Source organism: Amblyraja radiata, chromosome 15 (assembly GCF_010909765.2).
Source record: "Amblyraja radiata isolate CabotCenter1 chromosome 15, sAmbRad1.1.pri, whole genome shotgun sequence".
NCBI lineage: Eukaryota > Metazoa > Chordata > Chondrichthyes > Rajiformes > Rajidae > Amblyraja > Amblyraja radiata.
Window position 1 is genome coordinate 49,376,781 of NC_045970.1, and position 144,179 is coordinate 49,520,959.

The 144,179-nt window shown below is 46.3% G+C and overlaps 5 protein-coding genes, 1 non-coding gene and 1 pseudogene across 6 annotated transcripts; 3 read left to right on the plus strand and 4 right to left on the minus strand.

Annotated features, from left to right (window-relative positions):
• Nucleotides 1-1,350: 1,350 nt before the first annotated feature.
• On the plus strand, nt 1,351-64,472 carry LOC116981369 (annotated as a pseudogene).
• Nucleotides 18,954-32,855, minus strand: LOC116981368 (interferon-induced protein with tetratricopeptide repeats 5-like). The gene is made up of 3 exons (XM_033034378.1): nt 32,787-32,855; nt 20,916-22,370; nt 18,954-19,392 (listed from the first exon to the last, which is right to left on the minus strand). Exons 1-2 carry the CDS (start codon nt 32,789-32,791, stop codon nt 20,939-20,941), a joined length of 1,437 nt encoding a protein of 478 aa, XP_032890269.1. The 5' UTR covers nt 32,792-32,855; the 3' UTR covers nt 18,954-19,392; nt 20,916-20,938.
• Nucleotides 53,788-61,700, plus strand: LOC116981425 (interferon-induced protein with tetratricopeptide repeats 5-like). The gene is made up of 2 exons (XM_033034478.1): nt 53,788-54,075; nt 60,347-61,700. Exons 1-2 carry the CDS (start codon nt 54,071-54,073, stop codon nt 61,698-61,700), a joined length of 1,359 nt encoding a protein of 452 aa, XP_032890369.1. The 5' UTR covers nt 53,788-54,070.
• An 11,505-nt stretch (nt 64,473-75,977) lies between the features above and the next one.
• On the minus strand, nt 75,978-86,710 carry LOC116981426 (interferon-induced protein with tetratricopeptide repeats 5-like). Its single transcript, XM_033034480.1, has 3 exons — nt 86,645-86,710; nt 76,057-77,243; nt 75,978-76,006 (listed from the first exon to the last, which is right to left on the minus strand). Exons 1-3 carry the CDS (start codon nt 86,647-86,649, stop codon nt 75,978-75,980), a joined length of 1,221 nt encoding a protein of 406 aa, XP_032890371.1. The 5' UTR covers nt 86,650-86,710.
• LOC116981510 (cerebellin-2-like) lies at nt 78,659-82,167 on the plus strand. Its single transcript, XM_033034560.1, has 3 exons — nt 78,659-79,203; nt 80,104-80,223; nt 82,093-82,167. Exons 1-3 carry the CDS (start codon nt 78,877-78,879, stop codon nt 82,165-82,167), a joined length of 522 nt encoding a protein of 173 aa, XP_032890451.1. The 5' UTR covers nt 78,659-78,876.
• Nucleotides 86,711-95,027: 8,317 nt separating the features above from the next.
• LOC116981427 (interferon-induced protein with tetratricopeptide repeats 5-like) lies at nt 95,028-99,422 on the minus strand. The gene is made up of 2 exons (XM_033034481.1): nt 99,373-99,422; nt 95,028-96,530 (listed from the first exon to the last, which is right to left on the minus strand). The coding sequence occupies exons 1-2, from the start codon at nt 99,420-99,422 to the stop codon at nt 95,096-95,098; spliced, it is 1,485 nt and encodes a 494-aa protein (XP_032890372.1). The 3' UTR covers nt 95,028-95,095.
• An 11,102-nt stretch (nt 99,423-110,524) lies between these two features.
• Nucleotides 110,525-110,716, minus strand: LOC116981672. Its single transcript, XR_004414277.1, has one exon. It is a non-coding gene; the product is annotated as a U2 spliceosomal RNA (small nuclear RNA).
• Between the last annotated feature and the right edge of the window lie 33,463 nt (nt 110,717-144,179).

Here is a 144,179-nt window from a genome sequence, read left to right on the forward strand (position 1 = left end):
GGCTGATCTATCTTTCCCTCTCAATCCCATTGTCCTGCCTTCTCCCCATAACCCCTGACACCTGTACTAATCAAGAATCTATCTCTCTCTGCCTTAAAAATATCTATTGACTTGGCCTCCACAGCCGCCTGTGGCAATGAATTTAGATTCACCACCCTCTGGCTAAAGAAATTCCTCCTCATCTCCTTTCTAAAGGGCTGTCGTTTTATTCTGAGTCTGTGCCCTCTGGTCCCTGACATCATTGTCATTATTATTGGTATTATTAATCCTAATCTTAACTCTTGAGACGTGGTTATAATTTGCACGTGTAAGGATTAAAATGGAAGTGAATGTTTGCCTTCACTTGTCTGTAAATCTAACATAGGTTGACAAAAATGCTGGAGAAACTCAGCGGGTGAGGCAGCATTTATGGAGCGAAGGAAATAGGCAACGTTTCGGGTTGAAACCCTTCTTCAGACTGATGTGAGGGGGCGGGAAGAAGAAAGGAAGAGGTGGAGCCAGTGGGCTGAGAGAGAGCTGAGAAGGGGAGGAGAAAGTAAGGACTACCTGAAATTAGAGAAATCAATGCTCATACCAAAGATCTCCGCTATAAGAGCTTTGGCTCATACCGCTGGGGTGCAAACTGCCCAAGCGAAATATGAGGTGCTGCTCCTCCAATTTACAGTGGTCCTTGGAGGCATTGTTGCTCCATACAATTGGCCCGTCAGGACTGGAGATTTACGACAGTTTCGTGTTCGCCAACGACCAGGAGAGCCATGAACTGGCCGAGATCATTCACGCGTTCGAGAGCTACGCCATTGGCGAGAAGAATGAGACTTATGAGCGATACCTCTTCAGCAAGAGACAGCAAGAAGCAGGTGAGAACTTTGAATCGTTCCTCGCTAGCCTGAGAACACCAGCGATGTCCTGTAATTCCTGCCAGTGTATGATGGACAGCTTGCTCCGTGAGAAGACCGTGCTTGGCAAAAGCGAGTCGCAGACGGGGAACGTTTGCTGCAAGCTCGCTCTCAGCGGACGTATCGACATCTGCAAGAGTCTGGAAGAGTGCCGAGACTGCCGAATCACATCTGCAAGCTTTCACCGACTGCTGCTGCTGTCCACAGAATCAGACAGCCGTGCGGCAAGAGAGGCGCGGCTGTGCACCATCCACACAAGCAAAGCGGTTACATGTGTGTTGGCCAAGTTTACGAAAGTTAGATAATGAAATGGAAAGGAATTTTTACTTGAAAAAAAAAAGCGAGCATATTCTACATCTGTACATTTTTCTCTTTTGGAAAAAGGGGGAATGTTATGGTATAGCATATGCATGTAATGTATGCTACGAGAGATTGCACGAGTTAACAAACTTTCAGGGAGTGAACTATGTGGACTCAGCCCACCCAGTGGACTATTAAAACACCGCACACTGTCTCTGGTCCAGCCAGTTCTTGGAAGGAAGACGGAATCCTGAACAGCAGCATGAGGTAAGGGACATCTTCACTCTGCACAGAGATATCGGAGATCAGGACCTTCTCAGGCACTGACGCCGACATTAGGTGGATGAGTAGAAAAGCTTAGTTTTCAGTCTTTAAAGCGCTTTCTCACGGGGCGACTTGACGCAAGATGTAACCAGAGTGAAGTGGTCGTGGTCTAGCACGATATCACACGATATAACGGGGGGTAGATAAAGAGTTCCCACGGTACTCGGCATTTCTGTTATTTGTGCGAGTGTCTTGTCCGTCTCCCGAGCTTCCCCGTTAAATCTTGAATGAACATTGTGAAGTGTTGTAAAAACATCACGTGGCACAAATTATGTCACTTTTTTTTCCACACACTATAAATATCCTCCCTAGGTTGAATTGGCTCATTTGGAGACATGCCTGTACTAATGCCGTGACTTTACTGCAGGAAGATGCCACATTACTTAGGAGAGAGGGGGAGAGAGACAGAGAGAGAGGCACAGAGGCAGTGTGATGTACTTCGGGGTGACTGGCGGAAGAGAAAGGGCGCACATGACCTTGGTCTATCTGTGTGTGTGGGAGCGAAGAGAGACTAAGCAGTATACATCGGTCTTATTGTGTGTGGGGGTAGAAAGAGAGGGGTGGTGAGGGGGAGAAAGAGAGTGGTGGGGGAGGGGGAGAAAGAGAGGGGTGGGGGAGAGAGAGAGAAATGAGGGGAGACGTATATACACACACAAAGCAGAGTTTTACTGTGTATGTGGGAGACACAGATGGACTGAGCACAGTACCTCGGTCTTACTGTGTGTGGGAGAGGGGGAGAAAGAGACGTACACTCACAGAGGCAGAGTCTCTCAGCCTGTGTGAGAGGGAGGGAGGGAGAGAGAGAGAGGCACACACAAGGTGGATGTGAAATCTCACCTGCCTGTTTCAGTGACAGACACCCGCCGCCAGTAAATGAAGACACCCCCATCTGTCTCCCCCTCCTCTCCCTTGACTCCCCCACCTTTCCCTCCCAACTCCAGTCCCGTCCCGACCCCCTGGGAAACTGAAGGGAGTGACAATCAACTGCTGCCTGCCCGCTGAGTTAAAGGGTTCCCACGGTAGACTGACGGTTAGACACAAAATGCTGGAGTAACTCAGCGGACCAAGCAGCATCTCTGGAGAAAAGGAATAGATTCCATTTTTGGTCGGGACACTTCTTCGGGATGATTGTAGGGGGGAACTGGAAGCAAGAAAAGACCGGGACAAATCAGGGCCAACAACAGATGACCTCAGCAGGGTATTTTGAAGAGGGGTCCCGACCCGAAATGTCGCCTAACCCTTTCCTCCAGAAATGCTGCCTGACCCACTGAGTCACTCCAGCACTTTATGTCTATATTTGGTTCCCTGATAGGCCAATTGTTGGCTAGGGATAGTGTGATCCCAAGAAGGAACCATAGTGAACACAGACACAAAATGTTGGAGTAACTCAATGGGTCAGGCAACATATCTGGAGAAAATGAACAGGTGGCGTTTGTGTCTATCTTCGGTAAAAACCAGCATCCGCAGTTCCTTCCTGCACAATGGATCTCAGTGTCAAGTCTCTGGCAGGCCATTCGGCCCACAGCCCGCCCAGCGATGACTAACCCATGTCACAGGGGGATGGTGTGAAGGCGGAGTTAGACAGAGCTTGATTAATGTTACGGTTGGGGAATGGGCCATAATATGGCCAGGGAATCGCTGTTATTCGTGACGCCCCCTCCGCCCTTTCCCAGCTGTTCTCAATCGCACCCCTGGCCACACAAAAATGTATACTTTAAGAAGGAATACACGGAACATTTAAACTCAGATCGCTTCTAACAGAGTGAGCCATGTGAGCACTTTGATCATTCTCCCTGTATTTGCATTTGACAAAATAGTCGGGAAAAAACGTTTAAAAGTGTTCATACCTTTTGCTATGCCTAATTGGCCCTTACCTCTGCGAAAATAGTCTGATATTCGTAGGTGAAATGTCACCAACAATAATTGATTCTATTATTAATTGACTAATAATTGACTCTATTAGCGGAAAGATGCAATTCTGATCTAATATTATCAGTGCCTCTGTCTTTGGAAGCAACACCAGCAATTTATTAAATCTGACTACATGCGGCACAGTGGTAGAGTTGCTGCCTCACAGCCCCAGATACCGGGGTTCGATCCTGACCATGGGTGCACCGGTTTCCTCTCACACTCCAGAGCTAACAGGTTTGTAAATTAATCGGCTTCGGTAACATTGTAAAATTGTCCCTGGAGTGTATAAGAATAGGTGGTCGGCGCGGACTCGGTGGGCCGAAGGGCCTGTTTCCGCGCTATATCTCTAAAATCTGAAGTTAGGTAATGTCTAAATGACCTGCAGATGCTGGTTAATATGCACAAAAGGACACAAAATGTTGGTGTAACTCAGCAGGTAAGTCAGATCTGGGAAGAAAAACATAAAAAGCTGGAGTAAGTCAGCAGGTCAGGCAGCATCTCTGGAGAAAAAGAATAGGTGGCGATTCGAATCGGAACCCTTCTTCAGACATCCTAATCGGAATTGAGTCTGAAGATGTCTCGTCCCGAAACATCACCTATTTTTCTCCAGAGATGCTGCTTGACTCGCTGAGTTACTCCAGCTTTTTGTGTCTGTCTTCGGTTTAAACCAGCATGTGCAGTTCACTCCTTTACACGGGTCTCTGGAGAACATTGATTGGTCGCGTTCCGGACACTGCTTCGGAAAGGCATCGATCGCTAGTCGGCGAGGACTCCGAGCTGTATCTCTCAAAGAAGTACATGTGAAAAATTTCTCAAGGACCATAAAAATGCGGGACCTTTCAGTAAAGTCCCTTTTAAAGATTATAGTTATTTTCTTAACATAACTCATGAATAAGTTGATGTCCATATGCGGATGCAAATCTTTATTTTTTAAATTCAATGCCACAGAAGACAATTTTTACTCACCTTCTGTCCCCTCTGTCCAGCTTCCGGGTTCACCGTTCGCAGGAATTCCCACGGTAAACACAAGAGTTATTACGGATATCGCACTGGCCACTACGTGCATATAATGTTGCAATGTTCAACCACAAGTGTACAAGTCACTCTTGGAGAAATTCAAGCTTGAATTTTCTCCCGAGTCACCAAGTTACATGAGTACCTGCCGTTAGCGCCACGGTGGTCCACGGTGGTCCACGAATGCCGTACGGTTATCGCACGAGGTTCCCATGATGTTCAACTCTGGTTAACTCTTGCATCAAGTCGCCCCGTGAGAATGGCCTATAAAAGTTTTCCGTCTTTAGAGATACAGCGCGGAAACAGCAACTGCGGCTCACCGAGTCCGCCCCGACCAGCGATCCCCGCACATTAACACTATCCTGCACACATTGGGGACAATTTACATTGATACCAAGCCAATTAACCTACAAACCTGTACGTCTTTGGGGTGTGGGAGGAAACCGAAGATCTTGGAGGAAACTCACGCAGGTCACGGGGAGAACCTATAGACAAGCACCCGTACTCAGGATCGAACCAGGGTCTCTGATGCTTCAAGGCAATAGCTCTACCGCCGCACCACCCCGCCGCCCGTTAGGCATTGAGCGTGAGACTCACGCATATCACTAAATTCTCACGCTCTCACGCCGATCACAGAACTTCTCACGCTCAAAAATATATATTATAAAAAAAAGATTCAATAAAGAAAGTCACGATCATTTCAATTCGCCCAAGGTTTCCAGATCTCCTCCACACTCACCAATGAGAATAGTTTTCTGTCGGCGGGTTTCCCGTAAAGAACGAGCAATTTGATTGTCTTAAGCCCATCGCACGCTATTTAAATGGCAATGTAACTGCAGTCTAATTATTCCATTTAACATTCATGGAACCAAAATCTGCAGGCGCTGGAAATTCAAAATAAAGCAGAAATTGTTTTAGAGGTGAGTAAAAACCACGAGGGGAAAATATAAGGTGGGAAATGTGATTCAAGAACTAGAGGGCATCAGTTTAAAGCAGGGGTGTCAAACTACCGGCCCGTGAAGGGGTTTAGACACTAAACTAAACTACACATTCCCGTGCAGGTGGTGTGATAAGTGAGACACGGCGGTGGTCCCAGCACCGACCCCTGAGGCACCGCTCACACCCTCACCTCCGGCGGCTCTGTGTCCGTCGGCCGCTCTGTCCACACCCCATGGAGTTTTAACCCCTGCCCGGAGCCAGGAGCGGACCGGGTTTGTTGGGGTGTCGGTGCCACCTCCGGAGATGAATCTCGGGCTAAGGCACCGCTGCGGTGCCCGACCCCCGTGTCACTGACCCTCACCTCCCCCGGACCCCAGCTGGACACAGAGCACCTGGGCCGGCCCACATTCCCAGGGGGTGGGGGGAAGAGACGGGGGGGGAGGGGAATTCCTTTGCTCCAGAGATGCTGCCTGACCCGCTGAGTTACTCCAGCATTTTGTGTACCTGCCATTCAGATGATAATCTGCCTCTTGTTCTTGCCACTAAAGTGGATAACCTCACATTTATCCACATTATACTGCATCTACCAAGCATCTTCCTACTCACCCAACCTATCCACGTCACCCTGCATCCTCATAACATCCTCTTCACAGTTCACGCTGCCGTCCAGCTTTGTGTCATCTGCAAATTTGCTAATGTTACTTTTAATTCCTTCATCTAAATCATTAATATATATTGTGAATAGCTGCGGTCCCAGCACCTTGAGGCACCGCACTAGTCATTATCTGCCATTCTGAAAGGGAACTGTTAATTCCTACTCTTTGTTTCCTGCCTGCAACCAATTTCTATCCATGTCAATACCTTATCCCCAACACCATGTGCTCTGATTTTGCCCACTGTGTGGGACCTTACCAAAGGCTTTCTGAAAGTCCAGGTACACTACATCCATTGGCTCTCCCTTATCCATGTTAATGTCTACCTGAACTTAGTTGTGAGGGATAACATTCATTTCTTTGCTTTCATTTTTGAATGACAAATAATTTCAATTCAATTCAAAATGTACAGGTCTATTACCAAGAAGATCTTGGAACATTTCACATTGTTTGTCAATGCTCTGCATAGTCTATTCTTCTGCCTCACTTTCCCAAAGTTTACTTAAATTTAGAGCCTTGTTTTCTGACTCATCCTTCTCCCTCTTAACTAGTTTATCAAATACCATTCAACGGTGACTGCTAGCCAAGCGTTACTGCACCATTAACTAATTGACAAACTCAGACTAATTATTCATTATTTTTGTTAGCTGAAGGACATATCGTTCCAGAAAAATTGAACACATTATTCAATGCACAACCAATGATTTATACAAATTTTCTATTGTCTTCTTAAGCATTATTTCCCATTTGAAAATGTAGCATATCATTTGCTTTTGAAGGTTTGTATACCTGAACCCTGACATTTTATGCATCTCGTTTCTCCAAAATACCTCCAAAAATACAGAATCGAGTTTTCGAGAGCGGGGAGAGTGGGCGGAGAGGGGAGAGCGGGGGGAGGGGAGAACAGCAGAGAGGCACAGAGGCAGAGAGGCAAATAATATAACATGGAAAAATAAAATAACATGACTTTACCTGAGCCCGTGCTCGCGGTCCGGTAGCCCTGACAGTGAGTTTAAGAAATTCTCCCTTGAATTTTATTCAAAGGAACACGGTGTTTAAACACAATTACATTTACTGAGGAATGTGGATCAATGTATCAATGAATGAAATCTTGTATAACCACTGTTAACTGCTGGCTGTTAACAAGTGCTAACAGTGGCAGTTAACAAATCGTTTTCGTCTTAGTTGAATGAAGTGAGAAATGGCTCGAATCTTTCTGCAGAGCTCAGTAAACCTGAGTAGGAAGTTGAAAACTAGGGGAACGCCGTACCCCTGCGTACCCCCCCATTTCCATCATTGGTCACTGGAGTGCAGGATAGAACTGGTGTATGGTAGATTGCTGTTCAGTGTGGACATGCTGGGCCGAAGGGCCTGTTTCCATATATATGTTTTACATACAGAACTTAATTTCATTGATTTTGTTTTGTTTCTATAGTCAAAGAGTAAAGTTGATTAATTTATTTGTGCAGAACAGTGATGGAAGTCAGACAATTCTTGCCTTGTTTCTATAGGTTTTTTCTCTATATCTTTGCATAACAGCATGAATTATAATCTGATTTCCATACATGAATATACTAAGGTCATTCATGTGCTGCACCTGTTGATCAGAGCCTGGTTCGACTGTGGAATGTAATTAGGAAAGTAATTTAGCTTAACCTTATTCATACCTAATCCAATTTAAAGCGTAAATGTTGCATTCAAATGTAAGTTAAAACACTCGCTACAGTATTCACAAATTGCCTGATAACAGCTTGGAAGGAACTGTCCCTGAATCTGGAGGTGTGCGTTTTCACACTTCTGTGCCTCTTGCCCGTTGGGTGAAGGTAGGAGAGGGAGTGACCACGGTGTGACACGTCCTTGATTATGCCTGACCCACAAAGCTACTCCAGTTTTTTGTGTGTTGTCCCATTGATCACCTTGTGCTCTCTTGCAGCGACACACTGAGGGAGTCCTTGTTGGTGAAGCTCGGCCAGCTTCAGTGCCACTTCACGTGGGGCCCAAAGATGTACGATAGTGACCTGGACGACGTGAAGCAGAGGTTGCAGGATTCGATTATCATCGGCGGGAATCACCAAGGCGTGCCGCACAACCAGCTGGCTTACATCAACTACCTGCAGGGCAACTGCGAAGAAGCTCTCCGTAACTAAGAGGACGCGGTGAGACGTCTGAGGAAGATCCACGGGGATGGATTTGAGAGGAGGAGCATCGTCACCCATGGCAACCGGGCCTGGTTGCATTACCACATGGGACAACTCAGCGAGGCCCAGTCTTACCTCGACAAGCTGGAGGTGATGTGTGGCCCCCTCACACAGGGCCCGCACGTCAAGGCAATGGTGCCCGAGGTGTTGGGGGAGAAGGGGTGGACTTTGCTGAGCTCCCGCTCTCAGTGCTACGAGGAGGCGAAGGAATGTTTCGCCAAGACTCTGGAGGAAGATCCCGACAACACGGAGTGGAACATGGGCTACGCCACCGCTCTGTACCGTCTGGAATCGATTTCCGCGATCCCGGAAAACCCTGAAGTGAGTCAGTCGGTGAGACAGCTGAGACGGGTGCTGGAGCTCGATCCGGGTGAATCTGTGGCCAGGGTGATGCTGGCCCTCAGGCTCCAAGAGTTCCAGCAAAAGGCAGAAGCGAATGAATTGGTTGAAGAAGCGTTGCGGACAAGCCCAGATTCTCCATTTGTGCTCTGCTATGCAGCAATGTTTTACAGGATACAGCTTGATGTTGATAAAGCGATAGGGCTGTTGAAGAAAGCCTTAGAATTCACTCCGCACTCTTCCTTCTTGCACCATCAAATGGGTATGTGTTACAGGGAAAAACTAATGGCTCTGCGTAAAAATCAAGGCAGTCGAGACCCAGGCATGGAGGCTGAGTTGATCGGCCATTGCAAGCACCATTTTGGAACGGCATTTCAACTGAAGCCATCGTTTATTTTTGCACAGCTGGATTTTGGCGGGATCTGCTTAATGAATGGTGAATCAGACAGGGCAGTAAAGATATACAACGACCTCCGGAGTTTAGAGGATGTCACTCCAGATAATAAGCAGGCAATAGAGTTACAGCTTGGATTATATGAACTGTATCACACCAAATCTGAATCAAACGCCATCCACCATTTTATGGAAGGCCTTAAAATCCAGCGCGGAACGAAATATTGTAAAACTTGTTGCATTAAGTTGGAGAAGATTGCAAGAAGGCAAATTAACAGGAACCCGTACAACAGCAGAGCCTGGGATATCCTGGGGTTTCTTCACCGAGAAGCCGGGGAGAATTCTGAAGCTGTTGAATGCTATGAAAAGGCCTTGCGGTGGGATCGTGGCAACGAAGAATATCTCAGCGCTCTTCGTGAATTGCGCCCTTCTACTTAGGCTGGAGATACCAGGACCAGGAGGTAAGGGCGAGAAAGGTCCTTCCTCAACCATTCCTCACTAGAACATAGAACGTAACACAGTACAGCGCAGGAACAGGCCCTTCGGCCCACGGTGTCTGTGCAGAACACGATGCCAAGACCAAATCCTATCTGTCTCCATTCCCTGCATATCCATCGGCCAATTCAAAAGTCTGTCAAATGCCACAATCGTGCCTCAACCACCACTCACGGCAGCAAGTTCCGGACGCACACAGCCCTCTGTGTAAAAAAAACATGCCCCGCACATTCCTGTAGCCAATACCCTCTAGTCCAGGAACCTCCTCTGCACCCTTTCCAAAGCCTCCACATCCTTACAGCAATGGGGCGCCCTGAACTACATGTGATACTCCAAATGATCTCCAAATTACCAAAGTCCAATAAAGCTGCATCGTGACTCTATGACATACTCAATACATGGACCTATAAAGGCAAGCATAGTATACGGTGACGGACACAAAAAACTGGAGTAATTCAGTGGGTCAGGCAGCATCTCTAGAGAAAAGGAATAGGTGACATTTCAGGCCCAAGACCCTTCTTCAGACCCCAAACGTCACCTATTCCTTTTCTCCAGAGATGCTGCCTGACCCGCTGAGTCACCCCAGACTTTTGTGTCTATCCTCAGTGTAAACCAGCATCTGCACTTTCCTTCCTCATCTTACCGTACACCTTCTTCACCACTCGATCTACTTGTGCGGCCACTTTCAGGGCGTTGTGGAGTTGGATGCCATGATTATTACAGAGTCTGACCAAGCTTGTGTGCGGTGCCTTAATGGAGATACTTGAATTGACATTTTGTTGATGATCTTCTGCAGGTTTGGTGCCCGTTTCTCTAACTGATCTACAGTGATCCCATCTCTCAACAAACCTTCACATTCAACCAGAGGTGGATCAGAGCTGCGTTGTGGAGGACGTGACGCCATTTCACGTGCGTCCGATGCGATGGTCAGAATAGAGGCACCAGCAGTGATTTCCCAGCCCGTTACCCAATGGTCACAAATTCACCTGGACGTTAATTGTTTGTCCACTAAATTCTGGGGTAAAAGGATAAGGATTAAGTTTATTGTTGTCACGTGTACTAAGATACACTGAAAAGCTTTGTTTTGCTTCCTATCCAAACAGACCAGAGAATACTGTACATAAGTACAGACGTTAAACTCAGTACAATAGATAGAGCAAAGGGGAGATTAATTCAGTTTAGTTTATTGTCACGTGTACCGAGGTGCATTGAAAAGCTTTTGTTGCGTGGTAACCAGTCAGCGGAAAGACAATACATGATTACAATCGAGGCGTCCACAGTGTAAGAAATGTTGCTGCAGGACTAGAGATTGTAATATGTGATTGTAGATCTGCTTCTGTGGTTAGCACGCAAATAATCGCCTGGGTTCGACAACATCTTTCTACACAAAGTGTAAAATACAGAGTGCAAAACTATAAAAGATGGGGTGAGAACTAATTGTTGTGTAAGAAGCACCATAGATGAGGTGCCATTTGATTTAGTTTGCAGGATACACTCCTGCATTTAAGAGTTCCAACATATGCAATATGTTATTTTAATTTTCGTTTAATGCTTTATGACCATTTGGGCACCTTTTTCTGGTCAATATTTTTAGTTTAGTTTAGGGATACAGAGCAGAAACAGGTCCTTCGGCCGACCGAGTCCGAGCCGACCAGCAATCCCCGCACACTAACGGTATTTACACAATCTGGGGACTATTTACATTTATACTAAGCAAATTAACCTACAAACCTGTAAGTCTTTAGAGTGTGGGAAGAGACCAGTGCACCCGGAGAAAACCCACGCTGTCGCGGGGAGAACGTACTAATGCGCCTGTCCCACTTAGGAAACCTGAACGGAAACCTCTGGAGACTTTGCACCCCACCCAAGGTTTCCGTGCGGTTCCCGAAGGTTTTTGTCAGTCTCCCGATATGCTCCCACTACCTGCAACCTCCGGCAACCACCAGCAACCTGCGGGAACCGCACGGAAACATTAGGTGGGGCGCAAAGTCTCCAGAGGTTTCCGTTCAGGTTTCCTAAGTGGGACAGGGGCATAACTCCTTCCAGACAGCACCAGTGATCAGGATCGAACCCGCGTCTCTGGCACTGTAAGTCAGTAACTCTACCGCTGCGCCACCATTTCTGATCAATATTGTACAACATGCTGTAATATCAGAGCTAAAGCATTAAAATAATAAATAAAGCAGTAATAAAATGCAACAACTTTGGTGCATCATTCCGCGTCAATGCTGGAGGCTAAGTCGTATTCTTGGTCCACTCTACGGTGAACAGTGTCAGCTCAAAAACTTTCAAGTCTAAAGTCTAAAACCTGCACTCCAGCCTTTAACGCTGATAATAATGTTTACCCTACTTCAGTGGTATTTTCACGTGTTGCAGTGAAATTAGATTTTTGCATACATGAGGTGCAGTGAGATTCTAATTTTGCATACAGCCCAGCAAAGTATTACTATATTTAAGTACAAAGTGTACAGAAATAGTCCACTGAGACCATACACCAGAGTTCGCCAGGTTTTGGGTCCATTTTCAAAGTCCTAGTAGCTTTCTGTGCAGTGGAGAGTGGGAGAGAGACACAGGGAGATTGGTGGGAGTCTGTGAGGCACAGGAGAGGGGGAAGGTGGGAAGAAAGTGGTGGAGGTGGGGGAGGATTCATAGAGTTACCTAAAGTTGGACAAGTCATTGTTCGTACCATTACTTTTGTAAGTTACCCAAGTGGAATATGAGGTGTTCTTCCTCCAGTTTGCTTGTGCTCTCACTGTGGCAATGGGGGAGGCCCAGGGCAGAAAGGTCAGTGTGGGAATGGGGAGGGGAGTTAAATCAATTAGTAACCAGAGATCCAGTAGGCCTTGGCAGACCAAGCGTACGTTTAGTTTAGTTCAGTTTAGAGATACAGCACCGAAACAGGCCCTTCGGCCCACCGAGTCCACGCGGACAAGCGGTCCCAGCGCACTAACACTATCCTGCACACATATTAGGGACAATTTACATTTTTACTGAAGCCAATTAACTTACAACCTGTACGTCTTTGGAGTGTGGGAGGAAACTGGAGCAACCGGAGAAAACCCACACAGGTCACGGGGAGAACGTACAAACTCCGTACAGAGAGCACCCGTGGTCAGGATCGAACCCGGATCTCTGGCGCTGTGAGGCAGCAACTCTACCGCTGCGCCACCGTGCCGCTTCAGCAAAAAACATAGATCAGACTTGATGGAATGGCGGAGACTTGATGGACCGAATGGCCTAATTCTGCTCCTAGAACTTATGTAGATGGTCACCGAGTCTACGCTTGGTCTCGCCGATGCACAGGAGCCCACATTGGGAACTCCAGATGCAATAGGTTTCCCACACGACAGACATACAGGTTTGTAGGTTAATTGGCTTTGGTAAAATTGTAAATTGTCCCTAGTGTGTGTTGGATAGTGCTGGTGTACGGGGATGCTGGTCGTCACGGACTCGGTGGGCCGAAGAGCCTGTTTCTGCACTGTATCTCCAAAGTCATGGGCAACAGCGGTCCAGTGAGCAGCTTGAGGAAGGAGAGGCTAGAGAAGAGTATTTAGGTTAAAAAAGGAGGCATGAAATTTCCTTGGAAGGAAAAATTAGTTAGAAGCCAATGATGTTCCATGAGATTACTAGGAGCATGAGGGTGACCAGGGGAGTCATCTCTGGTTGGAAGCGGGGGGTGAGGATGGGGCCTTAGGTCTAGAGACACAGCCTGGAAACAGGCCCTTCGGCCCATCGATACCATGGAGACCACCGATCGTTCGATGTCATCCCACTTTCACATTATCTACACATTTGGGGAATTTACAGAAGCCAATTAACCTACAAACCTGCTCGTTGTTGGAATGTGGGATGAACCCGGAGGAAAGCCATGCGGTCACAGGGAGAACATGCAAACTCCACACGGACAGCCCCCAGAGTCAGGGTCGAACCCAGGCCTCTGCTGCTGTAAGGCAGCAGCTCCACCCGCTGTGCCACCGTGCCGCCCGAGAGAGGAATCTGCACCCTAAGTATTTCCCTTTTCCACCTCCTCATCTCCTCCCACCTTCGAAACGCTCCTTCGTTTAGCAGTATTGCTAAATTGAGGGAGTGCAGCGTAGGTTCACCAGGTTAATTCCCAAGATGGCGGGACGGACATCTGATGAAAGAACAGGTCGACTGGGCTTAAATTCACTGGAATTTAGGATGAGAGGGTATCTTATAGAAACATATAAGATTCTTAAGAGATTGGACAGGCTAGATGGAGGAAAAATGTTTGATGATGTTTAGGGAGTCTAGAACCAGAGGTCACAGTTTAAGAATAATAGACCTTCAGCCCAGAGACATTAGGTTAGATGAACTAGGTACCAATGTCTGACTATGGGAGTGTGTAGGGGGTCACCTGAAATGAACGGAATTGGGAGTCTGCCGGGCACCACCCGCTGCGTGAAGACCTGGGGGACCCCCCAAGGGGCCAAAAAATAGGTGTTAAATAGATGTGAGGTACCACTGAAATCCACTACCATGGTGTGCTTACTGCCACGCCTATACTAACAACACAAACAGCAGAAATTTATCCCTCTGCAAAAGGCCCGCCAGACCCCCCACAAAGGGCTTTAAAAAATGGACTAGCAGATAGTCGAGCAAGGTACCACTCACAAATAATGCCAAATGAACAAGTTGAGTTCATAGAGTACAAAATGGGTTACGCCAGACAAATAGTCTGCTGCACTACAAGTACCAGACACCCCAAAAATAGACACCCTAGACCCTGCTGTCCAACTAGGCTAGCCTAGATGTTATGGGTACCAGTTAAAACCAAGTTTAAATGATCTATCACACCTTGGGGGATATAAAATGACATATGACAGAACCATTATCCGTTGCCTTGGGTTTACCAGACACCTTAAATGGACCCTTGGGCCCATCTACTAGCCTAGATATTAAAGGTACCGGCTAAAATCTGGTTTAGAAGATCAATCACAGCCTAGGAAATACAAAATCACCCATGCCAGAATAATAATCCATTGCCTTGGTCTTACCAGACTCCCCAAATAGTCCCTTAATTGCCCAAATGGGGGGGGGGGGGTCTATAAGATTCTATATATGTTTCTATAAGATACCCCCTCATCCTTCTAAACTCCAGTGATAACAAGCCTAGTCTTTTCAATGTTTCCTCATATGACAGTCCCGCCATCCCAGGGATCAATCTCGTGAACCTACGCTGCACTGCCTCAATCACAAGGATGTCCTTCCTCAAATTAGGAGACCAAAACTGTACACAATACTCCAGATGTGGTCTCACATGAGCCCTCTACAACTGCAGAAGAACCTCTTTACTCCTATACTGAAATCCTCTTGTTATGAAGGCCAACATTCCATTAGCTTTCTTCATTGCCTGCTGTGCTAGGAAATACAAAATCACCCATGCCAGCCAACTTTCAGTGACCGGTGTACAAGGACGCCCAGGTCTCGCTGCACCTCCCCCTTACCTAACCTAACCCCATTGAGATAATAATTGGTAACGGCCCTGCTGTTCCTTTGGATCGATCAGCGACGTGGAGAGGGGGGATGTGTTACATGGGCAACGCCATATGACATTGCCCAGGCTTGCATCCGACCACACATCATGTGCATCACCCATGGTCAGTCATGACCAAGGGGAGCCTACTGCTATATTCTTGATCTGTGATATAAGGTAAGTTAATATTGCAAATGTTCCAAAATTCATACTTACAATTTTAAACACGAGACTGAATGTAATGAATCTAAAGTACAGAACAAGTATCTTCAAACTATTTGCTGACCATGCCACAGATGAAACATCCTAGAATGGCACAAATTGAGCCTGACAATAAACAACATTATTGAGTTTAATATTTTAAGCATACACTCACTGCATCACGACTGATATTGCAATTATGTCCATACTATAGGATGTCTGATACGGCTTTCCGTAGTTTTTCTTAAAGGCGGGAGATGACTCTGCAAGCTTATCAAATTAACGTCCATCCCTATTTAAGATAAATCACCATCAAATAACATAATATTCCACCTTAAATTGTACTTAGACCTGTTGTATTATTGATAGTTTATGTTGTATTATTGATAGTTTATTCAATTTTTCTAATTTCTTTCTTTCTTTCTTTTTTTCTATCTATAAATATGAATAAATAATTAGAGGCAATGTTAATAGGTAACTGATCAAGGAGGATCCCAGCTACTTTGGTAACTGGGTACCTGGAAACCTGGATACTTAATATGTAACAGCTAAACAAAGTCTGTACCGGTTTGGATTATGTTATGCAAATGCCTCTAATAAAAATGTATTAAAAAAAAAAAAAAATTGTACTTAGACCTAAATAGCAATGTTTATTGCACAAATACCACAGGGTTTTTATATGCACTTGCTGATACTTGATCCTAACCACGTGTCAGTCATTGTACCTCTCTCAGGACATGTGCTCTGGGCTTGGCATTGCCCCATGGCATTGGTTTTAATGTAAATTATCAAGTGAACACTATAACTGAATCATGCATGATATCCCTGCATTATAACAGCAAACTATAATTTTGTAGCAAAGTAAAACAACTTACCTCAAACAGACGTAAACAGTGATTCTTTACTGCAAATACTTCCATCCAATGCGATGTTGATGTATTGTTTGGCTGCAGCTAAGGAGAGTTTGTCAACGCATTCAGCCAAATGGCCAAATATATAGAAAGCCAAACAGGACACTCTAACAGTTTATACTGACTATTAGCCTCTTGTCCCTCTTTTCTCATTGAAATGGGTTGTTGTGGAAATGGTCGATAAAGTGGTTAATTTTTTGACATGAGTCACTTTGTGTTCACTAGCCGAAGGTTGTGGTTGATCAGATAAACCTGGTTGAGCTCATATCCTTAATACCTAGACTAGCCTATTTGAGCCCAAGGACTTATTAGGGAGGAGTCTGGTAAGGCCAAGGCAATGGGTTATTATTCTGACATGGGTCATTTTGTATTTCCGAGGCTGTGATTGATCATCTCAACCTGATTTTAGCCGGTACCTTTAATATCTAGGCTAACCTAGATTGGCCCAAGGGCCCATTTAGGGAGTGTGATAGGCCCAATGCTCAGATAATTGTTCTGTCATAGGTCCATTTATATTCCCCAAGGTGTGGTAGATCATTTAAACTTGGTTTTAACTGGTACCCATAATATCTAGGCTAGCCTAGTTGGACAGCAGGGTCTAGGGTGTCCATTTTTGGGGTGTCTGGTACCTGTAGTGCAGCGGACTATTTGTCTGGCGTAACCCATTTTGTACTCTATGAACTCAACTTGTTCATTCAGCATTATTTGTGAGTGGTACCTTGCTCGTCTATATGCTAGTCCATTTCTTAAGCCCTTTGTGGGGGGTCTGGCGGGCCTTTTGCAGCGGGAAAAATGTCTGCCACTTGTGTTACTGATATAGGCGTGGCAGTGAGCACACCATGGTAGTGGATTTAAGTGGTACCTCACTCATCTATTTAGTACGCATTTTTTGGCCCCCTGGGGGGTCCCCCATGTCTACACTCAGTGGGTGGTACCCGGCAGACACCATTTCCGTTCATTTCAGGTGACCCCCTACACACTCCCATGGTCAGACATTGGTACCTAGTTTGTCTAACATAATGTCTCTGGGCTGAAGGTCTATAAGGGGTAGGCCTTTTAGGACTGAGTTGAGGAAAAAACCTTTCACCCAGTGAGTTGTGAATCTGTGGAGTTCTCTGCCACAGAAGGCAGTGGAGGCCAATTCACTGGATGTTTTCAAGAGAGAGTCAGATTTAGCTCTTAGGGCTAAAGGAATCAAGGGATATGGGGAGCAAGCAGTAATGAGTTTAGATGATCAGCCGTGATCATATTCAATGGCGGTGCTGGCTCGAAGGGCCAAATGGCCTACTCCTGCAACTATTTTCTATGTTTCTAGTAGAGCTGCTTATTTGGTCTTCGCTGATCAAGGGGAGGTGTGAGCAGGGAAGACCGTGAACTAAATTGCAACAGGAGACGGAGCGCACGGAACGGAGGCAGCCCACAGCGGCACAGAGTGGTGGAGCAGCGGTGGAGGACTCCTACACCTTCCCTTGGCCAGGCCCACACGGCAACGTCGCCAGGACAACGGGCCTTCATGGCCAGCTGCACCTAAAGCAACTTGGACTTTGAAAACGGCGGCAAAACCACTTGTTAATGGTCTGGGTGGACTATTTCTATACACTTTGCACTTAATCCAGGATTGCAACTCTTCAACCCTGTCTCACACCTTTCACTTTTATCTCCAACCATCTACCTACCCGTCCTTGTTCATCTGTTGCCGACCCCGTTTTATTCTGGCCTATATTTACCTTTGGTTCCCTCCACTATACTTTCAGTCTGAAGCAGGATTCTGACCCGTAACGTCAGCCATCCTTTTTCTCCAGATGTGCTGCCTGACCCGCTGAGTTACTCCAGTACTTTGTGCCTACCTTTGGTGTCAACCAGCATCTGCAGTTCCTTTCTACACATACCTATCAACGGGCCTTTATGACCTGCTGCTCTTAAAGCAACTGGGACTTTGAAAAATGGCGCCAAAACCTGGCGACTCCTGTAAATGGTCTCAGTGGACTATTTCTGTACACTTTGTACTTAATCCAGGATTGGCCTTATATATATAGTAATACTTTGCTGGGCTGTATACAAAAAATTTGTTTTCAATGTACCTCGGTACACGTGACAATAAAGAACCATTGAACAAGCGTAAACTTTATTAATATCGGCTCAAGGCTGAAGTGCAAGTTTTAGACTTTAGAGATACGGCGCGGAAACAGGCCCTTCGGCCGACCGAGTCCTAGCGCACTAACACTATCCTACACACTAGGGACAATTTTACGTCATACCAAAGCCAATTAACCTACAACCCTGTATGACTTTGGAGTGTGGGAGGAAACCGGAGCACCCAGAGAAAACCCACACGGTCACTGAGAGAACGTACAAACTCCGTACAGTCAGCACCCGTAGTCAGGATCGAACCCGGGTCTCTGGCGCTGTAAGGCAGCAACATTACCGCTACCCAACCGTGTAGCCCCTTGAATCCCCTGGAGCTGATCCTGTTCACCTTAGTGTGGACCAAGAAAACCACTTAGACTGCACCGTTGACGCGTAATGATGCACTAGAATTGTCGCATTTTATGAGTGATTTATTCATTACTTTAATGCACAAACTCTGATATTACAGAATGTTAAACAATATTGATCATGAAACGTGCCCCAATGTTCATAACGCTTTAAACAAAAAAGTTGAAACTCGTAATTGTCGGCATTATATCCTAGAAACTAAATCAGATTGCACATCATCGATGGTGCTTCTCACACAAAAATCAGTTCTAACTCCCTCTTTTATAGTTTTGTACCCCTCAGGTTCTCATTAACCCCCCCCCCCCCCCCACCTCACCTTAAGCCTCTGATATATTTCGATAGCATGCAACACAAAGCTCTGCATTGTCCCCCGGTATATGTGACAATAATGAACATAAACCTTAATCCTAAACCTTTAACAGTACACGTGACCATGAACTAAACTGAACTAATCTCCCCTTTGCTCTATCTATTGTACTTGAGTTTAACGGCTGGACTTATGTACAGTATTCTCTGATCCGTTTGGATAGGAAGCAAAACAAAGCTTTTCAGTGTATCTTAGTACACGTGACAACAATAAACTTAATCCTAAACTTTTAACTCCAGAATTTAGTGGACAAACAATTAACGTCCAGGTTAATTTGTGACCATTGAGTAACGGGCTGGGAAATCACTGCTGGTGCCTCTATTCTGACCATCGCATCGGACGCACGTGAAATGGCGTCACGTCCTCCACAACGCAGCTCTGATCCACCTCTGGTTGAATGTGAAGGTTTGTTGAGAGATGGGATCACTGTAGATCAGTCAGAGAAACGGGCACCAAACCTGCAGAAGATCATCAACAAAATGTCATTTCAAGTGTCTCCATTAAGGCACCGCACACAAGCTTGGTCAGACTCTGTAATAATCATGGCATCCAACTCCACAACGCCCTGAAAGTGGCCGCACAAGTAGATCGAGTGGTGAAGAAGGCGTACGGTAAGATGAGGAAGGAAAGTGCAGATGCTGGTTTACACCGAGGATAGACACAAAAGTCGGCAGGGCCGGCGGTTGAAGCTCCCCTCCAGGGGTGATGGAGTCCTCGCCGGGCCCGCGGTAGAAGTTGGCCGCGGGCCGGCATTCGGAGCTTCTTCTCCCCCCCGGGTCTCCCACGAGTGATCCCGGGCTGCAGACACCGCGCCAGCTGGAGCTCTGCAGACTGCGGCTTCAGGCTGCCGGCTGCCGCGGGCCAGCAAAGCGGAACGCTCCCCTCCAGCGAGCCCCAGCGAGGGCTCACCCGCTCCACGGCGAGAGTCCACGCTGCGCCCGCCGCTGAAGTCCCGGGCGCGTCTCCGGGAAAGGCCGCGCCGATCCTGATTGTTAGGCCACGGGGGAGGCGACCTGGAAAAAGTCGCCTCTCCATGGAGGAGGCGGCCAAAACGGTTTCCCCCTCAGCCCCCCCACACCACCCCCCACACAAAACACACAAAGAAACATTAAAAACATACTTTAAGACATACTAAAAAAATAAAAAAGGTTGAAAAAACTGACACGCTGCTGACAGGGCTGCCGCCAGTGCAATTATCGTATTGAATGGCGGTGCAGGCTCGAAGGGCCGAATGGCCAACTCCTGTACCTATTTTCTATGTTTCTATGAAGGCCAAAGTGCCAAAAGTGTTTTTGACCACCTTATCTACCTGCGATTCGACCTTCAAGGAACCATGCACCTGTACTCTGCGATCCCTCTGCTCTACAACACTACCCAGAGGCCTAACATTTACTGTGTAGGTCTTGCCCTTGTTCGAAGTTCCAAAATGCAGCACCTCACACTTCTCTGTATTAAATTCCATCAACCATTCCTCCGCCCACCTGGCCAATCGATCAAGATCCTGCTGCAATCTTTCACAACCATCTTCACTATCTGCAAAACCACTAACTTTTGTATCAGTCAGGGAGGCATGATGCATCTTTATCGGACTTTGGTTATTTGGAGTTAATTTGGAGTATCACATGTAGTTCAGGGCGCCCCATTGCTGCAAGGATGTGGAGGCTTTGGAAAGGGTGCAGAGGAGGTTCCTGGACTAGAGGGTATTGGCTACAGGAGATGTGCGGGGCATGTTTTTTTTACACAGAGGGCTGTGTGCGTCCGGAACTTGCTGCCGTGAGTGGTGGTTGAGGCACGATTGTGGCATTTGACAGACTTTTGAATTGGCCGATGGATATGCAGGGAATGGAGACAGATAGGATTTGGTCTTGGCATCGTGTTCTGCACAGACACCGTGGGCCGAAGGGCCTGTTCCTGCGCTGTACTGTGTTACGTTCTATGTTCTAGTGAGGAATGGTTGAGGAAGGACCTTTCTCGCCCTTACCTCCTGGTCCTGGTATCTCCAGCCTAAGTAGAAGGGCGCAATTCACGAAGAGCGCTGAGATATTCTTCGTTGCCACGATCCCACCGCAAGGCCTTTTCATAGCATTCAACAGCTTCAGAATTCTCCCCGGCTTCTCGGTGAAGAAACCCCAGGATACCCCAGGCTCTGCTGTTGTTCGGGTTCCTGGTAATTTGCCTTCTTGCAATCTTCTCCAACTTAGTGCAACAAGTTTTCCAATTTTCCGTGCAGCGCTGGATTTTAAGGCCTTCCATAAAATGGTGGATGGCGTTTGATTCAGATTTGGTGTGATGCTGTTCATATAATCCAAGCTGTAACTCTATTGCCTGCTTTTCATCTGGAATAACATCCTTTAAACTCCGGAGGATGTTGTATATCTCCACCGCTTTATCTGATTCACCATTCATTAAGCAGATCCTGGCAAAATCCAGCTTTGCAAATACATCCGATGGCTTCAGTTGAAATGCCGTTCCAAAATGGTGCTTGCAATGGTTGATCAACACAGCCTTCACACCTGGGTCTCGACTGCCTTGATTTTCACGCAGAGCCAATAGCTTGTTCCTGTAACAGATACCCATTTGATGGTGCAAGAAGGAAGAGCGCGGAGTGAATTCTAAGGCTTTCTTCAACAGCTCTATCGCTTTATCAACATCGTGCTGTTTCCTGTAAAACTTTGCTGCATAGCGGAGCACATATGAATCTGGGCTTGTCCGCAACGCTTCTTCAACCAATTCATTCGCTTCTGCCTGTTGCCGGAATGCTTGGAGCCTGAGGGCCAGCATCACCCTGGCCACAGATTCACCCGGATCGAGCTCCAGCACCCGTCTCAGCTGTCTCACCGACTGACTCACTTCGGGTTTTTTCAGGATCCCGGAAATCGATTCCAGACGGTACAGAGCGGTGGCGTAGCCCATGTTCCACTCCGTGTTGTCGGGATCTTCCTCCAGAGTCTTGGCGAAACATTCCTTCGCCTCCTCGTAGCACTGAGAGCGGGAGCTCAGCAAAGACCACCCCTTCTCCCCCAACACCTCGGGCACCATTGCCGTGACGTGCGGGCCCTGTGTGAGAGGGCCACACATCACCTCCAGCTTGTCGAGGTAGGACTGGGCCTCGCTGAGTTGCCCCATGTGGTAATGCAACCAGGCCCGGTTGCCATGGGTGACGATGCTCCTCCTCTCAAATCCATCCCCGTGGATCTCCCTCAGATGTCTCTCCGCCTCCTCTAAGTCACGGAGAGCTTCTTCGCAGTTGCCCTGCAGGTAGTTGATGTAAGCCAGCTGGTTGTGCGGCACGCCTTGGTGCTTCCCGCCGATGATAATCGAACCCTGCAACCTCTGCTTCACATCGTCCAGGTCACTGTCGTATATCTGTGGGCCCCACGTGAAGTGGCACTGAAGCTGGCCGAGCTTCACCAACAAGGACTCCCTCAGTGTGTCGCTGCAAGAGAGCACAAGGTGATCAATGGGACAACACACAAAAAGCTGGAGTAGCTCAGTGGGTCAGGCATAATCAAGGATGAGTCGCACCCTGGTCACTCCCTTTCCTACCCTCACCCAACGGGCAAGAGGCACAGAAGTGTGAAAACGCACACCTCCAGATTCAGGGACAGTTTCTTCCAAGCTGTTATCAGGCAACTGAACCATCCTATCACCAACTAGAGAGAGGTCCTGACCTTCCAGCTACCTCAGTCTATCTATGATCGGACTTTACCTTGGACTAAACGTTACTCCCTTTATCCTGGATCTGTGCATTGTGGACAGCTTGATTGTAATCATGTATAGACATTCTGCTGAATGAATAGCACAAAGCAAAAAAAGCTCATGTTTTAGCTGCATTTCAGCTCCACCCTCCTGATCTTAGGTTTCCCGGTACGGAGGAGGAGGTTCGGTCGCTTGGTCATGCTGGAGGAAGGGGGACCTCCATGTCGGTTTGCCCCTGGACCTGACCAAGATGGCCGCTCACATGTCCCAGCAACGGACAGTCGAGGGTTCTGCCTGAGTCGACCGCCTGCCCCACTTCCGGGCCTACGTCCGGGACTCGTGAGGCCTTCCGTGAGCACTGATTGCCATGAAGGAGGGAAGGAGGGGTTAGGTGCATCGTGGATAAGAATGACAACACTGTAATGATAACAATGCTTGTCTGTACGGAGTTTGTACGTTCTCCCCGTGACCTGCGTAGGTTTAATGCGAGAGCAACAGCAGGAGGAGATTAGCAAGAGATCAGACTGATTGGCTTTAGCCCGAGTGGGAGGAGAGAAGTGAGTCAGAGGGGTGAAAGCAGTTGAAAAGTAGAAACTAAGCACAGGCAGACTTTACTCAGAACTGCTGTAGTTTTGGGAGCAACAGCAGGAGGAGTTTAGCAAGAGATCAGACTGATTGGCTCTAGCCCGATTGGAAGGAGAGAAGTGAGTCAGAGGGGTGAAAACAGTTGAAAAGTAAAAGCCAAGCACAGGCAGACTTTACTCAGAACCAAAGATCCTATAGCGGAGCAATATATTTTTAATGTTTTTTAAATCATTTCTTTTTAAATGTCTCACAAGCAGTGTTTGGGTTGATTTTGTAGTAACCGGAACCGACCCGACTCGCAGGGTAATTGACATTGTGGGGGAAGTTTTTGTGAGCGATATAGGGTTAGATTCATAATTGTTAGTTCATAATTCTGTTAATTCTTGTTAAAGAATAAAATGTTTATAAACACACATACATGAATGTGATATAAATGTATATAATCATATAACACACACAATTATATTTCTTCTGATCCAATGATGAACTTTATTTCAGACTAGACAAGGGACATTAAATAAGAAACATTGTAAACCTCCCCGCAACTTCACACACACTAGGCCTTATCCCCTCTCCCCCCCCCCCCCGGCACTCCCTCGCCTGCCCCCACACTACAATGTCTCCCCCCCTCCTATGCCCCTCTCCCCGCTGCCCCGGGCCCCGCACTCCCTCTCCCCGGGCCCCACACCCCCTCTCCCCGGGCCCCACACTCCCTCTCCCCGGGCCCCACACCCCCTCTCCCCGGGCCCCACACTCCCTCTCCCCGGGCCCCCCACTCCCTCTCCCCGGGCCCCACACCCCCTCTCCCTCTCCCCGGGCCCCACACACACCCTCTCCCCGGGCCCCACACACACTCCCTCTCCCCGGGCCCCACACCCCTCTCCCTCTCCCCGGGCCCCACACTCCCTCTCCCTCTCCCCGTGCCCACCCCCCCTCTCCCCGGGGCCCCGCACCCCCTCTCCCCTGGCCCCACACTCCCTCTCCCCGGGCCCCACACGCCCCTCTCCCCTCTCCCCTGTCCCCACCACTCCCTCTCCCCGTGCCCCACACCCCCTCTCCCTCTCCCCGGGCCCCACACCCCCTCTCCCCGGGCCCCACGCTCCCTCTCCCCGGGCCCCGCACTCCCTCTCCCCGGGCCCCACACTCCCTCTCCCCGGGCCCCACACTCCCTCTCCCCGGGCCCCACACTCCCTCTCCCCGGGCCCCACACTCCCTCTCCCCGGGCCCCGCACTCCCTCTCCCCGGACCCCACACTCCCTCTCCCCGGGCCCCGCACTCCCTCTCCCCGGGACGCGCACGCCCTTTCCCGCTGCCCCGGGCCGCGCACCCCCTCTCCCCGGGCCGCGCACTCCTTCTCCCCGCTGCCCCGGGCCGCGCACTCCCTCTCCCCACTGCGGATTCAATCTTTGGCCGGAAGCAAGATGGCGGAACAAGATGGCGGAACAAGATGGCTGGGGCTGGTTGCTAAAATGAGTCATATAATCACCCATGAATCCGCCCATGAGCGTACTACACGTTTGCGTGAGAGTAACCCATCTTGCTCTGCTATAGGATCTTTGCTCAGAACTGCTGCAGCTTTGAGAGCAACAGCAGGAGGAGATTAGCAAGAGATACGACTGATTGGCTCAAGCCCGAGTGGGAGGAGAGAAGTGTCAGTGCCAGGAAAACAGTTGAAAACTGAGGAATTTGGTTTGTAAATTGATAAATCAGGCAATGTATCAGTCAATTTAAGCAAGACTGCTCTTGGGGAGCGGCAGTGATGAGCGGCCTTGTGAGGGAAGTGCCCTGTGAGAAAAGTGAGAGTCTTTGGCTCGAGAGTCTTCGGAGAGGAGACCACGCAATACGCTTGAGAGGTAGAGACGAAAGAAGGAGATGTCAGGCAAGCTGATCCAGTGCGATGCTTGCAGTATGTGGGAGGTCAAGGACACCGCTGGTGCCTCTGGCTGCTACAAATGCGAGACGTGCACCCAGGTAGAGCTCCTGAAGGACCGTGTTGGGGAACTGGAGAAGCAAGTGGATGACCTCCGGTTCGTCCGAGAAACGGAGTCGTTCCTCGACAAGTCCTACAGTAAGATTGTTACACCTAAGGTACTGGAAGAGAGAAGGTGGGAGACAGTGAGAAAGGGAGGGAAGCATGGAATGCCAACGTCCCCGGGTGTTGTACCTCTTGTGAACAGGTTCACCCACTTAGAAGCTGTCGGGACAGAAGACGTGTTTACACTGAGCGGCGGACTGGCTTGCGATGCGAATAGGGCTGTTGAGCCAAATCCAAAAATGCCTAAGGCAGGCAACGCCATTGTAATGGGAGACTCCATTGCGAGAGGTACGGACAGGGGTTTCTGCGGCAACAGACGGGATGCGAGGATGGTGTGCTGCCTTCCTGGTGCCCGGATCCAGGATGTCACGGACAGAGTGCAGAAAATCCTCAAGGGCGAAGGTGAACATCCGGAAGTGGTAGTGCATGTCGGCACAAACGATGTGGGAAAGAAGGGGATGAATATTCTGCAGCGTGACTTTAGAGAGCTCGGAAAAATGCTGAAAAGCAGGACCTCCAGGGTTGTTATCTGCAGTTTGCTTCCAGTTCCTCATGCTGGCGAGAGCAGGAACAGGGAGATACGGGACCTGAACGTGTGGCTGAGGAACTGGTGCACGAGGCAGGGATTTAGATTCTTAGATCACTGGGATCTGTTTTGGGGTAAGGGAGAACTGTACAAAAGGGATGGATTGCATCTTAACAGGTGTGGGACCAGCATTCTGGCAGGCAGGTTTGCCACTGCTACACGAGTGGTTTTAAACTGAATAAGGGGGGTGGGGTGTCGAATGGGATAGTGGAGGATGGAGTTAAAGGGAAAGGGTTTCTTAAATGTGTGAGCGTAGAGACAGAGGGGTGTAAAATGAGGGTAGAAGCAATAGGTAGCAAGGTGAAAACTAAAAGTGGCAGGCCGGCAAATCCAGGGCAAAAATCAAAAAGGGCCACTTTTCAGCATAATAGTATAAGGGGTAAGAGTGTTGTAAAAACAAGCCTGAAGGCTTTGTGTCTCAATGCAAGGAGCATTCGTAATAAGGTGGATGAGTTGAATGTGCAGATAGCTATTAATGACTATGATATAGTTGGGATCACGGAGACATGGCTCCAGGGTGACCAAGGCTGGGAGCGGAACATCCAGGGATATTCAATATTCAGGAGGGATAGACAGAAAGGGAAAGGAGGTGGGGTAGCTGGTTAGAGAGCAGATTAACGCAATAGAAAGGAAGGACATTAGCTTTGAGGATGTGGAATCGATATGGGTAGAGCTGCGAAACACTAAGGGGCAGAAAACGCTAGTGGGAGTTGTGTACAGGCCACCTAACAGTAGTAGTGGAGTTGGGGATGGCATCAAACAGGAAATTAGAAATGCGTGCAACAAAGGTAAAACTGTTATAATGGGTGACTTCAATCTACATATAGATTGGGTGAATCAAATTGGCAAGGGTGCTGAGGAAGAGTATTTCTTGGAATGTATGCGGGTTAGTTTTCTAAACCAACATGTAGAGGAACCAACGAGAGAGCAGGCTATTCTAGACTGGGTATTGAGTAATGAGGAAGGGTTAGTTAGCAGTCTTGTTGTGCGTGGCCCCTTGGGCAAGAGTGACCATAATATGGTTGAGTTTATCATTAGGATGGAGAGTGACATCGTTAATTCAGAAACAAGGGTCCTGAACTTAAAGAAAGGTAACTTTGAGGGTATGAGACGTGAATTGGCCAAGATAGACTGGCGATTGATTCTTAATGGGTTGACGGTGGATATGCAATGGAAGGCATTTAAAGACTGCATGGATGAACTACAACAATTGTTCATCCCAGTTTGGCAAAAAAATAAATCAGGGAAGGTAGTGCATCTGTGGATAACAAGGGAAATCAGGGATAGTATCAAAACAAAAGATGAAGCGTACAAATTAGCCAGAAAAAGCAGCCTACCAGAGGACTGGGAGAAATTCAGAGACCAGCAGAGGAGGACAAAGGGCTTAATTAGGAAAGGGAAAATAGATTATGAAAGAAAACTGGCAGGGAACATAAAAACTGACTGCAAAAGCTTTTATAGATATGTGAAGAGAAAAAAATTAGTTAAAACAAATGTAGGTCCCTTGCAGTCTGAAACGGGTGAATTGATCATGTGGAACAATGACATGGCAGACCAATTGAATAACTACTTTGGTTCTGTCTTCACTAAGGAAGACATAAAAAATCAGCCGGAAATAGCTGGGGACCGGGGGTCAAATGAGATGGAGGAACTGAGTGAAATCCAGGTTAGCCGGGAAGTGGTGTTAGGTAAATTGAATGGGTTAAAGGCCGATAAATCCCCAGGGCCAGATAGGCTGCATCCGAGAGTACTTAAGGAAGTAGCCCCAGAAATAGTGGATGCATTAGTGATAATTTTTCAAAACTTTAGATTCTGGAGCAGTTCCTGAGGATTGGAGGGTAGCTAATGTAACACCACTTTTTAAAAAGGGAGGGAGAGAGAAAACGGGGAATTACAGACCAGTTAGTCTAACGTCGGTAGTGGGGAAACTGCTAGAATCAGTTAGTAAAGATGGGATAGCAGCACATTTGGAAAGTGGTGAAATCATTGGACAAAGTCAGCATGGATTTATGAAGGGTAAATTATGTCTGACGAATCTTATAGAATTTTTCGAGGATGTAACTAGTAGAGTGGATAAGGGAGAACCAGTGGATGTGTTATATCTGGGCTTTCGACAAGGTCCCACATAAGAGATTAGTATACAAATTTAAAGCACACGGTATTGGGGGTTCAGTTTTGATGTGGATAGAGAACTGGTTGGCAGACAGGAAGCTAAGAGTAGGAGTAAACGGGTCCTTTTCACAATGGCAGGCGGTGACTAGTGGGTTACCGCAAGGCTCGGTTCTGGGACCCCAGCTATTTACGATATATATTAATGATTTGGAGGAGGGAATTTAATGCAACAGCTCCAAGTTTGCGGATGACACGAAGCTGGGGGCAGTGTTAGCTGGGAGGAGGATGCTAGGAGGCTGCAAGGTGACTTGGATAGGCTGGGTGAGTGGGCAAATGCATGGCAGATGCAGTATAATGTGGATAAATGTGAGGTTATCCACTTTGGTGGCAAAAACAGGAAAGTAGATTATTATCTGAATGGTGGCCGATTAGGAAAGGGGGAGATGCAACGAGACCTGGGTGTCATGGTACACCAGTCATTAAAAGTAGGCATGCAGGTGCAGCAGGCAGTGAAGAAGGCGAATGGTATGTTAGCATTCATAGCAAAAGGATTTGAGTATAGGAGCAGGGAGGTTCTACTGCAGTTGTACAGGGTCTTGGTGAGACCACACCTGGAGTATTGCATACAGTTTTGGTCTCCTAATCTGAGGAAAGACATTCTTGCCATAGAGGGAGTACAGAGAAGGTTCACCAGACTGATTTCTGGGATGTCAGGACTTTCATATGAAGAAAGACTGGATAGACTCGGTTTGTACTCTCTAGAATTTAGAAGTTTGAGGGGGGATCTTATAGAAACTTACATGATTCTTAACGGGTTGGACAGGCTAGATGCAAGAAGATTGTTCCCAATGTTGGGGAAGTCCAGAACAAGGGGTCACAGTTTAAGGATAAGGGGGAAATCTTTTAGGACCGAGATGAGGAAAACTTTTTTCACACAGAGAGTGGTGAATCTCTGGAATTCTCTGCCGCAGAAGGTAGTTGAGGCCAGTTCATTGGCTGTATTTAAGAGGGAGTTAGATGTTCCCCTTGTGGCTAAAGGGATCAGGGGGTATGGAGAGAAGGCAGGTACAGGATACTGAGTTGGATGATCAGCCATGATCATATTGAATGGCGGTGCAGGCTCGAAGGGCAGAATGGCCTACTCCTGCACCTATTTTCTATGTTTCTATATCCAGTTTCCTCCCACACTCCAAAGACTTGCAGGCTTGTAATTGTAGGCTGATAGTTTTGTTTAGTTTAGTTTAGTTTATAGATACAATGTGGAAACAGGCCCTTCGTCCCACCGGGTCTGCACAGACCCCGGTGCGATCCGCGCACACTAACACTATCCTACACACACTAGGGTCAATTTACATATGTACCAAGCCAATTAACCTACATACCTGTACGTCTTTGGAGTGTGGGAGGAAACCGAAGATCTTGTAGAAAACCCACGCATGTCATGGGGAGAACGAACGAACTCCGTACAGTCAGCAGCCGTAGTCGGGATCGAACCCAGTTCTCCGGCGCTTCAAGCACTGTAAGGCAGCAACCCCACTGCTGTGCCACCGTGGCCGCCCAGGCTTGGTATAATTGTAAATTGTCCCTAGTGTGTGTAGGATGGTGTAAAAGCGCAGGGATCACTGGTCGGCACGGACTTGGTGGGCCGAAGGTCCTGTTTCCACGCTGTATCTCTAAACTAAACTAAACATTAACATTGTAGGTTATACAGCAGCTTTTGCTCAAGAAGGTCTTCCTTAATGTGTAGGAAGGAACAGCGGATGCTGGCTTAAAACCGAAGACAGACACCAAAAGCTGGAGTAACTCAGCGGCTCAGGCAGCATCTCTGGGGAAAAGAAGAGGTGACGATGCTCTGCTTTGCTTCCAGTACCTCGTGCTACTGAGGGAAGGAACAGGGAGATAGGGGAGCTGAATGTGTGGCTGAGGTGTTGGTGCAGGGGGCAGGGATTTAGATTTCTAGATCACTGGGATCTCTTCTGGGGCAGGGGTGACCTGGACAACAGGGACGGGTTGCACCTTAATTGGAGGGGGACCGCATTCTGGCAGGCAGCTTTGCTAATGCTGCACGGGTGGGTTTAAACTATACAGTGGGGGGGGTGGAGACAACAACGTGGAAGTGCATGCGTGCAGTTAACGGGAAAGAGAGTGTAGAAAGGTCACGTTTAAACTAACAGGGCAGGGGGGTGGGAACCAATGTAATAGACAATAGGTGCAGAAGGCCATTCGGCCCTTCGAGCCAGCACCGCCATTCAATGTGATCATGGCTGATCATCCACAATCATTATCCCATTCCTGCCAACTCCCCCGACTCCGCTATCTTTCAGAACCCTATCTAGCTCTCTCTTGAAAGTATCCAGAGAACCGGGCTACACCGCCCACCAAGGCAGAGAATTCCACAAACTCACAACTCTCTTTGAGAAAAAATATTTCCTCATCTCCGTTCTAAATGTCTTATCCCTTATTCTTAAACTGTGGCCCCTGGCTCTGGACTCCACCAACATTGGGAGAATGTTTCCTGCCTTTAGTGTGTCCAAACCCTTTATAATCTTATATGTTTCTATAAGATGCCCTCTCATCCTTCTAAATTCCAGTGAAGACAAGCCCAGTTCCGCCATCCCGGGAATTAACCTGGTGAACCAACACTGCACTCACTCAAAAGCAAGAATGTCCTTCCTCAAATTAGGAGACCAAAATTGCACACAATACACAAGGTGTGGCCTCCAACTGGCCAACATGCTGGAGTTGATTATTAAAAATGTTATAACAGCGCATTTGGAAAGCAGTGACAGGAGTGCAGCGTAGGTTCACCAGGTTAATCCCCGGGATGGCGGGACTGACATATGATGAAAGAATGGGTCAACTGGGCTTGTATTCACTAGAATTTAGAAGGATGAGAGGAAATCTTATAGAAACATATAAGATTATAAAGGGTTTGGACACACTAGAGGCAGGAAACATTTTCCCAATGTTGGTGGAGTCCAGAGCCAGGGGCCACAGTTTAAGAATAAGGGATAAGACATTTAGAACGGAGATGAGGAAACATTTTTTCTCAAAGAGAGATGTGAGTTTGTGGATTTCTCTGCCTCGGCGGGCTGTGTAGCCCGGTTCTCTGGATACTTTCAAGAGAGAGCTAGATAGGGTTCTGAATGATAGCGGAGTCGGGGGAGATGGCAGGAACGGGATAATGATTGTGGATGATCAGCCATGATCACATTGAATGGCGGCGGCAGACTTCCTCGGGCTGCCAGCTGCTGAAGAATAATCGATCCGACTTCCATTCCCGATTTTATTTTTTTAATCGCAAGACAATTTAATAATTTAATTTAAATAAAATGCGACTTCTAACGCCCTCAACGCCTACAATGTGACGGATCGCAAGAACGGGGCAAAATAAAGGGTAACTCGTCTCTTTTACATATAAACTTGCTTCTTGGGATGGCTTTAATCTGATTTTACGTTGCGAAAATGTAATTTGGGCACCATACGAACCGGCAGTGTTTTTCCTGCCGATATGGAGTTCAAATTCACCGCAACCCCAACTTTCCAATCGATCGCGTTCCAGAAAAACCCACTCGCAAGATGATTTAAATGCTCTTTTTCTTGGACAATCATCTCATAAGAGCATCTAAATCGTCTATATTTTGTGTTATAGTCCACCCATATTCAATATTTTTATACTAAATATCAGTTTTAGTCCCATGGATTGTGCAAAAAAATTAAAATGTTGATTATATTGAGTGGATGTTTCTAGATTAATTTATGGGAATTAAACATCAAATTCCTTCCATCTGGCATATGAATTCATGACAGTGAGATTTAAAATCATGTTATATCGTGAATTCTCGTGTGAATGGGATTAGTTTGTTATTTGGATACTTAGGCTATTTAAAAAAATATATCCTTTTCTTAAGAAATGGAATCTACAGACTATTCTTAATGGGAAAGTAGTGGGCAGAAAGGCATGTCATGCGTGGTTTGAACAGCAAAAACTTGTAGTTTACAATGCCAAAATTGAAAAGTTGAGGAAAAACAAGATGTACAGAGTTGCTTATTGGTTACAATCTGAGGAGTATGATGATGCTACTGATTATGATATGCCAATGTACCAGCTAGCAACTGATCTTCTCCATAAAGAGTTGGTCTATTGTTAGAAATTGTAATTTATTTACCTATCTGTTACGGACTTACAGCGTATAATACAATAATATTAAAGTTCTGATCTTGAGAATATCACATTTTTGAATTTTCAAGGCAGTCTGGGTGTTTTTACTATTTCCGTCACAACGGGCAATTTTGTAATTAGCTACAATTAGGTAATTAACTAATTAGATGCTTTAATTTCAGGTCATCCAAGTAAGATGTTTTATATTTGTTTCAGAATGCTTCAATCTACATTAACTGAAAATTTCATTCAGTTCTGTTAATTTTTAAGGAAGGTTATGGGTTTTGACTGTCCTCGATCACAGCTTTTGTGTTGTCAATGGAAAAGCAATAGGGAACAAGATGCTAATTTCCGAGTATGAAAATGGCAATAACTTTTTTAATACAGAAGATATGAAAGTGAATTAGGCGTCAAATTAAACTTCTTTTTATGCTTTATCTGATGGGATAAATTGCAGACTTGATTTTTTAAATCTCAAAATTTTGTAACACTGCTAGTTAATGTGCGGGGATCGCTGGTCGGGGCGGACTAGGTGAGCCGGAGGTGCTGTTTACGCGCTGTATCTCTAAAGACTAAAAACTAAGCTTCTCTACTCATCCACCTAATGTCAGCAACAGTGCCTGAGAAGGTCCTGATCCCCGATATCACTGTGCAAAGTGAAGATGTCCCTTACCTCATGCTGCTGTTCAGGAATCTGTCTTCCTCCCGAGAACTGGCTGGACCAGAGACAGTGGACGGTGTTTTTATAGTCCACTGGATGGGCTGAGTCCAAATAGTTCACTCCCTGAAAGTGGAAATGAAACTGAAACTGGAAACAGGAACAATCAAGTCTTACCTATTACCTGTGCAGTCTAGTTGTGAAACTGAAAAACCTTGGTTCAAATCCCAAACCAGTGATGTTGGATTTACAGACAAGTGCGGGCAAACATTCACTTCAATTTTTCATCCCAACACGTACAAATTATAACCACATCTCAAGAGTTAATATTAGGATTAATAATAATAATAATAATAATAATAATAATGATGATAATAATGCTGGGCTGCCAACATTGGGTGAGAGTTGAGAGTGAGAAATTGCGAGGGAGTGCAATGATCAAGCCCGAGGGAGTGCAGCAGGGGAGGGGGGGGGGGAGAGGGGTGAGGATCGCCCCACTTTGACTATAGAAACAAGACGAAAATAATGCCACATATTCAACCAAGTAAATGGTTCAATTAAATTAAGATATATGGAAAAAGGCCCTTCGGCCCACCAAGTCCACACTGACCAGCAATCTACCATACGCCAGTTCTATCCTACATGCCAGGGACAATTTACAGAAGACAATTAACCTACAAACCTACACTTTCGGATGTGGGAGAAACCGGAATATCTGGAGAAAACCCATGTGGTCATAAGGAGAATGTACAAATTCTGTACAGACAGCACCCGTAGTCAGGATCAAACCTGGGTCTGTGGTGCTGTAAGGCAGCAACTCTACCGCTGCACCACAGTGCCACCCCATTAAATTATTTTCTCTGTAATGTATTCCTGATGAGAATTTTTATACTGACGAATTGTAATGTTTATATTGGGCTAAAATAGGACACCTTGATAGTGTCCTCTGTGATGTTCAAAGGAAAGACTCTGAACTCTTGAAGTGTTGACGTCAATAAAGGTGAACACATGATTCTGATTTTGCCCTTAGTTGGATAACACACATCTCAAGTTATTGTGTTTTACATCTACATGGCTGGTTTTCAACCTCTTCAGTCTAAAGGTCTCGACCCGAAACATCACCCATTCTTTCTCTCCAGAGATGCTGCCTGTCCCGCTGAGTTACTCCAGCTTTTTGTGTTCATCTTCAGTTTAAACCAGCATCTGCAGTTCCTTCCTACACACTTTGTTAAGCAAAACAGGTCATATTTTCATGTTATTATTTATCTCAACGAAGTCTTTTCTTCACCTCCGTTGCTGCAGAGAATACTATCCCAGTTATCAAATCATTCTTCAAAGTGAAAAAAAAATTCCAGACCTGCCAACATCTCCCAGAAGCCAGAATAAGTCCCCAGAAGCCTAGCTAGAGCGAGAGGTAGGAGCCAGTCTCCCAGTCGCAGCAGAAGGCAATTGAGAGAGGCCCTTTGCTAGAGTTTGTTTAAAGTGGATATCAGGGGAGATGATAAACAAAGTGAAAAGGGGTAGATGTAAGATCTGTAAAGTGAAGAGGGAGATATAACATCTTTAAACTGAAGAGGGAGATGTGATGTCTTTAAAGTAACGAGGGAGATGTGATGTCTTTGTACGTTATGTAATACATGTAATATGTATATAGTGTAAATACCAGTGCCTGTAAAGTCTTGTAACAGAAACTCGTGCCTGAGCCTCGTGACTGAGGTCAAGTGGCCTTCAAGATAAAAGGCAGTGATTGGAGAATAAACGAGCTCTTGAACTATAACTCGGTGTGGACGTGTCTTTTGTGCTGGTCACAACGGAGCCTTGCCTCGGACAGAATCCTTTACAGATGTGATGCCATTTCACGTGTGTCAGATGCGATGGTCAGAATAGAGGCACCAGCAGTGATTTCCCAGCCCGTTACTCAATGGTCACAAATTCACCTGGACGTTAATTGTTTGTCCACTAAATTCTGGGGTAAAAGTTTAGGATTAAGTTTATTGTTGTCACGTGTACTAAGATACACTGAAAAGCTTTGTTTTGCTTCCTATCCAAACAGACCAGGGAATACTGTACATAAGTACAGCTGTTAAACTCAAGTACAATAGATAGAGCAAAGGGGAGATTAGTTCAGTTTAGTTCATGGTCACGTGTACTGTTAAAGGTTTAGGATTAAGGTTTATGTTCATTATTGTCACGTATACCGGGGGACAATGCAGAGCTTTGTGTTGCATGCTATCGAAATATATCAGAGGCTTAAGGTGAAGTGGGGTGGGGGGGGGGGGGGTGGGGGCGTGGGTGGGGGGGAGTTAATGAGAACCTGAGGGGTTAACTTTCTTCCACCATGTGTGGTGAGTGTAGGAACGAGCTGCCAGAGGAGGTAGTTGAGGCAGGTACTATCACAACGTTAAAGAAAGATTTAGATTGGTCTGGGTGGACTATTTCTATGCACTTTGCACTTAATCCAGGATTGCAACTCTTCAACTTGATTGGTAAAGGTGTCAAAGGTCACAGGAAGAAGGCAGGATCATGGGTTTGAGAGATAAAAATAGATCAGCCATGATCGAATGGCAGAGCAGACTCGATGGGCCGAATGGCCTAATGCTGCTCCTATTATTTATGAACCTTGACTGGAAGACAGGAAATCTCCAGTCCTTCTACGATTTTCATAAGGTTCATAAGTCATAAGAGCAGCATTAGGCCATTCGGCCCATCGAGTTTACTCCACCATTCAATTATGGCTGATCTATCTTTCCCTCTCTTTCCCGTTCTCCTGCCTTCTCCCCATAACCCCCTGACACCCGTACTAATCAAGAATCTATCTCTCTCTCTGCCTTAAACATATCCATTGACTTGGCCTCCACAGCCTTCCGTGGCAATAAATTCCACAGATTCAACACCCTCTGGCTGAAGACATTCCTCCACCATGTCATTGTCATTATTATTATTATTATTTTTAATCCTAATCTTAACTCTTGAGACGTGGTTATAATTTGCACGTGTAAGGATTAACATTTGAAGTGAATGTTTGCCCGCACTTGTCTGTAAGCCTAACATCACTGGTTTTGGATTTGAACCAAGGTTTTTCAGTTCCACAACTCGGCTGTACGGAGGAAAAGTAAGACTTGATTGTTCCAGTTTCAGTTACATTTCCATTTTCAGGGAGTGAACTATCTGCTCTCACTTTTTCAAGTGTCGCAACATTTCTTTTTATCGCCGCTGGATTTTGAAATGTTCAAAGTCATTTGGCGACAATGATATGACGCCGGCAGTCACCGAACAAATCGCCAAGTGAGACAGGCCCTTAAGGGACATCTTCACTATGCACATTTCGGAGATCAGGACCTTCTCAGGCACTGACACCGATACCGAGTACAGAAGATTAGTTTTTAGTCTTTAGAGATACAGCGCGGAAACACCGAGTCCACCCCGACCACACTATCCTGCACACACTGGGGACAATTTTACATTGATACCCAGCCAATTAACCTACAAACCTGTACGTCTTTGGGGTGTGGGAGGAAACCGAAGATCTCGGAGGAAACTCACGCAGGTCACGGGGAGAACGTACAGACAAGCGCCCGTAGTCAGGATCGAACCCGGGTCTCTGGTGCTGAAAGGCAATAGCTCTACCGCTGCGCCAACCCGCCGCCCGTTAGGAGTTGAGAGGTCAAGTTGCACTTATATAAGACATTGGTCGGGCCACATTTAGAGTATCGTGTTCAATTTTGGGCACCGTGTTATAGGAAAGATGTTGTCAAGCTGGAAAGGGTGAAAAGATCTATCAGGGTGTTGCCAGCAATCGAGGGTTTGAGCTATAGGGAGAGGTTGAGCAGACTCGGTCTTTATTCCTTGGAGTGCAGGAGGATGAGGGGTGATCTTATAGAAGTGTTCAAAATCATGAGCGGAATAGGATTAATGCACAGAGTCTTTTACTCAGAGTGGGTGAATCAGGAACTAGAGGACACAGGTATAAGGTGAGGGGGGTGGGGGAATTTAATAGGGACCTGAGGGGCACCTTTTTTACAGAAAGGGTAGTGGGTGCATGGAACGAGCTGCCGGAGGAGGTAGTTGAGGCATTTAGAAAACATTTGGACAGGTACATGGACTGGACAGGTTTAGAGGGTTTATGGGGAAAAGACAGGAGAATGGCACCGAAGGGGAATGATAGGTCCGTGGAGTAACCTTGATGGGTCGAATAGCCTAATGCTGCTCCTATGATTTATGAACCTTGACTGGAAGACAGGAAATCTCCAGTCCTTGTACGATTTTCATAAGGTTCACGTCATAAGAGCAGCATTAGGCCATTCAGCCCATCGAGTCTATTCCATCACTCAATGGCTGATCTCTCTTTCCCTCCCTTTCTCCATTCACCTGCATTCTCCCCATATCCTCTCACACCCGTACTAATCAAGTACCTGTTAATCCCCACTTTAAAAATACCCCAAAACTTGGCCTTTGCAGCTGTTATGAATTGATGTTCAAGTTATAGGATCAGAATTAGGCCATTCGGCCCATCAAGGTTACACCACCATTTGATCATGGCTGATCCATCTTTCCCTCTCAATCCCATTGTCCTGCCTTCTCCCCATAACCCCTGACACCTGTACTAATCAAGAATCTATTTCTCTCTGCCTTAAAAATATCTATTGGCTTGGCCTCCACAGCCGTCTGTGGCAATGAATTCAGATTCACCACCCTCTGGCTAAAGAAATTCCTCCTCATCTCCTTTTTAAAGGTAGAAACAAAGAAACAAAGAAACATAGAAAATAGGTGCAGGAGTAGGCCATTCGGCCCTTCGAGCCTGCACCGCCATTCAATATGATCATGGCTGATCATCCAACTCAGTATCCTGTACCTGCCTTCTCTCCATACCCCCTGATCCCTTTAGCCACAAGGGCCACATCTAACTCCCTCTTAAATATAGCCAATGAACTGGCCTCAACTACCTTCTATGGCAGAGAATTCCAGAGATTCACCACTCTCTGTGTGAAAAATATTTTCCTCGTCTCGGTCCTAAAAGATTTCCCCCTTATCCTTAAACTGTGACCCCTTGTTCTGGACTTCCCCAACATCGGGAACAATCTTCCTGCATCTAGCCTGTCCAACCCCTTAAGAATTTTGTAAGTTTCTATAAGATCCCCCCTCAATCTTCTAAATTCCAGCGAGTACAAACCGAGTCTATCCAGTCTTTCTTCATATGAAAGTCCTGACATCCCAGGAATCATTCTGGTGAACCTTCTCTGTACTCCCTCTATGGCAAGAATGTCTTTCCTCAGATTAGGAGACCAAAACTATACGCAATACTCCAGGTGTGGTCTCACCAAGACCCTGTACAACTGCAGTAGAACCTCCCTGCTCCTATACTCCATATAACCATATAACCATATAACAATTACAGCACGGAAACAGGCCATCTCGACCCTTCTAGTCCGTGCCGAACACGTATTCTCCCCTAGTCCCATATACCTGCGCTCAGACCATAACCCTCTATTCCTTTCCCGTCCATATAACTATCCAATTTATTTTTAAATGATAAAAACGAACCTGCCTCCACCACCTTCACTGGAAGCTCATTCCACACAGCCACCACTCTCTGAGTAAAGAAGTTCCCCCTCATGTTACCCCTAAACTTCTGTCCCTTAATTCTCAAGTCATGTCCCCTTGTTTGAACTTCCCTACTCTCAGTGGGAAAAGCTTATCCACGTCAACTCTGTCTATCCCTCTCATCATTTTAAAGACCTCTATCAAGTCCCCCCTTAACCTACTGCGCTCCAAAGAATAAAGCCCTAACTTGTTCAACCTTTCTCTGTAACTTAGTTGCTGAAACCCAGGCAACATTCTAGTAAATCTCCTCTGTACTCTCTCTATTTTGTTGACATCCTTCCTATAATTAGGCGACCAAAATTGTACCCCATACTCCAGAATTGGCCTCACCAATGTCTTGTACAATTTTAACATTACATCCCAACTTCTATACTCAATGCTCTGATTTATAAAGGTCAGCACACCAAAAGCTTTCTTTACCACCCTATCTACATGAGATTCCACTTTCAGGGAACTGTGCACAGTTATTCCCAGATCCCTCTGTTCACCTGCATTCTTCAATTCCCTACCATTTACCATGTATGTCCTATTTTGATTTGTCCTGCCAAGATGTAGCATCTCACACTTATCAGCATTAAACTCCATCTGCCATCTTTCAGTCCACTCTTCCAACTGGCATAAATCTCTCTGTAGACTTTGAAAATCTATTTCATTATCCACAACCCCACCTATCTTAGTATCATCTGCATACTTACTAATCCAATTTACCACACCATCATCCAGATCATTGATGTACATGACAAACAACAGTGGACCCAACACAGATCCCTGTGGCACCCCACTAGTCACTGGCCTCCAACCTGACAAACAACCATCCACCATTACTCTCTGGCATCTCCCATTCAGCCACTGTTGAATCCATCTTGCTACTCCACCATTAATACACAACCATTGAACCTTCTTAACCAACCTTCCATGAGGAACCTTGTCAAAGGCCTTACTGAAGTCCATATATACAACATCCACTGCTTTACCCTCATCAATTTCCCGAGTAACCTCTTCAAAAAATTCAAGAAGATTAGTCAAACATGACCTTCCAGGCACAAATCCATGTTGACTGTTCCTAATCAGACTTTGTTTATCCAGAGGCTTATATATATTATCTCTAAGTATCCTTTCCATTAATTTGCCCACCACTGACGTCAAACTAGCAGGTCTATAATTGCTAGGTTTACTCTTAGACCCCTTTTTAAACAATGGGACAACATGCGCAGTACGCCAATCCTCCGGTACTATTCCCGTTTCTAATGACATTTGAAATATTTCTGTCATAGCCCCTGCTATTTCTACACTAACTTCCCTCAATGTCCTAGCGAATATCCTGTCCGGACCTGGAGACTTATCCACTTTTATATTTCTCAAAAGTGTCAGTACCTCCTCTTCTTTGAATCTCATAGTTTCCATAGCTACTCTACTTGTTTCCCTTACCTCACATAATTCAATATCCTTCTCCTTGGTGAATACCGAAGAAAATAAATTGTTCAATATCTCCCCCAACTCTTTTGGCTCTGCAGATAGCTGTCCACTCTGACTCTCTAATGGACCAATTTTATCCCTCGTTATCCTTTTGCTATTAATATAGCTGTAGAAACCCTTTGGATTTACTTTACCTTACTTGCCAAAGCAACCTCGTATCTTCTTTTAGCTTTTCTAATTTCTTTCTTAAGATTCTTTTTGCATTCTTTATACTCCTCAAGCACCTCATTCACTCCATGCTGCCTATAATTATTGTAGATCTCCCTCTTTTTCCGAACCAAGTGTCCAATTTCCCTTGAAAACCATGGCTCTTTCCAATTTTTACTATTTCCTTTCAACCGAACAGGGACATAAAGATTCTGTACTCTTAAAATTTCACCTTTAAATGTACTCCATTTCTCTTCCACATCTTTCCCATAAAACAAAATGTCCCAATTTACTCCTTTTAAATCCTTTCGCATCTCCTCAAAGTTAGCCTTTCTCCAATCAAAAATCTCAACCCTAGGTCCGGTTCTGACCCTCTCCATAATTATATTGAAACTAATGGTATTGTGATCACTGGTCCCGAACTGTTCCCCAACGCATACCTCTGCCACCTGACCCGTCTCATTTCCTAACAGGAGGTCCAGCACCGCCCCTTCTCTAGTAGGTACTTCTATGTATTGCTGCAAAAAACTATCCTGCACACATTTTACAAACTCCAACCCATCCAGCCCATTTACAGAATGTGTTTCCCAGTCTATGTGTGGAAAATTGAAATCTCCCACAATCACTACCTTGTGCTTACTACTAATATCTGCAATCTCCTTACATATTTGCTCTTCCAATTCTCGCTCCCCATTTGGCGGTCTATAATACACCCCTATAAGTGTTGCTACCCCTTTCCCATTTCTCAGTTCCACCCAAATAGCCTCCCTAGACGAGCCCTCTAATCTATCCTGCCAAAGCACTGCTGTAATATCTTCCCTGATAAGCAATGCAACACCTCCACCTCTTGCCCCTCCAATTCTATCACACCTGAAGCAACGAAATCCTGGAATATTTAGTTTCCAATCACAGCCCTCCTGCAACCATGTTGCACTGATCGCCACAACATCATACTTCCAGGTGTCAATCCAGGCTCTGAGTTCATCCACCTTTCTTACAATGCTCCTAGCATTAAAATATACACATTTAAGAAACCCACCCTCTCTTATTTTCTGTTTATTGTCTTTTTCTTCTCTCTCCCCTACATTTTGGGTCAGAGTGCTACCATTCTCTGCCTCCTGCCTCACACACTGACTGCTAGCTTTCCCAATTTGAGTCCCTCCCCCCAACCATACTAGTTTAAAGTCACCCCAGTAGCCTTTGCAAATCTCCCCGCCAGGATATTGGTCCCCCTCGAGTTCAAGTGCAACCCGTCCTTTCTGTACAGGTCGCACCTTCCCCAAAAGAGGTCCCAATGATCCAGAAACTTGAATCCATACCCACTGCACCAGTCTCTCATCCACGCATTTATCCTCCACCTCGCTCCATTCCTACTCTCACTGTCGTGTGGCACAGGCAGTAATCCTGAGATTGTTACCTTTGCAGTCCTTCTCCTTAACTCTCTACCTAACTCTCTAAATTCTTCTTTCAGGACCTCTTCTCTTTTTTTACCTATGTCGTTGGTACCTATATGCACCACAACCTCAGGCTCCTCTCCCTCCCATTTCAGGATTTCTTGGATCCGTTCAGACACATCGCTGACCCTGGCACCAGGGAGGCAAACTACCATCCGGGTCTCCTGTCTGCGTCCACCGAATCGCCTATCCGACCCCCTGACTATAGAGTCCCCTATTACAATTGCCCTCCTCTTCTTTTCCTTACCCTTCTGAGCAACAGGACCGGTCTTTGTGCCAGAGGCCCGGCCGCTGTCGCTGCCCCCAGGTAGGCTGTCTCCCCCACCCTTACTCAAACATGAGTACTTATTTACAAGGTGTACAGCCACCGGGGTACTCACCAGTCCCTGCCTCTGCCCGTTGCCCTTCCTAACTGTGACCCAGTTTTCTGTCTCCCGTGGTCTTGGAGTGACCACCTCCCTGTAACTCCTATCTATGACCTCCTCGCTCTCCCTGAGCAGACAGAGGTCATCGAGTTGCTGTTCCAGGTTCCTAACACGGTCCCTTAGGAGCCCCATCTCGACGCACCTGGCGCAGGTGTGGATGTCTGGAGGGCACTCAGACTCCATGACCTCCCACATATGGAAAAGTTCAAGGGGTATGAAAACTTTTGCAAGCCACTGCATATCTACACACATCAGTAAACTGATAATGTGCATAGGTTGTTATAGTTCATAGTGTGTTTGAAATTGTGTTTGATAGTCTGATGGTTTTGGGGAAGAAGCAGTTCCTGAATCTGGATGATGCAGATTTCAGGCTCCTGTACCTTCTATCCGATGGCAGCGGAGAGATGAGTGTGTGGCCAGGATGGTGTGGGTCCTTGATGATGCTGGCAGCCTTTTCGAGGCAGCGACTGCGATAGATCCCCTCGATGGAAGGGAGGTCAGAACCAATGATGGACTGGGCAGTGGTTACAACCTTTTGCAGCCTTTTCTGCTCCTGGACGCTCAGGTTTCCGTACCAAGGCACGATGCAACCGGTCAGCATGCTCTCTACTGTGCATCTGTAGAAGTTCGAGAGAGTCCTCCTTGACATACCGACTCTCCGTAATCTTCTCAGGAAGTAGAGGCGCTGATGTGCTATCTTTATGATTGCATCAGTGTTCTGGGACCAGGAGAGATCTTTGGAAATATCCACGCCCAGGAATTTGGCAGTCGGCAGTGGGGGCGGGACATGATGATTCAGTGCAATGATTGGAGGAGGGAGGCAGAAGTTGGGAAGTGGGACTGAGGATAGAACGCGGTGAATGGAGGAGGGAGACTTACCCAGGTCATAGGTCACAAGTGAAAAACACTCTTGGTAGCCCTGGACACAAACCTGCGCTTCATCCGCAGCCAGGTTCGATCCCGGGTCTCCGGCGCTGCAATCGCTGATGAACCGCCACTGGACCGTCCCCGTCCCAACCCGAGTGCCGCCCCTTCCCCACGCCCGGGGGTGGCCAGAGACGTCGGGAGTCAGACGAGAGCAGTGCCCACAGGCCCACAGCCAGCGCAGAGAAGCAGCGCTAAATCTAACTCAACTCTGCCTGTCCCACCAGGTTAACCTACAGCCCTGCCTGGACTTACGGGAAATATGGCCCAGGCTTATAGCCAGCACGGAGAAGTAGCGCTAGCTCCATGGCTCCGGACTGGTGTCCCGTCAGTCCAGGCAGCGCTGTAGGTTAACCCGGCCAGACAGGCAGAGTTGAGCTGCATTTAGCACTGGATTGAGCTGAAATTACCATTCACAGGGCCCACAGCTGAAGCTTCCGAAGCCTCGTGTGTTATGTGTATGAGTGTGCACCAAGAAATTGTTTTCCCCCTGTCCTCCCCCATATTTTGATAGCAATTTCCATGCCCGATATAAATGAGACTGTGGGACCCCATCCTACCCCTTCCGAAGTCCACAATCAGTCACTTGGTTTTGCTGGTGTTGAGAGCCAGGTTATTGTGCTGGCATCATTTGGTCAATCGATCGATCTCGCTTCTATACTCTGACTCGTCCCCATCAGTGATACGTTCCACAATAGTGGTGTCGTCAGCGAACTTGATGATGGAGTTCGCACTATATCCGGCTACGCAGTCATGAGTATGGAGTGAGTACAGCAGGGGGCTGAGCACGCAGCCTTGAGGTGCTCCCATGCTGATTGTTATCGAAGATGACACATTTCCACCAATACGGACAGACTGTGGTCTGTGAATGAGGAAGTCGAGAATCCAATTGCAGAGGGATGCGCAGAGACCCAGATCTGAGAGCTTGGTAACCAGCTTGGAGGGGATGATTGTGTTAAATGCCGAGCTGTAGTCAATGAATAACAGCCTGACATATGAGTTTTTGTTGTCCAAGTGGTCCAGAGCGGAGTGGAGAGCCAGTGAGATTGCATCCACTGTTGATCTGTTGTGGTGATAAGCGAACTGCAATGGGACCAGGTTTTTGTCGAGGTATGATTTGATTTGTGCCATGAATAGCCTCTCAAAGCACTTCATCACCACAGACGTTAGTGCCACAGGTCAATAGTCATTGAGGCACGTCACCTTGCTCTTCTTGGGCACCGGTATTATTGATGCCCTTTTAAAGCAGGTGGAAACCTCAGACCTGAGAAGTGAGAGGTTGAAAATGTCCGTAAAAACTCCAGCCATTTGTTCCGCACGGGTTTACCTAATCCCGGACAATTGGAACGAGTCTCCCCCTGGGTGAATAAACTTGAACAATTAACAGTGACGCCTTATTTGTTCTTTGGGGTCCCGGGATTAGGAATAAAACCAAAGGGATCGATTTGAGATGGGAGACACCTCTGAGTCACAGCTTGGTCAAACGGTCATGGAAAAGCATTTTCTTTAGCCTGTGAGCGGTGCTCACCATCTGTTTGCACATATTACAAGTTCTTGGTAATGGAACAGTGCTTCCACGCCTTAAATAGAATCCAAAATTTCCTGGAATTTAATGGTATTTCCTGTAATTCTCAAAAATGCTTCCTGCGTGCTATTTGTCGTTGGTTTTTTTGCGGGCACACGTTATCAACACAAAGAAGAACAAGGCAAAACAGATCTATGTAACTGCACCGTATCTGCCTGCTTCTGTTAATCACGTACAGTATTATGCAAAGCAGCTTTTGTTGCCTCCAACAGCTTTCGTTGTCTTTGTTTTTTCAACCTGCTCTCATGTGTCTCAGTTTCTGCTCTCTCTCCCTCCCACTCTCCCTCTCTTCCTTCCTCCTTCCCTCCATCCCTCCCTCTCTCACTCCCTCCCCTTTCCCTCCCTCCCACTCCTGAATACCAAAGAAAATAAATTGTTCAATATCTCCCCCAACTCTTTTGGCTCTGCAGATAGCTGTCCACTCTGACTCTCTAATGGACCAATTTTATCCCTCGTTATCCTTTTGCTATTAATATAGCTGTAGAAACCCTTTGGATTTACTTTACCTTACTTGCCAAAGCAACCTCATATCTTCTTTTAGCTTTTCTAATTTCTTTCTTAAGATTCTTTTTGCATTCTTTATACTCCTCAAGCACCTCATTCACTCCATGCTGCCTATAATTATTGTAGATCTCCCTCTTTTTCCGAACCAAGTGTCCAATTTCCCTTGAAAACCATGGCTCTTTCCAATTTTTACTATTTCCTTTCAACCGAACAGGGACATAAAGATTCTGTACTCTTAAAATTTCACCTTTAAATGTACTCCATTTCTCTTCCACATCTTTCCCATAAAACAAAATGACCCAATTTACTCCTTTTAAATCCTTTCGCATCTCCTCAAAGTTAGCCTTTCTCCAATCAAAAATCTCAACCCTAGGTCCGGTTCTGACCCTCTCCATAATTATATTGAAACTAATGGTATTGTGATCACTGGTCCCGAACTGTTCCCCAACGCATACCTCTGCCACCTGACCCGTCTCATTTCCTAACAGGAGGTCCAGCACCGCCCCTTCTCTAGTAGGTACTTCTATGTATTGCTGCAAAAAACTATCCTGCACACATTTTACAAACTCCAACCCATCCAGCCCATTTACAGAATGTGTTTCCCAGTCTATGTGTGGAAAATTGAAATCTCCCACAATCACTACCTTGTGCTTACTACTAATATCTGCAATCTCCTTACATATTTGCTCTTCCAATTCTCGCTCCCCATTTGGCGGTCTATAATACACCCCTATAAGTGTTGCTACCCCTTTCCCATTTCTCAGTTCCACCCAAATAGCCTCCCTAGACGAGCCCTCTAATCTATCCTGCCAAAGCACTGCTGTAATATCTTCCCTGATAAGCAATGCAACACCTCCACCTCTTGCCCCTCCAATTCTATCACACCTGAAGCAACGAAATCCTGGAATATTTAGTTTCCAATCACAGCCCTCCTGCAACCATGTTTCACTGATCGCCACAACATCATACTTCCAGGTGTCAATCCAGGCTCTGAGTTCATCCACCTTTCTTACAATGCTCCTAGCATTAAAATATACACATTTAAGAAACCCACCCTCTCTTATTTTCTGTTTATTGTCTTTTTCTTCTCTCTCCCCTACATTTTGGGTCAGAGTGCTACCATTCTCTGCCTCCTGCCTCACACACTGACTGCTAGCTTTCCCAATTTGAGTCCCTCCCCCCAACCATACTAGTTTAAAGTCACCCCAGTAGCCTTTGCAAATCTCCCCGCCAGGATATTGGTCCCCCTCGAGTTCAAGTGCAACCCGTCCTTTCTGTACAGGTCGCACCTTCCCCAAAAGAGGTCCCAATGATCCAGAAACTTGAATCCATACCCACTGCACCAGTCTCTCATCCACGCATTTATCCTCCACCTCGCTCCATTCCTACTCTCACTGTCGTGTGGCACAGGCAGTAATCCTGAGATTGTTACCTTTGCAGTCCTTCTCCTTAACTCTCTACCTAACTCTCTAAATTCTTCTTTCAGGACCTCTTCTCTTTTTTTACCTATGTCGTTGGTACCTATATGCACCACAACCTCAGGCTCCTCTCCCTCCCATTTCAGGATTTCTTGGATCCGTTCAGACACATCGCTGACCCTGGCACCAGGGAGGCAAACTACCATCCGGGTCTCCTGTCTGCGTCCACCGAATCGCCTATCCGACCCCCTGACTATAGAGTCCCCTATTACAATTGCCCTCCTCTTCTTTTCCTTACCCTTCTGAGCAACAGGACCGGTCTTTGTGCCAGAGGCCCGGCCGCTGTCGCTGCCCCCAGGTAGGCTGTCTCCCCCACCCTTACTCAAACATGAGTACTTATTTACAAGGTGTACAGCCACCGGGGTACTCACCAGTCCCTGCCTCTGCCCGTTGCCCACCCTAACTGTGACCCAGTTTTCTGTCTCCCGTGGTCTTGGAGTGACCACCTCCCTGTAACTCCTATCTATGACCTCCTCGCTCTCCCTGAGCAGACAGAGGTCATCGAGTTGCTGTTCCAGGTTCCTAACACGGTACCTTAGGAGCCCCATCTCGACGCACCTGGCGCAGATGTGGATGTCTGGAGGGCACTCAGACTCCATGACCTCCCACATGTGGAAAAGTTCAAGGGGTATGAAAACTTTTGCAAGCCACTGCATATCTACACACATCAGTAAACTGATAATGTGCATAGGTTGTTATAGTTCATAGTGTGTTTGAAATTGTGTTTGATAGTCTGATGGTTTTGGGGAAGAAGCAGTTCCTGAATCTGGATGATGCAGATTTCAGGCTCCTGTACCTTCTATCCGATGGCAGCGGAGAGATGAGTGTGTGGCCAGGATGGTGTGGGTCCTTGATGATGCTGGCAGCCTTTTCGAGGCAGCGACTGCGATAGATCCCCTCGATGGAAGGGAGGTCAGAACCAATGATGGACTGGGCAGTGGTTACAACCTTTTGCAGCCTTTTCTGCTCCTGGACGCTCAGGTTTCCGTACCAAGGCACGATGCAACCGGTCAGCATGCTCTCTACTGTGCATCTGTAGAAGTTCGAGAGAGTCCTCCTTGACATACCGACTCTCCGTAATCTTCTCAGGAAGTAGAGGCGCTGATGTGCTATCTTTATGATTGCATCAGTGTTCTGGGACCAGGAGAGATCTTTGGAAATATCCACGCCCAGGAATTTGGCCGTCGGCAGTGGGGGCGGGACATGATGTTTCAGTGCAATGATTGGAGGAGGGAGGCAGAAGTTGGGAAGTGGGACTGAGGATAGAACGTGGTGAATGGAGGAGGGAGACTTACCCAGGTCATAGGTCACAAGTGAAAAACACTCTTGGTAGCCCTGGACACAAATCTGCGCTTCATCCGCAGCCAGGTTCGATCCCGGGTCTCCGGCGCTGCAATCGCTGATGAACCGCCACTGGACCATCCCCGTCCCAACCCGAGTTCCGCCCCTTCCCCACGCCCGGGGGTGGCCAGAGACGTCGGGAGTCAGACGAGAGCAGTGCCCACAGGCCCACAGCCAGCGCAGAGAAGCAGCGCTAAATCTAACTCAACTCTGCCTGTCCCACCAGGTTAACCTACAGCCCTGCCTGGACTTACGGGAAATATGGCCCAGGCTTATAGCCAGCACGGAGAAGTAGCGCTAGCTCCATGGCTCCGGACTGGTGTCCCGTCAGTCCAGGCAGCGCTGTAGGTTAACCCGGCCAGACAGGCAGAGTTGAGCTGCATTTAGCACTGGATTGAGCTGAAATTACCATTCACAGGGCCCACAGCTGAAGCTTCCGAAGCCTCGTGTGTTATGTGTGTGAGTGTGCACCAAGAAATTGTTTTCCCCCTGTCCCCCCCCCATATTTTGATAGCAATTTCCATGCCCGATATAAACGAGACTGTGGGACCCCATCCTACCCCTTCCGAAGTCCACAATCAGTTACTTGGTTTTGCTGGTGTTGAGAGCCAGGTTATTGTGCTGGCATCATTTGGTCAATCGATCGATCTCGCTTCTATACTCTGACTCGTCCCCATCAGTGATACGTCCCACAATAGTGGTGTCGTCAGCGAACTTGATGATGGAGTTCGCACTATATCCGGCTACGCAGTCATGAGTATGGAGTGAGTACAGCAGGGGGCTGAGCACGCAGCCTTGAGGTGCTCCCATGCTGATTGTTATCGAAGATGACACATTTCCACCAATACGGACAGACTGTGGTCTGTGAATGAGGAAGTCGAGGATCCAATTGCAGAGGGATGCGCAGAGACCCAGATCTGAGAGCTTGGTAACCAGCTTGGAGGGGATGATTGTGTTAAATGCCGAGCTGTAGTCAATGAATAACAGCCTGACATATGAGTTTTTGTTGTCCAAGTGGTCCAGAGCGGATTGGAGAGCCAGTGAGATTGCATCCACTGTTGATCTGTTGTGGTGGTAAGCGAACTGCAGTGGGACCAGGTTTTTGTCGAGGTATGATTTGATTTGTGCCATGAATAGCCTCTCAAAGCACTTCATCACCACCGACGTTAGTGCCACAGGTCAATAGTCATTGAGGCACGTCACCTTGCTCTTCTTGGGCACCGGTATTATTGATGCCCTTTTAAAGCAGGTGGAAACCTCAGACCTGAGAAGTGAGAGGTTGAAAATGTCCGTAAAAACTCCAGCCATTTGTTCCGCACGGGTTTACAAAACACGCCCGGGTATACCATCAGGTCCAGGCGCCCCTCTGAAGGATCTTCTGACGTACACCTAACTTATTGCAAAAGAATTGGAAACTGGAAAAAAGAAGTTTGAACTTGGATGTCCTCCTGCAAGACTAGAGGTAAAAGGAAGCCATACAGAATTTGTTTTAAAAGGCCAGTATTTACAGCTTCTTGTTAAAACAGGAAGTATTTACAGCTGTGTTCAAAAGGGAACTGCAGATGCTGGAATATCGAAGGTACACAAAATTGCTGGAGGAACTCAGCGGGTGCAGCAGCATCTATGGAGCGAAGGAAATAGGCGACGTTTCGGGCCGAAACCCTTCTTCAGACTGCCAAAAGGGAACTGCAGATGCTGGAATATCGAAGGTACACAAAATTGCTGGAGGAACTCAGCGGGTGCAGCAGCATCTATGGAGCGAAGGAAATAGGCGACGTTTCGGGCCGAAACCCTTCTTTATTTACAGCTTCCTGTTTGTAGTTTGTTTGGTTGTTTGTTTGTCTTTTTGCACAAAGTCCGCGAGCATTGCCACTTTCCATTTCACTGCACATCTCGTATGTGTATGTGACGAATAAACTTGACTTGACTTGAAACCAGCCATGAACATAAGCGAACGCATCGCACTGAATTATATACGTGCTTCCCTAATCCCGGACAATTGGAACGAGTCTCCCCCTGGGTGAATAAACTTGAACAATTAACAGTGACGCCTTATTTGTTCTTTGGGGTCCCGGGATTAGGAATAAAACCAAAGGGATCGATTTGAGATGGGAGACACCTCTGAGTCACAGCTTGGTCAAACGGTCATGGAAAAGCATTTTCTTTACCCTGTGAGCGGTGCTCACCATCTGTTTGCACATATTACAAGTTCTTGGTAATGGAACAGTGCTTCCACGCCTTAAATAGAATCCAAAATTTCCTGGAATTTAATGGTATTTCCTGTAATTCTCAAAAATGCTTCCTGCGTGCTATTTGTCGTTGGTTTTTTTGCGGGCACACGTTATCAACACAAAGAAGAACAAGGCAAAACAGATCTATGTAACTGCACCGTATCTGCCTGCTTCTGTTAATCACTTGTACAGTATTATGCAAAGCAGCTTTTGTTGCCTCCAACAGCTTTCGTTGTCTTTGTTTTTTCAACCTGCTCTCATGTGTCTCAGTTTCTGCTCTCTCTCCCTCCCACTCTCCCTCTCTTCCTTCCTCCTTCCCTCCATCCCTCCCTCTCTCACTCCCTCCCCTTTCCCTCCCTCCCACTCTCCCCCTCTTCGTCCCTCTCTCACTCTCCCTCCCTCGCTCCCTCTCTCTCTCTCCCTCCCTCTCCCTCCGTCTCTCCCTCTCTCCCTCCCCCTCCCTCCTTCCTTCTCTCCATCTCTCTCTCCCTCCCTCTCTCTCTCACTATCCCTCCCCGTTTCTCTCCCTCCCTCCTCCCCTTTCCCTCCCTCCCTCCCCCTCTCTCTCTTCCTCCCTCTCTCTCCCCAATCCTTTTTTCTCCCTCCCTCTCTCGCTTCCCCTCCCTCCCCCTCTCCCTCCTCTCTCTCCGTCCTCCCTCTCTCCCTCCCTCCTTCTCCCTCTCTTCCTCCCGCTCCCACTCTTTCTCCGCACTCCCTCCTCTCCCTCTCTCCACCCCTCCCTCTCGGCCCCTTGAGCACACCCACCGTTCTGTAAGATCAAGGCCAATCCCAATGGAACTGCAATCCCACCGCCCACTGGTAACCTTTCACCACTTTACTTATCCAGAATTCTACCACTGCCTGAAAAATAATCAAAGGCACAACTTCCACTGAGAAAGAGAATTCCAAAGACTCATTGTTATACGATAATTTTCCCGAACAGTCTGTGACCCATAGCGCTGTGGCCATAGCACTATGTTTAAAGCACATAGCGCTGCAGCCGACAGCTCTTTGTTTAAATTCCCACGCATTAAACTGACAGTACTCTGGTTAAACCTTTGAGCGACAAACCGGCATTGCTGTGTGTATTACCTTTACACCCCTTCATGGGCCTGTTGCGGAAATTTACCGAAATTATTCAATTTCCCTAAAATTACCCGAAGACAACCAGAATGTCCCGCATTTCGAGTAATTTCCTTCAAAGTGGAAACACTGTAATGGATGTGTGTTCACATTGCACAGTTATGGGCCTGTCTCACTTTGGCAATTCTTAGGCAACTGCCGGTGACTGTCATAGTCGTATCAGGTCACTGAAAAAACGGCGACTGGACCTCCCCCCCCCCCCCACGACAATGTCTACGACAAGCTACAACAACCTACCACCTAGTCGATGTCAAGCTACGGCAAGCTCCGGACAACCGGTGACCCAATCGTCGCCACCTAGGACGTCCACCTATGACCACACCTACGACAACCTACGAAGACACCTACGACAACCTACGTCTACCCGCGACAAGCAACAACCCTGTCGATGACAACTGAAGACAATTCACGTCATGTTGGCCCCAAAACAATGGAATCGCCCAGTTTTTCTATAAACGGGGTTGTAGGATGGGGTTTCCAATCATTCTGTGTCATGACTACCATGGAGAAACTTCGGAGGGCTTTGCTCTCACAAGCAGGAGAAGCCCTGCTGCTTGTAGCAGCCCTCATGCTGAAAGATCAGCAAGACAGAAGGACAAGAAGAATGGGGAAGAAGAAGCCCAAGAAGAGGTTGAAGTCCTTGTCCCTAAACAGACCCAGGTTGGGCCAGTATGAAAACCTGATAACTGAGCTCCAGCAAGATGATGAGGCTGCCTTCAGACACTTCACCAGGTTCCCCCCTGAACTGTTTCAGGAGCTGAAGACAAGGGTGGGCCCTCTCCTGGAGAAAACGGAGACCTCCATGAGGAAGCCACTGGAACCAGGCCTGCGCCGAGCCATCACCCTCCGCTACCTGGCATCAGGAGACACCTACAAGAGCCTCTCCTACAACTTTCTTGTGGCCCACAACACCATCAGCAAGGTTGTCCGAGAGACCTGTGAGGCCATCATCAATGCTTATGAAGATGAAGTCATGGACTGCCCAAGTACACCAGATGAGTGGACGAGAGTGGCGCAGGGCTTTGATTCCAGATGGAACGTCCTGCACACATGTGGGGCAGTGGACGGCAAGCATGTGGCCATCAGGTGTCCACCCAAGGGAGCTTCAATGTACTTCAACTACAAGAAGTTCCATTCCATCGTACTCTTAGCTGTGGAGGATGCAAACTACAACTTCCTGTTTGTGGATGTGGGCACACGTGGCAGTGTCACAGATGGTGGGATCTGGAGAGAGACCTCCCTTGGGCAGGCACTGGAAGAAGAGTGAGCAGGCTATCCTGATCCAGAACCTCTGCCAGGAGAAGACAACCCTGACATCCATTGCACACTGGTTGCTGATGATGCCTTCCCACTCAGGTCATGGATGATGAAGCCACACCCTCACAGGCAGATGTCAAGGGAGCAGAGGATCTTCAACTACAGGCTGTCCAGGGCTAGGAGTGTCGTGGAAAAACGCCTTTGGTATCCTCGCCAGCAGATTCAGATGCTTGCGGACTACGATGTAGCAGGAGCCCAAAAATGTGGTGACCATTGTCTACGCAGCATGTGCCCTCCACAACCTGATCCGTACCAGAAGTGCTGCAGCAGCAGGGTGACCGAGTGGACAACCAGACAGGCAACATCACGCCAGGCTCATGGAGAGCTGGAGGACAGGCTGCACCCATGGTGGCACTGGAGAGATTGCCAGGAAGCACCGGCAACAAGAGAGCCAAGGACCAGAGAGACCATCTCTGCACTTACTTCAACTCTGAACTAGGCAGTGTACCATGGCAGAGCGACATGATCTGAAGACCAGCAGCAAACAGCCCACACCACAAACAGAAGTCCACCACTCCAGGATGAGAGCCCACAACAGACCACAAGTCCCTTTTCAGGGCCACCCACATCCTCCCAAAAGAGTTTAATTTTTAATGCAGGGCAATGCTTGTGTTTGTGTTTGTTTTATTGATCAAAATATATGAAATTTAAATATTTGAAAGTGATGCCATGAGACACTACTCTGAAATATAATATCTTCACACATCAATTTGCATTCAAAATGTCAAGCATTTCCTTTATTGATATTGAAACAAACAAAAGGCTTAACAACAAAAAGGTTGATAAGAACATACAACAGTGCGTACAAAAATATTATAATCACATAAAATTTGAAATTGCCTATAAAAAATCTATATAGAATCATCACTTTAACAACAAAAGAAAACCGGTCACCACCGGCGACAACCTATGTCACCTGGTGACAACCTACGTTAACCTGGCGACAACCTATGTCACCTGGTGACAACCTACGACAGCCCCTACGTCAGGAGAAGTCAAGCTACGCTCATTGGCGTCAGACCCACTGTCGACGAAAAATGTTCAACATGTTGAAAATCCAGCGGCGACCAGAAAGACGCTACGACTCTTTGGGCGACTGCAGAGACGACTCACGGCCATACAGGCAACACCCCGGCGACCATGTGGCGAAAGCCTAGTCGCCGGCAGTCGCCTAAAAATATCGCCCAAGTGGGACAGGCCCATAAAGAAGCAATTTTTTCAAATTGTTCAAGATTTTCATTGTTTAAGGTACATCATAAAGCTGTCATTGTGATTTGATGGTCTGTATGAGGTTACAAGTATGTTGGCCAAGTTTACGAAAGTTAGATAATGAAATGGAAAGGAATTTTTACTTGAAAAAAAGCGAGCATACATTCTACATCTGTAGGTTTTTCTCTTTTGGAAAAAGGGGGGATGTTATGGTATAGCATATGCATGTAATGTATGCTACAAGTGATTGAACGACTTAATAAAGTCCACTCATGTGTGTGGGGATTCACTCCGGAAACATGTCCCCAAAGAGTTAAGACTTGATTGTTTCAGTTTCCAGTTTCATTTCCACTTTCAGGGAGTGAACTATTTGGACTCAGCCCACCCAGTGGACTATAAAAACACCGCACACCGTCTCTGGTCCAGCCAGTTCTCGGAAGCAAGACGGAATCCTGAACAGCAGCATGAGGTAAGGGACATCTTCACTTTGTGCAGTGATATCGGAGATCAGGACCTTCCCAGGCACTGACGCCGACATTAGGTGGATGAGTAGAGAAGCTTAGTTTTTAGTCTTTAGACTTGCAGCGCGGAAACAGCACCGCCGACTCGCCGAGACCGCCCCGACCAGTGATCCCCGCTCATTAACACTATCCTGCACACACTGGGGACAATTTACATTGATACCCAGCCAATTAACCTACAAACCTGTACGTCTTTGGGGTGTGCGAGGAAACTGAAGATCTTGGAGGAAACTCACGCAGGTCACGGGGAGAACGTACAGACAAGCGCCCGTAGTCAGGATCGAACCCGGGTCTCTGGTGCTGAAAGGTAATAGCTCTACCGCTGCGCCAACCCGCCACCCGCTAGGAGTTGAGAGGTCATGTTACACTTATATAAGACATTGGTCGGGCCACATTTAGAGTATCGTGTTCAATTTTGGGCACCGTGTAATAGGAAAGATGTTGTCAAGCTGGAAAGGGTGCAGAGAAGATCTATCAGGATGTTGCCAGGACTCGAGGGTTTGAGCTATAGGGAGAGGTTGAGCAGGCTGGGTCTTTATTCCTTGGAGTGCAGGAGGATGAGGGGTGATCTTATAGAGGTGTTCAAAATCATGAGAGGAATATATAGGATTAATGCACAGAGTATTTTACCCAGAGTAAGTGAATCAAGAACTAGAGGACACTGAGGGGCGGGAATTTAATAGGGACCTTTAAAACATTAAAACAACAAATGAAATTCTTTTTTGATACAAATGAGACACCAGGCATTTCACCATCTTTATTATGGGAAACTTTTAAGGCATTTATACGTGGAGTTATAATCTCATATCAAAGTTACCAAAATAAAAAGAACTCCATAGAACAAGAGACTTTAGAAAAGGAAATTAAAATATTAGAATTAGATAACGCAAAAGACCCAACTATAGATAAACATAATAAGATCACATTATTGAAATTTAAACTTAATCGAATATTATCGGCAAGAGTAATAAGATTATTTCAGATCACAAAACAGGCACAGTTTGAATTTGGTGATAAACCACATAAACTTCTGGCTAGACAATTGAAGAAACAGGAAAAGGAAAAGACGATTACTAAAATCAAATCAGAGAATGGGGAACTATTAACGTTACCCCAGGATATTAATAAAAGGTTTGCCCAATTTTATCAAAACTTATATACGTCTAATATTAAAATAGAAGACAATAAAATTGTAGATTTTTTAGATAATTGTAATCTGCCAAAATTGGATAGTTTGGAACAAGAGGAATTAGGAGCTCAGATCACAAGGGAAGAAATGTGAAACAATAAAAGAGCTGAAAAATGGGAAAACGCCAGGACCAGATGGTTTTAATAATGAATTTTATAAAGGTTTTCAGGAGTTAATGGTACCACGGTTACTTAAATTATATATGTATGCCTTTACCGAAAATAAATTACCAGAAACATTAGCCGAATCCACAATTACGCAAATACCTAAAAAAGATAAGGACTTAGAAGAACCGGGCTCATATCGAGCCATATCACTCCTAAATACAGATAAGAAAATTTTATCAAGAATTTTAGCAAGAAGATTGAGTAAATATATTAATAAATTGATAAATCTGGACCAAACAGGGTTTATACTTAAAAGACAATCATCTAACAATTTGAGACGCCTTTTTAATATAATGTATTCATACAATAAATTTGATTCCCTGATTAAATTTTGGAGAACGCTCCCACTATCATTAATCGGCAGAATAAACGCTATAAAAATGATAGCGCTACCACAAATAATATATTTATTCCAATCTATACCAATATATATACCAAAACACTTTTTTTTTAAATTAGACTCGAATATTTTTAATTTTATTTGGGATTATAAAGCACATAGAATTAAAAGAGATCACTTGTGCAAACCCAAAGAGGTGGGGGGATTTGCACTACCTAATTTTCTATACTATTATTGGGCAGTACATATTAAGAATATAATTTATTGGTTGGATAGTCTGCTCAACAGTTGGAATTGATAAGAATGGATAAAGAGGATTGCGTCCCCTACGATTTAGGACCAATAAAGCTGAATAATATGTTATATAAGAAGAATCCAATTATACAAAATACAATACGAATCTGGAAACAAATAAAATTAACTTTAAAATTAAGAAACTTATCAGTGCTAACACCAATAGTGAATAACCCAGTATTTAAACCATCTGGTATGGATAAAACATATAATCAATGGGAAAGAGTGGGAATTAAAAAGGTAGGTGACTTGTATGTATTGGGAAATTTATTATCATTCCAACATCTAAAATCAAAATTTTAATTGAATATCAATCAATATTTTAATTACCTACAGGTGGTGATTTTATGAAGAAATATATACCAAGATTCCAAAGTATAATTTTAGACCCACTGGAAGAAGTAATGAATATCAATGCGGAGTCAAAAAAATTAATATAACCATATAACAATTACAGCACGGAAACAGGCCATCTCAGCCCTACAAGTCCGTGCCGAACAACTTTTTTCCCTTAGTCCCACCTGCCTGCACTCATACCATAACCCTCCATTCCCTTCTCATCCATATGCCTATCCAATTTATTTTTAAATGATACCAACGAACCTGCCTCCACCACTTCCACTGGAAGCTCATTCCACACCGCTACCACTCTCTGAGTAAAGAAGTTCCCCCTCATGTTACCCCTAAACTTCAGTCCCTTAATTCTGAAGTCATGTCCTCTTGTTTGAATCTTCCCTATTCTCAAAGGGAAAAGCTTGTCCACATCAACTCTGTCTATCCCTCTCATCATTTTAAAGACCTCTATCAAGTCCCCCCTTAACCTTCTGCGCTCCAGAGAATAAAGACCTAACTTATTCAACCTATCTCTGTAACTTAGTTATTGAAACCCAGGCAACATTCTAGTAAATCTCCTCTGTACTCTCTCTATTTTGTTGACATCCTTCCTATAATTGGGCGACCAAAATTGTACACCATACTCCAGATTTGGTCTCACCATATTCCCAGATCCCTCTGTTCAACTGTATTCTTCAATTCCCTACCATTTACCATGTACGTCCTATTTTGATTTGTCCTGCCAAGGTGTAGCACCTCACATTTATCAGCATTAAACTCCATCTGCCATCTTTCAGCCCATTCTTCCAAATGGCCTAAATCACTCTGTAGACTTTGGAAATCCTCTTCAAGTAAATATCATACTTGTATAACAGTATTTTAAACATAGAATTACCATCAACAGAGGCATTTAGAGAAGACTGGGAAAAATAATTAATGACAAAAATCTCAATAGAAACATGGGAAAAATATTTGATACGTACATAACTGTTCGATCAATGCTCGACATAATTTAATCCAATTTAAAATATTACATAGATTATATTATTCCAAAACTATGTTGAATAAATTTTATCCAAATATTTCTCCCATTTGTGATAAATGTCTTTCTCAAAATGCCAATATTACGCACTCATTTGTCTCTTGTACAAAACTTTATAAATTTTGGTGTGACATATTTGATATATTCTCAAAGCTATTTAAGACAACAATAGAGCCTAATACTGAAATGATTATATTTGGAGTAAGTGGAGATGGGAACAAATTAAATACACACCAAAACTCATTTTTCAATTATGGGTTAATAACAGCAAAAAAACTTATACTTAAATTTTGGAAAAATGCTAATATACCAACATTTAAAATGTGGATCAGTAATATGCTGGACACAGCACATTTGGAAGAAATGAGACTCCTCCTAATAGACAAACAAGACCAATTCTTAATGAGTTGGTCCCCATTTATTGATTTATTGGATTCATGTGGTAACATAGTATCATGAAAACTAAAAGTTTCAGGTATGGGTGAAAGATGATTTAGAATATAAAAAATTCATCTCCTTGTGGCGAATGAATAATCTCCCTCCTGCTTTCCTTCTTCACTTATTCCTTTTTTTCACGTTTTCTTTATCTGTTTTTCACTCACGTTCATTAGTCTATTCTTCACTTTTCACAACCTCTTTTTCCTCTCTCTTTTCTCACTTCTCTCTTTAATTTTAAAAAAAGGAAGTTGTACAGAGAATGTAATTTGTTAACATAATTTTTGTACCAATGCATTGTACTTATTTCTAATAAATTAAAAAAAAATTTAAAAAATGGGACTAGTTTGGATGGGGCATCTCGATCTGCATGGACAAGTTGGGATGAAGGGCCTATTTCCATGCTGTAAGACAATGACATATTGTAGAAAGGGTGCAATTGCTCTTGAGATGACCCAGGGGAGATTTATGAAGATGTTGGCAGGGCTGGAATTTTTCTTTCACTTTGAAGAAAGATTTGATAACTGGGATTGTATTCTCTGCAGCAACGGAGGTGAAGAAAATAATTAGTTGAGGTGAATAATATTATGAGAATAGGACCTGTTTCTCTTAACAAAGAGTGTAAGAAGGAACTGCAGATGCTGGTTTAAACTGAAAATAGACACAAAAAGCTGGAGTAACTCAGCGGGACAGGCAGCATCTCTGGAGAGAAAGAATGGGTGATGTTTCGGGTCGAGACCTTCAGACTGAAGAGGTTGAAAACCAGCCATATAGATGTAAAACACAATGACTGGAGATGTGTGTTATCCAACTAAGGGCAGAAATCAGAATCATGTGTTCCTCTTTATTGACGTGACACCATAATAAATATATTACAGAAAAAATAATTTAATGGGGTGGCACGGTGGCGCAGCGGTAGAGTTGCTGCCTTGCAGCACCACAGACCCAGATTTGATCCTGACTTTAGGTGCTGTCTGCACATTCTCCCTATTTGGTGCTGTCTGTACATTCTCCCTATTCTCCCAATTTGTACATTCTCCCTATGACCACATCGGGGCTGGAACAGTGCTTCCGGGAGGGGCTGTGATGCTCCCGGAAGGGCGGCCTGGCCTGAGGAAGGAACGGTGCTCCCGTCGCAGTGGCCGAGCTCGGGGAGGTACGGCGTTCCCAGCCCGAGGGAGGAGCGGCGCCCATGTCGGGGCGGCCCAGCCCAAGGGAGGAGCGGCGCCCATGTCGGGGCGGCCCAGCCCAAGTGAGGAGCGGCGCCCATGTCGGGGCAGCCCAGCCCGAGGGAGGAGCGGTGCCCATGTCGGGGCGGCCCAGCCCGAGGGAGGAGCGGCGCCCATGTCGGGGCGGCCCAGCCCGAGGGAGGAGCGGCGCCCATGTCGGGGCGGCCCGGCCCGGGGAAGAAGCAACGCCCAAGTCGGGGCGGCCCAGCCCGAGGGAGGTACGGCGCCCATGTCGGGGCGGCCTGGCGCGGGGCTGAGACAGTAACGGTACTCACGTGGGGGCGATCCGGCTCGGGGCTGGAACGGTGCTCCGGTGGCTGGGACGGTGTTCTGGCGGTGGTGGCCTGAGACCGGGGTTCGGCCGCGGGCCAGCGGCTGCGTCAGCAGGACTGGTGGGCGGCAGCTTCGACCACCCCGGGGCGCGGTGATTGAGCCGCGGGACAGTTTTTAACATCGCCCGGTGGGGGATCGCCTCAGCGCAGAGGGAGAAGAGGAGGGAAGAGACTGCAGCCCTAAGACTTTTGCCTCCATCACAGTGAGGGGATGCTGGGTGAACTACTGTGGTGGATGTTAATATGTGTTTATTGTTGGTTTTTATTGTATTGTATTGTATGTATGACTGCTACAATTTCGTTCAGACTTCGGCCTGAATGACAATAAAGGCTATCCAATCCAATCCAATATAGCTTAATTTCATTGATTTCGTATTGTTTCTATAGTCAAAGAGTAAGGTTGATTAATTTATTTGTGCAGAACAATGATGGAAGTCTGACAATTCTTGCCTTGCTTCTATCTTTTTTTTCTCTATATGTTTTCATAACAGCATGAATTATTATCTCATTTCCATACATGAGGTCATTCATGTGCTGCACCTCTTGATCAGAGCCTGGCTCTACTGTGGAATGTAATTTAGTTTAACCTTATTCATACCTATTCCAATTTCAAGCATAAATGTTGCATTCAAATGTAAGTTAAAAGACTTCCTACAGTATGCACCAATTGCCTGATAACAGCTTGGAAGAAACTGTCCCTGAATCTGGAGGTGTGCGTTTTCACACTTCTGTGCCTCTTGCCTGATGGGTGAGGGTAGAAGTGGCCAGGGAGCGACTCGTCCTTGATTATGCCTGACCCACTGAGCTACTCCAGCTTTTTGTGTGTTGTCCCATTGATCACCTTGTGCTCTCTTGCAGCGACACACTGAGGGAGTCCTTGTTGGTGAAGCTCGGCCAGCTTCAGTGCCACTTCACGTGGGGCCCACAGATGTACGACAGTGATCTGGACGACGTGAAGCAGAAGTTGCAGGATTCGATTATCATCGGCGGGAAGCACCAAGGCGTGCCGCACAACCACTTGGCTTACATCAACTACCTGCAGGGCAACTACGAAGAAGCTCTCCGTGACTTAGAGGAGGCGGAGAGACGTCTGAGGGAGATCCACGGGGATGGATTTGAGAGGAGGAGCATCGTCACCCATGGCAACCGGGCCTGGTTGCATTACCACATGGGGCAACTCAGCGAGGCCCACTCCTACCTCGACAAGCTGGAGGTGATGTGTGGCCCCCTCACACAGGGCCCGCACGTCACGGCAATGGTGCCCGAGGTGTGGGGGGAGAAGGGGTGGTCTTTGCTGAGCTCCCGCTCACGGTGCTGCGAGGAGGCGAAGGAATGTTTCGCCAGGGCTCTGGAGGAAGATCCCGACAACACGGAGTGGAACATGGGCTACGCCACCGCTCTGTACCGTCTGGAATCGATTTCCGCGATCCCGGAAAATCCCGAAGTGAGTCAGTCGGTGAGACAGCTGAGACGGGTGCTGGAGCTCGATCCGGGTGAATCTGTGGCCAGGGTGATGCTGGCCCTCAGGCTCCAAGAGTTCCAGCAAAAGGCGAATGAATTGGTTGAAGAAGCGTTGCGGACAAGCCCAGATTCTCCATTTGTGCTCCGCTATGCAGCAAAGTTTTACAGAATACAGCGCAATGTTGATAAAGCGATAGAGCTGTTGAAGAAAGGCTTAGAATTCAGTCCGCGCTCTCCCTTCTTGCACCATCAAATGGGTATGTGTTGCAGAGAAAAGCTAATGGCTCTGCGTAAAAATCAAGGCATTGCAGACCCAGGCCTGGAGGCTGTGTTGATCGACGATTGCAAGCACTATTTTGGAAAGGCATTTCAACTGAAGCCATCGTTTATTCTTGCACAGCTGGATTTTGCCGGGATCTGCTTAATGAATGGTGAATCAGACAGGGCGGTGAAGATATACAACATCCTCCGGAGATTAGAGGATGTCACTCCAGATAATAAGCAGGCAATAGAGTTACAGCTTGGATTATATGAACTGTATCACACCAAATCTGAATCAAACGCCATCCACCATTTTATGGAAGGCCTTAAAATCCAGCGCGGCACGAAATATTGGAAAATTTGTTACACTAAGTTGGAGCAGATTGCAAGAAGGCAAATTAACAGGAACCCGGACAACAGCAGAGCCTGGGGTATCCTGGGGTTTCTTCACCGAGAAGCCGGGGAGAATTCTGAAGCTGTTGAATGCTAATCAAAGGCCTTGCGGTTTGATCGCGGCAACGAAGAATATCTTCGTGAATTGCGCCCTTCTACTTAGGCTGGAGATACCAGGACCAGGAGGTAAGGGAGAGAAAGGTCCTTCCTCAACCATTCCTCACTGGAACATAGAACGTAACACAGTACAGCGCAGGAACAGGCCCTTCGGCCCACGGTGTCTGTGCAGAACACGATGCCAAGACCAAATCCTATCCGCCTCCATTCCCTGCATATCCATCGGCCAATCCAAAAGTCTGTCAAATGCCACAATCGTGCCACAACCACCACTCACGGCAGCAAGTTCCGGGCGCACACAGCCCTCTGTGTAAAAAAAACATGCCCCGCACATCTCCAATAGCTGATACCCTCTAGTCCAGGAACCTCCTCTGCACCCTTTCCAAAGCCTCCACATCCTTACAGCAATGGGGCGCCCTGAACTACATGTGATACTCCAAATGATCTCCAAATTACCAAAGTCCAATAAAGCTGCATCGTGACTCTATGACATACTCAATACATGGACCTATGAAGGCAAGCATAGTATACGGTGATGGACAAAAAAAACTGCAGTAATTCAGTGGGTCAGGCAGCATCTCTAGAAAAAAGGAATAGGTGACATTTCAGGACCAAGACCCTTCTTCAGACCCTAAACGTCACCTATTCCTTCTCTCCAGAGATGCTGCCTGACCCGCTGAGTCACCCCAGACTATTGTGTCTATCTTCGGTGTAAACCAGCATCTGCACTTTCCTTCCTCATCTTAAGCGGCCTTTTCACGGGGCGACTTGACGCAAGAGTTAACCGGAGTTTAACATCGTGGGAACCTCGTGCGATAACAGTACGGCATTCGTGGACCACCGTGGACCACCGTAGCGCTAACGGCAGGTCATCGTGTAACTTGGTCACTCGGGAGAAAATTCAAGAAAGTTTGAATTTCTCCAAGATTGACTTGTACACTTGTGGTTGAGTATTGCAACATTATATGGACGTAGTGGCCAGTGCGATATCCGTAATAACTCTTGCGGGTACCGTGGGAACTCCTGCGAACGGTGAACCCGGAAGCTGGACAGAGGGGACAGAAGGTGAGTAAAAATTATCTTCTGTGGGATTGAATTTAAAAAATAAATAAAAATAAAGATTTGCATCCGCATATGGACATCAACATATTCATGAGTTATGTTAATGTGATTCAAGAAAATAACTATAATCTTTAAAAGGGACTTTAAAAGGGACTTTACTGAAAGGTTACGCATTTTTATGGTCCGTGAGAAATTTTTCACATGTACTTCTTTGAGAGATACAGGTCGGAGTCCTCGGGTCCAGGGGTCCGGAACGCTACCAATCAATGTTGTACAGAGACCCGTGTAAGGAGTGAACTGCACATGCTGGTTTAAACCGAAGACAGACACAAAAAGCTGGAGTAACTCAGCGAGTCAAGCAGCATCTCTGGAGAAAAAAAGCTGATGTTTCGGGACGAGACACATCTTCAGACTCAATTCCGATTAGGCTGTCTGAAGAAGGGTTCCGATTCGAATCGTCACCTATTCTTTTTCTCCAGAGATGCTGCCTGACCCGCTGACTTACTCCAGCTTTTTATGTTTTTCTTCCCAGATGGTGCTGGTGGCGACCAGAAAGTTGTAAGATAGACTTGTATAAGAATCGCCTGAGGCCAAGTAGCGGAGGGTGATTGCTATGCGCAACCCTGGTTCCAGTGCTTTTCTCATTACAGTGTCAGTCTTCTTCAGCAGAGGTCCCAAATTATTCTTTAACTCATTAAAGAGCTCGGGTGAAATTCTGACAAAGTTTTTGAATGCACTTGTATCCTCTTCGCACAGCACATTAAGCAGTTGCTCATATTGTCCAAATTGAGCTCTCCGTTGAAAGATGGGCTTCACCCAGTGAGACTTCCTCTTAATTCTCTTTTTAATTAATCTCTCCCTTCTGCCTTCAAGCAAGCGTTTTCGATGCACATAGTGGGCAGCTGCATGCAGCGCGTCAATGAAAAAAACCAACATCCTGTACTCGAAATTACTTAGTATAGGCATGTCTCCAAATGAGCCGATTCAACCAAGGGAGGATATATATAGTGTGTGAAAAAAAAAGTTACATCATTTGTGTCACGTGTAGTTCACGATGTTCATTCAAGATTTAACGCAAAAGCTCGGGAAACGGACAAGTCACTCGCACAAATAACAGAAATGACGAGTACCGTGGGAACTCTTTATCTACCCCACGACCTCTTCACTCTGGTGACATCTTGCGTCAACTCGCCCCGTGAAAAAGCCCCATAACCGTACGCCTTCTTCACCACTCGATCTACTTGTGCGGCCACTTTCAGGGCGTTGTGGAGTTGGATGCCATGATTATTACAGAGTCTGACCAAGCTTGTGTGCGGTGCCTTAATTGAGACACTTGAATTGACATTTTGTTGATGATCTTCTGCAGGTTTGGTGCCCGTTTCTCTGACTGATCTACAGTGATCCCATCTCTCAACAAACCTTCACATTCAACCAGAGGTAGATCAGAGCTGCGTTGTGGAGGATGTGACGCCATTTCACGTGCGTCCGATGCGATGGTCAGAATAGAGGCACCAGCAGTGATTTCCCAGCCCGTTACTCAATGGTCACAAATTCACCTGGACGTTAATTGTTTGTCCACTAAATTCTGGGGTAAAAGGATAAGGATTAAGTTTATTGTTGTCACGTGTACTAAGATACACTGAAAAGCTTTGTTTTGCTTCCTATCCAAACAGACCAGAGAATACTGTACATAAGTACAGACGTTAAACTCAAGTACAATAGATAGAGCAAAGGGGAGATTAGTTCAGTTTAGTTTATTGTCACGTGTACCGAGGTGCATTGAAAAGCGTTTGTTGCGTGGTAACCAGTCAGCGGAAAGACAATACATGATTACAATCTCTATGACATGTCCACAGTGTAAGAAATGTTGCTGCAGGACTAGAGATTGTAATATGTGATTGTAGATCTGCTTCTGTGGTTAGCACGCAAATAATCGCCTGGGTTCGACACCATCTTTCTACACAAAGTGTAAAATACAGAGTGCAAAACTATAAAAGATGGGGTGAGAACTAATTGTTGTGTAAGAAGCACCATAGATGAGCTGCCATTTGATTTAGTTTGCAGGATACACTCCTGCATTTAAGAGTTCCAACATATGCAATATGTTATTTTAATTTTCGTTTAATGCTTTATGACCATTTGGGCACCTTTTTCTGGTCAATATTTTTAGTTTAGTTTAGCGACACAGAGCAGAAACAGGTCCTTCGGCCGACCGAGTCCGAGCCGACCAGCAATCCCCGCACACTAACGGTATTTACACACACTGGGGACTATTTACATTTATACTAAGCCAATTAACCTTCAAACCTGTAAGTCTTTAGAGTGTGGGAGGAGACCAGTGCACCCGGAGAAAACCCACGCTGTCGCGGGGAGAACGTACTAATGCCCCTGTCCTACTTAGGAAACCTGAACAGAAACCTCTGGAGACTTTGCACCCCACCCAAGGTTTCAGTGCGGTTCCCGGAGATTTTTGTCAGTCTCCCGATCTGCTCCCACTACCGGCAACCACCAGCAACCTGCGGGAACCGCACGGAAACATTAGGTGGGGCGCAAAGTCTCTAGAGGTTTCCGTTCAGGTTTCCTAAGTGGGACAGGGGCATAACTCCTTCCAGACAGCACCAGTAATCGGGATCGAACCCGGGTCTCTGGCACTGTAAGTCAGTAACTCTACCGCTGCGCCACCATTTCTGATCAATATTGTACAACATGCTGTAATATCAGAGCTAAAGCATTTAAATAATAAATAAAGCAGTAATAAAATGCAACAACTTTGGTGCATCATTCCGCGTCAATGCTGGAGGCTAAGTCGTATTCTTGGTCCACTCTATAGTGAACAGTGTCAGCTCAAAAACTTTCAAGTCTAAAGTCTAAAACCTGCACTCCAGCCTTTAACGCTGATAATAATGTTTACCCTCCTTCAGTGGTATTTTCACGTGTTGCAGTGAAATTAGATTTTTGCATACATGAGGTGCAGTGAGATTCTAATTTTGCATACAGCCCAGCAAAGTATTACTATATTTAAGTACAAAGTGTACAGAAATAGTCCACTGAGACCATACACCAGAGTTCGCCAGGTTTTGGCTCCATTTTCAAAGTCCTAGTAGCTTTCTGTGCAGTGGAGAGTGGGAGGGAGACACAGGGAGATTGGTGGGAGTCTGTGAGGCACAGGAGAGGGGGAAGGGGGGAGGAAAGTTGTGGAGGTTGCGTGGGGGTGGGGGAGGATTCATAGAGTTACCTAAAGTTGGACAAGTCATTGTTCGTACCATTACTTTTGTAAGTTACCCAAGTGGAATATGAGGTGCTCTTCCTCCAGTTTGCTTGTGGTCTCACTGTGGCAATGGGGGAGGCCCAGGGCAGAAAGGTCAGTGTGGGAATGGGGAGGGGAGTTAAATCAATTAGTAACCAGAGATCCAGTAGGCCTTGGCAGACCAAGCGTACGTTTAGTTTAGTTCAGTTTAGAGATACAGCACCGAAACAGGCCCTTCGGCCCACCGAGTCCACGCGGACAAGCGGTCCCAGCGCACTAACACTATCCTGCACACATATTAGGGACAATTTACATTTTTACTGAAGCCAATTAACCTACAACCTGTACGTCTTTGGAGTGTGGGAGGAAACTGGAGCAACCGGAGAAAACCCACACAGGTCACGGGGAGAACGTACAAACTCCGTACAGAGAGCACCCGTGGTCAGGATCGAACCCGGGTCTCTGGCGCTGTGAGGCAGCAACTCTACCGCTGCGCCACCGTGCCGCTTCAGCAAAAAACATAGATCAGACTTGATGGAATGGCGGAGACTTGATGGGCCGAATGGCCTAATTCTGCTCCTAGAACTTATGTAGTTGGTCACCGAGTCTACGCTTGGTCTTGCCGATGCACAGGAGCCCACAGTGGGAACTCCAGATGCAATAGGTTTCCCACACAACAGACATACAGGTTTGTAGGTTAATTGGCTTTGGTAAAATTGTAAATTGTTCCTAGTGTGTGTTGGATAGTGCTGGTGTACGGGGATGCTGGTCGTCACGGACTCGGTGGGCCGAAGAGCCTGTTTCTGCACTGTATCTCCAAAGTCATGGGCAACAGCGGTCCAGTGAGCAGCTTGAGGAAGGAGAGGCTAGAGAAGAGTATTTAGGTTAAAAAAGGAACATGAGATTTCCTTGGAAGGAAAAATTAGTTAGAAGCCAATGATGTTCCATGAGATTACTAGGAGCATGAGGGTGACCAGGGGAGTCATCTCTGGTTGGAAGCAGGGGGTGAGGATGGGGCCTTAGGTCTAGAGACACAGCCTGGAAACAGGCCCTTCGGCCCATCGATACCATGGAGACCACCGATCGTTCGATGTCATCCCACTTTCACATTATCTACACAGTTGGGGAATTTACAGAAGCCAATTAACCTACAAACCTGCTTGTTGTTGGAATGTGGGATGAACCCGGAGGAAAGCCATGCGGTCACAGGGAGAACATGCAAACTCCACACGGACAGCCCCCAGAGTCAGGGTCGAACCCAGGCCTCTGGTGCTGTAAGGCAGCAGCTCCACCCGCTGTGCCACCGTGCCGCCCAAGAGAGGAATCTGCACCCTAAGTATTTCCCTTTTCCACCACCTCATCTCCTCCCACCTTCGAAACGCTCCTTCGTTTAGCAGTATTGCTAAATTGAGGGAGTGCAGCGTTGGTTCACCAGGTTAATTCCCAAGATGGCGGGACGGACATCTGATGAAAGAACAGGTCGACTGGGCTTAAATTCACTGGAATTTAGAAGGATGAGAGGGTATCTTATAGAAACATATAAGATTCTTAAGAGATTGGACAGGCTAGATGGAGGAAAAATGTTTGATCGATGTTCAGGGAGTCTAGAACCAGAGGTCACAGTTTAAGAATAATAGACCTTCAGCCAGAGACGTTAGGTTAGATGAACTAGGTACCAATGTCTGACTATGGGAGTGTGTAGGGGGTCACCTGAAATGAACGGAATTGGGAGTCTGCCGGGCACCACCCGCTGCGTGAAGACCTAGGGGACCCCCCAAGGGGCCAAAAAATAGGTGTTAAATAGATGTGAGGTACCACTGAAATCCACTACCATGGTGTGCTTACTGCCACGCCTATACTAACAACACAAACAGCAGAAATTTATCCCTCTGCAAAAGGCCCGCCAGACCCCCCACAAAGGGCTTTAAAAAATGGGGCTAGCAGATAGTCGAGCAAGGTACCACTCACTAATAATGCCAAATGAACAAGTTGAGTTCATAGAGTACAAAATGGGTTACGCCGGACAAATAGTCCGCTGCACTACAGGTACCAGACACCCCAAAAATAGACACCCTAGACCCTGCTGTCCAACTAGGCTAGCCTAGATATTATGGGTACCAGTTAAAACCAAGTTTAAATGATCTATCACACCTTGGGTGATATAAAATGACATATGACAGAACAATTATCCGTTGCCTTGGGCTACCAGACCCCTTAAATGGACCCTTGGGCCCATCTACTAGCCTAGATATTAAAGGTAACGGCTAAAACCAGGTTTAGAAGATCAATCACAGCCTAGGAAATACAAAATCACCCATGCCAGAATAATAATCCATTGCCTTGGTCTTACCAGACTCCCCAAATAGTCCCTTAATTGCCCAACTGGGGGGGGGGGGGGGGGTCTATAAGATACCCCCTCATCCTTCTAAACTCCAGTGACAGTGTGGTCTCACCTCACCGTCGCGGAGCTGGCCGAGTCCAGAGCGGGTGGAGCTGTGGTGGACGCTGCTGCGGCCCGACCCCCGGAGATTCGGTGGCTGCAACTGCGGGTTTGGCGGGCGGCACCGGGAGCCCGCGGGTCCCTGCTGGGAGACCGCTTTTCAGGGCTTCCGCAACGGCGACTTCTCCCGCCCGAGTTGCGGGGTTGAAGAGCACCTGAGCGGGGCTTTACAGCACTGCCCCGCGCGGCTTGGAATGGCTGCGGGACTGCGAGCGCGCGCCGGGGGCTCTAACATCAAGACCCGGTGTGCGGCCTTGCATCACCCTGCGTGGCTTTAATGGCTGCGGGACAATTCGCCATCGCCCGCCGGGGGCTTTGACTTTGACTTTGACTCTGACATCGGGGGGGAGAGTGCAGTGGAGAGATAAGTTTTTTTGGCCTTCCATCACAGCAATGTGATGGATGTTTATGTAAATTATGTTGTGTCTTGGGTCTATTTGTTTGTAATGTATGGCTGCAGAAACGACATTTCGTTTGGACCTCAAGGGGTCCAAATGACAATAAATTGAATTGTATTGTATTGTATTGATAACAAGCCTAGTCTTTTCAATCTTTCCTCATATGACAGTCCCGCCATCCCAGGGATCAATCTCGTGAACCTACGCTGCACTGCCTCAATCACAAGGATGTCCTTCCTCAAATTAGGAGACCAAAACTGTACACAATACTCCAGATGTGGTCTCACATGAGCCCTCTACAACTGCAGAAGAACCTCTTTACTCCTATACTAAAATCCTCTTGTTATGCAGGCCAACATTCCATTAGCTTTCTTCATTGCCTGCTGTACCTGCAAGCCAACTTTCAGTGACCGGTGTACAAGGACGCCCAGGTCTCGCTGCACCTCCCCCTTACCTAACCTAACCCCATTGAGATAATAATTGGTGACGGCCCTGCTGTTCCTTTGGATCGATCAGCGACGTGGAGAGGGGGGATGTGTTACATGGGCAACGCCATATGACATCGCCCAGGCTTGCATCCGACCACACATCACGTGCATCACCCATGGTCAGTCATGACCAAGGGGAGCCTACTGCTATATTATTGATCTGTGAAAGAAGGTAAGTAAATATTGCAAATGTTCCAAAATTCATACTTACAATTTTAAACACGAGACTGAATGTAATGAATCTAAAGTACAGAACAAGTAGCTTCAAACTATTTGCTGACCATGCCACAGATGAAACATCCTAGAATGGCACAAATTGAGCCTGACAATAAACAACATTATTGAGTTTAATATTTTAAGCATACACTCACTGCATCACGACTGATATTGCAATTATGTCCATACTATAGGATGTCTGATACGGCTTTCCGTAGTTTTTCTTAACGACGGGAGATGACTCTGCAAGCTTATCAAATTAACGTCCATCCCTATTTAAGATAAATCACCATCAAATAACATAATATTCCACCTTAAATTGTACTTAGACCTGTTGTATTATTGATAGTTCATGTTGTATTATTGATAATTTATTCTATTTTTCTAATTTCTTTCTTTCTTTCTTTTTTTCTATCTATAAATATGAATAAATAATTAGAGGCAATGTTAATAGGTAACTGATAAAGGAGGATCCCAGCTACTTTGGTAACTGGGTACCTGGAAACCTGGATACTTAATATGTAATCGCTAAACAAAGTCTGTACCAGTTTGGATTATGTTATGCAAATGCCTCTAATAAAAATGTATTTTAAAAAAAATAAAAAAAATTGTGCTTAGACCTAAATAGCAATGTTTATTGCACAAATACCACAGGGTTTTTATATGCACTTGCCGATACTTGATCCTAACCACGTGTCAGTCATTGTACCTCTCTCAGGACATGTGCTCTGGGCTTGGCATTGCCCCATGGCATTGGTTTTAATGTAAATTATCAACTGAACACTATAACTGAATCATGCATGATATCCCGGCATTATAACAGCAAACTATAATTTTGTAGCAAAGTAAAACAACTTACCTCAAACAGACGTAAACAGTGATTCTTTACTGCAAAAACTTCCATCCAATGCGATGTTGATGTATTGTTTGGCTGCAGCTAAGGAGAGTTTGTCAACGCATTCAGCCAAATGGCCAAATATATAGAAAGCCAAACAGGACACTCTAACAGTTTATACTGACTATTAGCCTCTTGTCCCTCTTTTCTCATTGAAATGGGTTGTTGTGGAAATGGTCGATAAAGTGGTTAATTTTTTGACATGAGTCACTTTGTGTTCACTAGCCGAAGGTTGTGGTTGATCAGATAAACCTGGTTGAGCTCATATCTTTAATACCTAGACTAGCCTATTTGAGCCCAAGGACTTATTAGGGAGGAGTCTGGTAAGGCCAAGGCAATGGGTTATTATTCTGACATGGGTCATTTTGTATTTCCGAGGCTGTGATTGATCATCTCAACCTGATTTTAGCCGGTACCTTTAATATCTAGGCTAACCTAGATTGGCCCAAAGGCCCATTTAGGGAGTGTGATAGGCCCAATGCAGCAGATAATTGTTCTGTCATAGGTCCATTTATATTCCCCAAGGTGTGGTAGATCATTCAAACTTGGTTTTAACTGGTACCCACAATATCTAGGCTAGCCTAGTTGGACAGCAGGGTCTCGGGTGTCCATTTTTGGGGTGTCTGGTACCTGTAGTGCAGCGGACTATTTGTCTGGCGTAACCCATTTTGTACTCTATGAACTCAACTTGTTCATTCAGCATTATTTGTGAGTGGTACCTTGCTCGTCTATATGCTAGCCCATTTCTTAAGCCCTTTGTGGGGGGTCTGGCGGGCCTTTTGCAGCGGGAAAAATGTCTGCCACTTGTGTTGCTGATATAGACATGGCAGTGAGCACACCATGGTAGTGGATTTAAGTGGTTCCTCACTCGTCTATTTAGCATCCATTTTTTGGCCCCCTGGGGGGTCCCCCATGTCTACACTCAGTGGGTGGTACCCGGCAGACACCCATTTCCGTTCATTTCAGGTGACCCCCCTACACACTCCCACGGTCAGACATTGGTACCTAGTTCGTCTAACCTAATGTCTCTGGGTTGAAGGTCTATAAGGGGTAGGCCTTTTAGGACTGAGTTGAGGAAAAAACCTTTCACCCAGTGAGTTGTGAATCTGTGGAATTCTCTGCCACAGAAGGCAGTGGAGGCCAATTCACTGGATGTTTTCAAGAGAGTGTCAGATTTAGCTCTTAGGGCTAAAGGAATCAAGGGATATGGGGAGCAAGCAGTAATGAGTTTAGATGATCAGCCGTGATCATATTGAATGGCGGTGCTGGCTCGAAGGGCCAAATGGCCTACTCCTGCAACTATTTTCTATGTTTCTAGTAGAGCTGCTTCTTTGGTCTTCGCTGATCAAGGGGAGGTGTGAGCAGGGAAGACCGTGAACTAAATTGCAACAGGAGACGGAGCGCACGGAATGGAGGCGGCCCACAGCGGCACAGAGCGGTGGAGCAGCGGTGGAGGACTCCTACACCTTCCCTTGGCCAGGCCCACAGGGCAACGTCGCCAGGACAACGGGCCTTCATGGCCAGCTGCACCTAAAGCAACTTGGACTTTGAAAACGGCGGCAAAACCACTTGTTAATGGTCTGGGTGGACTATTTCTATACACTTTGCACTTAATCCAGGATTGCAACTCTTCAACCCTGTCTCACACCTTCCACTTTTATCTCCAACCATCTACCTACCCGTCCTTGTTCATCTGTTGCCGACCTCGTTTTATTCTGGCCTATATTTACCTTTGGTGCCCTCCACTATACTTTCAGTCTGAAGCAGGATTCTGACCCGTAACGTCAGCCATCCTTTTTCTCCAGATGTGCTGCCTGACCCGCTGAGTTACTCCAGTATTTTGTGCCTACCTTTGGTGTCAACCAGCATCTGCAGTTCCTTTCTACACATACCTATCAACGGGCCTTTATGACCTGCTGCTCTTAAAGCAACTGGGACTTTGAAAAATGGCGCCAAAACCTGGCGACTCCTGTAAATGGTCTCAGTGGACTATTTCTGTACACTTTGTACTTAATCCAGGATTGGCCTTCTATATATAGTAAGACCTTGCTGGGCTGTATGCAAAAAAAATGTTTTCACTGTACCTCGGTACACGTGACAATAAAGAACCATTGAACAAGCGTAAACTTTATTAATATCGGCTCAAAGCTGAAGTGCAAGTTTTAGACTTTAGAGATACGGCGTGGAAACAGGCCCTTCGGCCGACCGAGTCCTAGCGCACTAACACTATCCTACATACTAGGGACAATTTTACGTCATACCAAAGCCAATTAACCTACAACCCTGTATGACTTTGGAGTGTGGGAGGAAACCGGAGCACCCAGAGAAAACCCACACGGTCACTGAGAGAACGTACAAACTCCGTACAGTCAGCACCCGTAGTCAGGGTCGAACCCGGGTCTCTGGCGCTGTAAGGCAGCAACATTACCGCTACCCAACCGTGTAGCCCCTTGAATCCCCTGGAGCTGATCCTGTTCACCTTAGTGTGGACCAAGAAAACCACTTAGACTGCACCGTTGACGCGTAATGATGCACTAGAATTGTCGCATTTTATGAGTGATTTATTCATTGCTTTAATGCACAAACTCTGATATTACAGAATGTTAAACAATATTGATCATGAAACGTGCCCCAATGTTCATAACACTTTAAACAAAAAAGTTGAAACTCGTAATTGTCGGCATTATATCCTAGAAACTAAATCAGATTGCACATCATCGATGGTGCTTCTCACACAAAAATCAGTTCTAACTCCCTCTGTTATAGTTTTGCACCCCTCAGGTTCTCATTAACTCCCCCCCCCCACCTCACCTTAAGCCTCTGATATATTTCGATAGCATGCAACACAAAGCTCTGCATTGTCCCCCGGTATACGTGACAATAATGAACATAAACCTTAATCCTAAACCTTTAACAGTACACGTGACCATGAACTAAACTGAACTAATCTCCCCTTTGCTCTATCTATTGTACTTGAGTTTAACGGCTGTACTTATGTACAGTATTCTCTGATCCGTTTGGATAGGAAGCAAAACAAAGCTTTTCAGTGTATCTTAGTACACGTGGCAACAATAAACTTAATCCTAAACTTTTAACTCCAGAATTTAGTGGACAAAACAATCCAGGTTAATTTGTGACCATTGAGTAACGGGCTGGGAAATCACTGCTGGTGCCTCTATTCTGACCATCGCATCGGACGCACGTGAAATGGCGTCACATCCTCCACAACGCAGCTCTGATCCACCTCTGGTTGAATGTGAAGGTTTGTTGAGAGATGGGATCACTGTAGATCAGTCAGAGAAACGGGCACCAAACCTGCAGAAGATCATCAACAAAATGTCATTTCAAGTGTCTCCATTAAGGCACCGCACACAAGCTTGGTCAGACTCTGTAATAATCATGGCATCCAACTCCACAACGCCCTGAAAGTGGCCGCACAAGTAGATCGAGTGGTGAAGAAAGCGTACGGTTATGGGGCTTTTTCACGGGGCGAGTTGACGCAAGATGTCACCAGAGTGAAGAGGTCGTGGGGTAGATAAAGAGTTCCCACGGTACTCGTCATTTCTGTTATTTGTGCGAGTGACTTGTCCGTTTCCCGTAGATCGAGTGGTGAAGAAGGCGTACGGTAAGATGAGGAAGGAAAGTGCAGATGCTGGTTTACACCGAGGATAGACACAAAAGTCTGGGGTGACTCAGCGGGTCAGGCAGCATCTCTGGAGAAAAGGAATAGGTGACGTTTCAGTTCTGAAGAAGGGTCTTTACATGAAATGTCACCTATTCATTTTCTCCAGAGATGCTGCCTGACCCGCTGAGTTACTTCAGCTTTTTGTGTCTGTCACCATATACTATGCTTGCCTTCATAGGTCCAAGCATTGAATATAAGTCATAGATTCATAGTCATGGAGTGATACAGTGTGGGGCCCTTCAGCCCCAGTCACCCACACCACCCAACAATGTCCCAGCTACACTAGTCCCACTTGCCTCTGCTTGGTCCATATCCCTCCAAACCTGTCCTATCCATGTACCCGTCTAACTGTTTCGTTAACGATGGGATAGTCCCAGCCTCAACTAATTCCTCTGGCAGCATGTTCCATACACCCACCACCCTTTGTGTGAAAAAGCTACCCCTCAGATTCCTATTAACTCTTTTCCCCTTCACCTTGAACCTATGTCCCCTGCTCCTCGATTCCCCTACTCTGGGCAAACGACTCTGTGCATCTACCCGATCTATTCCTCTCATGATTTTGTATACCCCGATAAGATCTCTCCTCATCCTCCTGCGTCCATGGAGTAGAGACCCAGCCTACTCAACCTCTCCCTATAGCTCACACCCTCTAGTCCTGGCAACATCCTCGTGAACATTTTCTGAACCCTTTCAAGCTTGACAATATCTATCCTGTAACTTGGTGCCCAGACCTGAACACAATATTCTAAATGTGGTCTCACCAACGTCTTATACAACTGCAACATGACCTCCCAACTTCTATACTCTGACTGATGAGAAAAACATTTTTCACACACAGAGTGGTGAATCTCTGGAACTCTCTGCCACAGAAGGTAGTTGAGGCCAGTTCATTGGCTATATTTAAGAGGGAGTTAGATGTGGCCCTTGTGGCTAAAGGGTTCAGGGGGTATGGAGGGAAGGCAGGTACAGGATACTGAGTTGGATGATCAGCCATGATCATATTGAATGGCGGTGCTGGCTCGAAGGGCCGAATGGCGTACTCCTGCACTTATTTTCTATGTTTCTATGAAGGCCAAAGTGCCAAAAGCGTTTTTGACCACCTTATCTACCTGCGACTCGACCTTCAAGGAACCATGCACCTGTACTCTGAGATCCCTCTGCTCTACAACACTACCCAGAGGCCTAACATTTACTGTGTAGGTCCTGCCCTTGTTCGACGTCCCAAAACGCAACACCTCACACATCTCTGTATTAAATTCCATCAACTATTCCTCCGCCCGCCTGGCCAATCGATCAAGGGTATTAGCTACAGGAGATGTGCGGGGCATGTTTTTTTTACACAGAGGGCTGTGTGCGCCCGGAACTTGCTGCCGTGAGTGGTGGTTGAGGCACGATTGTGGCATTTGACAGACTTTTGGATGGGCCGATGGATATACAGGGAATGGAGACAGATAGCATTTGGTCTTGGCATCGTGTTCTGCACAGACACCGTGGGCCGAAGGGACTGTTCCTGCGCTGTACTGTGTTACGTTCTATGTTCTAGTGAGGAATGGTTGAGGAAGGACCGTTCTCGCCCTTACCTCCTGGTCCTGGTATCTCCAGCCTAAGTAGAAGGGCGCAATTCACGAAGAGCGCTGAGATATTCTTCGTTGCCACGATCCCACCGCAAGGCCTTTTCATAGCATTCAACAGCTTCAGAATTCTCCCCGGCTTCTCGGTGAAGAAACCCCAGGGTACCCCAGGCTCTGCTGTTGTGCGGGTTCCTGTTAATTTGCCTTCTTGCAATCTGCTCCAACTTAGTGTAACAAAGTTTACAATAAGTTGTGCCGCGCCGGATTTTAAGGCCTTCCATAAAATGGTGGATGGCGTTTGATTCAGAATTGTTATGATGCAGTTCATATAATCCAAGCTGTAACTCTATTGCCTGCTTTTCATCTGGAGAAACATCCTCTAAACTCCGGAGTTTGTTGTATATCTCCACCGCTTTATCTGATTCACCATTCATTAAGCAGATCCTGGCAAAATCCAGCTTTGCAAATACATTCGATGGCTTCAGTTGAAATGCCGTTCCACAATGGTGCTTGCAATGGCCGATCAACTCAGCCTCCAGGCCTGGGTCTCGACTGCCTTGATTTCTACGTAGAGCCAATAGTTTTTCCCTGTAACAGATACCCATTTGATGGTGCAAGATGGAAGAGTGCGGAGTGAATTCTAAGGCTTTCTTCAACAGCTCTATCGCTTTATCAACATTGCGCTGCATTCTGTAAAACTTTGCTGCATAGCGGAGCATAAATGGAGAATCTGGGCTTGTCCCCAACGCTTCTTCAACCAATTTATTCGCTTCTGCCTGTTGCCGGAATGCTTGGAGCCTGAGGGCCAGCATCACCCTGGCCACAGATTTACCCGGATCGAGCTCCAGCACCCGTCTCAGCTGTCTCACCAACTGACAAACTTCGGGGTTTTCCGGGATCACGGAACTCGGTTCCAGACGGTACAGAGCGGTGGCGTAGCCCATGTTCCACTCCGTGTTGTCGGGATCTTCCTCCAGAGCCCTGGCGAAACATTCCTTTGCCTCCTCGTAGCACTGAGAGTGGGAGCTCAGCAAAGACCACCCCTTCTCCCCCAGCACCTCGGGCACCGTGACGTGCGGGCCCTGTGTGAGGGGGCCACACATCACCTCCAGCTTGTCGAGGTAGGACTGGGCCTCGCTGAGTTGCCCCATGTGGTAATGCAACCAGGCCCGGTTGCCATGGGTGACGATGCTCCTCCTCTCAAATCCATCCCCATGGATCTCCCTCAGACGTCTCTCCGCCTCCTCTAAGTCACGGAGAGCTTCTTCGCAGTTGCCCTGCAGGTAGTTGATGTAAGCCAGCTGGTTGTGCGGCACGCCTTGGTGCTTCCCGCCGATGATAATCGAATCCTGCAACCTCTGCTTCACGTCGTCCAGGTCGACGATGTCCATCTGTGGGCCCCACGTGAAGTGGCACTGAAGCTGGCCGAGCTTCACCAACAAGGACTCCCTCAGTGTGTCGCTGCAAGAGAGCACAAGGTGATCAATGGGACAACAGACAAAAAGCTGGAGTAGCTCAGTGGGTCAGGCATAATCAAGGATGAGTCGCACCCTGGTCACTCCCTTTCCTACCCTCACCCAACGGGCAAGAGGCACAGAAGTGTGAAAACGGACACCTCCAGATTCAGGGACAGTTTCTTCCAAGCTGTTATCAGGCAACGGAACCATCCTATCACCAACGAGAGAGCGGTCCTGACCTTCCAGCTACCTCATCGGTCTATCTATGATCGGACTTTACCTTGGACTAAACGTTACTCCCTTTATCCTGGATCTGTGCATTGTGGACAGCTTGATTGTAATCATGTATAGTCATTCTGCTGAATGAATAGCACAAAGCAAAAAAAGCTCAAGTTTTAGCTGCATTTCAGCTCCACCCTCCTGATCTTAGGTTTCCCGGTACGGAGGAGGAGGTTCGGCCGGCTATTCAGTGGTGGGAGGAAGGGGGACCTCCATATCGGTTTGCCCCTGGACCTGACCAAGATGGCCGCTCACATGTCCCAGCAACGGACAGTCGAGGGTTCTCCCTGAGTCGAATGCCTGCCCCACTTCCGGGCCTACGTCCGGGACTCGTGAGCCCTTCCGTGAGCACTGATTGCCATGAAAGAGGGGTTAGATGCATCGTGGATAAGAATGGCAACACTGTAATGATAACAATGCCTGTACGGAGTTTGTACGTTCTCCCCGTGACCTGCGTAGGTTTATTGCGAGATCTCCATTTTCCTCCCACACTCCAAAGACTTGCAGGCTTGTAATTGTAGGCTGATAGTTTTGTTTAGTTTAGTTTACAGATACAATGTGGAAACAGGCCCTTCGGCCCACCGAGTCTGCACCGGCCCCGGTGCGATCCCCGCACACTAACACTATCCTACACACACTAGGGACAATTTACATATGTACCAAGCCAATTAACCTACATACCTGTACGTCTTTGGAGTGTGGGAGGGAACTGAAGACTGTCTGTGCGACACACTGGTGCTGTACACTGTCAGTAAACAATCATTTCCCCTCTCCCTCCCCCCACTCTCTCTCTCCCCCATTCTCTCTCCCCCCCACTCTCTCCCCCCCACTCTCTCTCTCCCCACTCCCTCCCCCCCACTCTCTCTCTCCCCACTCCCTCCCCCCCACTCTCCATCCCCCCCCACTCTTTCTCTCTCTCTCTCTCTCCATCACCCCCTCTCCCCTCCTTTCTCCCTCTTGGTTCTTGGTTCTTGGTTCTTGGTTTCTTGGTCCTCCAAAATATTCCAAATGAAATTTAAACTGGAGGTGGTGAAGAGAACCTCGCCCCCTCTCTACCCCCTTCTACTCTCTGCCACTTCTCTCTGCCCCCCCCTAACTCTCCCCCTCTCTCTTTCCCCCCCACTCTCTCTCCCCCTCCCCCCACAGTTCCACGTTGCCGTGGTGACGAGGCCTGAGGCCAAACCCCCGGGTCCGGACGACAACTCCCCCCTCCTCAGTCGTCAGTAGACCCCTGACTGACCTTGACCCCCGCCACACCCCCTGACCCCTGCAGGCCCAAAGTCTGTAACTAGGCCTCGCCTGGGCCTCAAGCCTCCAGCGGGTTGCCGCGACGACGGACAGTAGGGCCCCAGGCGGCCATGTTGGGGCTGGGACCCTCCCTCCTCCTCCTCACCCTCCTGCCCCGCCTCCTCCTGCCCCCTCTCCCCTACAGGGCCCAGAACGAGACAGAGTCAGTGGCCCTGGAGGGCCACTGCCTGGTGCTGTGCGACTCGGACCCCCGGCAGGGGCCCGGCGGTGAGGGGGGGCCGATGGCCAGGCCCAGACAGGCCTGTGGTGAGGGGGGGGTGGCGCTGGTGATGACGGTTCGGCCCGGCGGGCTGAAGGCGGCCTTCTCTGCCATCCGCGGCACCAGCCACGAACCAGCAGCCAACGGGAACGAGTCTAAAGCCATCCACTTTGACCAGGTCAGTGTCTGTGTGTGTGTGTGAGTGTGAGAGAGTGTGTGTGAATGTGTGAGAGAGTGTGTGTGAGTGTGTGTGAGTGTGTGTGAGTGTGAGGGAGTGTGTGTGAGTGTGTGTGAGTGTGTGTGAGTGTGAGGGAGTGTGTGTGAGTGTGTGTGAGTGTGAGGGAGTGTGTGTGAGTGTGTGTGAGTGTGTGTGAGTGTGTGTGTGTGAGAGTGTGTGTGAGAGAGTGTGTGTGAGTGTGAGAGACTGTGAGTGTGAGAGTGTGTGTCAGTGTGAGTGTGTGACTGTGTGTGAGAGATTGTGTGTGAGAGATTGTGTGTGTATGCGTGGGTGATTGTCCATGTGTTTGTTAGTGTGTGTGTGTCTGTGTGTGTGTTTATGTGGCTCTGCGTGTAGGTATATGTTTGTGTGTGTGTCTATGTCTGTTTGTGTGTGTGTGTGCATGTGTCTGTATGTCCGTGTGTCTGTCTTTGTGTGTGTGTGTGTGGCTGTATGTCTGTGTGTGTGTGTCTGTCTGCGTGTGTATACAGTATGACTCTGTGTGTCTGTATGTGTGTGTGTGTATTTATGTGGCTCTGTGTGTAGGTATATGTTTGTGTGTGTGTGTGTGCGCGTGTGTCTGCATGTCTGTGTGTGTATGTCTGTGTGTGTATACAGTATGTCTCTGTTGTGTGTGTGTGTGTGTGTGTCTGTGCGTGTGTGTCTGCGTGTGTCTGTCTGTGTGAGTGTGTGTCTGTGTGTGTGTGCCTGTCTGTCTGTGTGTATGTGTATACAGTATGTCTCTGTGTGCCTGTGCGTGTATCCACGGTTGGCCGGCAGGGACGCGATGGGCCGAAGGGCCTCCCCACCGTGCTACCCTCGCCACGGCCATCCCTCACCACCTCCCCTCCCCACCCGCAGGTCCTCGTCAATGTCGGACGCCATTTTGACCGGGACCTTGGAGCGTTCGTGGCTCCTCATCGAGGCATCTACAGCTTTGCCTTCCACGTGGTCAAAGTCTACAACCGGCAAACTATCCAGGTGAGGAGAGGCGGAGGGGGAGGGGTGAGGGTTTGGGGGATGGAGATGAGGGGAAGTGAGAAGCGTGGGTAAGGGGGTGGTGGGTCCCAAGGGTGCCAACAGAATTGGCACGCCGGGCCAATCAGACCATCACAAAATGGCCGACGTTCCATAGGTTTCTGGTTGGAGAGGATGGGAGGGGGAAGGGTTGAGGGGGGGAAAGATGGCCTTCGGATTTTGGTCAACGTTCCCATTATTCCAAGACTGCCTTGGGAGGGGGAGGGAGTGGGATGTAGCCCACTATCCCATCATGCCTAGGGCATGACCTTCACAAGATGGCCGACCCTCCCATCGTTCCAAAGCGCGGTTCGAGGTGAGGACAGCAAATGGGAGCCTGATCTTTCACCTTCTCCCACCTGATTCCCTCCCATTGACCAAAGGTCGTAGGTGGGGACGGAGGTCACACCTTCCTTTGGTTTAAGCCAACATTGGGTGAGAGTTGGGAGTGAGAAATTGCGAGAGACCAAGCCCGAGAGAGCATAGCGACCGGTGGGGGGAGGAGAGTGTCCCCTCTCCCATTAGTACGGAACTTTTGCATTTTTCAGCTTGAAATTGTGCAATATGGTGCATACTGTAGCGAGTCTTTTAACCTACACTTGAATGCAATATATGTGCTTTAAATTGGATTAGTTATGAATAAGGCCCACACATAAAGCCCCATATCTGACCCCCTGGACTTAACCTATTACGTTCAAGTCCACAGGTGCTTATCTAATGCAGTAATCCTTTATGGGGCACTTCATAGACCAAATTATGGATAACAAAATTTGCTACATTCATTGGCTTCCTTGTTATCTAACATGCTAGTTATTTTGTCAAAGAAGTCATCAGTTGGTTGAACACAATTCCAATCCATAAAATTATACTCACTCAGCTGTATAAGTATTCTGTTACAATTTCTTTCATTTTCGTAACAAACTGTCCTGAAGCAATTTACACCCCCAATAATTTCAGTATTTTGCTGTCTTCCTCTCAGCTGGGACTTTTCCGAAATGCAAAGTTCAATAACTATATATTTAAGCAATATTATTCTATTAAATGTGATCTTGAGAGTACATAATCTTTTCTGTGGTATTCATATAGTTAATATGTACCGAGGGTAAAGTTTTGTTCCAATGCTCCCCATTCCCAATTACTTCTACATTGAAGTGATTGAAATCCAACTGAAGTTTAAATGGCATCATAAAAGTAAAACCTCCGGAATGGATGATATTCATTACATGGTTGGTTGGGGTCAGTATCAGCACAATTACTATATTAAACTTTGAATCTTTAGATGTCCTGGTTCAAGCTAAAACTAAATACAAATAATAATCTCCTCACACATTCCCCTGCACGTATCTCTGTCACTCCTTTAAAATATACCCCTTCTTTGAACAAGCTCTTAAACATCACATCTGAATCAGTTTCCATCTGATTACACTCCTTGAGGATGTTCATCTACGTGTTCAATTAATAAAACAATGAGATTGGGGACATTTCCATTCAACCTGTCAAAGGAATTGGGGGGGGTTAGAAATAGTCAGTGAGGTAAGCAAACATAATAATTGAGTGGCAAATGACAATAGTGCTACCTTCCCAATATTTAACTGAAGGAAATAATGGGTTCAAGGCTGTATGTTGTGACAGACAGCCTGACACCTTGCATGTCATTTAATATTACACTTATCCCATCCCCCTGGATATTCCGGATTAATCAATTAAGGTTTTGTCAACTAATTACAAATCAGGCTAATTACAATCAATAACATTAGCCAACTCCGAAACATGAAGCGCTGAGCATTGGGATCCAGACATTATGGATCTCAGTTCCCCGCTCATATCTGGCAGTGTTCTCCGTGGAGCGATTTTGAAAGGGGGCAGGCTGAGCAATCACTGATCACTGGCCTAGGGGGTTCCCAGTGAGGGAGGGGTGCAACTGAGTGGGGAGAGGGTGTGGATGAAGGGTGTCCCCCCCTCCCAGGGTAGGTAGCTGGGACATGTTGGCAGGTGTGGGCAAGTTGTGCCGAAGGGCCTGTTTTCACACTGTATCACTCTATGACTACATTATACCTCCAACATGCATGAATGCTTCAAAATCAAGTGATCGAGTTTTATTGCCATATACTCAAGCATAGAAACATTGAAAATAGGTGCAGGAATAGGCCATTCGGCCCTTTCGAGCCAGCACTGCCATTCAATATGATCATGGCTATTCATCTAAAATCTGTACCTCTTTCCTGTTTTTTCCCCATATCCCTTGATTTTATTAGCCCCAAGAACTAAATCTCTCTCTCTTGAAAACATCCAGTGAATTGGCCTGCACTGCCTTCTGTGGCAGAGAATTCCACAGATTCACAACTCTCCGTGTGAAGAAAGTTTGTCCTCATCTCACTCCTAACTGCCCTCCCCCCCCCTTTATTCTTAAACTGTGACCCCTGGTTCTGAACTCCACCAACATCGGGAACATTTTTCCTGCAGTTACAGTAAGTGAAAATCTAGCAGGCAAGCAGGATGCTTTCTCCAACCACCCCCATTTGAAGTCCACTATCTTCCACCGTTTCTACCCAGTGCTTGGTACTTACTTCCAGCAGCCACTGGTTGTCCTCCAGGATGCACTGAGCTGCAGCCTGATCCATGCCGGTCACCTGGGCGAATTTGGCACAGAGACTCTCACGGCAGCGGCGCAACGCTTCTGATGCCTTGCACTGAAGCTGCTCCATGGCCGGAGTTGCAGTGAGCGACTAGCCAGCCCGGCAAACACTCGCCAGCCCCACTCCCCATCCACATCTGTCCCAGTCGCTGCTGCTGCTTCCAACACCCATGGCCCATGCAGTTGATACGAGTTTTGAAATTTTCGTTGATCACAGAATTTCTCACAAAAGAGCGAGGGAAATTTATGATCAGCGTGATGGCGAAATGCGTGATTCTCACGCTCAATGCATGGGAGTTGGCAGCCCTGCCTCTCTATCCCCCTCTCTCCCCCCTCTCTCTCTCTGTCTCCCCTCTCTCTCACCCCCTCCCTCTCTCCCCCCCTCTCTATCCCCATCTCTCTCCCTCCCTCTCCCTCTCCCTCCCCCTCTCTCTCTCCCCTCTCCTCCCTCTCTCTCCCACTCTCTTCCCTCCCCTCTCTCTCCACCTCTCTCTCTCTCCTCTCTCTCTCCTCTCTCTCCCCTCTCTCCCGCCCTGGAGAGGAAAAGACTACAAAAAGTAGTAAACACTGCCCAGTCCATCATCGGCTCTGACCTTCCTTCCATTGCGGAGATTTATTGCATTCGCTGTCTCAAAAAGGCTGGCAGTATCATCAGAGATCCACACCATCCTGGCCACACACTCATCTCCCTGCTACCTTCAGGTAGAAGGTACAGGAGCCTGAAGACTGCAACAACCAGGTTGAGGAATAGCTACTCCCCACAGCCATCAGGCTATTAAACCTGGCTCGGACAAAACTCTGATTATTGGTGGCCCATTATCTAGCAATGTTATAAAATTTTGAGATTTTAAAAATCAAGTCTGCAATTTATCCCATCAGATAAAGCATAAAAAATAAGTTTAATTTGACACCTAATTCACTTTCATATCTCAAGTATTTAAAAAGTTATGGCCATTTTCATACTGGGAAATGAGCATCTTGTTCCCTATTGATTTTCTATGGACGTAACAAAAAAGCTGTGATCGTGAACAGTCAAAAGCCCATAACTTTCTTAAAAATTAAGAGAACTGAATGAAATTTTCAGTTATCATAGATTGAAGCATTCTGAAACAAATTTAAATTATCTTACTTGGATGACCTGAAATTAAAGCATATAATTAGTTAGTTACCTAATTGTAGCTAATTTCAGACTTCAATTACTAGATCTAAACATCTATCCATTTCTTAATAAATGATTAACATTTTTAAATAGCCTAAATGTCCAAATAATATTCACAAATAATTCACAATAAAACATGATTTTTAAATCTCATTTACATTAATTTATAGACCAAATGGAAGGAATTTAGTGTTCAATTGCTGTAAATAAATGCCCATTTTAAATCAGCTTTCTAGTGGGATCCTGTGAACGCGCTGGTTTAGAACGTTCACATTGCGGTAGATTTGTGCCTCAAATGCCCAGAAAAATACTGCGGGATATAATGGGCCCAAAATGAGCTACTCGCAATATTAAACTTTGTATAAAGGGATCTTTAGAAGCCCTTTTTAATGTAAAAATATACAGCTTACCTTCAGATATTTGCTTTATGAGACCCTGCGGTTGCTGGTGGCCGCGGGTTTAGAGATTGATTTTTAAACTACTATAACTATTATACGAGGCCTTTAAAACTAATAATAGCTTTTGCGACGGGGTCTTTCAGCGATTTTTCGTTAATAACTAACTAGGCTGAACATCTTCGATTTGAACAGCCTAAAGAAAATTGCGTTTTAAACCCGCCCCCCTCTAAACGGCGCCAAAATCGCGCACACCCGCAGCGGCAGATTTTCAGCGACGCTTCAGGTAGGCTTTGCAACATACCTACATTATCTGCTATTTGCACTTCAGTTTATTTGTTTATGTGTGTATATATTTATATTGTGGTATATGGACACACTGATCTGTTTTGTAGTAAATGCCTACTATGTTCTGTGTGCTAAGCAAAGCAAGAATTTCATTGTCCTGTCAGGGACACATGACAATAAACTGACTTGAACTTGGATCTTGCGAGTGGGTTTTTGTGGAACGTGATCGATTGGAACGTTGCGGTTGCAGTGAATTTGAACCCCATATCGGCAGGAAAAACACTGCCGGTTCGTATGGGGCCAAAATCACATTTATGCCATGGAAATTTTGATTAAAGTCATCCTAAGAAGCAAGTTTATATGTAAAATTTACGACGCCTTATGTTTGTCCCCTACGTGAGATCCATCCCGTTGTCGGTGTTGACGACGTTAGAAGTCGCTTTTTTAATTCACTCCAGCAACTAAATTGTCCCGCGATTTTTTTTTTAAACTTCCGAGAACGGAAGTCGGAACGATTTTTCAGCATCAGCTAGCAGCCCGAGAAAATATATCCCGGACAGGCAGGAGAAAACGGCATTTTAATCCTACCCCCCCCCCCCCCCCCCCCCCCCCGCCTCAAAGGCGCGAAGGTCGCGCACACGCCAGTGGCAGAACTGCAGCGCCGCTGAAGGTAAGTATTGTAACATACCTATGAACTGGGCTTGTAGTCACTGGAATTTAGAAGGATGAGAGGATATCTTATAGAAACATATACAATTCTTAAAGGATTGGACAGGCTAGATGCAAGAAAGATGTTCCCGATGTTGGGGGAGTCCAGAACCAGGGGTCACAGCTTAAGAATAAGGGGTAGGCCATTTAGGACTGAGATGAGGAAAAACCTATTTACCCAGAGACTAGTGAATCTGACAGAAGACAGTGGAGGCCAATTCACTGGATGTTTTCAAGAGAGAGTTAGATTTAGCTCTGAAGGCTAATGGAATCAGGGGATATGGGGAAAAAGGGGGAACGGGGTAATGATTTTGGATGATCAGCCATGATCATATTGAATGGCGGTGCTGTCTCAAAGGGCCGAATGGCCTACACCTGCACCTATTTTCTAGGTTTCGGGTCAAGACCCTTCTTCAGACAGGACAGTCAGGGGGGAGGTGAGGAGGGTCTTCCTTCAACTCCTGCACTCAACCCAATATCAGTCCAGTTTCTGTAATCTTTCATCACACTTTACCGCTTCCTGTGCCGCATCCTCTGTCTCAATTCCTGTCTTTGGCACGGTGACCAGAACTCACACCAGAGCTCCCGATATATTTTGACCAGAGATTAACACAGATACACCCGTGATCACAACCCCACCCCATCTTGTCAGCTTCTGTTTGTCACTTAGATCATCCCCTCAGGAGATTTGATGCCGACTGCACGGAGTTTGTACGTTCTCCCCGTGACCACGTGGTTTTTTTCCCTGGGTGCTCCGGTTTCCCCTCCCACACTCCAAAGACGTACAGGTTTGTAGTTTGATTTCGCGTTGGTAAATATTGCAAATTGTCCCTGGGTTGCGTCGGATAGTGCGAGTGTACGGGGTGATCGCTGGTCGCCGTGGTCCCGGTGGGCTGAAGGGCCTGTTTCCGCGCTGTATCCCTCTGAGATCTTCAGTTTCCTCCCACACCCCAGAGACGTACAGGTTTGTAGGTTAATTGGCTTGGTATCAATGTAAATTGTCCCCAGTGTGTGCAGGATAGTGTTTTTGTGCGGGGATCGCTGCTCGAGGTGGACTCGGCGTGCCGCATGTGCTGTTTCCGCGCTGTATCTCTAAAGACTGAAAACTAAGCTTCTCTACTCATCCACCTAATGTCGGCGTCAGTGCTTTGAGAAGGTCCTGAACCCGATATCACTGTGCAAAGTGAAGATGTCCCTTACCTCATGCTGCTGTTCAGGATTCCGTCTTCCTTCCGAGAAATGGATGGACCAGAGAAAGTGTGCGGTGTTTTTATAGTCCATTGATTGTGATGAGTCCAGATAGTTCACGCCCTGAAAGTGGAAATGAAACTGAAAAAAATCAAGACTTCCCATTTCTCTGTGCAGTCTAGTTGTGAAACTGAAAAACCTTGGTTCTAATTCCAAACCAGTGATGTTGGATTTACAGACAAATGCGGGCAAACCTTCACTTCAATTTTTAATGCCTACACGTACATAGAAACATAGAAAATAGGTGCAGGAGGAGGCCATTCGGCCCGTCGAGCCTGCACCGCCATTCATTGTGATCATGGCTGATTGTCTCCTATCAATAACCCGTGCCTGCCTTCTCCCTATATCCCTTGACTCCACTAGCCCCTAGAGCTCTATCTAACTCTCTCTTAAATCCATCCAGTGACTTGGCCTCCACTGCCCTCTGTGGCAGGGTATTCCATAAATTCACAACTCTCTGGGTGAAAACGGTTTTTCTCACCTCAGTCTTAAATGACCTCCCCTTTATTCTAAGACTGTGGCCCCCGGTTCTGGACTCGCCCAACATTGGGAACATTTTTCCTGCATCTAGCTTGCCAGTCCTTTTATCATTTTATATGTTTCTATAAGTACCCCCTTCATCCTTCGTAAACTCCAGTGAATACAAGCCTAGTCTTTTCAATCTTTCCTCATATGACAGTCCCGCCATCCCAGGGATCAATCTCGTGAACCTACGCTGCACTGCCTCAATAACAAGGATGTCCTTCCTCAAATTAGGAGACCAAAACTGTACACAATACTCCAGATGTGGTCTCACCAGAGCCCTATACAACTGCAGAAGAACCTCCTTACTCCTATACTGAAATCCTCTTGTTATGAAGGCCAACATTCCATTAGCTTTCTTCACTGCCTACTGTACCTGTAAGCCAACTTTCAGTGACCGGTGTACTAGGACGCCCAGGTATCGCTGCACCTCCCCCTTACCTAACCTAACCCCATTGAGATATTAATCTGCCCCCTTGTTTATGCCGCCAAAGTGGATAACTTCCCATTTATCTATATTATACTGCATCTGCCACGCATCTAACATATCATTCGACCTGTCCAGGTCACCCTGCAATCTCCTAGCATCCTTTTCACAGTTCACACTGCCACCCAGCTTTGTGTCACCCGCAAACTTGCTAGTGTTGCTCCTCATTCCCTCTTGAAAATCATTAATATATATGGTAAACAGTTGCGGCCCCAACACAGAGCCTTGCGGCACTCCACTCGCCACTGCCTGCCATTCTGAAAAGAACCGGTTCACTCCTACTCTTTGCTTCCTGTCTGCCAACCAATTTTCTATCCATGTCAACACCCTACCCCCAATACCATGTGCTCTAATTTTATTCACCAGTCTGCCGTGCGGGGCCTTATCGAAGGCTTTCTGAAAGTCTAGATACACTACATCCACTGGCCCTTCATCCATTTACTTGTCACTTTGTATTCACTAGACAAAGTGGCGGAAGTGGCGGCTCTGCCCAAGCAGCTGCGGCTCGCCTGCAGTCCGTCTGTCTTTTCATTTTTTTTTTTGTTTTCCTTTGTCTTGTTCGATGTATGTTTAGTTTATTTTTAGTTGTGTGTGTGTGGGAGGTGGGAGAAACTTTTTTGTCTCATCCTTCGGGGGGGATGTGACATTTTCTTTGTCTTATCTCCGTCTCCGTCTCCATCTGCGATGAGGCCCATTCGCGGAGCTGGCGGCCTCCAACTGGGAACAACCTCGAGGCTCCTGAGGCAGAGCCAGGACTTAAAACTTACTTACCATCGCGAAGCTGGCCGACTTCGGGGCTGTGGTGGCGCTGCGGCGACAGCCCGACTTTGGAGCCTCGGAGGCTTCGGCCGCGGGCCCAGTGGACGACAACATCGGGAGCTCGCAGGTCCCAGGTTGGTGACCGATTCTCCGGGACTCCCGCAACAACAGCTTGTACCTGTAGTGCAGCGGACTATTCGTCTGGCGTAACCCATTTTGTACTCTATGAACTCAACTTGTTCATTCAGCATTATTTGTGAGTGGTACCTTGCTCGTCTATATGCTAGCCCATTTCTTAAACCCTGTGTGGGGGGGTCTGGCGGGCCTTTTGCAGTGGGAAAAATGTCTGCCATTTGTGTTGCTGAGACAGGCGTGGCAGTGAGCACACCATGGTCATGGATTTAAGTGGTTCCTCACTCATCTATTTAGCATCCATTTTTTCCCCCTTGGAGGGTCCCCCAGGTCTACACTCAGTGGGTGGTACCCGGCAGACTCCCAATTCCGTTAATTTCAGGTGACCCCCTACACACTCCCACAGTCAGACATTGGTACCTAGATCGTCTAACCTAATGTCTCTGGGCTGAAGGTCTATAAGGGGTAGGCCTTTTAGGACTGAGTTGAGGAAAAAACTTTTCACCCAGAGAGTTGTGAATCTGTGGAGTTCTCTGCCACAGAAGGCAGTGGAGGCCAATTCACTGGATGTTTTCAAGAGAGAGTCAGATTTAGCTCTTAGGGCTAATAGAATCAAGGAATATGGGGAGCAAGCAGTAATGATTTTAGATGATCAGCCATGATCATATTGAATGGCGGTGCTGGCTCGAATGGCTGAATGACCTACTCCTGCAACTATTTTCTATGTTTCTAGTAGAGCTGCTGCTTTGGTCTTCGTTGATCAAGGGGAGGTGTGAGCAGGGAAGACCGTGAACTAAATTGGGAAGAGCTACATGAAAATTGCAGCTTTGCAACAGGAGACGGAGCTCACGGAATGGAGGCGGCCCACAGCGGCACAGAGCGGTGGAGCAGCGGTGGAGGACTCCTACACCTTCCCTTGGCCAGGCCCACCCTGCAACGTCGCCAGGACAACGGGCCTTCATGGCCAGCTGCACCTAAAGCAACTTGGACGTTGAAAACGGCGCCAAAACCACTTGTTTATGATCTGGGTGGACTATTTCTATACACTTTGCACTTAATCCAGGATTGCAACTCTTCAACCCTGTCTCACACCTTCCACTTTTATCTCCAACCATCTACCTCAGGCCCGTACGAAGCACGGGGGGTGGCATGACAGGATTACAAAAAAACTTAATGTGAAATAGTGTGCGCGCAGCGCACATCATGAGCGCGAAGCGTGAAGTCCCCCGATGCCAGGGTCCAGGGCCTGTTTAAGGGCTCTGGAAGCTCAGGGGTTTTAGATGCTCTCTGATGCATTCTGAACCCTATTTTGGAGCATTTTTGCACCAGATTTATGACCAATATTTCAGAAATTAACAGGTATCTGAGGTAGCTTTTTCACACAAAGGGTGCTGGGTGTATGTAATGAGCTGCCAGAGAAGGTAGTTAAGACTGGGACTATCCTAATGTTTAAAAAACATTTGGACCCGTACATGGATAGGACAGATTTAGATGGATATGGGCCAAACGTGTGTGAGGGTACTAGTTTAGATGGGACATGTCGGTCGGTGTGGGCAAGTTGGGCTGAAGGGCCTGTTTCCACACTGCACCATTCTATGACTAAAAAGTGAAGAAGAAAAATGAATGTAGATAAGTAGAGCAGATTTGAAAGAGGAGTGAAATGTAAAGGCAGAGAGAGGTTTATGAGTGGAAAGGAACATAGGAAAGGAGGGGGGAGAGTGGGCTTGGGTGAAGGGAATGGGTGAAGGGAAAATAGTCACAAAGTGCTGGAGTAACTCAGTGGGTCAGGCAGCATCTGCGTAGAATATGAATAGGCGATGTTTCACAGAGTGCTGGAGTAACTCAGCGAGTCAGGCAGCATCTGTGGAGAACATGGATAGGTGACATGTCACAGAGTGCTGGAGTAACTCAGTGAGTCAGGCAGCATCTGTGGAGAACATGGATAGATGATATGTCACAGAGTGCTGGAGTAACTCAGTGAGTCAGGACATTTTTCAGGAGGAGATTGATAGATTCTTGATTGATACGGTGTCAGAGGTAATGGGGAGAAGGCAGTAGAATGGGTTTGAGAGGGAAAGATAGAGTCATAGAGTGATACAGTGTGGAAACAGGCCCTTCGGCCCAGCATGTCCAATCTGCACTAGTCCGACCTGCCCACGTTTGATCCATATCCCTCCGAACCTGTCCTATCCATCTATCTGTCTAACTGTTTCTTAAATGTTGTGATAGTCCCTGCCTCAACTTCCTCCTCTGGCAGCTTGTTTCATACACCTACCACCCTTTGTGTGAAAAACATATCCCACAGATTCCTATTAAATCTTTTGCCCTTCACCTTAAACTTATGTCCTCTGCTCCTTGATTCACTTACTCTGGGCAAAAGACTCAACCATATCTATTCAAATCATTATTTTATACACCTCTATTAGATCATCCCTCATCCTCCTGTGCTCCATGAAATAGAGTCCCAGCCTACTCAACCTCTCCCTATACCTCTGGCCCTCTAGTGCTGGCAAGAGCTCTTCTCAGCTCTTTATCGATTAGGCTATCTTTTAACTCTTTAACGATCAGGCTATCGGCTTGACGCATATTAGCCCCCAGCCCCCACCTCCCCCCGATCTCAAAATGGAAATGTTACATCTGTATATAATGATCCCATTAAAATGTGTATTTATGTCACAAACTATGGAATTCATATTTTTCAGTATTGTTATCAAGGAAAAGAAAGCAGTTCCAATTGTTTAATATTATTCATATGGAGGAGAAAATATAATAGCTCTAAAACTTACCATAATTTTGCAATCTCACTCAAGATAATCCCCCTTTCCCTCTCCCCTCCCCGATCTCTCTCACCTCTCCCTTCCCCTCTCTCTCTCCCCCTCCCCCCTCTCACATCCCTCCCTCTTTCTTACGGGGGTGCGGCGAAGATGAAGGTGGCGCGGGCCCAGCGGGCGGGGTGGATGCAAATGGTGTGGGCCCAGTGGGGGTGGCGGGAGCCCATCAGGTGTCAGTGGGAGTGGCGTGGACCCAGGTGGGTCAGCGGGGGTGGCGTGGGCCCAGCAGAGGTGGCGTGGAAACAGCAGGGGTGGCGTGGGCCCAGCGGGGGTGGCGTAGACCCAGCGGGGGTCAACATGGGTGGCGTGGACCCCGCGGGCGACAGCGGGCGTGGCGTGGGCCCAGCAGGGGTGGCGTGAGCCCAGCGGTGGTAGCGTGGGCCCAGCGGGGGTGGATTGGGGGTTTTTTTTTTTGGTGACTTTTTTCATAGGGGAAAAAAAAGGGGGGTGCGGTCGCACCCAACGCACCCCCCCTTCGGACGGCCATCTACCAACCCGTCCTTGTTCATCTGTTGCCGACCCCGTTTTATTCTGGCCTTTATTTACCTTCGGTGCCCTCCACTACACTTCCATTCTGAAGCAGGATTCTGACCTATAACGTCAGCCATCCTCTTTCTCCAGATGTGCTGCCTGACCCGCTGAGTTACTCCAGTACTTTGTGCCTACCTTTGGTGTCAACCAGCATCTGCAGTTCCTTTCTACACATACCTATCAACGGGCCTTTATGACCTGCTGCTCTTAAAGCAACTGGGACTTTGAAAAATGGCGCCAAAACCCTGGCGACTCTTGTAAATGGTCTCAGTGGACTATTTCTGTACACTTTGTACTTAATCCAGGATTGGCCTTTTATATATAGTAATACCTTGCTGGGCTGTATGCAAAATAAAATGTTTTCACTGTACCTCGGTACACGTGACAATAAAGAACCATTGAACAAGCGTAAACTTTATTAATATCGGCTCAAGGCTGAAGTGCAAGTTTTAGACTTTAGAGATATGGCGCGGAAACAGGCCCTTCGGCCGACCGAGTCCTAGCGCACTAACACTATCCTACACACTAGGGACAATTTTACGTCATACCAAAGCCAATTAACCTACAACCCTGTATGACGTTGGAGTGTGGGAGGAAACCGGAGCACCCAGAGAACACCCACGCGGTCACTGAGAGAACGTACAAACTCCGTACAGTCAGCACCCGTAGTCAGGATCAAACCCGGGTCTCTGGCGCTGTAAGGCAGCAACATTACCGCTACCCAACCGTGTAGCCCCTTGAATCCCCTGGAGCTGATCCTGTTCACCTTAGTGTGGACCAAGAAAACCACTTAGACTGCACCGTTGACGCGTAATGATGCACTAGAACTAGAATAGAACTATTATTAGAATTGTCGCATTTTATGAGTGATTTATTCATTACTTTAATGCACAAACTCTGATATTACAGAATGTTAAACAATATTGATCATGAAACGTGCCCCAATGTTCATAACGTTTTAAACAAAAAAGTTGAAACTCGTAATTGTCGGCATTATATCCTAGAAACTAAATCAGATTGCACATCATCAATGGTACTACTCACACAAAAATCAGTTCTAACTCCCTCTTTTATAGTTTTGCACCCCTCAGGTTCTCATTAACTCTCCCCCCCACCTCACCTTAAGCCTCTGATATATTTTGATAGCATGCAACACAAAGCTCTGCATTGTCCCCCGGTATACGTGACAATAATGAACATAAACCTTAATCCTAAACCTTTAACAGTACACGTGACCATGAACTAAACTGAACTAATCTCCCCTTTGTTCTATCTATTGTACTTGAGTTTAACGACTGTACTTATGTACAGTATTCTCTGATCTGAGGATAGACACAAAAGTCTGGTGAGACTCAGCGGGTCAGGCAGCATCTCTGGAGAGAAGGAATAGGTGACGTTTCGAGTCTGAAGAAGGGACTTTACCTAAATGTCACCTATTCCTTTTCTCCACAGATGCTGCCTGACCCGCTGAGTTACTTCAGCTATTTGTGTCTGTCACCATATACTATGCTTGCCTTCATAGGTCCAAGCATTGAATATAAGTCATAGATTCATAGTCATGGAGTGATACAGTGTGGGGCCCTTCAGCCCAAGTCACCCACACCACCCAACAATGTCCCAGCTACACTAGTCCCACTTGCCTGCGCTTGGTCCATATCCCTCCAAACCTGTCCTATTCATGTACCTGTCTAACTGTTTTGTAAACGATGGGATAGTCCCAGCCTCAACTAATTCCTCTGGCAGCATGTTCCATACACCCACCACCCTTTGTGTGAAAAAGCTACCCCTCAGATTCCTATTAACTCTTTTCCCCTTCACCTTGAACCTATGTCCCCTGCTCCTCGATTCTGGGCAAACGACTCTGTGCATCTACCCAATCTATTCCCCTCATGATTTTGTATACCCCGATAAGATCTCTCCTCATCCTCCTGCGTCCATGGAGTAGAGACCCAGCCTACTCAACCTCTCCCTATAGCTCACACCCTCTAGTCCTGGCAACACCCTCGTGAATCTTTTCTGAACCCTTTCAAGCTTGACAATATCTATCCTGTAACTTGGTGCCCAGACCTGAACACAATATTCTAAATGCGGTCTCACCAACGTCTTATACAACTGCAACATGACCTCCCAACTTCTATACTCTGACTGATGAGAAAAACATTTTTCACACAGAGAGTGGTGAATCTCTGGAACTCTCTGCCACAGAAGGTAGTTGAGGCCAGTTCATTGGCTATATTTAAGAGGGAGTTAGATGTGGCCCTTGTGGCTAAAGGGATCAGGGGGTATGGAGAGAAGGCAGGTACAGGATACTGAGTTGGATGATCAGCCATGATCATATTGAATGGCGGTACAGGCTCGAAAGGGCCAAATGGCCTACTCCTGCACCTATTTTCTATGTTTCTATGAAGGCCAAAGTGCCAAAAGTGTTTTTGACCACCTTATCTACCTGCGACTCGACCTTCAAGGAACCATGCAACTGTACTCTGAGATCCCTCTGCTCTACAACACTACCCAGAGGCCTAACATTTACTGTGTAGGTCCTGCCCTTGTTTGAAGTCCCAAAATGCAGCACCTCACACTTCTCTGTATTAAATTCCATCAACCATTCCTCCGCCCACCTGGCCAATTGATCCAGATCCTGCTGCAATCTTTCACAACCATCTTCACTATCTGCAAAACCACTAACTTTTGTATCAGTCAGGGAGGCATGATGCTTCTTTATCGGACTTTGGTTATTTGGAGTTAATTTGGAGTATCACATGTAGTTCAGGGCGCCCCATTGCTGTAAGGATGTGGAGGCTTTGGAAAGGGTGCAGAGGAGGTTCCGGGACTAGAGTGTATTAGCTACAGGAGATGTGCGGGGCATGGTTTTTTTACACAGAGGGCTGTGTGCGCCTGGAACTTGCTGCCGTGAGTGGTGGTTGAGGCACGATTGTGGCATTTGACAGACTTTTGGATGGGCCGATGGATATACAGGGAATGGTGGCAGATAGGATTTGGTCTTGGCATCGTGTTCTGCACAGACACCGTGGGCCGAAGGGCCTGTTCCTGCGCTGTACTGTGTTATGTTCTATGTTCTAGTGAGGAATGGTTGAGGAAGGACCTTTCTCGCCCTTACCTCCTGGTCCTGGTATCTCCAGCCTAAGTAGAAGGGCGCAATTCACGAAGAGCGCTGAGATATTCTTTGTTGCCACGATCCCACCGCAAGGCCTTTTCATAGCATTCAACAGCTTCAGAATTTTTCCCGACTTCTCGGTGAAGAAACCCCAGGATACCCCAGGCTCTGCTGTTGTACGGGTTCCTGTTAATTTGCCTTCTTGCAATCTGCTCCAACTTAGTGTAACAACGTTTCCATTCTTTCGTGCTGCGCCGGATTTTAAGGCCTTCCCTAAAATGGTGGATGGCGTTTGATTCAGATTTGGTGTGATCCAGTTCATATAATCCAAGCTGTAACTCTATTGCCTGCTTATTATCTGGAGTAACATCCTCTAAACTCCGGAGGTCGTTGTATATCTTCCCCGCCCTGACTGATTCACCATTCATTAAGCAGATACTGGCAAAATCCAGCCGTGCACGAATAAACGATGGCTTCAGTTCAAATGCCGTTCCAAAATGGTGCTTGCAATGGCCGATCAACTCAGCCTTCACACCTGGGTCTCGACTGCCTTGATTTCTACGCAGAGCTAATAGTTTTTCCCTGTAACAGATACCTATTTGATGGTGCAAGAAGGAAGAGCGCGGAGTGAATTCTAAGGCTTTCTTCAACAGCCCTATCGCATTATCAACATCGTGCTGTTTCCTGTAAAACTTTGCTGCATAGCGGAGCACAAATGGAGAATCTGGGCTTGTCCGCAACGCTTCTTCAACCAATTCATTCGCTTCTGCCTTTTGCTGGAACTCTTGGAGCCCGAGGGCCAGCATCGCCCTGGCCACAGATTCACCCGGATCGAGCTCCAGCACCCGTCTCAGCTGTCTCACCAACTGACTCACTTCGGGGTTTTCCGGGATCCCGGAAATCGATTCCAGACGGTACAGAGCGGTGGCGTAGCCCATGTTCCACTCGGTGTTGTCGGGATCTTCCTCCAGAGCCCTGGCGAAACATTCCTTCGCCTCCTCGCAGCACTGAGAGCTGGAGCTCAGCAAAGACCACCCCTTCTCCCCCAACACCTCGGGCACCATTGCCGTGACGTGCGGGCCCTGTGTGAGGGGGCCACACATCACCTCCAGCTTGTCGAGGTAGGACTGGGCCTCGCTGAGTTGCTCCATGTGGTAATGCAACCAGGCCCGGTTGCCATGGGTGACGATGCTCCTCCTCTCAAATCCATCCCCATGGATCTCCCTCAGACGTCTCTCCGCCTCCTCTAAGTCACGGAGAGCTTCTTCGCAGTTGCCCTGCAGGTAGTTGATGTAAGCCAAGTAGTTGTGCGGCACGCCTTGGTGCTTCCCGCCGATGATAATCGAGTCCTGCAACCTCTGCTTCACGTTGTCCAGGTCGACGATGTCCATCTGTGGGCCCCACGTGAAGTGGCACTGAAGCTGGCCGAGCTTCACCAACAAGGACTCCCTCAGTGAGTCGCTGCAAGAGAGCACAAGGTGATCAATGGGACAACACACAAAAAGCTGGAGTAGCTCAGTGGGTCAGGCATAATCAAGGATGAGTTGCACCCTGGTCACTCCCTTTCCTACCCTCACCCAACGGGCAAGAGGCACAGAAGTGTGAAAACGCACACCTCCAGATTCAGGGACAGTTTCTTCCAAGCTGTTATCAGGCAACTGAACCATCCTATCACCAACTAGAGAGCGGTCCTGACCTTCCAGCTACCTCATCGGTCTATCTATGATCGGACTTTACCTTGGACTAAACGTTACTCCCTTTATCCTGGATCTGTGCATTGTGGACAGCTTGATTGTAATCATGTATAGTCATTCTGCTGAATGAATAGCACAAAGCAAAAAAAGCTCAAGTTTTAGCTGTATTTCAGCTCCACCCTCCTGATCTTAGGTTTCCCGGTACGGAGGAGGAGGTTCGGTCGGCTATTCAGTGGTGGGAGGAAGGAGGACCTCCATGTCGGTTTGCCCCTGGACCTGGCCAAGATGGCCGCTCACGTGTCCCGGCAACGGACAGTCGAGGGTTCTGCCTGAGTCGACCGCCTGCCCCACTTCCGGGCCTATGTCCGGGACTCGTGAGGCCTTCCGTGAACACTGATTGCCATAAAGGAGGGAAGGAGGGGTTAGGTGCATCATGGATAAGAATGACAACACTGTAATGATAACAATGCTTGTCTGTACGGAGTTTGTACGATCTCCCCGTGACCTGCTTAGGTTTACTGCGAGATCTCCGGTTTCCTCCCACACTCCAAAGACTTGCAGGCTTGTAATTGTAGGCTGATAGTTTTGTTTAGTTTAGTTTAGTTTAGAGATACAATGTGGAAACAGGCCCTTCGGCCCACCGAGTCTGCACAGACCCCGGTGCGATCCGCGCACACTAACACTATCCTACACACACTAGGGTCAATTTACATATGTACCAAGCCAATTAACCTACATACCTGTACGTCTTTGGAGTGTGGGAGGAAACCGAAGATCTTGTAGAAAACGCACGCGTGTCATGGAGAGAATGAACAAACTCCGTACAGTCAGCACCCGTAGTCGGGATCGAACCCAGTTCTCTGGCGCTTCAAGCACTGTAAGGCAGCAACCCCACCGCTGTGCCACCGTGGCCGCCCAGGCTTGGTATAATTGTAAATTGTCCCTAGTGTGTGTGGGATGGTGTAAAAGCGCAGGGATCACTGGTCGGCGCGGACTTGGTGGGCCGAAGGTCCTGTTTCCACGCTGTATCTCTAAACTAAACTAAACATTAACATTGTAGGTTATACAGCAGCTTTTGCTCAAGAAGGTCTTCCTTAATGTGTAGGAAGGAACAGCGGATGCTGGCTTAAAACCGAAGACAGACACCAAAAGCTGGAGTAACTCAGCGGCTCAGGCAGCATCTCTGGGGAAAAGGAAGAGGTGACGATGCTCTGCTTTGCTTCCAGTACCTCGTGCTAGTGAGGGAAGGAACAGGGAGATAGGGGAGCTGAATGTGTGGCTGAGAAGTTGGTGCAGGGGGCAGGGATTTAGATTTCTAGATCACTGGGATCTCTTCTGGGGCAGGGGTGACCTGGACAACAGAGACGGGTTGCACCTTAATTGGAGGGAAACGGCATTCTGGCAGGCAGCTTTGCTAGTGCTGCACGGGTGGGTTTAAACTATACAGTGGGTGGGGGGGGGGGGACAACAGGTGTAGAAAGGTCACGTTTAAACTAACAGGGCAGGGGGGTGGGAACCAATGTAATAGACAATAGGTGCAGAAGGCCATTCGGCCCTTCGAGCCAGCACCGCCATTCAATGTGATCATGGCTGATCATCCACAATCATTATCCCGTTGCTGCCATCTCCCCCGACTCCGCTATCTTTCAGAACCCTATCTAGCTCTCTCTTGAAAGTATGCAGAGAACAGGGCAACACCGCCCACCTAGGCAGAGAATTCCACAAACTCACAACTCTCTTTGAGAAAAAATGTTTCCTCATCTCCGTTCTAAATGTCTTATCCCTTATTCTTAAACTGTGGCCCCTGGTTCTGGACTCCACCAACATTGGGAAAATGTTTCCTGCCTATAGTGTGTCCAAACCCTTTATAATCTTATATGTTTCTATAAGATGCCCTCTCATCCTTCTAAATTCCAGTGAAGACAAGCCCAGTTCCGCCATCCCGGGAATTAACCTGGTGAACCAACACTGCACTCACTCAAAAGCAAGAATGTCCTTCCTCAAATTAGGAGACCAAAATTGCACACAATACACAAGGTGTGGCCTCCAACTGGCCAACATGCTGGAGTTGATTATTAAAAATGTTATAACAGCGCATTTGGAAAGCAGTGACAGGAGTGCAGCGTCGGTTCACCAGGTTAATCCCCGGGATGGCGGGACTGACATATGATGAAAGAATGGGTCAACTGGGCTTGTATTCACTAGAATTTAGAAGGATGAGAGGGCATCTTATAGAAACATATACAATTATTAAAGGATTGGACAGGCTAGATGCAAGAAATTGTACTTCCGGTGGCGCTGGTGCTAGCTGCCTCCACCTTCAGTCCGGTATCTTTTTGTTTTTTTGTTGTTATGTTGAAGAGCGTTTTTTATGTTTTCTTTAATGTCTTTATGTGGGGGACAAGGGTACAGTGAGGGGGATACCGTCTTTCAGTCGCTTCCTGGAGAGGATGCGACTATTATTCGAGTCGTGTCCTCGCCCCCCCCACCCCCCCAGCAGCGGCCTACCTACTGGACTGGCGCGGCCTTTCCTGCCGGGACCGACCAGACGAGAGCTCCAGCAACGGCGGCGCAGTGTTGGAAACATTGCGGGGCGGGCGATGCCTTACCGGGGATCGCCGTTTGGAGCCCAGGAGTGGTGGGCCTGCTGCACCGACATCGCGGAGCTGTCGTTCACGGAGCTCCCAACGCGGGCGGCGCTGATCAACATCGCGGAGTCCTGCGACTCCACCCGGCTCGGCCTGTGGACTTGGAAGCTGTGGACTCCGGTGGGAGGCGGCTGATCTGGAGGTCCGGGCCGCTGAGGATGTTCACCGTCGGGGTTCGGCGTCGGTGTTCCATCATACCGGCGTGAGGGCCTGAGCATCTGGCCGCCCGTGGCGGCGACTGCGGGTGCTCGGGAGGCCCGACCACGGGTGAACATCTGGGAAGATCGGAGGGGAGGCTGGCTGGACTATGGTACCTTCCTCAACTTGGTGCCATTGTGTTATGTTGTGGCGTGGACTTCTGTGTTTGTGCTTTTTTTTTTAAATTCTATTTTATTTTAATATGTTTTATTAATTATTATTTATTTATTTTTATGATACTTGACTAAGGAAAATTCATTTCGTTGTCTCTAATTGAGATAATGACAATAAATTGAATACAATACAATACAAAAATGTTCCCGATGTTGGGGGAGTCCAGAACCAGGGGTCACAGATTAAGAATAAGGGGTAGGTCATTTAGGACTAAGATGAGGAAAAACCTATTCACCCAGAGAGTAGTGAATCTGACAGAAGACAGTGGAGGCCAATTCACTGGATGTATTCAAGAGTTAGATTTAGCTCTTAAGGCTAACAGAATGATCATATTGAATGGCGGTGCTGTCTCGAAGGGCCGAATGGCCTACTCCTGCACCTATTTTCTAGGTTTCGGGTCGAGGCCCTTTTTCAGACAGGACAGTCAGGGGGGAGGTGAGGAGGGTCTTCCTTCAACTCCTGCACTCAACCCAATATCAGTCCAGTTTCTGTAATCTTTCATCACACTTTACTGCTTCCTGTGCCGCACCCTATGACTCGTCCTGTCTTTGGCACGGTGACCAGAACTCACACCAGAGCTCCCGATGTACTTTCACCAGATATTGACGCAAATGCACCCGTGATCACCACCCCACCCCACCTTGTCAGTTTCTGTTTGTCACTTAGATCATCCCCTTGGAGATTGCACGTACAAACTCCCTGTACGTTCACCCCATGACAACATGTTTTTTTCCCTAGGTGCTCCGGTTTCCCCTCCCACACTCCAAAGACGTACAGGTTTGTAGGTTAATTGTCTTGGTATCAATGTAAAATTGTCCCCAGTGTGTCCAGGATAGTGTCAATGTAGCGATGTTACAAAACTTACCTTCAGCGGCGCTGCAGTTCTGCCACGGGCCGTGTGCGCGACTTTGGCGCCTTTGAGGGGGGGGGGGGGGATTAAAATCCAATTTTCTAATGCCTGTCGGCGGCAGACTTCCTCGGGCTGCCAGCTGCTGAAGAATAATCGATCCGACTTCCATTCCCGATTTAATTTTTTTAATCGAGAGACAATTTAATAATTTAATTTAAATCAAAAGAGACTTCTAACGTCCTCAACGCCTACAATGTGACGGATCGCAAGAACGGGACAAAACAAAGGGTAAGTCGTTTCTTTTACATATAAACTTGCTTCTTGGGATGGCTTTAATCTGATTTTACGTTGCGAAAATGTGATTTGGGCACCATACGAACCGGCAGTGTTTTTCCTGCCGATATGGAGTTCAAATTCATCGCAACCCCAACTTTCCAATCGATCGCGTTCCAGAAAAACCCACTCGCAAGATGATTTAAATGCTCTTTTTCTTGGACAATCATCTCATAAGAGCATCTAAATCGTCTATATTTTGTGTTATAGTCCACCCATATTCAATATTTTTATACTAAATATCAGTTTTAGTCCCATGGATTGTGCAAATAAATAAAAATGTTGATTATATTGAGTGGATGTTTCTAGATTAATTTATGGGAATTAAACATCAAATTCCTTCCATCTGGCATATGAATTCATGACAGTGAGATTTAAAATCATGTTATATTGTGAATTCTCGTGTGAATGGGATTAGTTTGTTATTTGGATACTTAGGCTATTTAAAAAAATATATCCTTTTCTTAAGAAATGGAATCTACAGACCATTCTTAATGGGAAAGTAGTCGGCAGAAAGGCATGTCACGCGTGGTTTGAATAGCAAAAACTTGTAGTTTACAATGCCAAAATTGAAAAGTTGAGGAAAAACAAGATGTACAGAGTTGCTTATTGGTTACAATCTGAGGAGTATGATGATGCTACTGATTATGATATGCCAATATAACAGCTAGCAACTGATCTTCTCCATAAAGAGTTGGTCTATTGCTAGAAATTGTAATTTATTTACCTATCTGCTTCAATCTATAATAACTGAAAATTTCAGTCAGTTCTCTTAAATTTTAAGGAAGGTTATGGGCTTTTGACTGTCCTCGATCACAGCTTTTGTGTTGTCACTGGAAAAGCAATAGGAAACAAGATGCTAATTTCCGAGTATGAAAATGGCAATAACTGTTTTAATACTGAAGATATGAATGTGAATTAGGTGTCAAATTAAACTTCTTTTTATGCTTTATCTGATGGGATAAATTGCAGCTTGATTTTTTAAATCTGAAAATTTTGTAACATTGCTAGTTAATGTGCGGGGATCGCTGGTCGGTGCGGACTAGGTGAGCCGGAGGTGCTGTTTCCGCGCTGTATCTCTAAAGACTGAAAACTAAGCTTCTCTACTCATCCACCTAATGTCAGCGTCAGTGCCTGAGAAGGTCCTGATCTCCGATATCACTGTGCAGAGTGAAGGTGTCCCTTACCTCATGCTGCTGTTCCGGATTCCGTCTTCCTTCCAAGAACTGGCTGGACCAGAGACAGTGGGCGGTGTTTTTATAGTCCACTGGATGGGCTGAGTCCAGATAGTTCACTCCCTGAAAGTGGAAATGTAACTGAAACTGGAAACAGGAACAATAGTAAGATTAAACGACAACTTACCAGTTTGAAGTTTGATCTTGATTTAATGAGGAGTTACGATGAGCGATTACGTGAAGAAGGGCCGTCCGTCTGCGTGCGCGTCAATCTTCAAAGCAGCGGTGTTAAATCACAGATAAAAAGAAGATCCGAGAATAGTAAGATTGAAGAAACTAGAACTTACATGTGACCTTGATAGTATGAGGGTGGGAGCGGTGGGCACGTAATCGCTCATCGTAACTCCTCATAAAATCAAGATCAAACTTCAAACTGGTAAGTTCTCGTTTAATCTTACTATTTTACTTCGGAGTCACGTGAGTGACTACGTGAAGATTTCAAAGCTCTGTGATTTTACGCCGGTTACGAATCCAGGCGTCACACACTGAATGGATTGACCATGGATGCGTGTAATCATTAAAGCATTCAGACATTACGTAGTTAAGTAAGGACACTGATGCTTTAAATGAAAGAAAAGTTTTTAAAAACTAGTTTCCCCTCCCAACCTTGGGGGTAAACTAAGGGACAGAACTTAAAATGGTACGTGCAAACACCCCCAGTCCGGTAATAGGTTTGTTATAAAACCGGTGGACCTTTATTTCATTCGTCCATCCTGCAGCCACTAGGATGTTGTCAAGAGGCCCGTCCATTGCTCTTGCTGCCGACGTAGATGCAGCCCTGGTGGAGTGAGATTTAACCATATGAACGTTCACTCTGTTACCGCCATTACCCCCTTTGACCATCTGGAGATGGTTTGTGTTGACACCTTCTGGTCTGTTCTGAGCCTCTGTGGTTCTCCGTAACTCTCAGATAGTGGTGTTAGTATGTTACCACACGCACAACCGTAGGTCCTCTGGATATGCCAAGAACTGTGCTGTGCGGATGTGTGCTGAGTCCCATCTTGTATACAATATACACTTACGACTGTATACCAACACACAGTACAAACAGGATCATCAAGTTTGCGGACGACACGACTGTGGTGGGACTGATAAACAACGATGACGAGTCTGCCTACAGGGATGAAGTCCAAAAACTGACCGTCTGGTGTACCAAAAACAACCTGGTACTAAACCCATCAAAGACAAAATAACTTGTCGTTGACTTCAGGAGGAAGAGGAGAGAGGAACCTGCTCCCTTATACATCAAAGGAGACATGGTGGAGAGAGTCAACGACTTTAGGTTCCTGGGAATAAACATCTCCCAGGACCTCAAATGGCGAATGAACACCGTCACTCTCTTGAAGAAGTCTCATCAGCGGCTGTATTTCCTGAGGTCTCTATGGAGAGCTAACGTCTCACAGCCGCTGCTGCTGTCCTTCTATCGATGCGCCGTGGAAAGTATCCTCACCTATGGAATCCTGGTGTGGTTTGCCAGCTGTACTGTGGCTGAGAGGAGGGCGCTGCAGGGAATTATAAAAACTGCGCAGCGCATTACAAACGCTAACCTGCCCTCCTTGGATGACATATACAAGGCCCGATGCTTGCGCAGGGCCATAAATATCAAGAAGGACACATCCCACCCTGCCAACCACCTTTTTACTCTGCTACCCTCGGGGAGGCGACTCAGGTCTCTGCAGGCTCGCACCGGTAGACTAAAAAATAGTTTCTACCCATGCGCGGTAAAAGAGCTTAACTCCAACAGTGAACACTGGGAAGCAAGAAGTAACTTCGAGGAATACCGCTAAATTCTTTTAAACTTTTTTAAAAATGTATCTATTATTTTACTATTAACTGTACATATGTGTATTGGTTGTCGTGTTGTATTTCTTTTAACGGAGGAGAAGCAAATGGAATTTCGTTGCTCAGTTTTGTGCAATGACAATAAACATATTCTATTCTATTCTATTCCATCCCTGGCATTCCTGGCCTGCTATGTTTATATCAGGTTCCTGATTACGAATGTTATGTTGTTCATATTGGTGGTCATGTGGTCCAACCGTAGCTTTTGCAGTGTCTGGACTCTTTGTCAGCATACCACCTTCAGGGTTAGTTATAGGCGATCCCCACTGTCAAAGTAGGGTTAGTACCACGCTCACATCCCATGTGTCCGTGTACCTTGGTCTTAGAGGTATTAGATTGTAAATTCTCTTCATGAATTTTGTTGTAAAGGAGTGCGTTCCTATCGGCCCGTGCCCTGCTTGTAGCATCAGATAGGAGGAAAGTGCGCCTCTGGCACTATTGATTGCACTATAACTTTGTTTATAGTTATAGTACAGAGTTGATAGGAAACTCCAAGACATCTGTTATCCGAACTGTGTTGTATTTGTTCGGACAGTCCTATGCCTTGAAATGGCCTCCTCAGAATCTGCAGACCAACAAGTTAATACGTTCGTGTAGTGGATGATTACTCCCTGTAACTGGGTTCACTAGGAGGTCCCTGCTCTTGGGTACAGCCATAACTGGCTGGACTATAGTTCCCAAAATTTTTGGGGACCAGGCTTGAGTAGGCCAATCTGGCACTACCAATATACCTGTGGCTTAGTCTTGCTTGATTTTGGTCAAGCATCGGTTTGTGAGACAAATTTGCGGAAAGCATGCATAAACAATCCTCCCCAATTGAGGGAGAAAGCATCCACTGCCTTTGTTCCTGCTTGCAGGACACATACCTGGGTAACTGATGGTTTAGTCTAGATGCAAATAGATCAAAATCTGGTATGCCAAATCGTGTAGTTATTTAGTTAAATACTGCCTGATTCAACATCCATTCTGTGTTGTTATTAAACATCCGTGATCCAGCATCTGTCACCGTGTTATATCTACCTCGTAGATTTCCCAAATATTCCTCTTGATACACCAGTGCCAAATGAGGTTCGACAATCTATCGTAAGATACAGATTTTACACCACCCTTGTTAGTGGATATGTGCCACCGCAGTGGTGTTATCAATCTGAATTTGAACAAGCACCGGTTGCATATAGCTACAGAACCCCTTGAGTCCAAATTGTGTCCCCAACAATTCTGGGTAATTGATTCCATGTGTTGGGGAATTACAGACTCCTGCTCATTCCATCTGCCCCCACAGCTCTAGACTGTGTTAGTGGCTCCCCATCCTTAGCCGCTAGCATAGGTCTGAAGAACCCTCGATGGCTTTCAAGCAAATTTACTTTGAGCTTTCTCACGTTCATTATCCACCATAGTTATTCAACAATGGCCTCTGCTGGCAATCCATAGTTTTGCCAATTTTGCCTGCATGGAATCTGAGTGTTCGTTCCTTTGCTCGCTGTAATTCTGGTAATGCAAAGGCCCGTACGTACTGCTGGAAATGCGGCTACTATTTGCCAATTACACTCGCTGTTTTCCTGATAGATGGCTAGTATTTGACTATCAGGTCATAGCAGGCTTGATTAATATAGTCGTTTGCCCCTAGGCAAAGTCACCAACATATTTACTGTTTTTGATAGTAAATTCTAGGTAATCAATTACCCTTGTAGGTGTCAATTTTGATTTAACTGGATGGATGAGGTAGCCAATTCTATCAAACAGGGTTTTGGTTTGCTTTGACTGATGCTTCTGCCAATTCTTGGTGACTCCAAAATGAAATTGTCCAAATATGCCATTACTATGTGGTTCCGAGACCTTTGTAGACCCAGAAGGTTTCCGTAGTTTTGTCAATAGTCTAGGAGCTGATGTCAACCCATTTGGCAGATCCATACCATCCAGTTAAACTTCAAATATCTCCTGTTCTTAGTGAATAGACACCGAATAGTATGCATCTTTGAGGTCGATGCATGCCATGTGACCATTTTATAGGAAGTTCCTATAAAACAGTAGTTAGACCATAACAAAATTACTGTTTCTAAAAGTCTATACTGCACAAATGAGTTAAACCTGGATGAAGTGACATCCTCCATCTGTCACATGTCCTGAATGGCAATCCTGCCCAAAATTACTGGGCCTGCCTCGAAGACAATTCCAGTCCGAGTTCCAAGTCTGCTTGGAACCTGTGTAGGTTGTGCAGTAAAATTATCACGTTATTATCTGTTTTTTAAAAAAACAGTTCTGAAATTTCATGTTATTGTCATTTTGAACAAGAACACAAGAGTAAATTACCAACATGTAACTGCTCCACAATCCCTTGTTTCAGTAAACCCAGACCCACCTACCTCCATGGCTACCGGTGGTCTTGTGGTAAGCCCAAAGGCCCCTGATGCGGGTTCCTTTTCTCTCCTTGATTGGGAGTAGGACTGGTAAGGAGTGTGGATTCCATGTTTCTCCTGACCTCTGCTTGGGTCTTGGTCTGAAAACCTCATCATACTGAGCCTGCCTTGTAGGACAATTCTGGCCATTATTTTGAGTCTGCCTTGAAAGACGACTGATCGTATTTCCGTGCCCAGCTTTCAAGCTACCACCGGATTCAGTGAACCGCTTACCCCCTATGGAGGTGTGGGGTGTGTTGTCGCCTATGCGGATATTCTGCCAATTGCTGGCTCTTGAGGCCATATGCATGTGCTTCAGTATGTTCATACTTTAAATTCGAGATCAGTTACCTACTGATCATTCACACTCCCCTCCACTGAGAGTGAGGTTCGTAGGCAGCCCTGAAAACAGGTGCTGCCGCAGGCCCCTGAGGATACCTGTGTTGACATGGCCCTTCCAGTGGACCTAAATGAGATTTTAGCTTTGGTCAGACTGAAATGGACCATGAATGCTCCTCTCCTCAGAGCAGGAGACATTTGTGCAGCCCTGAAAACAGGTGCTGCTGCCTGCGGGTTCTCCATAATACCCGGGCTGTCAAGAGCTAGATTCCATCCAGGGAAGCACCCAGTGGAACCTGGATGATTGCAGAAGCACTTATTTTCTGTTTGTTTGTATGGAAGCTTATTATTCCTTTTATGTAAAGCATTTTGGTGTTGACTTAAACAGTGCAATATAAGTAAAACTTACTTACTTACTTCCTTTCTTCTGCTTGTCCCTGGGAAGGTCCCCCCCCCCCCCTCCCCCTCCCTCCCCCTCCCCCCTCCCTCCTCTTCTTTGTACTCTGATTCAGAGTGGTTTCTTCCACATGTAGTTCCCCCTCCAATGGGGAAGACATTGGGCTGCCCCATGTGCAAGGCTCTCGGCACCGGCACTGCTGTAGGCCGTGCTGATACTGCTCCCTCCTTGGAGCAGATCATAGTTGGAGCAACTACTCCTGCCGATTTCTGTCGGCGCTGATGTCGGGAAGCGTTGCTCCATGTGGGAGAAGTCGTCATCAGACGCTCTCCGTTGAGGGAGGGTATCCCTCTTTCCAGGACTCATCAGAGTCAACGGGTTAAATAGACTTGCGGGTGGCATTACGCCCCGCAGGACAACCACGGAGCTCCTGCTCCCGCGCAAAGTCTCCTGTCGTGTTGGAGCAACTTTTCCATAAGTTGCTCCATGTGGGAGAAGTCGTCATCAGACGCTCTCCGTTGAGGGAGGGTATCCCTCTTTCCAGGACTCATCAGAGTCAACGGGTTTGCTCGACTTGCGGGTGGCATTACGCCCCGCAGGACAACCACGGCGCTCCTGCTCCCGCGCAAAGTCTCCTGCCGACTCCGCTGTCGGCGCTAAAGGCGGGAACGACCGCCGCCCGCTATTTTGAAAAGCTGCGGTCTTCGGCAGCCGACATCCCCGCGGGCCGTCTGCTCGACATCTGGGCTCTGAAAAACTTAAAGCCCGAAAGAACGCGGGTAGGTAGTTCAACTTCCCTTACCTGCTCATCCTGACGGCTGCGAGGCCACAGTGCCCAAAGATCATATAGCAGAAGGTACACAAAATTGCTGGGGAAACTCAGCGGGTGCAGCAGCATCTATGGAGCGAAGGAAATATGCGACGTTTCGGGCCGAAACCCTTCTCTGGTATAAGATCTTTGACAGTGCCTGCCAGTCCGTCGCGCGCGTTGCTTAGGACGTAATGACGCGCACGCAGACGGACGGCCCTTCATCACGTAGTCACTCACATGACTCCGAAGTAAAATAGTAAGATTAAACGAGAACTTACCAGTTTGAAGTTTGATCTGTATTTTATGAGGAGTTACGATGAGGGATTACGTGAAGAACCCGCTCAGTGCGCAGGCGCGGCATACTTCCAAGCAGCGGTGTGGAATCACAGATAGACACAGTTATTTGAAGTAAACATAGTAAAGATAAGGAGACATCAATTTATTAGTTTGATCCATATGAGGGTGGGAGCGGAGGGCACGTAATCCCTCATCGTAACTCCTCATAAAATACAGATCAAACTTCAAACTGGTAAGTTCTCGTTTAATCTTACTATTTTACTTCGGAGTCACGTGAGTGACTACGTGAAGACTTCAAAGCTCTGTGATTTCAAACCGTGTAACAGTTCATACTTCACTCGCTGCCGAAGTCATTCGAGGGAGGAAGTATGTTATCGTAATCAACCATGAATCTGTTTGTAAAAACAATAATGGTGTTATTAACAACAACAAGACCAATTGCTCCCCCGGGCTTAAATTATATATTTTTTGCAGATTCTTTTTCTGCAAACGATACAGGTTCTGTCAGTGGTTTGTTATAAAAGTTTGGAACGTATACTCCCTAGACCACCCTGCAGTAGCCAGGATGTGGTCCATAGGCTCGTCCATCCTCTTAGTTACTGACGTGGAAGCTGTCCTGGTGGAATAAGATTTTATACACGTTAGTATTTACTCCAACAACTCCCAGTACCTGCTTGAGCCACTAGAGATAGTTTAGCTCGTCACCCGACCATGAGGTTTCCTGTGGCTGACCCATAAGGCTTTTTCCTCTCCCTCGGTATTCCTTATTGTGTCGATCTCTAAGTGGGTCATGACACATAAAACGTGGTTCAGGTGGGTATGCCCGGAATTTCATGACTGGACCTGATGTTCCTGGTTTGTTCTGTTTGGCCAACCCTTGAATGGGCATGTGACACTATCTGGTGTTATAACCATGTTGTCCCATCGCAGTAGATGGGAGAGCTGGCTCTTTGTGTTGATGTAAGGCCACCAGCATGTCCATCTTCAGGGTAGGCTGTTCCAGGGTGAGTGACCTGGCTGGTGATCATCCCCTAAGGTATGTCAGGATGTCACTGACATCCCAATTTGGGTGTACCTATTTCTGGGGGATGGATTGATATACCTCTCCTGTATCTGATCACCAGTGAGCGGTACCCAAGTTGAGTAGGCTAACAGAACATGTCCTTCATTGTGGTGAAGACCTGCCAGGAGCTCCAGTACAGTTTTTTGTTATAGTTGAACGCGTAATTCCTGTTTTGGAAAACAGTGTACCATTTCTTGATGCTCCTCAGGTATGTTCCCTAGGATATGCGACGGAATACTGTCATCAGGTTGATAGTGCTGCTGATCCAAGCACAGCAATGGTCTTCCCAATTCTGCAATTCTTTTAATGACCATGTCGAGGATCACTGGGAACCATGCTTGTGGACTTGGTCCACTGTAATTTGCGTAGTACCCGACTGATGAAGCCGTAGTACCTATTGAAGAGGTAGAAGGAAAGGAAAACATAGAGATTAGGTTCCCCCCACCCCTCAATACGCGGGAATGTCTCCATTGCCGCTGCCTTGAGATTGGTTTCATGTGACGTAAGTTAGTACGTGGTGATTTAATTGGATATAAGGAATCGATATCTGGTGTCCATATTGCTTAGTGGTTTCAGCAAATATTTTTGGTTTAAATGTATGTTTACAGTATTTAGCTCACCTGATAGGTGAGTTACTGATGGTCAAACATGTTTGACGACATACGGTTTCCAATTGTTAATAAATTGTCACCTAATATCGATGTTCTCCGCCCAAGTGGTTTGGTATATGCCACCACTGATGTTGTTATCTTATAAACGAACATGCAAATTTGGTGGATTACTGAGCAAATGCTTCACTAGAATTAAGTAAGTTAATATATACCATGTTTAAGTCAATTCATATTGGCATTAAGTATTACAAGCTCAGTAACACATCAGGACACATAAGATGTTACTCAAAACAGGTGGAAGTGTACAACCATAATCCTTCCTGCCGATAAATTCCATGATAACACTAGAGATTAATCCATTTGCCCCCATATTACAGGTATGGAGATAGTTTTGAACACTAGTATCTCAGCTCATAGGAAAGGTACAAAGTTCAGTAGCTGGTAATGCTGCTATATCCCAATTACTTTGCCACGTAGTTGATTGGTGGTTAATGCACCATGACTGATAGTCTTAATGAATACCAGATAACAACGTTGTGGATGGTCAACGTAAATATCTGGATATATATTTTGTGCACCGTTCCCAGAGGCACTGCAATACTGGGTCGATGCGTGGAGTGGACGGAGCAAGCCCCTATTCCATCTCCCTGTTCCAAAGTTCAATTTAATATATGGTCCCTAGATAAGGGACGTATCAGATTATTAAACTGATAAAAACAGATACTACACTTGATCTTAGCCAAAAGGCCGAGAAGCGATGCAGCTAAAGCTGTATCCAAGGATAGTTTGTCGTTAATATATAGACATGCCATGACGGAATGTTTCTAAGTGTCAGGGCTAGTTGATTCTGGATAACTTTGACTTAAATGCCGCAACGCTCATCATGGTTACTCCATCCAGGTAATTGCGGTATATCCGAAACTTATATGAGAAGGTACTGAATAGTGTGCATCTTCAAGGTCGATGTCTACCATAAAGTATCCTTGGATCCATGGTAGTAGTTACAAATCCCATGAATGGGTATACCTGGTGAAATACTCAAGTGGTTTATCAACGATGGTGCGACATTCACCATCGTGGGAGGGTAGACCACTTGGGGTGCTTGCTGAATTGGTGGCAAGATATTAATTCTATTCCCCTTGTATTTATTTTTTGGTATATAACTACCAAGAGTGATAGCTTCCTAACCAGGCGTGATTCATCCACCCCTTGTTAGTACAACCCTTAACCTTTATGTGATGGTAGGAACCATACTTATCTGTCTTTATTGTTGTTTTCTTCGGTTTCTGGTTCCTTGTTCTTGTAGGGACGATGTTTGTTGGGGGGTGGCGCATTTTCCCCTGGGGCCTGCTCTGGGCCGTGGCCTAAAATGCTACGGGTTTGGCATGCAGGCCCCGAGCTTTCACCAGTACCATGAGGAAGACGCCCCTGGTGGACACGTAGAGGTACTGCTGTCTGGTTTAGTGTGGTGCTCATTCCAGACTCTGCCCTCTTGTGCCGAATAGTTTGAACACTTCGTCCAGTTTTTTAGGACTGGTTTGGTAAGTGCCAGGTAGCAGGATCTGTGCTTGTGAGGTCGGCGTTCTCATAGTCCTGTTAATTTCATAGATTGAGGGCAGGTTTGTGAGTTCATTTCAGAAGTTATGAGGTATACTGTTGAACAGTAGGGTCAGGTGTTTTGCCATACTACCCTGCCCTTCTGGAATGAGCAGGTGGACATGATAGCCGACGTCAGGGTACCAAATGCATTTTTAAAATATTTAGGTTAAATGCGCTGCTCAATGTATCCCCCAATAATGGCGGGCACTTTGAGTAAATGCAATTTAGGGGAGGCGTGATAAAACCAACGCCTCATGGCTACCTGTCTTGGAGAGGTTTTTTGGAAAAGACAGGTAGTAAGCTGGCCATCAGTTGAGACTGAAAAGCCATCTCGCTAGTGGTGGAGCCACATAGCGGCCACACCCAGCAGCTCTTCCTGATCCTGTACCTCAAGCATACTCCCGATATTGTTCAGCCAGTGACCCCTCTTCATGACCAGCCCAGCCACTGGTCACCCCAAAGCTAACCACACTAAGGAGGAAGCGATGGGCAGTGCCTAGGCACTGTGGAGGGTATGCCTGAACCCTCCAGCGAGACTGCCCCTCACGTAGCGTGTCTCGCAGGAGCTCCTGCTCCAGGAGGCGGCTGTCTCTCTCCCATGCGGGTGGAGAGACGTCCCATCCGACAAGTCGGAAGCCACCGGCCGGATGCCTCTTCGGATGGCTGAACATCCAGCCCGCAGCTCAGGCACTAGCAGGACTGGCTTCGGCGCGGTGTGGGGATAGCGGGGCGCCCGGTAAATGTTCCTACCGCCTTCTTCTGGAGCTTTTGTGCCTTGTAGTAGCGAGAGCGCCCCTCAAGCAGCGCGTCTCGCAGGCACCTGCTCCGAGAGCCGCTCCAGCGGCTCAGGCGGCTCTCTCTCCCCCCGTGCGGGTGGAGAGATGTCCCGTCCCAAATCGGGAACACCTGCCGGATGCCTCTTCGGGTGGCTATACATCCAGCCCGCTATCGGGCTGGGCTCGGCACGGTGTCGGGGAATTACGGAACACCGGGTCGCTCCTACCGCCTGTTGCTGCCCCCCTTCCCCCCGACGGGAAACGTTCCTCCTTGAACGGGGGACAGTTTTGTTCCAGAGCCTTTTTCTCTGCCTGTAAAACACAAGCAGAAAAAGGGGCTTCCCTGTAAAAGAAAACCCGACCTCAGGGTACTCACCTGATGGTCCGTTCCGCTGTTGCACTGCTGGCGTAATGCCGCGCCTGCGCACTGAGCGGGTTCTTCACGTAGTCACTCACGTGACTCCGAAGTAAAATCAAGTCTTACCTATCACCTGTGCAGTCTAGTTGTGAAACTGAAAAGCCTTGGCTCAAATCCCAAACCAGTGATGTTGGATTTACAGCCAAGTGCGGGCAAACATTCACTTCAATTTTTCATCCCTACACGTACAAATTATAACCACATCTCAAGAGTTAATATTCGGATTAATAATATTAATAATGATGATAATAATAATAATAATAATAATAATAATAATAATAATAACTTTATTTATAAAGCACTTTAAACAACTGCAGTTGCCACAAAGTGCTGTACATGAGAACTCATGGACAAAAAGCTATTACAAACAATTAAAAACCATTAAAAACCGTAAAATGAAGGACTATAAAAAACGCACTAAAAATTAAAAGACATTAAAAGCACTAAGAACAGGAGCAATGCCTCATAATAATGCTGGGCTGCCAACATTGGGTGAGAGTTGAGAGTGAGAAATTGCGAGGGAGTGCAATGATCAAGCCCGAGGGAGTGCAGTGACCGAGGGGGGGGGGGAGGGGGTCACCCCACTTTGACTATAGAAACAAGACGAAAATAATGCCACATATTCAACCAAGTATATGGTTCAATTAAATTAAGATAAATACGTAAAACATATATATGGAAACAGGCCCTTTGGCCCACCAAGTCCACACTGACCAGCAATCTACCAGACACCAGTTCTATCCTAAACGCCAGGGACAATTTACAGATTTCAATTAACCTACAAACCTACACTCATAGGGAGAGTGTACAAATTCTGTACAGACAGCACCCGTAGTTAGGATCAAATAGAAACATAGAAAATAGGTGCAGGAGGAGGCCATTCTGCCCTTCGAGCCAGCACCGCCATTCATTGTGATCATGGCCGATCGTCCCCTATCAATAACCCGTGCCTGCCTTCTCCCCATATCCCTTCACTCCACTAGCCCCATAGAGCTCTATCTAACTCTCTCTTAAATCCATCCAGTGATTTGGCCTCAACTACCTTCTGTGGCAGGGAATTCCATAAATTCACAACTCTCTGGGTGAAAAAGTTTTTTCTCACCTGTCTTAAATGACTTCCCCTTTATTCTAAGACTGTGGCCCCTGGTTCTGGACTCACCCAACATTGGGAACATTTTTCCTGCATCTAGCTTGCCAGTCCTTTTATCATTTTATATGTTTCTATAAGATATCCCCTCATCCTTCTAAACTCCAGTGAATACAAGCCTAGTCTTTTCAATCTTTCCTCATATGACAGTCCCGCCATCCCAGGGATCAATCTCGTGAACCTACGCTGCACTGCCTCAATCACAAGGATGTCCTTCCTCAAATTAGGAGACCAAAACTGTACATAATACTCCAGATGTGGTCTCACCAGAGCCCTATACAACTGCAGAAGAACCTCCTTACTCCTATACTGAAATCCTCTTGTTATGAAGGCCAACATTCCATTAGCTTTCTTCACTGCCTACTGTACCTGTAAGCCAATTTTCAGTGACCGGTGTACAAGGACGCCCAGGTATCGCTGCACCTCCCCCTTACCTAACCTAACCCCATTGAGATATTAATCTGCCCCCTTGTTTATGCCGCCAAAGTGGATAACCACACATTTATCTATATTATACTGCATCTGCCACGCATCTACCCACTCACTCGACCTGTCCTGGTCACCCTGCAACCTCCTAGCATCCTCTTCACAGTTCACACTGCCACCCAGCTTTGTGTCACCTGCAAACTTGCTAGTGTTACTCCTAATTCCCTCTTCCAAATCATTAATATATATGATAAACAGTTGCGGCCCCAACACCGAGCCTTGCGGCACGCCACTCGCCACTGCCTGCCATTCTGAAAATATATCCCGTTCACCCCTACTCTTTGCTTCCTGTCTGCCAACCAATTTTCTATCCATGTCAACACCCTACCCCCAATACAATGTGCTGTAATTTTAGTCACCAGTCTCCTGTGCGGGACCATATCGAAGGCTTTCTGAAAGTCTAGATACACTACATCCACTGGCACCCCTTCATCCATTTACTTGTCACTTTGTATTCACTAGCGGAAGTGGCGGAAGGGAGAACAGAGAACTGGCCGTTTCCAAAGTGGAAACGCTGATTATTTTTTTCTGATTTTTCCGATTTTTTTTTGGTTACTTTTTTCATAGGGGAAAAAAAGAGAGGGTTCACCAGGTTAATCCCCGGGATGGCGGGACTGACATATGATGAAAGAATGGGTCAACTGGGCTTATATTCACTGGAATTTAGAAGGATGAGAGGGCATCTTATAGAAACATATACAATTATTAAAGGATTGTACAGGCTAGATGCAAGAAATTGTACTTCTGGTGGCGCTGGTGCTAGCTGCCTCCACCTTCAGTCCGGTATCTTTTTGTTTTTTGTTGTTATGTTGAAGAGTGTTTTTAATGTTTTTTTTAATGTCTTTATGTGGGGGAAGAGGGTACAGTGAGGGGGATACCGTCTTTTAGTCGCTTCCTGGAGAGGATGCGACTATTATTCGAGTCGTGTCCTCGCCCCCCCCCCCCCCCAGCAGCGGCCTACTTACTGGACTGGCGCGGCCTTTCCTGCCGGGACCGACCAGACCAGAGCTCCAGCAATGGCGGCGCAGTGTTGGAAACATTGCGGGGCGGGCGATGCCTTACCGGGGATCGCCGTTTGGAGCCCAGGAGTGCTGGGCCTGCTGCACCGACATCGCGGAGCTGTCGTTCACGGAGCTCCCAACGCGGGCGGAGCTGATCAACATCGCGGAGTCCTGCGACTCCACCCGGCTCGGCCTGTGGACTTGGAAGCTGTGGCTGCGGCTGATCTAGAGGTCCGGGCCGCTGAAGATGTTCACCGTCGGGGTTCGGCGTCGGTGTTCCATCATCCCGGCGTGAGGGCCTGAGCATCTGGCCGCCCGTGGCAGCGACTGCGGGTGCTTCGGGAGGCCCCGACCATGGATGAACATCTGGGAAGATCGGAGGGGAGGCTGGCTGGACTATGGTACCTTCCTCAACTTGGTGCCATTGTGTTATGTTGTGGCGTGGACTTCTGTGTTTGTGCTTTTTTTTTTAATTCTATTTTATTTTAATATGTTTTATTAATTATTATTTATTTATTTTTATGACACTTGACTAAGGAAAATTCATTTCGTTGTCTCTAATTGAGATAATGACAATAAATTGAATACAATACAATACAATACAATACAAAAATGTTCCCGATGTTGGGGGAGTCCAGAACCAGGGGTCACAGTTTAAGAATAAAGGGTAGGTCATTTAGGACTAAGATGAGGAAAAACCTATTCACCCAGAGGAGTGAATCTGACAGAAGACAGTGGAGGCCAATTCACTGGATGTATTCAAGAGAGAGTTAGATTTAGCTCTTAAGGCTAACGGAATGATCATATTGAATGGCGGTGCTGTCTCAAAGGGCCGAATGGCCTACTCCTGCACCTATTTTCTAGGTTTCGGGTCAAGACCCTTCTTCAGACAGGACAGTCAGGGAGGAGGTGAGGAGGGTCTTCCTTCAACTCCTGCACTCAACCCAATATCAGTCCAGTTTCTGTCATCTTTCATCACACTTTACTGCTTCCTGTGCCACACCCTCTGACTCGTCCTGTCTGTGGCACGGTGACCAGAACTCACACCAGAGCTCCCGATGTACTTTCACCAGAGATTGACGCAAATGCACCCGTGATCACCACCCCACCCCACCTTGTCAGTTTCTGTTTGTCACTTAGATCATCCCCTTGGAGATTGCACATACAAACTCCCTGTACGTTCGCCCCATGACAACATGTTTTTTTCCCTAGGTGCTCCGTTTTCCCCTCCCACACTCCAAAGGTGTACAGGTTTGTAGGTTAATTGTCTTGGTATCAATGTATAATTGTCCCCAGTGTGTCCATGATAGTGTCAATGTAGCGATGTTACAAAACATACCTTCAGCGGCGCTGCAGTTCTGCCACTGGCCGTGTGCGAGACTTTGAGGGGGGGGGGGATTAAAATCCAATTTTCTAATGACTGTCGGCGGCAGACTTCCTCGGGCTGCCAGCTGCTGAAGAATAATCGATCCGACTTCCATTCCCGATTTAATTTTTTTAATCGCGAGACAATTTAATAATTTAATTTAAATAAAAAGCGACTTCTAACGCCCTCAACGCCTACAATGTGACGGATCGCAAGAACGGGACAAAACAAAGGGTAAGTCGTTTCTTTTACATATAAACTTGCTTCTTGGGATGGCTTTAATCTGATTTTACGTTGCGAAAATGTGATTTGGGCACCATACGAACCGGCAGTGTTTTTCCTGCCGATATGGAGTTCAAATTCACCGCAACCCCAACTTTCCAATCGATCGCGTTCCAGAAAAACCCACTCGCAAGATGATTTAAATGCTCTTTTTCTTGGACAATCATCTCATAAGAGCATCTAAATCGTCTATATTTTGTGTTATAGTCCACCCATATTCAATATTTTTATACTAAATATCAGTTTTAGTCCCATGGATTGTGCAAAAAAATAAAAATGTTGATTATATTGAGTGGATGTTTCTAGATTAATTTATGGGAATTAAACATCAAATTCCTTCCATCTGGCATATGAATTCACGACAGTGAGATTTAAAATCATGTTATATTGTGAATTCTCGTGTGAATGGGATTAGTTTGTTATTTGGATACTTAAGCTATTTTTAAAAATATATCCTTTTCTTAAGAAATGGAATCTACAGACCATTCTTAATGGGAAAGTAGTGGGCAGAAAGGCATGTCATGCATGGTTTGAACAGCAAAAACTTGTAGTTTACAATGCCAAAATTGAAAAGTTGAGGAAAAACAAGATGTACAGAGTTGCTTATTGGTTACAATCTGAGGAGTATGATGATGCTACTGATTAAGATTAACAGTTAGCAACTGATCTTCTCCATAAAGAGTTGGTCTATTGCTAGAAATTGTAATTTATTTACCTATCTGTTACGGACTTACAGCATATAATACAATAATATTAAAGTTCTGATCTTGAGAATATCACATTTTTGAATTTTCAAGGCAGTCTGGGTGTTTTTACTATTTCCGTCACAACGGTCAATTTTGTAATTAGCTACAATTAGGTAATTAACTAATTAGATGCTTTAATTTCAGGTCATCCAAGTAAGATGTTTTATATTTGTTTCAGAATGCTTCAATCTATAATAACTGAAAATTTCATTCAGTTCTCTTAATTTTTAAGGAAGGTTATGGGCTTTTGACTGTCCTCGATCACAGCTTTTGTGTTGTCAATGGAAAAGCAATAGGGAACAAGATGCTAATTTCCAAGCATGACAATGGCAATAACTTTTTTAATACTGAAGATATGAAAGTGAATTAGGTGTCAAATTAAACTTCTTTTTATGCTTTATCGGATGGGATAATTTGCAGACTTGATTTTTTAAATCTCAAAATTTTGTAACATTGCTAGTTAATGTGCGGGGATGGCTGGTCGGGGCGGACTAGGTGAGCCGCAGGTGCTGTTTCTGCGCTGTATCTCTAAAGACTGAAAACTAAGCTTCTCTACTCATCCACCTAATGTCAGCGTCAGTGCCTGAGAAGGTCCTGATCACCGATATCACTGTGCAGAGTGAAGATGTCCCTTACCTCATGCTGCTGTTTCAGATTCCGTCTTCCTCCCGAGAACTGGCTGGACCAGAGACAGTGTGTGGTGTTTTTATAGTCCACTGGATGGGCTGAGTCCAAATAGTTCACTCCCTGAAAGTGGAAATGAAACTGAAACTGTAAACAGGAACAATCAAGTCTTACCTATCCCCTGTGCAGCCTAGTTGTGAAACTGAAAAACATTGGTTCAAATCCCAAACCAGTGATGTTGGATTTACAGACAAGTGCGGGCAAACATTCACTTCAATTTTTCATCCCAACACGTACAAATTATAACCACATCTCAAGAGTTAATATTAGGATTAATAATAATAATAATAATAATAATGATGATAATAATGCTGGGCTGCCAACATTGGGTGAGAGTTGAGCGTGAGAAATTGCGAGGGAGTGCAATGATCAAGCCCGAGGGAGTGCAGCAGGGGAGGGGGGGAGGGGGGGGGTGAGGGGGGGGGGGGGAGGGGGGGGGGGGGGGGGGGGGAGGGGGGGGGGAGGGGGGTCGCCCCACTTTGACTATAGAAACAAGACGAAAATAATGCCACATATTCAACCAAGTAAATGGTTCAATTAAATTAAGATATATGGAAAAAGGCCCTTCGGCCCACCAATTCCACACTGACCAGCAATCTACCATACGCCAGTTCTATCCTACATGCCAGGGACAATTTACAGAAGACAATTAACCTACAAACCTACACTTTCGGATGTGGGAGAAACCGGAATATCTGGAGAAAACCCATGTGGTCATAAGGAGAATGTACAAATTCTGCACAGACAGCACCCATAGTCAGGATCAAACCTGGGTCTGTGGTGCTGTAAGGCAGCAACTCTACCGCTGCACCATAGTGCCACCCCATTAAATTATTTTTTCAGTAATATATTCCTGATGAGAATTTTTATACTGACGAATTGTAATGTTTATGTTGGGCTAAAATAGGACACCTTGATAGTGTCCTCTGTAATAATAATAATAATAATAATAATAATAATAATAATAATAATAATAATAATAATAATAATAATAATAATAATAATAATAATAATAATAATAATAATAATAATAATAATAATAACAACTTTATTTATAGAGCACTTTAAAAACAACCACTGTTGCAACAAAGTGCTGTACATGACTAATCATGAACAAAAAATTATTACAAGACAATAAACACATTAAAAAAGAGAGTAAAAACAATAAAAAACATTAAAAACACTAAAACAGGAGCAAAGTCTCATGCAGGTTCAAAAGCCAAGGAATAGAAAAGGGTTTTAAGATTAGTTTTGAAGATGGACAGTGAGGGGGCCTGTCTGATGTGCAACGGCAGAGTGTTCCATAATGCCGGAGCAGCAACAGAGAAGGCTCTATCCCCTCTGAGCTTCCGCTTAGACCTCGGTACCTCCAGGAGCAGCTGATCAGCTGACCTGAGGCACCGGGCAGGAGCGTAGGGATAAAGCAGCTCAGAGAGGTAAGGCGGGGCGAGACCATTTAAAGATTTAAAAACAAATAAAAGAATCTTAAAATGAACTCGAAAGTACACCGGCAGCCAGTGGAAGGAGGCCAGAATTGGCTTTATGTGCTCCCTCTTTCGAGTTCCAGTTAAAAGGCGAGCAGCAGCATTCTGAACCAACTGGAGACAAGCCAGGGAAGATCGAGTAACTCCAAAATAGAGTGCGTTACAGTAATCCAGCCTAGATGTAATAAAGGCATGGATTACTGTTTCAAAATGCTGCCGCTCAAGAATGGGCTTCACCTTTGCCAGCTGCCTTAAATGAAAGAAGCTGGACTTAACCACCGCGCCTATTTGATGATCTAATTTAAAATCACTATCCATCTTAAAACCCAAGTTTAAAACTGTTGGCTTCACATACAGTGCCAGGGGACCCAAGTCAACAGGGGGAGGTTCACGGCAGCCATTGGGACCAAACACTATCACCTCTGTCTTCTTTTCATTAAAACCTAGAAAGTTTAGGGCCATCCAGGATTTAATGTCATCAAGACATAACAGAAGTGATTTGACAGAGAAAGCATCTTCCTTCCTCAGCGGCATATATAGTTAGCTAGCATCAACATAACAATGAAAAGAGATGCCATGCTTTCTAAGAATGGAACCCAGAGGAAGTAAATACAGTGAGAAAAGCAGGGGCCCTAAAATTGAGCCCTGTGGAACCCCATATGACAGAGGAGCGGAGGAGGATTCAAAACCAGCAAGGCTTACACACATAGTTCTGTCTGCCAGATAAGACCTGAACCATTCCAGGGCACTGCCACAAATGCCCACTAGGTGCTGTAACCGAGATACTAAGATACCATGGTCCACTGTATCAAAGGCGGCAGATAGGTCCAGCAGGACAAGAACCACATAATCACCAGAATCATTAGCTAGGAGGATGTCATTAAAAACCCTTAGCAATGCTGACTCTGTGCTATGCATAGTTTTAAACCCAGACTGGAAAACCTCCCGAATATTATGCTCGTCCAAGAAGAGTTTTAGCTGAGCATAAACAACTTTCTCCAGAATTTTAGAAATAAAAGGCAACTTGGAGATCGGTCTAGAATTGGCCAGAACAGTTTGATCCAGGCCAGGTTTCTTAAGTAGTGGTTGCACTACTGCATGTTTAAAACTTACGGGGACAACCCCAGAACACAAGCTGCTGTTGATAATAGCAAGAACCGGCTGCCCTATACTGGGGAAAACCTCTTTAAAAAGATGAGGAGGGACAGCATCACAAGGGGAACCCGATGGCTTAATATGGCTAACCACATCCTCTAAACACGACAATGTCACAGGCACAAACTTATCCAATACCACCAGGCATGGGACAGAAACAGAGGGGTCAGAGGCAGGAGCTGAAATGAGAGCCCTTATGGAAACAACCTTATTAATAAAAAAGTGCAGGAAGTCATTGCACATTTCAGACTAAGCTTCCAGACAGACAGGCTGTGGGGCATTAAGAACAGAGTCGATGATTTTAAATAGCACACGTGGGTCGTGACGCATAGACACAATAATGTTTGACAGGTATTCTCTTTTGGCCTCTTTAACAGTGTTCTGGTAATGACGCCAGCAGTCCTTTAGGATTTGAAATGAAACCTGCAGCTTGTCCTTCTTCCACGTGCGTTCAGCTTTGCGGCACTCCCGTCGAGCTGTACGAGTTACGTCACTGAACCAGGGCTCGGGTTTAGCTCTAGGCTGCAATGTTTTTAATGGAGCCACAGAGTCCAGTATAGTTCTGCAGGAGGAGTGAAACCAAGAACTGATCTGGTCCGTATCAAGAGAAGTGGAAGCAGAGGGGGCACAGAGCTGATCGAAAGCAGCAGAGAACTGGCCGGCAGCAAAAGGGTTGAAAGTCCGACAGCGCCGAGCAGGAGCGCCAGATTCAACTGCAGCACAGGAGAAACCAACATCAAATAATACGGGCATATGATCAGAAACCACGCTATCACAGATCTCCAAATTTAACACAGACAAGCCATGAAAGAGAACAAGGTCTAGTGTATGTCCATGTTCGTGTGTGGGACCAGACACACACTGCACAAAGTTAAAAGAGTCAGTAAGGCTTAAAAAGTCCTTCACCAACGGCTTATCAGGACAGCACACATGTATGTTAAAGTCCCCAACCATAAGGATACGATCATAGTTGGGCATAATCCCAGCCAGAAAATCAGAGAAGTCATTCACAAAGTCCTTATGATATTTGGGGGGTCGGTAGATGACAGCGCAAAGCGACAAAGGTCAGAGCGACCCACCTCAAATAAAGTAGCTTCGAAGCTGGAGAATGAGGATGATATAGCGCACTGCTTGCATTTAAAGTTATTTTTATAAATAGCCGCTGTTCCTCCTCCACGGCCCGACATGATGTTCAAAGGAAAGACTCTGAACTCTTGAAGTGTTCACGTCAATAAAGGTGAACACATGATTCTGATTTCTGCCCTTAGTTGGATAACACACATCTCAAGTTATTGTGTTTTACATCTACATGGCTGGTTTACAACCTCTTCAGTCTAAAGGTCTCGACCCGAAACGTCACCCATTCTTTCTCTCCAGAGATGCTGCCTGTCCCGCTGAGTTACTCCAGCTTTTTGTGTTCATCTTCAGTTTAAACCAGCATCTGCAGTTCCTTCGGCACACTTTGTTAAGCAAAACAGGTCATATTTTCATGTTATTATTTATCTCAACGAAGTCTTTTCTTCACCTCCGTTGCTGCAGAGAATACTATCCCAGTTATCAAATCTTTCTTCAAAGTGAAAAAAAAAATTCCAGACCTGCCAACATCTCCCAGAAGCCAGAATAAGTCCCCAGAAGCCTAGCTAGAGCGAGAGGTAGGAGCCAGTCTCCCAGTCGCAGCAGAAGGCAATTGAGAGAGGCCCTTTGCTAGAGTTTGTTTAAAGTGGATATCAGGGGAGATGATAAACAAAGTGAAAAGGGGTAGATGTAAGATCTGTAAAGTGAAGAGGGAGATATAACATCTTTAAACTGAAGAGGGAGATGTGATGTCTTTAAAGTAAAGAGGGAGATGTGATGTCTTTGTACGTTATGTAATACATGTAATATGTATATAGTGTAAATACCAGTGCCTGTAAAGTCTTGTAACAGAAACTCGTGCCTGAGCCTCGTGACTGAGGTCAAGTGACCTTTAAGATAAAAGGCAGTGATTGGAGAATAAACGAGCTCTTGAACTCTAACTCGGTGTGGACGTGTCTTTTGTGCTGGTCACAACGGAGCCTTGCCTCGGACAGAATCCTTTACAGATGTGACGCCATTTCACGTGTGTCCGATGCGATGGTCAGAATAGAGGCACCAGCAGTGATTTCCCAGCCCGTTACTCAATGGTCACAAATTCACCTGGACGTTAATTGTTTGTCCACTAAATTCTGGGGTAAAAGTTTAGGCTTAAGTTTATTGTTGTCACGTGTACTAAGATACACTGAAAAGCTTTGTTTTGCTTCCTATCCAAACAGATCAGAAAATACTGTACATAAGTACAGCTGTTGAACTCAAGTACAATAGATAGAGCAAAGGGGAGATTAGTTCAGTTTAGTTCATGGTCACGTGTACTGTTAAAGGTTTAGGATTAAGGTTTATGTTCATTATTGTCACGTATACCGGGGGACAATGCAGAGCTTTGTGTTGCATGCTATCTAAATATATCAGAGGCTTAAGGTGAAGTGGGTGGGGGGGAGTTAATGAGAACCTGAGGGGTTAACTTTCTTCCACCATGTGTGGTGAGTGTAGGAACGAGCTGCCAGAGGAGGTAGTTGAGGCAGGTACTATCACGACATTAAAGAAAGATTTAGATTGGTCTGGGTGGACTATTTCTATGCACTTTGCACTTAATCCAGGATTGCAACTCTTCAACTTAATTAGTAAAGGCATCAAAGGTCACAGGAAGAAGGCAGGAGCATGGGTTTGAGAGATAAATATAGATCAGCCATGATCGAATGGCAGAGCAGACTCGATGGGCCGAATGGCCTAATGCTGCTCCTATTATTTATGAACCTTGACTGGAAGACAGGAAATCTCCAGTCCTTCTACGATTTTCATAAGGTTCATAAGTCATAAGAGCAGCATTAGGCCATTTGGCCCATCGAGTTTACTCCACCATTCAATTATGGCTGATCTATCTTTCCCTCTCTTTCCCGTTCTCCTGCCTTCTCCCCATAACCCCCTGACACCCGTACTAATCAAGAATCTATCTCTCTCTCTGCCTTAAACATATCCATTGACTTGGCCTCCACAGCCTTCCGTGGCAATAAATTCCACAGATTCAACACCCTCTGGCTGAAGAAATTCCTCCACCATGTCATTGTCTGCTGCTTTTGATCAGCTCTGTGCCCCCTCTGCGTCCACTCCCCTTGGTACGGAGGAGATTAGTTCTTAGTCCTCCTGCACAACTATACTGGACTCTGTGGCTCCTTTAAAAACTTTGCAGCCCAGAGCTAAACCCGAGCCCTGGTTTAGTGACGCAACTCGTACAGCTCGACGGGATTGTCGCAGAGCTGAGCGAAAGTGGAAGAAGGACAGGCTGCAGGTTTCATCGCAAATCCTAAAGGACAGCTGGCGAAATTATCAAAATACTGTTAAAGAGGCCAAAAGATATTACCTGTCTAATATAATAGTGGCTAAGCGTCACGACCCACGCGTATTATTCAAAACTATTGATTCTGTTTTAAATGCCCCACAGCCTGTTTGCTTGGAAGCATCGTCCGAATTGTGCAATGACTTCCTGCACTTCTTTATTAATAAGGTCGTTTCTATAAGGGCTCTCATCTCAGCTCCTGCCTCTGACCCCTCTGTTCCGGCCCCATGCCTGGTGGCATTTGAAAAGTTTGTGCCTCTGACATTGTCGGGTCTAGAGGATGTGGTTAGGCATATTAAGCCGTCGGGTTCCCCTTGTGATGCTGTCCCTCCTCTTCTTTTTAAAGAGGTTTTCCCGAGTATAGGGCAGTCGATTCTCGCCATTATAAACAGTAGCTTGTGTTCTGGGGTTGTCCCCATAAATTTTAAACATGCTGTAGTGCAACCACTACTTAAAAAACCAGGCCTGGATCAAACTGATCTGTCCAATTTTAGGCCGATCTCCAAGTTGCCTTTTATCTCCAAGATCATGGAGAAGGTAGTTTATGCGCAGCTGAAACTCTTCCTGGATGAGCACAATATTCGGGAGGTTTTCCAGTCTGGATTCAAGGCCATGCATAGCACAGAGTCGGCTCTGCTAAGGGTCTTCAACGACATCCTCCTGGCAAACGACTCAGGTAATTATGTGGTTCTTGTCTTGCTGGACCTATCTGCCGCCTTCGATACAGTGGACCATGGAATTTTAATTTCCAGACTACAGCACCAAGTGGGCATTTGTGGCAGTGCCCTGGGATGGTTCAGGTCCTATCTGGCAGACAGAACCATGCGGGTAAGCCTTGCTGACTTTGAATCCTCCTCCACTCCCTTGGTATATGGGGTTCCACAGGGCTCAATTTTAGGGCCCCTGCTCTTCTCCTTATACCTACTTCCTCTGGGCTCAATTTTAAGAAGGCATGGCATCTCCTTTCACTTTTATGCGGATGATAGCCAGTTATATATGCCACTCAGGAAAGAGGAAGACTATTCTCTAAAATCACTTCTGTCTTGTCTTGAGGACATTAAGTCCTGGATGGCCTTAAACTTTCTGGGACTTAATGAAGAGAAGACAGAGGTGATTTTGTTTGGCCCCAATGGCTGCCGTGAACCTCCCCTGGTTGACTTGGGTCCACTGGCAATGTCTGTAAAGCCAACCGTCTTGAACCTGGGTTTTAGGATGGACGGTGATTTTAAACTAGACAAACAAATAGGCGCGGTGGTTAAGTCCAGCTTCTTTCACCTAAGGAAGCTGGCAAAGGTGAAGCCCATTCTCGAGCGGGAGCATTTTGAAACAGTAATCCATGCCTTTATTACATCTAGGCTGGATTACTGTAACGCACTCTACTGTGGAGTCGCACGAGCTTCATTGGCTCGTCTCCAGCTTGTTCAAAATGCTGCCGCTCGCCTTTTGACTGGAACTCGAAAGAGGGAGCACATTACGCCAATTTTGGCCTCCCTACACTGGCTCCCAGTGCACTTTCGAGTTCATTTCAAAATTCTTTTATTTGTTTTTAAATCATTGAATGGGCTCGCCCCGCCTTACCTCTCTGAGCTGCTCCACCTATATGCTCCTGCCCGGTGCCTCAGGTCAGCTGATCAGCTGCTCCTTGAGGTACCAAGGTCTAAGCGGAAGCTCAGAGGGGATAGAGCCTTTTCTGTTGCTGCTCCGGCACTCTGGAACACCTTGCCGTTGCACATCAGACAGGCCCCCTCACTGTCCATCTTCAAATCCTCCCTAAAAACATATTTTTATTCTTTGGCTTTCGACACTGGCTGAGGCATTGCTCCTGTTTTTAGTGCTTTTAATGTCTTTTAATTTTTAGTGTGTTTTTTATAGTCCTTCGTTGTACGGTTTTTAATGGTTTTTAATTGTTTGTAATAGCTTTTCGTTCATGATTTCTCATGTACAGCACTTTGTGGCAACTGTAGTTGTTTAAAGTGCTTTATAAATAAAGTTATTATTATTATTATTATTATTATTATTGTCATTATTATTATTATTATTTTTAATCCTAATCTTAACTCTTGAGACGTGGTTATAATTTGCACGTGTAAGGATTAACATTTGAAGTGAATGTTTGCCCGCACTTGTCTGTAAGCCTAACATCACTGGTTTTGGATTTGAACCAAGGTTTTTCAGTTCCACAACTCGGCTGTACGGAGGAAAAGTAAGACTTGATTGTTCCAGTTTCAGTTACATTTCCATTTTCAGGGAGTGAACTATCTGCTCCCACTTTTTCAAGTGTCGCAACATTTTTTTTTATCGCCGCTGGATTTTGAAATGTTCAAAGTCATTTGGCGACAATGATATGACGCCGGCAGTCACCGAACAAATCGCCAAGTGAGACAGGCCCTTAAGGGACATCTTCACTATGCACATTTCGGAGATCAGGACCTTCTCAGGCACTGACACCGATACCGAGTATAGAAGATTAGTTTTTAGTCTTTAGAGATACAGCGCGGAAACACCGAGTCCGCCCCGACCACACTATCCTGCACACACTGGGGACAATTTTACATTGATACCCAGCCAATTAACCTACAAACCTGTACGTCTTTGGGGTGTGGGAGGAAACCGAAGATCTCGGAGGAAACTCATGCAGGTCACGGGGAGAACGTACAGACAAGCGCCCGTAGTCAGGATCGAACCCGGGTCTCTGGTGCTGAAAGGCAATAGCTCTACCGCTGTGCCAACCCGCCACCCGTTAGGAGTTGAGAGGTCATGTTACACTTATATAAGACATTGGTCGGGCCACATTTAGAGTATCGTGTTCAATTTTGGGCACCGTGTTATAGGAAAGATGTTGTCAAGCTGGAAAGGGTGAAAAGATCTATCAGGGTGTTGCCAGCAATCGAGGGTTTGAGCTATAGGGAGAGGTTGAGCAGACTCGGTCTTTATTCCTTGGAGTGCAGGAGGATGAGGGGTGATCTTATAGAGGTGTTCAAAATCATGAGCGGAATAGGATTAATGCACAGAGTCTTTTACTCAGAGTGGGTGAATCAGGAACTAGAGGACACAGGTATAAGGTGAGGGGGGTGGGGGAATTTAATAGGGACCTGAGGGGCACCTTTTTTACAGAAAGGGTAGTGGGTGCATGGAACGAGCTGCCGGAGGAGGTAGTTGAGGCATTTAGAAAACATTTGGACAGGTACATGGACTGGACAGGTTTAGAGGGTTTATGGGGAAAAGACAGGAGAATGGTACCGAAGGGGAATGATAGGTCCGTGGAGTAACCTTGATGGGTCGAATAGCCTAATGCTGCTCCTATGATTTATGAACCTTGACTGGAAGACAGGAAATCTCCAGTCCTTGTATGATTTTCATAAGGTTCACGTCATAAGAGCAGCATTAGGCCATTCAGCCCATCGAGTCTATTCCATCACTCAATGGCTGATCTCTCTTTCCCTCCCTTTCTCCATTCACCTGCATTCTCCCCATATCCTCTCACACCCGTACTAATCAAGTGCCTGTTAATCCCCACTTAAAAAAGACCCCAAAACTTGGCCTTTGCAGCTGTTATGAATTGATGTTCAAGTTATAGGATCAGAATTAGGTCATTCGGCCCATCAAGGTTACGCCACCATTTGATCATGGCTGATCCATCTTTCCCTCTCAATCCCATTGTCCTGCCTTCTCCCCATAACCCCTGACACCTGTACTAATCAAGAATCTATCTCTCTCTGCCTTAAAAATATCTATCTCTCATGTGTCTCAGTTTCTGCTCTCTCTCCCTCCCACTCTCCCTCTCTTCCTTCCTCCTTCCCTCCCTCTCTCACTCCCTCCCCTTTCCCTCCCTCCCACTCTCCCCCTCTTCGTCCCTCTCTCCCTCTCCCTCCCTCGCTCCCTCTCTCTCTCTCCCTCCCTCTCCCTCCGTCTCTCCCTCTCTCCCTCCCCCTCCCTCCTTCCTTCTCTCCATCTCTCCCTCCCTCTCTCTCTCCCTCCCTCTCTCTCTCCCTATCCCTCCCCCTTTCTCTCCCTCCCTCCCCTTTCCCTCCCTCCCTCCCCCTCTCTCTCTTCCTCCCTCTCTCTCCCCAATCCTTTTTTCTCCCTCCCTCTCTCGCTTCCCCTCCCTCCCCCTCTCTCTCCTCTCTCTCCGTCCTCGCTCTCTCCCTCCCTCCTTCTCCCTCTCTTCCTCCCGCTCCCACACTCTCTCCCCTCTCCCCTCTCCACCTCTCCCTCTCGGGCCCCTTGAGCACACCCACCGTTCTGTAAGATCAAGGCCAATCCCAATGGAACTGCAATCCCACCGCCCACTGGTAAACTTTCACCACTTTACTTATCCAGAATTCTACCACTGCCTGAAAAATAATCAAAGGCTCAACTTCCACTGAGAAAGAGAATCCCAAAGACTCATTGTTATACGAGAATTTTCCCGAACAGTCTGTGACCCATAGCGCTGTGGCCATAGCACTATGTTTAAAGCCCATAGCGCTGCAGCCGACAGCTCTTTGTTTAAATTCCCACGCATTAAACTGACAGTACTCTGGTTAAACCTTTGAGCGACAAACCGGCAGTGCTGTGTGTATTACCTTTACACCCCTTCATGGGCCTGTTGCGGAAATTTACCGAAATTATTCAATTTCCCTAAAATTACCCGAAGACAACCAGAATGTCCCGCATTTCGAGTAATTTCCTTCAAAGTGGAAACACTGTAATGGATGTGTGTTCACATTGCACAGTTATGGGCCTGTCTCACTTTGGCAATTTTTAGGCAACTGCCGGTGACTGTCATAGTCGTATCAGGTCGCTGAAAAAACGGCGACTGGACCTCCCCCCCCCCCCCCCCACGACAATGTCTACGACAAGCTACAACAACCTACCACCAAGTCGATGTCAAGCTACGGCAAGCTCCGGACAACCGGTGACCCAATCGTCGCCACCTAGGACGTCCACCTATGACCACACCTACGACAACCTACGAAGACACCTACGACAACCTACGTCTACCCGCGACAAGCAACAACCCTGTCGACGACAACTGAAGACAATTCACGTCATGTTGGCCTCCAAAACAATGGAATCGCCCAGTTTTTCTATAAACGGGGTTGTAGGATGGGGTTTCCAATCATTCCGTGTCATGACTACCATGGAGAAACTTCGGAGGGCTTTGCTCTCACAAGAAGGAGAAGCCCTGCTGCTTGTAGCAGCCCTCATGCTGAAAGATCAGCAAGACAGAAGGACAAGAAGAATGGGGAAGAAGAAGCCCAAGAAGAGGTTGAAGTCCTTGTCCCTGAACAGACCCAGGTTGGGCCACTATGAAAACCTGATAACTGAGCTCCAGCAAGATAATAATAATAATAATAAATTTTATTTAATGGGCGCCTTTCAAACATCTCAAGGACACCTTACATAGTATATCGGAATAACATATAATCGGAATATAACAAGTAATAAAGACATCACAGAATCACAAATTAAAAACAGGATTCAATCCAAAAACAGAAAATCAAAAACACAATGTGAAGAGGGAGCAGCGGCAGCCAAAGCGCGCCAGCGTCCACTCTCTCTTCACGGCAGCCATCTTGGACACAGACCTACAGGACTACAATTAGACAAAAAAATCATCCCCCCACAGTGGGTAGCACTGTGGAGGAAGGCACAATGTCCAGTCCCCACCCCATGTTCACCCCAAAGTCAGGCCTATTGAGGCCACCGCAATTGCCTCTACGGAGGCCCGATGTCCCTGGCCGTTCTCACCGGGTGGTCTTGCCCCGGCGTCGGGAGAGTCCTTTCGGCAGCTGGGCCACCTGGAACGGCCGCTTCCTGGTTGGAGCCCGCGGCTGCCGAAGCCGACAAGGCCGCCCCAGTTTGGAGCTCCCAGGCTCCCGATGACAAAGTCGGCGCCGCCTCTCCGCACTGCCGCCTCTTCGCTCCGCAGACCCGCAGCCCGGAGATGTTTCTCTCGGCGGTCCAGCTCGCCAGAGCTCCAACGCGTCGCTCCAGCGCGGCGACCCAGGCAAGGGATCACCCGCTCCACTCCACTCCGCTCCAGCGCTCCAATGCTGTGCCGCCGCCAAGGCCGAGGTGCTGGGCGGTCCCCGCCAGGAAACGGCGTTCCAAGCCCGCAGGTAGGCCACGAGGACATGTCGACGGGCAACCCGGAGAAAAGGCTGCCACACCGACCAGGTAAGGACCTAGAAATAAAGTTTACACCTACCCCCCACATTAAAAAGACCATATCCCCTACAAACAAAAAACAGGACTCACTAAAAACTATTAAAAAAACGGATTTAAAACGGACGGCTGCTGGCTAGCAGCCGTTCACCAAGATGGCTCCTCCCCCCTTGAAGATGATGAGGCTGCCTTCAGACACTTCACCAGGTTCCCCCCTGAGCTGTTTCAGGAGCTGAAGACAAGGGTGGGCCCTCTCCTGGAGATAAAGGAGACCTCCATGAGGAAGCCACTGGAACCAGGCCTGCGCCGAGCCATCACCCTCCGCTACCTGGCATCAGGAGACACCTACAAGAGCCTCTCCTACAACTTTCTTGTGGCTCACAACACCATCAGCAAGGTTGTCCGAGAGACCTGTGAGGCCATTATCAATGCTTATGAAGATGAAGTCATGGACTGCCCAAGTACACCAGATGAGTGGACGAGAGTGGCGCAGGGCTTTGATTCCAGATGGAACGTCCTGCACACATGTGGGGCAGTGGACGGCAAGCATGTGGCCATCAGGTGTCCACCCAAGGGAGCTTCAATGTACTTCAACTACAAGAAGTTCCATTCCATCGTACTCTTAGCTGTGGAGGATGCAAACTACAACTTCCTGTTTGTGGATGTGGGCACACGTGGCAGTGTCACAGATGGTGGGATCTGGAGAGAGACCTCCCTTGGGCAGGCACTGGAAGAAGAGTGAGCAGGCTATCCTGATCCAGAACCTCTGCCAGGAGAAGACAACCCTGACATCCACTGCACACTGGTTGCTGATGATGCCTTCCCACTCAGGTCATGGATGATGAAGCCACACCCTCACAGGCAGATGTCAAGGGAGCAGAGGATCTTCAACTACAGGCTGTCCAGGGCTAGGAGTGTCGTGGAAAAACGCCTTTGGTATCCTCGCCAGCAGATTCTGATGCTTGCGGACTACGATGTAGCAGGAGCCCAAAAATGTGGTGACCATTGTCTACACAGCATGTGCCCTCCACAACCTGATCCGTACTAGAAGTGCTGCAGCAGCAGGGTGACCGAGTGGACAACCAGACAGGCAACATCACGCCAGGCTCATGGAGAGCTGGAGGACAGGCTGCACCCATGGTGGCACTGGAGAGATTGCCAGGAAGCACCGGCAACAAGAGAGCCAAGGACCAGAGAGACAATCTCTGCACTTACTTCAACTCTGAACTAGGCAGTGTACCATGGCAGAGCGACATGATCTGAAGACCAGCAGCAAACAGCCCACACCACAAACAGAAGTCCACCACTCCAGGATGAGAGCCCACAACAGACCACAAGTCCCTTTTCAGGGCCACCCACATCCTCCCAAAAGAGTTTAATTTTTAATGCAGTGCAATGCTTGTGTTTGTGTTTGTTTTATTGATCAAAATATATGAAATTTAAATATTTGAAAGTGATGCCATGAGACACTACTCTGAAATATAATATCTTCACACATCAATTTGCATTCAAAATGTCAAGCATTTCCTTTATTGATATTGAAACAAACAAAAGGCTTAACAACAAAAAGGTTGATAAGAACATACAACAGTGCGTACAAAAATATTATAATCACATAAAATTTGAAATTGTCTATAAAAAATCTATATAGAATCATCACTTTAACAACAAAAGAAAACCGGTCACCACCGGCGACAACCTATGTCACCTGGTGACAACCTACGTTAAACTGGTGACAACCTACAACAGCCCCAACGTCAGGAGAAGTCAAGCTACGCTCATTGGCGTCAGACCCACTGTCGCCGAAAAATGTTCAACATGTTGAAAATCCAGCGGCGACCAGAAAGACGCTACGACTCTTTGGGCGACTGCAGAGACGACTCACGACCATACAGGCAACACCCCGGCGACCATGTGGCGACAGCCTAGTCGCCGGCAGTCGCCTAAAAATATCGCCTAAGTGGGACAGGCCCATAAAGAAGCAATTTTTTCAAATTGTTCAAGATTTTCATTGTTTAAGGTACATCATAAAGCTGTCATTGTGATTTGATGGTCTGTATGAGGTTACAAGTATGTTGGCCAAGTTTACGAAAGTTAGATAATGAAATGGAAAGGAATTTTTACTTGAAAAAAAGCGAGCATACATTCTACATCTGTAGGTATTTCTCTTTTGGAAAAAGGGGGGATGTTATGGTATAGCATATGCATGTAATGTATGCTACGAGTGATTGAACGACTTAATAAAGTCCACTCATGTGTGTGGGGATTCACTCCGGAAACATGTCCCCAAAGAGTTAAGACTTAATTGTTTCAGTTTCCAGTTTCATTTCCACTTTCAGGGAGTGAACTATTTGGACTCAGCCCACCCAGTGGACTATAAAAACACCGCACACCGCCTCTGGTCCAGCCAGTTCTCGGAAGCAAGACGGAATCCTGAACAGCAGCATGAGGTAAGGGACATCTTCACTTTGCGCAGTGACATCGGAGATCAGGACCTTCCCAGGCACTGACGCCGACATTAGGTGGATGAGTAGAGAAGCTTCGTTTTTAGTCTTTAGACTTGCAGCGCGGAAACAGCACCTCCGACTCGCCGAGACCGCCCCGACCAGCGATCCCCGCTCATTAACACTATCCTGCACACACTGGGGACAATTTACATTGATACCAAGCCAATTAACCTACAAACCTGTACGTCTTTGGGGTGTGGGAGGCAACCGAAGATTTTGGAGGAAACTCACGCAGGTCACGGGGAGAACGTACAGACAAGCGCCCGTAGTCAGGATCGAACCCGGGTCTCTGGTGCTGAAAGGCAATAGCTCTACCGCTGCGCCAACCCGCCGCCTGTTAGGAGTTGAGAGGTCATGTTACACTTATATAAGACATTGGTCGAGCTATATTTAGAGTATCGTGTTCAATTTTGGGCACCGTGTTATAGGAAAGATGTTGTCAAGCTGGAAAGGGTGCAGAGAAGATCTATCAGGATGTTGCCAGGACTCGAGGGTTTGATCTATAGGGAGAGGTTGAGCAGGCTGGGTCTTTATTCCTTGGAGTGCAGGAGGATGAGGGGTGATCTTATAGAGGTGTTCAAAATCATGAGAGGAATATATAGGATTAATGCACAGAGTATTTTACCCAGAGTAAGTGAATCTAGAACTAGAGGACACTGAGGGGAGGAAATTTAATAGGGACCTGAGGGGCACCTTTTTTACAGAAAGGGTGGTGGGTGCATGGAACGAGCTTCCGGAGGAGGTAGATGAAGCAGGAACTATCACGACGTTTAAAAAACATTTGGACAGGACAGGTTTAGCCGGTTTATGGGGAAAAGGCAGGAGAATGGCACTGAGGGGGAAAGATAGATCAGACATGATTGAATGACGGAGTAGATTCGATGGCCGAATTCTGCCAAATGTCTTAATTCTGCTCTATGATTTATGAACTTACGATTAATTCTAAATTGGGTTAGCTTAGAGATACAGTGCAGAAACAAACCCTTGCACGCCGACCAGCGACCACCCCATACACAAGCACTATCCTACACACGCTAGGGACAATTTACAGATTTCGGAGAAAGGTCATGGGGCAAACTCCGCACAGCAGGGCTGCCAACTCTCACGCATTGAGCGCGAGACGCACGCATTTCAGTAAATTCTCACGCTCTCATGCTGATCACAGAATTTCTCACCCTCAAATATATAAATTATTAAAAAAAGAATCAATAAAGAAAATCACGAACAATTCAATTCACCCAAGGTTTCCAGATCTCCTCCACACTCACCAATGAGAATAGTTTTCTGTCGGCGGGTTTCCCATAAAGAACGAGCAATTTGATTGTCTTAGCCCATCGCACGCTATTTAAAATGGCAATGTAACTGCAGTCTAATTATTCCATTTGACATTCATGGAACCAAAATCTGCAGGTGCTGGAAATTCAAAATATAGCAGAAATTGTTTTAGAGGTGAGTAAAAACCACGAGGGGAAAATATAAGGTGGGAAATGTGATTCAAGAACTAGAGGGCATCAGTTTAAAGCAGGGGTGTCAAACTACCGGCCCGTGCAGATGGTGTGATAAGTAAGACACGGTGGTGGTCCCAGCACCGACCCCTGAGGCACCGCTCACACCTCCCACCCTCACTTCTGGCGGCTCTGTGTCTGTCGGCCGCTCTGTCCACACCCCATGGTGTTTTAACCCCGGCCCAGAGCCAGGAGCGGACCGGGTGAGTGGGGGCATCGGTGCCACCTCCGGAGCCGCGAGGATGAATCTCGGGCTAAGGCTCCGCTCCGATGCCCAACCCCCGTGTCACTGACCCTCACCTCCCCCGGACCTCAGCTGGACACAGAGCACCTGGGCCGGCCCGCATTCCCAGGGGAGGGGGGAAGAGACGGGGGGGGGAGAGAAGGAAACGCTCCCCGGACATCGCCATGTCTCAGAATTTCCGCTCACTCCAGGTGTTGTCACCGCTTCACTCTCATGCACAATCTCACACACAAGCTAACACACACTAACACACACACTTGCACACACAAGGTTTAAAGGGATATGGGCCAAATGCGGATAAATGGGACTAGTTTCTATATTCTGTTTTTTCTATCTATTTTTCAACGCACTTCTTTTTTCTTCCTATGGAGGTTCAATAGACGAAGGAGATGTAAAATAACATTAACAGGGGACGGTTACCCCACACCCAAAACCTCAAGGTATTTAACCACACCACATGAATTAAAACTAGCAAAACTAATTAAGAATGCAAGACATTAGGGAAAAATAGAATGGAGGAATCACATTTTGTAGTTGGAACATTAGGGCTGCGAACGAACCAATTAAAAGGGGGAAGATTATGGCTCAAATAAAATCTTTAAAGGTGGATATTGCGTTTTTACAAGAAACGCATATGTAATTACAAACACAGATGAGACTAAAAGCAAACTGGATAGGCCAAACATATTATTCGTCATTTACTTCTGAAGCTAGAGGTACGGCTATTATTATTCGGAAAGGTATACCATTTATATTAAAGAACACTATATCTGATAAAGAAGGAAGTTACACTATAGTGGCAGGAGAAATTTATTCTACACCACTGACTCTGATAAATATTTATGCGCCAAATTTTGATAACCCTAAATTTTTAAAGAAAATCACGGATATAATAGATGAGTATAATTACCAAAATGTAATATTAGGGGGGGGATTTTAATTGTGTTATAGATACATATTTAGATAAATCAATAAAAGTAAGGAAGAGTAAAGTTAAATCTAAAAGTAGTGAATTTTTAAACATATATATAAAAACACTAATATAACAGATGTATGGAGAATAGTCAACCCTATGGGAAGGGAATACTCGTTTTACTCAGCGGTACATAAAACTTATTCAAGAATTGATTATTTCTTAGTGGACACAAAATTAATTCCATAAACCCTAAATATCACAATACAGGTAGTATTATTTCTGATCACTCACCATTGACCTTTACTTTAAAATTAGAGGGAACGCCAGGTATAAAATCGTTTTGGAGATTTAATACACAGTTAATTAATAATCCACAAGGTTATGAGTATTTAAAACAACAAATTAAATTCTTTTTTGATACAAATGAGACACCAGACGTTTCACCATCTTTATTATGGGAAACTTTTAAGGCATTTATACGTGGAGTTATAATCTAATATCAAAGTTACCAAAATAAAAAGAACTCCATAGAACAAGAGACTTTAGAAAAGGAAATTAAAATATTAGAATTAGATAACGCAAAAGACCCAACTATAAATAAACATAATAAGATCACATTATTGAAATTTAAACTTAATCGAATATTATCGGCAAGAGTAATAAGATTATTTCAGATCACAAAACAGGCACAGTTTGAATTTGGTGATAAACCACATAAACTTCTGGCTAGACAATTGAAGAAACAGGAAAAGGAAAAGACGATTACTAAAATCAAATCAGAGAATGGGGAATTATTAACGTTACCCCAGGATATTAATAAAAGGTTTGCCCAATTTTATCAAAACTTATATACGTCTAATATTAAAATAGAAGACAATAAAATTGTAGATTTTTTAGATAATTGTAATCTGCCAAAATTGGATAGTTTGGAACAAGAGGAATTAGGAGCTCAGATCACAAGGGAAGAAATGTGAAGCAATAAAAGAGCTGAAAAATGGAAAAACGCCAGGACCAGATGGTTTTAATAATGAATTTTATAAAGGTTTCAGAGGTTAATGGTACCACGGTTACTTAAATTATATATGTATGCCTTTATCGAAAATAAATTACCAGAAACATTAGCCGAATCCACAATTACGCTAATACCTAAAAAAGATAAGGACTTAGAAGAACCGGGCTCATATAGGGCCATATCACTCCTAAATACAGATCAGAAAATTTTAGCAAGAATTTTAGCAAGAAGATTGAGTAAATATATTAATAAATTGATAAATCTGGACCAAACAGGGTTTATACTTAAAAGACAATCATCTAACAATTTGAGACGCCTTTTTAATATAATGTCTTCATACAAAACGGAAAAGGAAGACTTATCAGTTATATCTCTGGATGCAGAGAAAGTATTTGATCAGCTAGAATGGCAGTATTTATACAAAGTACTCCAAAAATTTAATATGGGAGAAAATTTTATCAGATGGGTTAAATTACTATATGATAAACCAATGGCAAGAATACTAACTAATAATATGTTATCTCCAAAATTTCAATTATCGAGGGGAAATAGGCAGGGCTGTGTTTTATCACCCCTGCTATTTGCACTTATGATAGAGCCGCTTGCTGAAAGGATAAGAAGGCATCCGGATATTCAGGGGTATAATACTAAGGATACTAGTAATAAAATATCACTATATGCTGATGACATACTTTTATATATTACAAATTCCCAAACGAGCATCCTGAATCTATTAAATCTAATAGAGGAATTTGGCTCTTTCTCTGGTTATAGAATAAATTGGAATAAAAGTGAAATTATGTCATTAAAACCCCAGAAAGCGAATCACCTATTAAAATTTCCATTTAAAATTGCAACGGAAAAATTTAAGTATTTGGGTATTCAAGTTACTAGAAGATATAAATCATTATTTAACGCTAATTTTATACCATTATTAAATAAATTTGATTCCCTGATTAAATTTTGGAGAACGCTCCCACTATCATTAATCGGCAGAATAAACGCTATAAAAATGATAGCGCTACCACAAATAATATATTTATTCCAATCTATACCAATATATATACCAAAACACTTTTTTTAAAATTAGACTCGACTATTTTTAATTTTATTTGGGATTATAAAGAACATAGAATGAAAAGAAATCACTTGTGCAAACCCAAAGAGGTGGGGGGATTTGCACTACCTAATTTTCTATACTATTATTGGGCAGTACATATTAAGAATATAATTTATTGGTTGGATAGTCTGCTCAACAGTTGGAATGGATAAGAATGGAGAAAGAGGACTGCGTCCCCTACGATTTAGGACCAATAAAGCTGAATAATATGTTATATAAGAAGAATCCAATTATACAAAATACAATACGAATCTGGAAACAAATAAAATTAACTTTAAAATTAAGAAACTTATCAGTGCTAACACCAACAGTGAATAACCCAGTATTTAAACCATCTGGTATGGATAAAACATATAATTAATGGGAAAGAGTGGGAATTAAAAAGGTAGGTGACTTGTATGAATTGGGAAATTTATTATCATTCCAACATCTAAAATCAGAATTTTAATTGAATATCAATCAATATTTTAAATACCTACAGGTGGTGATTTTATGAAGAAATATATACCAAGATTCCAAAGTATAATTTTAGACCCACTGGAAGAAGTAATGAATATCAATGCAGAGTCAAAAAAATTAATATAACCATATAACAATTACAGCACGGAAACAGGCCATCTCGGCCCTACAAGTCCGTGCCGAACAACTTTTTTCCCTTAGTCCCACCTGTTTGCACTCATACCATAACCCTCCATTCCCTTCTCATCCATATGCCTATCCAATTTATTTTTAAATTATACCAACGAACCTGCCTCCACCACTTCCACTGGAAGCTCATTCCACACCGCTACCACTCTCTGAGTAAAGAAGTTCCCCCTCATGTTACCCCTAAACTTCTGTCCCTTAATTCTGAAGTCATGTCCTCTTGTTTGAATCTTCCCTATTCTCAAAGGGAAAAATAAATAATAAATAATAAAAAATACTTTATTGATCCCCTCAGGGAAATTCAGAAAAGCTTGTCCACATCAACTCTGTCTATCCCTCTCATCATTTTAATTACCTCTATCAAGTCCCCCCTTAACCTTCTGCGCTCCAGAGAATAAAGACCTAACTTATTCAACCTATCTCTGTAACTTAGTTATTGAAACCCAGATAACATTCTAGTAAATCTCCTCTGTACTCTCTCTATTTTGTTGACATCCTTCCCATAATTGGGCGACCAAAATTGTACACCATACTCCAGATTTGGTATCACCAATGCCTTGTACAATTTTAACATTACATCCCGGCTTCTATACTCAATGCTCTGATTTATAAAGGCTAGCATACCAAAAGCTTTCTTTACCACCCTATCTATATGAGATACCACCTTCAAGGAACTATGCACGGTTATTCCCAGATCCCTCTGTTCAACTGTATTCTTCAATTCCCTACCATTTACCATGTACGTCCTATTTTGATTTGTCCTGCCAAGGTGTAGCACCTCACATTTATCAGCATTAAACTCCATCTGCCATCTTTCAGCCCATTCTTCCAAATGGCCTAAATCACTCTGTAGACTTTGGAAATCCTCTTCAAGTAAATATCATACTTGTATAACAGTATTTTAAACATAGAATTACCATCAACAGAGGCAATTAGAGAAGACTGGGAAAAAGAATTAATGACAAAAATCTCAATAGAAACATGGGAAAAATATTTGATACATGTACATAAATGTTCGATCAACGCTAGACATAATTTAATTCAATTTAAAATATTACATAGATTATATTATTCCAAAACTAGGTTGAATAAATTTTATCCAAATATTTCTCCCATTTGTGATAAATGTCTTTCTCAAAATGCCAATATTACGCACTCATTTGTCTCTTGTACAAAACTTTATAAATTTTGGTGTGACATATTTGATATATTCTCAAAGCTATTTAAGACAACAATAGAGCCTAATACTGAAATGATTATATTTGGAGTAAGTGGAGATGGGAACAAATTAAATACACACCAAAACTCATTTTTCAATTATGGGTTAATAACAGCAAAAAAACTTATATTTAAATTTTCGAAAAGTGCTAATATACCAACATTTAAAATGTGGATCAGTAATATGCTGGACACAGCACATTTGGAAGAAATGAGACTCCTCCTAATAGACAAACAAGACCAACTCTTAATGAGTTGGTCCCCATTTATTGATTTATTGGATTCATGTGGTAACATAGTATCATGAAAACTAAAAGTTTCAGGTTTGGGTGAAAGATGATTTAGAATATAAAAAATTCATCTCCTTGTGGCAAATGAATAATCTCCCTCCTGCTTTCCTTCTTCACTTATTCCTTTTTTTCCACGTTTTCTTTATCTGTTTTTCACTCACGTTCACTAGTCTATTCTTCACTTTTCACAACCTCTTTTTCCTCTCTCTTTTCCCACTTCTCTCTTTAATTTAAAAAAAAAGGATCTTGTACAGAGAATGTAATATGTTAACATAATTTTTGTACCAATGCATTGTACTTATTTCTAATAAATTTAAAAAAAATGAAAAAAAATGGGACTAGTTTAGATGGGGCATCTCGATCTGCATGGACAAGTTGGGATGAAGGGCCTATTTCCATGCTGTAAGACAATGACATATTGTAGAGAGGGTGCAATTGCTCTTGAGATGACCCAGGGGCGATTTATGAAGATGTTGGCAGGGCTGGAATTTTTTTTCACTTTGAAGAAAGATTTGATAACTGGGATTGTATTCTCTGCAGCAACGGAAGTGAAGAAAATAATTAGTTGAGGTGAATAATATTATGAGAATAGGACCTGTTTCTCTTAACAAAGAGTGTAAGAAGGAACTGCAGATGCTGGTTTAAACTGAAGATAGACACAAAAAGCTGGAGTAACTCAGCGGGACAGGCAGCATCTCTGGAGAGAAAGAATGGGTGATGTTTCGGGTCGAGACCTTCAGACTGAAGAGGTTGAAACCAGCCATATAGATGTAAAACACAATGACTGGAGATGTGTGTTATCCAACTAAGGGCAGAAATCAGAATCATGTGTTCATCTTTATTGACGTGACACCATAATAAATATATTACAGAAACAATAATTTAATGGGGTGGCACGGTGGTGCAGCGGTAGAGTTGCTGCCTTGCAGCACCACAGACCCAGATTTGATCCTGACTTTGGGTGCTGTCTGCACATTCTCCCTATTTGGTGCTGTCTGTACATTCTCCCTATTCTCCCAATTTGTACATTCTCCCTATGACCACATGGGTTTTCTCCGTGAGGGCGGCCCGGCTCGGGGCTGGAACAGTGCTTCCGGGAGGGGCTGTGATGCTCCCGGGAGGGCGGCCTGGCCCGAGGAAGGAACGGTGCTCCCATCGCAGTTGCCGAGCTCGGGGAGGTACGGCGTTCCCAGCCCGAGGGAGGAGCGGCTCCCATGTCGGGGCGGCCCAGCCCGAGGGAGGAGCGGCGCCCATGTCGGGGCGGCCCAGCCCGAGGTAGGAGCGGCGCCCATGTCGGGGCGGCCCGGCCCGGGGAAGAAGCGACGCCCAAGTCGGGGCGGCCCAGCCCGAGGGAGGTACGGCGCCCATGTCGGGGCGGCCTGGCGCGGGGCTGAGACAGTAACGGTACTCACGTGGGGGCGATCCGGCTCGGGGCTGGAACGGTGCTCCGGTGACTGGGACGGTGTTCTGGCGGTGGTGGCCTGAGTCCGGGGTTCGGCCGCGGGCCAGCGGCTGCGTCAGCAGGACTGGTGGGCGGCAGCTTCGACCACCCCGGGGCGCGGTGATTGAGCCGCGGGACAGTTTTTAACATCGCCCGGTGGGGGATCGCCTCAGCGCAGAGGGAGAAGAGGAGGGAAGAGACTGCAGCGCTAAGACTTTTGCCTCCATCACAGTGAGGGGATGCTGGGTGAACTACTGTGGTGGATGTTAATATGTGTTTATTGTTGGTTTTTATTGTATTGTATTGTATGTATGACTGCTGCAATTTCGTTCAGACTTCGGCCTGAATGACAATAAAGGCTATCCAATCCATTCCAATATAGCTTAATTTCATTGATTTCATATTGTTTCTATAGTCAAAGAGTAAGGTTGATTAATTTATTTGTGCAGAACAATGATGGAAGTCTGACAATTCTTGCCTTGCTTCTATGTTTTTTTTCTCTATATGTTTTCATAACAGCATGAATTATTATCTCATTTCCATACATGAGGTCATTCATGTGCTGCACCTCTTGATCAGAGCCTGGCTCTACTGTGGAATGTAATTTAGCTTAACCTTATTCATACCTATTCCAATTTAAAGCATAAATATTGCATTCAAATGTAAGTTAAAAGACTTCCTACAGTATGCACCAATTGCCTGATAACAGCTTGGAAGAAACTGTCCCTGAATCTGGAGGTGTGCGTTTTCACACTTCTGAGCCTCTTGCCTGATGGGTGAGGGTAGAAGTGGCCAGGAAGCGACTCGTTCTTGATTATGCCTGACCCACTGAGCTACTCCAGCTTTTTGTGTGTTGTCCCATTGATCACCTTGTGCTCTCTTGCAGCGACACACTGAGGGAGTCCTTGTCGGTGAAGCTCGGCCAGCTTCAATGCCACTTCACGTGGGGCCCACAGATGTACGACAGTGATCTGGACGACGTGAAGCAGAAGTTGCAGGATTCGATTATCATCGGCGGGAATCACCAAGGCGTGCCGCACAACCACTTGGCTTACATCAACTACCTGCAGGGCAACAACGAAGAAGCTCTCCGTGACTTAGAGGAGGGGGAGAGACGTCTGAGGGAGATCCACGGGGATGGATTTGAGAGGAGGAGCATCGTCACCCATGGCAACCGGGCCTGGTTGCATTACCACATGGGGCAACTCAGCGAGGCCCAGTCCTACCTTGACAAGCTGGAGGTGATGTGTGGCCCCCTCACACAGGGCCCGCACGTCACGGCAATGGTGCCCGAGGTGTGGGGGGAGAAGGGGTGGTCTTTGCTGAGCTCCCACTCTCGGTGCTACGAGGAGGCGAAGGAATGTTTCGCCAGGACTCTGGAGGAAGATCCCGACAACACGGAGTTGAACATGGGCTACGCCACCGCTCTGTACCATCTGGAATCGATTTCCGCGATCCCGGAAAACCCCGAAGTGAGTCAGTCGGTGAGACAGCTGAGACGGGTGCTGGAGCTCGATCCGGGTGAATCTGTGGCCAGGGTGATGCTGGCCCTCAGGCTCCAAGAGTTCCAGCAAAAGGCGAATGAATTGGTTGAAGAAGCGTTGCGGACAAGCCCAGATTCTCCATTTATGCTCCGCTATGCAGCAAAGTTTTACAGAATACAGCACAATGTTGATAAAGCGATAGGGCTGCTGAAGAAAGCCTTAGAATTCACTCCGCACTCTTCCTTCTTGCACCATCAAATGGGTATGTGTTGCAGAGAAAAGCTAATGGCTCTGCGTAAAAATCAAGGCATTGCAGACCCAGGCCTGGAGGCTGTGTTGATCGACGATTGCAAGCACCATTTTGGAAAGGCATTTCAACTGAAGCCATCGTTTATTCTTGCACAGCTGGATTTTGCCGGGATCTGCTTAATGAATGGTGAATCAGACAGGGCGGTGGAGATATAAAACATCCTCCGGAGATTAGAGAATATCACTCCAGATAATAAGCAGGCAATAGAGTTACAGCTTGGATTATATGAACTGCATCACACCAAATGTGAATCAAACGCCATCCACCATTTTATGGAAGGCCTTAAAATCCAGCGCGGCATGAAATATTGGAAAATTTGTTACACTAAGTTGGAGCAGATTGCAAGAAGGCAAATTAACAGGAACCCGTACAACAGCAGAGCCTGGGGTATCCTGGGGTTTCTTCACCGAGAAGCCGGGGAGAATTCTGAAGCTGTTGAATGCTATGAAAAGGCCTTGCGGTTTGATCGCGGCAACAAAGAATATCTTCGTGAATTGCGCCCTTCTACTTAGGCTGGAGATACCAGGACCAGGAGGTAAGGGCGAGAAAGGTCCTTCCTCAACCATTCCTCACTAGAACATAGAACGTAACACAGTACAGCGCAGGAACAGGCCCTTCGGCCCACGGTGTCTATGCAGAACACGATGCCAAGACCAAATCCTATCTGCCTCCATTCCCTGTATATCCATCGGCCAATCCAAAAGTCTGTCAAATGCCACAATCGTGCCACAACCACCACTCACGGCAGCAAGTTCCGGGCGCACACAGCCCTCTGTGTAAAAAAAACATGCCCCGCACATCTCCAATAGCTAATACCCTCTAGTCCA

What these genes read in the sequence shown, in the direction of transcription:
- LOC116981427 (XM_033034481.1), bottom strand. Translation starts at nt 99,422, where the DNA reads ATGTCGGTGCAGCAGGCCCACCACTCCTGGGCTCCAAACGGCGATCCC. An exon ending in GCTCCAAACGGCGATCCCCG is followed by an intron (nt 96,531 to 99,372) that starts GTAAGGCATCGC and finishes GCTCTCTTGCAG; the next exon opens with CGACTCACTGAGGGAGTCCT.
- LOC116981510 (XM_033034560.1), top strand. Translation starts at nt 78,877, where the DNA reads ATGTTGGGGCTGGGACCCTCCCTCCTCCTCCTCACCCTCCTGCCCCGC. An exon ending in AAGCCATCCACTTTGACCAG is followed by an intron (nt 79,204 to 80,103) that starts GTCAGTGTCTGT and finishes CCCCACCCGCAG; the next exon opens with GTCCTCGTCAATGTCGGACG. An exon ending in ACAACCGGCAAACTATCCAG is followed by an intron (nt 80,224 to 82,092) that starts GTGAGGAGAGGC and finishes CATATCTGGCAG; the next exon opens with TGTTCTCCGTGGAGCGATTT.
- LOC116981426 (XM_033034480.1), bottom strand. An exon ending in CATCCACCATTTTATGGAAG is followed by an intron (nt 76,007 to 76,056) that starts GCCTTAAAATCC and finishes TGTTACACTAAG; the next exon opens with TTGGAGCAGATTGCAAGAAG.